Source organism: Rhineura floridana, chromosome 6, assembly GCF_030035675.1.
Source record: "Rhineura floridana isolate rRhiFlo1 chromosome 6, rRhiFlo1.hap2, whole genome shotgun sequence".
NCBI classification, from domain to species: domain Eukaryota; kingdom Metazoa; phylum Chordata; class Lepidosauria; order Squamata; family Rhineuridae; genus Rhineura; species Rhineura floridana.
Window position 1 is genome coordinate 75,971,045 of NC_084485.1, and position 144,179 is coordinate 76,115,223.

The window sequence follows — 144,179 nt, forward strand, 5'->3', positions numbered from 1 at the left end:
TGGTAGCACTGCAAGTGAAGACTGGCAAGATGAAACCCTGGCCCAGAATGCATGTAGTACAGTCCAAACTCAAGGTTTCTATCTTAGCTGCTGAAAGACAGATTTAGCTTCACATAAATTACACACATGCGGAGAGCTTTTTCTTCCTTTGCTGCAGCAAACAATTTGCAAACTACAACGGTGTGTGCTACTCTGTAACAAATATGGGTTAAGTGGTGCTACGCAAGAATTTGGGCCAGTATTAGCACTACAGTCCAGGTAGTGCAAGGTCATGCCACCCTAACTTTTTCAGGTAATAGCCCATTTCTGGTTTGGTAGTAAAGTGATTCACTAATAACAGATGAAGCTGCTTTGTAGGCATACCCAATCTTTTTCTATGAGTGGTGAATCCAGCTGAGTCTATGCAACTATGAAATTCCTTGTAATCCTTTAGATAATCGGATTCCAAGGGGGTGTCCCTGCATTATGAAGAAAACACGGAATGCCAGTGTTAACAGCTTAATGGAATGTTCCTCTATTTCAGAAGAGGCAGTAAAGAGGAAAGTGATACCATTTACTGCATGAAAGCAAATTAAAGGGTTATAACTTTCCCTAGTGTATAAAATTGAGTAATCTGACACGTTCATAGCATGTTTGAGCACAGCCAGATTTTTTATACCAAGATGAATTCCATGTCCTATCCTTTGTGTAAAGAACAATAGACATACTACTTAGTTGGCATTTTCTCAGAAACACCTACAGCAAAGCCTTTGATTGTGTAGATCATGAAAAACTATGGAATGCTTTAAAAGAAATGGGGGTGCAACAGCTTCTGATTGTACTGTAGACAGAATATGGAGAAACAACAGGTTTCCCATCGGAAAGGGTGTGAGACGGGTGTATTTTATCACCCTATTTGTTTAATCTATATGCAGAATATAGCATATGAAAAGCAGGTTTGGACCAAGATGAAGGAGGTGTGAAAATGGAGAAATATCAATTTAAGATATGCAGACGATACCATACTACTAGCAGAAACCAGTAATGATTTGAAACGAATGCTGTAAAAGTTAAAGAGGAAAGCGCAAAAGCAGGACCATAGCTGAACATCAAGAAGACTAAAGTAATGACAACAGAAGATTTATGTAACTTCAAAGATGATAAGGACATTGAACTTGTCAAGGATTATCAGTGCCTTGGCACGGTCACTAACCAGAAAGGAGACAATAGTCAAGAAATCAGAAGAAGGCTAGGACTGGGGAGGGCAGCTATGAGAGAACTAGAAAAGGTCCTCAAATGGAAAGATGTATCACTGAACACCAAAATCAGGATCATTCAGACCATGGTATTTACGATCTCTGTATGGATGTGAAAGTTGGACAGTGAAAAAAGTGGACAAGAGAAAAATGAACTCATTTGAAATGTGGTGTTGGAGAAGAGTTTTGTGGATACCATGGACTGCAAAAAAGACAAATAATTGGGTGTTAGAACAAATTAAACCAGAACTATCACTAGAAGCTAAAATGATGAAACTGCTCCTTCATACAAAAAATCCTGCACATAGAAAAAATCAGTGTTAAGGAAAGAGGTTCTAGCTGCTAAGACCTTCTCCAAATGTATTTTAAATCCATGTGCAACCTATGGCCCTTGGGCTTATTTCAGAAGCCGTCTGCAAGCGATCAGATCTCTGGCATGAACAGTCCCTCCTCTTACAGTGTGCTAGGTGTGAGAGAGAAAGGAATATAGGAAATATTTACTTAATTTAACAATTTATATACCATTTAAAAGTAAAAACCTCTTAAGTGATTTTTTGATCACTAACATGTGGCCCCTGATAGATTATTTATTTGTTTGTTACATTTATACCCTGCCTCTCTTTCACCCTGGAACCCAAGGCAGCATAGATGGGCTTCCCAGGCAGTCTCCCATCCAGGCACCGACCAGACCCAGACCTCAGCTTCAGCAAAATGGTGGCCTCATGTGCCTTCAGTTCAAGCCTGATTACCCCTAAAGGAATGTGGTCATCAACAGAAGGTTGTCCACACTCATTTTAAATAATTAGATCAAGACTATTTCAACTGAACTGGATCATCGCACTCAATTACTGGTGTAATAAGAAGATTTGTCATGTAGTTTGATCTCCAGCATGCCAGTCCTTAACCCCAATTTACCAATAGTCCTGTTACAGGCATACCCATAATCTGGCCATGTGGTGAACCCACTCATACTACAACTAACTGCAGATACAAAATGTGCCCCCACATCATCTTAAAAATCATTTAAAAAATAGGCTGCCAAATATTCATATGAGATAGCCATCAGTAAAGTGGGGTACCCAGCTTTTCATATTAAACATCAACAGTTCACCTGATTACTATCATAGCATTAAGCTTTCACTGATAGCAGGGCTTTGCTGATGGACAGCAAATGGAAATTAGTGCTGATTTCATGGTATGTCTACATGAATTAGTGAAAAAGTATCACAACTTGCATTTTAAAACACTTGAAATAACAGTATATTACAATGGAAAAGAAAATAAACATCAAAATAATTTTTAAGAGCACTAAAAGCAATAGTGGTACAACAGGTAAAAAGCCACATAGAATAAACAGGCAAAATATCTCAATCAGATTCTGAAGTGAATCTGATAACATCTTCAAAATAAACATACTTGTTTGCAATTGAGACATGTTCTTTTGTTGTTGGCATAGTAATTTGACTTTTTGAAAGTCAGATATTTCTATTATGATGTGTTTTAAACAATACTTTAGAATAGAATTAATATATTAACTGTTCACTCTGAATATCTGGTGATCTTCTGTCAGTGTGTTTGCAGCAGTACAGTGCGACCATTTCACCTGTTTCATTGCTGACTAACAGAAGCCCATCCCGGCTGGTGTATCAGCACAGAAAACTGCCAGTGTGTAATGTGTGTGTGTGTAGTAGTATTCTAAGGGTCACTTGGCCAGTGCAGGACCTTGAATGTTGTTGCAATTCGACGTCTGTGTCCAGGGGCCATCCCTGAGATAGAGAAACTGTGAGGTAGTCAAAGTGATTGGTTGTTGCAGTTCAATGCCTATGTGTCAGGAGGCCAGTCTCAGGGTAGCGGAGCTATGAGGCAAGCCTGTTCTGTTTTGGAAGTCATTGATGAATACTATGGTGACTGGCTGTAGTCATCCCTCCCCTCTTTAAAAGTATCTGTTAAAGCTCACAGTTTAAAAAAATCAATGATATGTGGTTCTCACACCATACATAAAGTTAGTCAAGGGAAGGGGGAGCTAGGGAAGTTCTGACAAAGAAAAGTTTGTGTATTGGTTATAATGGGGCTGAAACAAAAGAGTAATCTTTACCTTATTTTTCTGTTTCTATCCTTAATGCTAGTTTCTCCAGAATATCCCGTCTCTGCCCAAAGACTCTCTTTTTCCATGATTCCCAAAGCAAGCCAGCACATAGGCATAGAGTTGTTTTTCTTTCCTAAATAAACTGTTTTCCTGCAGTCTGGCAGGGAAAAAGGGAAATAGCTCCCTGAGTGTAAAGCTCTCCTCCCTTAGTTCCTATGAATGGGCAGCAATCAGGATCCAATGTCTATGAAAAATCTGAGAAACTCGGGGCACGTCCAGATTCTTGTTTTTCTGCAGGTGGGAGTCAGTTGCATACCAGCAAATTGGTCGCGCAATTAAAGTGGATTTGGGCTGTTGCACAAGAAATCCATTTCCAAAGAGAGAGAGAGAGAATGAGAAATCAGACTCTCTCAGTGATGGGACAATGCACTGGAAGTGGATAACAATTGCTTGATGTAACATCATATGACATCCACACAAACAATTCTGAATGAATAAACAGCAGATATATAATCTCCCTGCAGACTTTGTGCAAACAAGTAAGGGTGAACATTCAGTAAACTGGTCTTCTGGCAGTGACCTAAGAATCCTATTTGATTGGATACTAGTTCCTCATCCCACTGCACCTTGCCAGCCCCTCTCTAGGGCAGAACATAAAAGTGACTAGTTTTAAACCTCTCTCTAATTTACATTATTCTGGGAGATCCTCTGCCAGACCCCCACAAAATGGGTCCTACAAAGCGCTGGAAGCATGACAGCCAAATATATTTTATTGGTTAGTTCTCAAACATCTTTAATAGAGTGTATTAGTCTAGGATCAGGTAGAAATTGCTATCTTATTTTATGCAACCTATCATGTCCTCTGTAGTGATCTGGTGCTTGCTCTTGGTTTTCCCACCAGTGTAACTGGCTTGGGCCATGCTATAGATTGGTCGAGTGAGGTTAATGGAAATCATAGGGTTAGGTCGCGTTTGCAGTAACTAACAGATTTCAGGAGTGCACTTTCCTACTGCCAAGATGTATCATAGCTCTGAAAGGCCTCTGATTTCAAAACCAGTGAGATTTTGGAGGTAGTAGCAGCGACATACTACAGAGGTGCGGCTTCCATAAGAGGGCATCCCTAGTTGTCATAAGGTAAAGTTTGGCAAGAACGAAAGTTTAAGATGCCTTGGATATGTGCCCTAATTTATGGATGGTGCCTTATTCTATTACTTTCTGGATAATAGCTGAGCTAATCCTTTGGGTACTTCTAAAGTCAGAGAAGAGAACCTCAAAATGATTCCCTATGGGATAATCTGTGGGAGCTGAATGCTGCCTGTGCACAGGACTAGAGCCAGGGATGGGCTGGACCCAGTGGTGACAGGGCATCCACTTTTCTCAGGGCCACCTCCACCACTTTTGTTTTTCCTTCCTTGCCACCCACATGACATTTAGCCAAGGGCCACATGAAATTAGGCTGAGGACCACAGGTGCCCAACCCCTGCTATAAAGAGCTGCTGCTCCATCATCTCTTTTACAAGATCAAAGCTATTTGTCATCCTATTTCTAGTCGTGTTTGATGCATGGGCCTTGATATTTGGTTCTCATTTCTTTTGAGTTGTTACACAAGTACAAAAGGGGCTCTTGGTCCCTGCCATGTATATAGGGGTTGCACTTAATTTGGCCACTTTCCAACCTTTGCCTGCTTCATCAACATCTGGCTTGGGTTAGATCTTGAAATGGAAATAAAAACTGGTCAGCATCCAAAGAACCACAAACAAAGGGGGGGAAATCTCAAAATGCTGAGAGAAAATATATTTCTTCAGAAAGCCCAATGTATTTCACCCTATAATAGATTGAGTGTTTCTGTTATCATTTTGGGATTTTTTCTTTCTTTCTTTGAGTCAGGCCTTGCATAATGCAATTGCACTGTGCTGGGTTATTACACTGGAACAACATCCTAGTTTGTTTTGGTTTCTTGTATAAGTGATATTCAAAAACTTTCAATGTTATATTAGTGGCAAAGGCCTTTATACCTAGTCAGATCTCACTTGTTGCCATAGGCTTAGGTAGGATTGCCAGGTCAGAAGCAACCCAAAACCTGAGATTTGAGGGGTGGGCCCTAGTGATGTCACGGGGTGGGCCTGAGTGATGTCATTAAGCATGATACATTAAGCATCAACCACAGTTGCTTGGAGCATACAATTAAAAAAAAATCTGACTGGTAGGGAACATTTAATCTAGCCTACTTGCTTTCGGCAAGAAGGGTTTAAGTGCCTTCAGGCCAGGCCAGTCACCAGAAGGCCACTGTAGGAAGAAAGGAGCCTAGTGTTGTGGAGATGTTAGATGGGAGCATTCGGGAGTAAAGATGGATGGCCCTGAAGGCTGCAATTCTAAACACACGTACTAAGGGACTAAGCCCCCACAGAACTCAACAGGACTTACTTCTGAGTAGATATAGTTTGGATTGTGCTGTTGGTAAAGCTTGACTAGGGATCCTCTGCAAAGACATCCATATCCAAGCAGGGCTGGCAACCCCCTGCCCGGAATGGCCTGCCCTTATCTTTTAATGTGGCTGCTCCAAACTTCTTTACAGATTTGACCCTTCACTTCAGAAAGAGGTCTGAGAAATGAGTAAGAGTAAGAAGTATCTTTTAAAATTGTTCTTTTCAATTCACTCTTGAATGCACATCATACCTAAGGCAGATCCACACCATTCATTTAAAGCACATTCAACACCCATTTGAAGCACATGAATCCCACCACAGAATCATGGGAACTGCAGTTTGTTAAGAGCGGTAGACTGTTAATATATCTATAGATATATAAACATATCACATGGGACCATAGGAAGATGCCTTATACTGAGCAGACTAGCAGTCCATCTAGCTTAATATTGTCTACACTGACTGGCAGCAGCTCTCTAGGATTCAGGCAGGGAACATTCTCAGGCCTATCTGGAGATGCCAGGGATTGAACCTGGGACCTTCTGCATGCAGATCACATGGTCTACCACTGAGCTACAGCCCTTCCCCAATTTAGAATGGCCATAATATATTTAACACATAACTGTTTTTGTTCCAGTTCCAGGTTCAATCCCTGGCATCTCCAGATAGGCCTGAGAATGTACCCTGCCTGAAACCTTGGAAAGCCACTGCCAGTCAGTGTAGGCAATATTAAGTTAGATGGACCAATAGTCTGCTCAGTACAAGGCATCTTCCTATGGTCCCATGTGATATGTTTATATATCTATAGATATATTGACAAATGTTTTTGTATAACAGCACTTTAAAATGTAGACATTTTGCTTTTAAGAGTGTGGCCTAATGACAGACAAATGACAACTGAGGTGTCCTAAATCAGAGATTACTTCCATCCCTGAAGGCTTTGCCTATATTCCTTGTGGTCCCTTCAGAGTGGCACACAAAATTGCTGCTATTTTACATAAATGTTTATTTTATTCCAAGAAATGTCTGCTTTGCTTGATTGAGAATGCAGAGTTTCGGGGAGTTGGGGAGGAAGAAGAAGACTTCAAAATAATCATGCAACCACTGTAGCTTTTTTAACCATGTGGAGAAACCATTGCAGAATGCGTAAAAAACAAAGAAATATGCAAGTCACAATTTATCACAAAGGGCTTTAATAAGAATCATTAATTTTTGGCACTGAAAGATGTTTCTGGTGCAGTTTTGGCCTTCAGGCTAAGGTTGAATCCCCACTTATACACTCATCATCCTTGTGTTCTACATACACAGCCTTTTTCATGCTGATTCACATTTGCTCTTTGTTGTGGTCAAAATATTGTACACTGTTTCACAGGAAAAGTGTCCCAGCACTGGACAGGCTAGAGCTTACAATGTCATACCACTTCTCCTCTTGGAGTCTTTCCGTGCGATTGGGCTGAATGACAGTATTTCATTGTAAATATGCCCTTGAAACAAAAGCAAAAGAGATGTCATGGCATTTGTGATCAAACTACATACACTGAATGCTTTAATGTTTATTCAGTGCATTACTTTATCACATAAAACTCAATGATTCTAAAGAAAAAGTGACTATAAAAACTCAAATGGATACAAGATTCTATTATGGGGCACTTTCACTGACAATGTGAGGAATGATGAATTTCAAAATTCTGCTTCCTTAGTACAGAAGAAATACTTCATTTGAGCATTGTGAGAAGAGCTACAAAGAATTACGAAAGACTAAAGGAGTCGGGCATGTTTTGCATAGCAAATTCATTAAGGCTGTACTGTAGCCCAGGAGGATGTTTTCCAATTTTCCTGCCTATGTGTTGAATATGTCATCCCATGCTACAGGTGCCAAATATATGTGTCCAGTTCCTAATGGTCAGCACCCACCAACCTTGTGTCCCAGGTCATAGAATTCTAAAGTTCAATAGAATGCTATAGAAAATTATTTTCTGATATTCATCAGAGACTCATGGTGCTTATGGCATGTAATGCCTTTTGGATATTCTTTGGTCTAGGCTATTTACAAAGTAAACTGTTTTATTTCTTTTGTGCTGCTTGTCGTTTCTTTCCCTCTTCCTTTATTTTTAACTCCCTGATCTTAATAAAGCTCCTTAATGTGGAACCTGGATTTTGACTGCATACTTTGGACACAACAGCCCAAGGATAATTTCTCCCACATGCCAAGCTGCTTCCTCACACAACAGACTTTGGTCTAGAAGGAGGGAAAAGAGGATGGGCTGAATTCTGCCTCACAGCAATGAGGAGATGCAGCAGGCTGTCACTCCTGCGCGGGTCTGAAACTAACCAGAAACTCTTGTGGTTCCTCTTGCCTAAAAAGTTAGAGGCCAGTTGAAAGGTGGAAGTGAAAGAAATGAGGGAGTCGGGACTTGCTGAGGGTCCAAGGCACATACCTGCTTTTTCCCAAGAGACTTCTATACTCATATGTACAAAGCTATCAAGCTAAACTTACTTCTCCATTCATTTATCGAAAGCTTTTCACCCTCTATGGAATCATCATAGGAGTGATGTGCCTCTGTCTCTTCCTCAATGTCTCTAAATGGGTCAAAGTAAGCATGGGCAAGAGCTTGGGTGGCCGTAAGACGCTTTCCCACATCCAGCTGCAACATTTTGTCAAGCAAGTCCCTTGCTGCAAGAAAGGAGGCGAATATTATTTAAGCAGTGCAATAATGCTTAAGGCTAGGATGAACCTGAAAGAGGATCGTGGCAGAAAAACCAAAACAGCTGCACGGCGCTGAGGCACTTTGCCGTGCTTGACTGCTCATCAAATAAATCCAAAATGTTTTTCATTATTACAGTGTGTCCCACCCTCCACAGAAGCAGCATAGAACACTTATACATTGCCAACAGGAAAGGGAATGCATATGAAAAAAGAAGACAAAAGATAAAGATTTGCATAAAATCTTCCTAAGCTAATGTGTAGATGCATCCTTGGAAGTAATTACTGTAATTTATATAGAAAAGCAACACATCTCATCACAGAGGGAAAGAGTCGAAAGACTGTGCTTGGGTGACCTGTACGCCTGCTCAGTCTGCTGTTCTAGATGCTCTCTAACTGTTGATGGGCAACTTCAAGACCCCTGTTCTCCCTTCTTAGGGTTGTTTGTCTTTAACTTGGACTTGGACTGGACAGCCCTTCAAACAGAGGACAGCCGGAATGCCTTCAAACAGAGAACAGTCCTCTGGCAGCCCTTCAAATAGAGGCCTGTTCTCTGTAAAGTAGGATACATGGGCACCCTAACTCAGACTCGGTGTCTCTGAATAGAATGGTACTGCACACTCCCAGACATTTTCAGCTTCAGTGATGAAACTACATTAAAAAAAAATTCCAGACCATTCTCTGATTTAGAATATCACCAAGTGGTTTGGCTCAAACTAAAATTCCTGAAAGATTGTGCTTGCAATTTGCTCCATAGTTAAGCTAGGTGCAGTGAGTGGAGTTACTTCTAAGTATTGCAGTTTAACTATGATGCAAGTTGGACTGCAACTCTAACGGATACTTTTCAATATTTAAAAAGTAGCTCTTTCAGTGTAATCTTATGCACGTCTATGCAGACGTAAATTCTGTTGGATTGTATCCGGTGTAGCACTTAGAGAAAGTTGCTTAGCGATATACTTGTTCTGCTGGAGAAATCTTTGCACCTGTGAAACTTTGTGCAAGAAAATGCATTAGCAGGTTGCACAATCTATTGTCCAACAAAGTTATCAGCAATCAGTTGCACAATGAGTTTCCTCATTACACAATGACTTGCACAATGACTTTGGATATTGAGTTCTTAAAGGGACTTACTCCCAGGTAAGTAGACTCAGGATTGCAGACTATATTATTTAAACTTTATTCAAATGTGATATCAGCCATTTATTTTGGTGTAGCATTGAAGCAAAACCACCTAGTAGCTGACAAAAAACATTTTTCTCCATGTGAACAGTTCCAAGCAACCTGGGTAGGTAGGTACTTATGTGTGGATCAGCAGATCACTGATAGCACTAATTTCTCTGACTGCAGAACTAAAAAATTGCCATCACAGTCACAATTGCTACTTGTATCTGTGGTCCACTGGATCATAAGCTAAGTTTCTGCATGTTATCATATATCTGGGAAGAAATGAGAATACTTGCATTGGGGGGGGTAAGCATGCTATAAACCAGTTTATTTCTTTGATAGAGTTGTTAAATATTCAAAATGTAACAGTAAGGAGTTATTTCACATTTTAAGCTCCCTTTCAGGTTTAGTGATTTCGGATTGTGCAGAACAGTGGTAAACTGCAAGCAGAAAACGACAGCTAAACTAGAGTAAGCTTGGAAAACAGGAAGGCAGGAAACACAGACGTTAACCAATCTGTCAAGACAGTTTCCTTCTCAGTTTTACTTCTGAACCCATTTTGGGAGTGCAGTGCTTATTCTCATCTGCATCCTACATGGGGTGGGTGGGGAGGAATTAAACCTGGATGATTCACATGCAGCTCTTCTAGTATTCAAACGTTTCAGGTGGCTGATATTTTTTCAAATATTTCCATGTCTGGCATACAGCCAAGAAGGCAATAAAATGTCTTTCTCTCATAGAGCAATTCTGAACAACCTTTAACTTGCTTCTTTTCTTTAATAGTTCTGTAGAAGGAGGAATTTCAGCAGGTATAGCTTGCATACGTTCCTTTCCTATACAACATTTAAAAGTGCTGAAGCCCAGCTGTTCGCTTTTGCATCTGGCCACCCTGCTTTCAGGGATTTTCCCTCCTCCTGTCATCATCAAACAATACAGAAAATATTAGCTTTTCCAGCTCCCTAGGAGTCACTCTGTAGAGTTCTGGTGCTTCTATTTTAAAAATGTTTGATCTGCCAGCCTTTACTATGAGGGACGTATTAAATACAGGTCCTATTACTCCTGTAAAGTGAAAGCACACAAGGCAACATACCCAGAGGACTAGCTTTGGGGAAAAGTAGCGATAAATCCATTTTGGGAATCTTGGGGAGCGTCTGTATGTAGCTTTTAGCCTAAAAAAGACAAGAGTTTCAGACAGGCATTCAAATGTTCTGCAACTGGAAAATGCAAGAGATACTATTAAATAGTTTATATATTGCTAGGCAACCAAAGACTCACACATATAATCATCTTTTTTACTTGACCAGAAGTTTACATATGCCTGTAAATAGGACACCGTAATAACTTCATCCATTAATAATGCCACCTCTGAATTCCTGCAGCAACCTTTATATGATAATTGCCTGTTTAGCTTTCCTTTTTCCAAACAAGCAATTTAGGGTGCAATCCTAAACACACTTACTAGGGAGTAAGCCCCACTAAACATTGTGAGACTCTAAACAAAGATGCATAGGATTGCACTGTTAGTTAAGTTTTAAGAAATGTGACATGTCCTAAGCCATACCGCATATGATTAACCCAAGGAGTTCCAGTTGCCAATCTTTCTTTCAACATCTACATTTCAGTGCAACTGTAAATAGCAACAGAGATCTTCCAACAGTGCATTTTTGTCTTTGTACATGTCTCCTGTGACTCGCTATTCAACTCTGAGAGCACAGTATCTTGTCCATGTGCAGGAAAACACAGGAGGCTGCCTGGTACCAAGTCAGACCATTGGTCCATCTAGCTCAATACTGTCTACACCAGAGGTGGGGGAGGGTCTTTTTCAGCCTGGGGAGCACAGTCCCTCATGGGCAATATTCTGGGGGCCATAGGCCAATAGTGCACAGGCCCAGAGATAAAAGGAGGTGGAGCCAGTGGCAAAGGTGGGTGGAGTAATGGATGTGACTCTTACCTTTGCACAGGAGGCCACATTCCAGCCATGCAAAACCAAGAGGTTTATACACCCACATATGCACATTTACCTCCACTCTCCATCTAGGCAAGCAAGAGGCATTACTATCACCATCAAGCAACAAATTCTGGTCAGACAAAAGCACTTATGGAGGGTGCAGAGCATGGCCAGTGAGGGTGTGGCTGGGTAGAGTCTCCATAGCTGGATAAAGAGACCCCTGGGCCTGAGGTTCCCACCTCTGATCTACACTGACTGGCAGCAGCTCTCCAGAGTTTCACACAAGAGTCTTTCTTGGGCCGAACTGGAGGTTCTGGGGACTGAAGCATATGTTCTGCCTCTTAGCTGTGGCCGTTCCCCTCTGACGACAGCAGAGGTGGCTTTCTGTCAGTTGGGCAGTGGAATCCGCTCCATGTTTTAGTCCGAACTTTCAAGGAGCTGTCCTTCAGGGAGCTTCAGAGAAGCTCTGTTCTGCAAGGCTGTACAGGAAATTGGTGGTACGCACCCTTTCTTCTTTTCCTCTCTGTCTACTTCTGCTCCAGTGAGGAAGAGGAACTGGCAAATCATAGAGATTCCTCCCTCCTCCCCTAGCTACTACATCTCAATCTCCCACTGAAGTTTATGGCAGACCTTTTGTTGAGTTTAGGAGTGGATGACTGTCCAGAACAGTACTGTGCTACAAAAAAAAATGTATATACTTATTTTAATAGGTGTTTAGCAGTGGGGTGAATGGAGTGAATGGGGCACTGCATCAACAACCTCAGCCTGCCCTCAGCCAGCCCCCACCTGCCTACCTCCTTATTACAGCCAGTCCAGGGGGGCAGCCCTAGCTTTGTTAGCTTCCTCTTACCTAGGCCCAGAGTTGCCCTTGAGAACGCAGCAGGGACAAGAACGGCACAAAACTAGAATTAGTTGGCTCTGCCTGGCATTGGCTCTGGCTTCATCGGCTATTGGCCTCCCTGCATTCTGCTCTACCAGTCCAAATAGGCACCAGCCCCCACTGCTATTTAATGCTAATACATTGGGTGGGATTTTAAAAATACTGTTTATATACTTCTTGCATATGCCAGGCTGTGTGTTGTAGCGGTTAGCATGTCAGACTAGGATTGGGGAAGAACCAGATTTAAATCCTCACTCAGCCATGAAGCTCACTGGGTGATGTTAAATCAATCAATCACTATCTCTCAGCCTATCCTACCTTATAGGGTTGTTGTGAAGATAAAATGGGGGTGAGAGAACCATGTAGGCCTCCTTGAAAGAGAGGTGAGATATGAATGTACTAAATAAATATTATGTAATTCATTAAAAAGCAGGGGGAGGGAGAAAAAAATGAAACATTTGTAAAAAAAAGGAGTATGAAAAATCAGTTGTCTTAAACGTGTAAGGCATTGCATTTTTCTTACCGCTTTGTCTTCCAGCTTTTGTACAAACTCCTCTCCAGGGCTTCCTGTCACTTTCAAGATTTGAGTCAGCTGATCTAAATCTGGCAGGCTGAGTTAAAGGTTATTAAACATGGGCTCAAACTTTGGAACCAATGGACTGAACAGCCTAGGTTACAACGCATCTGTACAACTTACATTTGTTTATCTGTTTATTACTACATTTTTATCCTGTCCTTTTCCCAAAGAATTTCACCACCTCCATCCTAATTTTGTCCTGGCTTTGCTCAGAGATAGTGAGACTTTCCTGTTTACCGATTCTTAGTGACTACAGTGGCTGCAATCTACAACCATTTCCTTTGGGGTAATAGGAAGCGTTTCAAAGTATCAATTTATATCTGAAATATTATGCTTTTATTTTGCATTTTATGCATTTTTATATTATCTTTTGTCTAATACCTACTTTGGGGTGCTATAGTAACAAGAAAAGTAATAGTAATGGCCACTTTGACTATAGTCCTATATACACTTACTTGGTAATAAGACAGACTGAACTCACTTAGAATCATAGAATAGTAGAGGTAGAAGGGCCCTGTAAGGCCATCGAGCCCAACCCCCTGCTCAGTGCAGGAGTCCAACTTAAAACATACCTGATAGGTGGCTGTCCAGCTGCATCTTGAATGCCTCCAGTGTTGGAGAGCCCACCACCTCCCTAGTAATTGGTTCCATTGTTGTACCGGTTTAACATTTAGGAAGTTTTTCCTGATGTTCAGCCAAATCTAGCTTCCTGTAACTTGATCCCATTATTCCTGGGATGATGGAGAAGAGATCCCGGCCCTCCTCTGTGTGACAACCTTTCATGTACTTGAAGAGTGCTGTCATATCTCCCCTCAGTCGTCTCTTCTCCAGGCTAAACATGCCCAGTTCTTTCTCTCTCCTCAAAGGGCTTTATTTCCAGTCCCCAGATCATCCTTGTTGCCCTGCTGTGAACCTGTTCCAGTTTGTCTGCATCCTTCTTGAGAACTGGATGCAGTACTTAAGATGAGGCCTAACCAGTGCCGAATGGAGGAGAACTAGTACTTCATGCCTTTTGTGCAGCCACATTGCACCGTTAGTTCATTTTCAGCTTGTGGTCAATAACAATTCCAAGATCCTTCTTGCATGTAGTATTGCTGAGCCAAGTATCCCTCATCTTATAACTGTGTATTTGGTTTCTTTTTCCCACGTGTAGAACTTTGCACTTATCCCTGTTAAATTTCATTCTGTTGTTTCAGGCCAATGCTCCAGCATATCAAGATCACTTTGAATTTTCTTTCTGTGTTCTAGGGTATTAGCTCCCAACTTTGTATCATCTGCAGATTTGATAAGCATTCCCTGCACCTCCTCATCCAGGTTATTAATAAAAATGTTGAAGAGCACTGGGCCCAGGACTCAGCCCTGAGGTATCCCGCTCATTACCTTCCCTCCGTTTGGGAAGGAACCATTGATAAGCACTCTTTGAATACAATTCTGTAGCCATGTATAAGATGGTACTGTTTGTTTCTCTAAGAGAAAAACAGAGTATAAATGTTCATCATGATCCACTGAAATCAGTTTCTTTGCTCTGCAATTAACCAGAATACCCCAAAGTATTCTGATTGTAGATACAGAGTTATGAAACAAAGCTTTCTATTTTAATCTAAAAATTGAAAAACTGTTCTTCCTCACCACACTCTCCAGTATTGTGTAGTGATTAGACAATTGGACTAGGAGTTGGCTTCAAATCCCAATTCAGTCATGAAGCTCACTATGTGACCTGGAGCTAGTCACAGTCCCTCAGCCTAACCTACCACACAGGGTGGTTGTGATGGGCAGAGGAATGGGCAGGGGAACACAATGCACACCACCTTGAACTCCTTGGTGGGATATAAATGTAATAAAATAATGAATACTAACAATAAATATAAGTATTAACATGGCACCAAAATGATAACATTTCAGTGCCAGTCATATCTGTAAGGGGAGGGAATTTCACTGATGTAGTGCTACCACCAAGAAGACTCTGTCTAATGCAGTGGTTCTCAAACTGTTTTGGTTCGCGGCGCACTGTAAAACATATAAAAATTTTCTGGTGCACTTCATGTACAAAATTAAAAATATATTAATATATTTTAAACTATGAATAAAAATAAATCTCTATACAAATGGGTTTCTACTCATTTTTAAAATATGCTTTCATAATATTCGCGGCATACCTAGTCACCTCTTGCGGCGCACCAGTGTACTGCGGCGCACCGTTTGAGAATCACTGGTCTAATGTCACCACAAAGTGAGCTTACTCCAATGGTGGAAATACAGAGAAGAGCCTCCTTTAAACATCTTAAGACATAGGCAGGCTGATGTACCTCTCCCACAAGGAGTCCCACTTTCCACATTATTTATATTTTTAGGCCAAATTCTGAGACCATCAGCCTCAATTGTTTCCTCAACTAATGCATTTAAGTTTTACACCAGAGGTAACACATTGAGAAGGATACAGTCTTTACCCTTAAACAGAGTTTTCCCAGTCAACATTTCTGCCATGATACAGCCAACAGACCAGATGTCTACTGTTTGGGAGAAAATTAGAAAGACACATGAGAAGGAACATTTGGAAGCAGACAAGCAGAAAAAGCAGGTTTATTTTGCACACTTATAACAAGCCAGCACATTTACAGTTGTGTTGCTACACTGTATTGTTTTTGTTTTGTTATTATTATTGTTTTATTATTTTGTAATAATATAATATAAGCCACTCAAATGGTCAGAGAGATGAGCTAACAAGGGTTTAAAAGCAACAAATAATCCCTTGCACTAAAGTTTCTTATACCTATTCCTGGTTCTCATGGGCCTACTGAATATTTTGACCAGGCCTCTCCACAAATCCTTTTTATTGCGCATTCATGATGCTCATGATGCTATCAGGGCAGTCACATGTTATCCTATTTTTGATACTATTTGCACATTGCTTCATTCCAGTTAGTGCATATCCTAAACTTCCTGCTGAAATCCTGTAACTTTTTTATACCACAAATGTTCTGGTTTATTTTTGTCCAGCTTTTGTTGTGCTATTGCCCCTCTGGACAGCAATATTGTGGTAGCATTGGGGAAGCATCACAAAACAAACTCAAGCAGAATAAATCCATCACCAATGCACTGTGATTGTGACAAGAATATGTTGCAGAATTCACCCACAATAAAACATCAGTCTGGAGGGGCCCTGCCTCTCTCTTAAAGGAGGAAGTATTGGGGAAGTGGGGGGAGGATATAAAACAAGGACTAATGCTTCTTAATGCAGCATAACTTTTTTATAATTGTTACAGTAGTAGCAGCGGCTGCCATTAGAAACACATGTGTCTGCATGCCACAACATAATTGAGTCAGGGCCCCCATTTGCACTAGACATTTAAAGCAGCATCATACCACTTTAAATAGTCACGGCTTCCCGCAAAGAATCCTGGGAACTGTGGTTTGTTAAAGGTGCCAACAATGGTTAGGAAATCCCTGTTCCCCTCAGAGAGCTACAATTGTTAGAGTGGTTTAACAGTCAATCTCTCTTTCCAGGGAATTCTGGGAACAGTAGCTCGGTGAAAGGAATAAGGGTCTCCTTACAACACTAAGCAGCCTTTACAAACTACAGGTCCCAGGATTCTTGGGGGGAGGGGGAGCCATAACCATTTAAAGTGGCATGGTACTGCTTTAAATGTATAGTGCAGATGGGGCCAGGGAGCTACTCACTCTTGTCGCTCCTCCAGGAATACAGTACATGACACCTGTACACCAGCAGCAAGGGGATAGCGGCATAGAGCGGGGGGGGCGGGGGGAAACCTTTTTCAGCCCGAGGATTGCATCCCCTACTAGGAAACCTTTCAGGGGCCATTTGCCAGCGGCAGGCAGGGCCAGAAGTAAAAGTGGGCTGAGCAACCAATATAAATTTTACCTTTGTACAATAGGCTTGTTTCTACACACACACAAACATCTCTCTCCCAGGCAAGAAATAAGAATGATCAGAGTTCAAGGATACACGCTAACCCAGCAAAACGACGCAAGGAGGGTGCAAAGCAGCGCTGCTGATGAGTGTTGCCTGGGGAGGGGGCATGGTGTGAGAGAGTCCCGAGGAGCAAAGAGGGAGAGCACATTCCACCCCCAGGCCTGAGGTTCCCTACACTTGGCATGGAGGCATAACGCAATCTAAGTATTGGGGGTTAATCGTGGCCTGAACAGGAGGTATCCTACAGTCCAGAACAGCTGCCTGCAGGCTATGGAAGGGGAGAAAACCAGTTCAATTAGCAATCCTATGCACATTTACCTGGGAGTAAGCACCACTGGGCTTACCTCTGAGCTAACACGTATAGAGTTGCGCTATCAGATTTGTGCCCATTTTAAGCAGGGGTCTCTTTGAACCAGAGGCGGTTTAAGAGAATGATATCACACTTGTTCATCAGCTGACATTACTGCTGCAGAAAAACAAGCACACAAAAAGCCAACGAAGAACACAGATGATTGCAGCTAATAACCCTCATCTGAGTGAGAAAAGTTTCCCAAAGAACTACACAAGCAAACTATGTAACCCACCAGTCTGGTTGTAATGCATCCAGTTCAGGATCACTTCAGGTGCTCTGTACCAACGGGTCACCACATAGCCTGTCATCTCAGCGTCTGTGTGCCGTGCCAAGCCAAAGTCCAAGATCTGCAGAAGATACACACGCACAAAGAGATCCACAGAACAGATTCACCATGCTGCCCGAAAGGGAAGACTTCTTTCCAAGGACTCTTCTGTCTCCCTAGAACACTACAATGTCACTTGGAAAAACCCCTCTGTACTCTAGAACAGCAATGTATTGCTGTTGATAACAAGTAGCTTCTCCATCAGGATTTTTGAACTGGCTATTTAAAGCCAACACTGTGAAACTACATCAGTATTTACCGAAACTGGATTGGTCCCTTTTCATTCTGTCAGTTCAATAGCAACATTGCTTAGTCAAGACTCAAAAGTTAGTTTGGGAATAGCCATATTCTAAGTGGTTTTCAGACCTACCTGAAATTAATCTATCAACAGCTGATGCCTGTTACCATCCTATAGCCTTTTCCCTATGAAAACAGAGTACTGATAATGGAGAATAATTTGAGTTGCCAAAGCACAATTCTAAAACTGGGAGTAGAAACTGTATTAGCATTTCCATGTATTTGTACTCTGAGCCTCTTACTTCAAATTCAATAATATACATTACCACATGTTCAAAAACTGGGTATCTCACGAGACTGCAATTCTATCTAAGCTTGGGAGTAAGTGCCACTGAAATCAGTAAGATGTACTTCCAGCCAAACACATGATTAGGATGCTGATTCAAAAATGCACCATCAGACCAATCCAACATGCTGCATGTTTCTTACTAATGAAAATCATTCCTACCTTTAGTTCACAGTCTTCGTTCACTGCTAGATTACCAGGCTTCAGATCCTGCAATACACAATTTTTTTTAAAAAAACATAACCTTGTGATGTGACAGGCATGCCCCCAGCTTGGCACTTGTGAATGTGCTACACCACACAAGTCATGTGTCAAGCCATGCCACAAGTCGGTGTCTTCACTGGCACGGTTCTTGATTGATGGGCTGACACAGTTTCCAGAGATGCTGGAGGCATCTCTTGTTATTTTCACATTTCCTGCGTTGTGTCTTTTCCCCACTCTCCTCCCATGTAGAGCATACTTTGGATATGACAGCTGTTCCACCATATAATGGAGGCATATATCTGGTGGCAGGCCAAATGTGAGTACAGCATTGCTCTATAAGACTGGAATTCTATATACACATACCTGGGAGTTAGACCCACTCAAATCAGTGGCACTTATTTCCAAGTAGACATGCAATGGATTGCACTGTAAATAACTGTTTATTTAACCCTTGAAAAATATGAATAATTAAATAGCTAAAAATATATGTCTCACTATTTTTCAAGGATGAAAAATCTGTCCTTCCACTGTCTTATTACTGTTCTCAGTCAGTGCTGATTAGGGCTCCTCAGACTTTGGATAAAGATGTGCTACTGTGGTTTGGAAGAGGTAATGGTTTTTGCTCTATACTTAAAACTAGGCAGGGATTTTGCTCTGTTGAACACACTCTAATATAGGCCCACTTTTTCTCTCCATTGTGGAATGTTCCCTTCAGAAAACTTCTGTATTGCTAGCTGGCCTTAGGGTGTGGAAGAGGCTCTGTGCTGTCATGTCTTCTCAGGTGACATGCAAAATATTTTGCTAAGGCAGTTTCAAAATTATTTTTCAATGGCTTCAGAGAGGAGCTAGAGGGCCTTACCACTCTGCATCCAGGGCTTATCCCTGGAACATATGAGGTAACAGCTGATTAAAGTGCAGATGTGTGACAGCAGAGTGCATTCCCCAGGGCCAACCCTGCAATACAGCAGGGTGAAGCAAGGAACTTACTCTATCTGCTGTAATTCCTTCCTCTATTCCATTCTAATAAAGGCACAGGAGCCCTGCCTCCTTTTCATTTATTTTACAAATGTATAAACTGCTTCACAGTCTGAAGCCATCAAAGCACTGTACAAGATAAAAATGAGATAAAACGCAAACGCTCTAAAAGCAACTGAAGCCATTCCTACAAACACTAAAAAGAATATAACCATTTCTACCAGTGTACAATTAATATTCCATAAATGACTGCATCACAGCTCAGATAAAGGCTTCTTGAACAAAAATGCCTAAACATCAAGATACTGGGCACCTGTCTAATCTCACATGAGAATTGATTCCAGAGGGCTGGAGTGGCAACACTAAAAGCCTGATTTCTAGTAACAAATAAATAAACACCTGTGGGGCATGCGGCACTCTCAGCAGTGCCCCATCTGAGGAGTGCAAGCGTTGTGCAGGGATATATGAGGTGAGGCAGTTCATTAGGCCACCTGAGGGGAGAAAGGTGTCAGCTTAACTGTGGTCAGGCTGGATAATGGTATTGTGTCTGGGTGTAGCACCTGGTTCAAATCCCCACTGAGCCATGACGCTCACTGGGTGTCCTTGGGCCAGTCACTACCTCTTAGCCCAATCCACCTCACAGGGTTGTTGTGAGGGAAAAATGGAGAGGGGGAGAACCATATATGCCACCTTGAGGTCCTTGGAGGAAAGGTGGGATACAAATGTAATAATAAATTTAAAAAGTAAAAAGTCATTTTCACATAGCTGAGAGGCTTCTAGGGACAGACGACAATTTTGCTAGCCCAGAGGCAGATAGACACAGTATTATTCAGTAGCGTTCAGCATAGCTGTAGGGCTGGCATTCTTGCAAGAACACATATTAAAAGAGGATTTTAAAAGGCTGAGGACAGAACAGGTATCATTTGCAGAAGTGTGCACTGTAGGTTGTGTGCATTTAGAAGAGAAACAGCTTTCAAGAAAGTTAAGAGGCACATACCCTGTGAATGATTCCAGCAGAATGAATATACTGTAATAAAGAGAAAAACACACACATTTGTTTGATCATTTGTGAAGAAGTACATCCCCACCCCCAACAAACAAAGCTTGAATAATCAAGGATGTTTTTTGATATTCCCTTATAACAGGGATGGGGAACTGGTGGCCCTCTAGATGTGGGTGGACTCCAGCTCTCATCAACCCCAGCCAGTACAGCCAATGGTCAGGGATGATGGGAGATGTAGTCCAGCAACATCTGGAGAGCTACAGATTTACCATCCCTGCCTTACAACTTGTATGGGAATTAACTTGCCCACAGGGGCTCTGAAACAAAGTAAAGTACTTGGCATAGGTTATACCAAACAGAAAAGGTGAGCTCAGCCAATATATGGCGCACTTCCTCAAAGCCTCATCATCAGGTATAGTACCAATGAAGCATTTTGTACTCAGGAGAGTTACACATAAAACAATCTTACCTCTGTCCTAAAAAACCTGTCATGCTTTATTTCACTTTCTAAGTCAGTGATTCTAAAACGGTGCGCCCAGGCACACTGGTGCACCCTAAGAGGTGGCCAGGTGTGCCTCAAATATTATGAAAGTATATTTTAAAAATGAGAAGAAACCTGTTTGTATAGGGTAAGTAATAGTTTTCTATAGTTTATTTTTATTCATAGTTTAAAATATATTAATATATTTTTAATTTTGTACACAAAGTGTGCCAGAAAAATTTTATGTTTTACAGTGCGCCACAAACCAAAATAGTTTGAGAACCACTGCTCTAAGTTGTCAGCTACAACACGGGGAGTTTGAAAGATTATGAACTCTTATAATGGGCAGACTTATATAGGCATTCATTTTGTAAAGATGGAACTTGCAAGCTAGTCTGTCCAACATATCAGAATCTACTTTTCTACAGAGAAACGAAGGAAAATCCAGCAGTTTGGTCTGCACATATGACAGGATCAAATGCCTGTTCTTTTTCCAAACCCACTTACCTTCAACCCTTTCAACACCTGGTAGATTAGATACTGGACCTTTTCCTCACTGAACTGATGTCCCATTATCTTTTGTAAATCTGTTCGCATGTATGGCATTACCAGGTAGCTGTAAAGAATAAAAGATTTCCCTGAATCTCAAAGAAAAATTGAGTCACATCTTCGGAATGGGATGCAAGTGAGAGCATTTTCCATGGGCAATTGGCTGTCATGGGCTTGCTCCTAGGTGAGAGGCTGGAGCCGGAAAAGGGGTCACGATGTGGGTTAGCCTGGTTTCCAAGTGAGAGGTGGTGTGCTGGGGAGCTGCGTCTGGGATAAGAGCATGAATGCACCTAACAAATGCATATCCATTGCGATTGGTGGGCTTTCAGTGATTTTACTATTTTAATTGTTTTGATTGATTTATTGTAATAATATCTTTTCTTTTGCATCAGCATGATGCTCACTGATTTGGGGGCCTTTGGGTCAAAAAGAGGTATATAGATAAACCATACCATGACAAAACATGAAGGAAGCTATGTAGTCTTGTTCTTACAGGAGAGGTAATAGCTGACTAACCAATGCTAAGACTGACACTGACATACTAAGCCCCTACCCCACCCCCACCCCAATTTCTGAGAGCCATGCATGGCTGCCAACTTCAGGATTAGAAACTGAGACACTGATGAAAAATATAGGAATGCTGTGAGTTCTATGGGAACACTGTTTCCATGATCCAACTTTAAAATGCCCTCGCTCCGTCTGGCTATAGCCTTTGTGTTTCCTTTACATGACATCACAGAAGACATTTTTATGCCTTTTGGTGATCTTTGTTACATTGTTAATCAACAGTAGAGATTACTGATTTATTTACCTATTATTACATTTATAGTCCACATTACCTGCAAGGAGCTTATCTCTCAACACTTTTTAATTTTTAATTTATTATGACATTTATATCCCACCTTTCCTCCAAGGAGCTCAAGGTGGCATATATTTTATATTTACAACAACCCTGTGAGGTAGGTTAGACTGAGAGATGGTAACTGGCCCAAGGTAACAATGAGCTTCATGGCTGAGTGGGGTTTTGAACCCTGGCCTCCCAAGTCCCAGTCCAACAATCAGACCACTACACCATACTGGCTCTCATATGCAAGCAGAGCCATTAGTTTGTCATTTAAAAACAATCCTGCCAAAGCTGAACATCTCTGTGTTCTGTTGACTTCATTGGCGGAAAGTTATGCATATGCTCAGCTCACCCATTAAATCCAATGGAATTTGGAAGAGACTATCTTGGGCTGGATTCTGCCCATTATGTATGAAACACTTTATGGTTGTTGGTTTTTTAAAATGGGATTTTTACAATATCGACAATGTTTTGTTTCATCTTCCAGAGTATATCCTCACAGTGGACCACAGTACTGAGGAACAGCCTCTGGGAGAGGGACAAATGTTATGACAGCTTATAATAATGATAAATATCTAATGATAAATATCATTCCAGCTAGGGAGCACTGCCCCTCTGATCAGTGGATATCCTGCGTAGCCCACCCCCACTCCAGGTGTCTGAGACTTCACCAGACACTCGTTGAAGAGTGTGTCTGCACTGCAGCTGTAAGACTAGGGCCAGTCTAGACTACATGTTCCAGCTCTTCAAATTTGTTTGAAAAGTAAGTATACTGCTGGCTAGGAGCAGCTGAGTTGGCTTGGAACTACACCGCTGTGAGAAAGGAGATTTAACCTTTTCCTCTCACTGCATCGTTTTCTAGCAGTATGTCTCCATCCCTCTGAGCTGCTATATGCTCTGTTAGGAAAAATATTTACATCTGTAAAAGATGGCATGGGGTAAAGCATTTACGCTTCCAGCACCATCATTTCCCATTCCCAACAGCATGGCTGGTTTTAAAACAAATGTAAAAGACAGAAGATCTGGCCAAAGACCTCCAGGGTCTCACCTAGTTTGGCCCTAGTAACCTGCTGTTGAAAAAGCTAAAGCAAAGATTCTCATGATGCTACGTTTTGTATGGAAAATTAAATTTATTTGCAATGTAAGATATACAGACTCTACGCGAAGTTCCGGTAGCTCAACATCCGGTAAGCTGAGTTTTCCTTTCGTTCCGTGTTTCTTTTCTTTTTTAACTTTTTTAACTCTTTTAATAATCTTCAGCAACCTTTAAAGATAGTGAGCAAGGATACATGTCGCTTACTAACATCCATCTGAAAGTGCTGGGAGGCTGCCGTTTCTAGGTAGCCGATTGTCAAGCAATCTTCCTGTGAAAAAATACAGACTCTACGCAAGCAATTATTTTGATTCAGTCACTGAGTTCAGGAGGACTCAAATCAGGTTATATTCAGCCAATTTTGTGGGACTAGATAACAGATCAGATTGTTGTGAAGGACTCATACCAGAAGCAAAGCCTGCAGTAGAACTTTACAACATTTTACGGAAGAAAATGCAAACTTACAAGTCCTGGAATCCATCAAAGGAGAGAGCAGAAGTGAAGACATTGAGCAATCCAATGACCTGCAGAAGAGGTGGACTCAGAATTTAGGATTATTTATGAAGAACTCAGGCTGGAAGAGCAGTCCTACCCAGAGCTTGGAAGATTACTTTTTTAAAGGAATAAATTATAATTACTGTTACATGGCCCCAAAAAGGAATAAATTACCATTACAATTACAATTGTTCTGAAAGGAATTGATTACTTTACCATTACTCAAAAGTAATCACTACAATTACACTTAAGTTACTTTAAAAAAAACTAGAGTGCCTACAAGGTGCTGGCCTAACAACATTAAAAATAAACACACGCACACAGAGAGATAGTAGAATAATTCTTTTTATCCATAAGATAGCAGTGGTAGACTCTCTGCTGGTAAGGGAGGCAGGGAGGGAGGCAGAGGCCACCACTCAGATCTTTGCACGTCAAACCAAGTGCAACCCACACACACACTCAGCCACCAAGCATAATCTCTCTCACTTAACCACCTCCTGGACCCTGCTCTGTCATCAACAGGTTCGTGCAACCACTTCTGTGCTTGATCCTTGCCCTTCTTGACTAATAAAAGCTAGCAGGGATGGAACAGCCGGCTGGGCCAGGGAAGGGATTAATGCCTCTCTGCGAGAGCGGGTGGTCCCTGGCTGCCTGAAAGAGGCAGTTGTGAGACCACTCCTGAAGATGCCCTCCCTGGACCCAGAAAATCTTAATAACTATATGCCGGTAGCAAATATTTCATTCCTGGGCAAGGTCCTGGAACAAGTGGTGGCAGGCCAGCTCCACTCTTGGATGAGACCGATTATCAGGATCCATTTCAGTCAGGTTTCAGGCCTGGTTTTGGCACGGAAACAGCCTTGGTCGCCCTGTATGATGACCTTTGTCGGGAGAGAGACAGGGGGAGTGTGACTCTGTTGATTCCCCTTGATCTCTCAGCGGCTTTCGATACCATCGACCATAGTATCCTTCTGGGGAGACTAGCTGAGTTGGGAGTGGGAGGTACTGCATTGCGGTGGTTCCACTCCTACTTGGCAGGTCGCCTCCAGAAGGTGGTGCTTGGGGAACATTACTCGGCACTCTGGACTCTCCAGTATGGGGTTCCACAGGGGTCAGTCCTGTCCCCCATGCTGTTCAACATCTACATGAAACTGTTGGGTGTGGTCATCCAGAGTTTTGGAGTGCATTGCCATCAGTATGCTGATGATACGCAGCTCTATTTCTCCTTTTCATCTTCTTCAGGTGAGGCTGTCAATGTGCTGAACCAGTGCCTGGCTGCGACAATGGACTGGATGAGGGCTAATAAACTGAGGCTCAATCCAGACAAGACTGAGACGCTGCTAGTGGGTGGTTCTTCTGACCAGATGGTGGATGTCCAACCTGTCCTGGATGGGGTTGCCCTCCCCCTGAAAGAGCAGGTTCGTAGCTTGGGGGTTCTCCTAGAATCATCTCTGTCACTTGAGGCTCAGGTAGCCTCGGTGGCACGGAGTGCCTTCTACCAACTTCGGTTGGTGGCCCAACTACGTCCCTATCTGGACAGGGATAACCTGGCTTCAGTTGTCCATGCTCTGGTAACCTCCAAATTAGATTACTGCAATGCACTCTACATGGGGCTGCCTTTGAAGACAGTTCAGAAACTGCAGCTTGTGCAAAATGCAGCAGCCAGTTTGGTAACAGGGACCAGACGGTCTGAACATATAAAACCGATTCTGGCCCGCTTGCATTGGCTGCCTGTATGTTTCCGAGCTCGATTCAAGGTGCTGGTTTTAACCTATAAAGCCTTACACATCTTGGGACCACAATACCTGATGGAATGCCTCTCCCGATACAAACCCACCCGTACACTACGTTCAAGATCAAAGGCCCTCCTCTGGGTGCGTACTCCAAGGGAAACTCGGAGGGTGGCAACAAGGGAGTGGGCCTTCTCAGTGGTGGCCCCCAAATTATGGAATGATTTATTTGATGAGGTGCGCCTGGCGCCAACACTGTTATCTTTTCGGTGCCAGGGCAAGACTTTCCTCTTCTCCCAGGCATTTTAGCATGTGTTTTAAATTGTTTTTATATTGTTTTAAATTGTTTTTAAAATATGTGTTTTAAATTGTATATTTGTTTTAATGTTTTTGATTGCTGTAAACCACCCAGAGAGCTTCGGCTATGGGGCGGTATACAAGTGCAAGAAAGAAAGAAAGAAAGAAAGAAAGAAAGAAAGAAAGAAAGAAAGAAAGAAAGAAAGAAAGAAAGAAAGAAAGAAAGAAAGAAAGAAAGAAAGAAAGAAAGAAAGAAAGAAAGAAAGAAAGAAAGAAAGAAAGAAAGAAAGAAAGAAAGAAAGAAAGAAAGAAAGAAAGAAAGAAAGAAAGAAAGAAAGAAAGAAAGAAAGAAAGAAAGAAAGAAAGAAAGAAAGAAAGAAAGAAAGAAAGAAAGAAAGAAAGAAAGAAAGAAAGAAAGAAAGAAAGAAAGAAAGAAAGAAAGAAAGAAAGAAAGAAAGAAAGAAAGAAAGAAAGAAAGAAAGAAAGAAAGAAAGAAAGAAAGAAAGAAAGAAAGAAAGAAGGGTCACCCACCCAAGCAAACATTTTCCCCTGATATGCAAAAAAGTTAAAACACTACAAATGCAGCACAGTAGCCAGAGAGGGTGGCGGAGGCTGCTTTGCATGCCAAACGCAAACACAGTATTCACACACACACACATGTTGTCATCTTTCACCTCCACAGTTCTTTATCTCCATTCTGCTGCTGCCTCCTTCTCCTTTATCCATGTTTTTGCTCCTTTCTGCTCTGGCTCCTTTCTCCCTCCACTCCATTCTTTTCTACCACCATCCATTTTTTTAAATGATTATTTTCTCCACTCCACCTCCTCACCTCCTACCCACCCACAGAGCACGAGGGAAGTATGATGCTGCACAGAAGCCCAGTTTGAGGCACATGATTTTCATCCACAAATCAGAGGAGCGGAAGACTTCCCCTGCTTCCCCCCCCCACCAAAGTAATGTCCAAAAGCAATGCTGGAAACATTACAATTACTCCACAAAAGTAATACAATTACTCCTAGTTCTATTACAATCAAAACGTAAAGCAATTACCTGCTCGTTTCTCAAAAAAGTAATGAATTACAAGTCATTTGTTTTTTGTAACTAATTACTTCCAAGCTCTGGTCCTACCCTCCACCCCCCCATAAATACCAGAAGCCAAGCCATGGTTCAATGGCAGTTCAAGCAGTGAGGTGGGAGAGACCCACATTTTATTCTGTGTGCTGTATTCATGCAATTCCCAGGTCTAAGGACTAAATCCAGGAATCAGAGAATGTATCTTCTCAGATGCTAGTTCACTACTACTGCAAAACCTGCAAAAGGGACTGGAACATGCCCAACAGTAACAGCAAATTTTCCTGAAGCTGAGAAAAGAGGAGTTATTCACCTTATTAGAATATCACCAGCATAGCCTACTGCAGATGTTTACCACTTAGCAGAAGAGAGCATGAACTCTCATCCCTCACCAGAATACTGAATTCAGAAGTGAGGGGAATCTCCATCTCTGCACTGTGTGCAGCCTAGAAGTGGAACATTGCAATGTTCCTGTCCTTCTCATTTGGCATACCGGAGATCCCAGCACATAAGGCAGATTTGAAGGAGAGTGCATTTCATTGGGACGTGCCATGCTTCTCCCTTTTGCCCATTTTCTGTGCAGGGGGACTAACTACATAGGTCAAGTTGAAAAGAAGCAGGAGAAAAGCATTCAGAGGAGGAAATTTCTTAGATGCTGTCCACTGTCAGCTTTTTCTATTTTCTGCTCATCCTCTATGTTGTCTATAAGGACCAAGGCACATCAGATTATGAAACTGCTATCTGATAACATAGTAGAGACAATGATCTTTTTGAAGCCTATCCTTAGCCAAAAGAACACTTTCTTTTGATTTTTAAATCTGTGGGGGGCATGCTATTTCAGGCTAGTACATAAATTCAGCATGTAACAAGCAGTGTAGCGCCTTCCACAACACGTGACAGTGGTGAAGAGTGGAGCATGTGTAGCGATACTAGGTTTTAGAACTGGGATGATTGAAGCATGCCCCATTTTCATCCATAAAATGCTGGAGGGCATGAGAATCTCAAGTTTAAAGGATTTCAGGTAGAAGGGCTGGAAAAGATCTTTTCTAGATCTAGTCAAAGGCTAGGCTAGTTGGTCATCCCACTCTAGGATGCACAACTTAACGTGGTTAGGGGGTTTCAGAGTGTTGAAGAAGCTGAGAGCAATGCTGTCAGGAGTCTAGACTAAGAGGCTAGGTTCCTAGCAGGGGCACCCAAGGCGGAATGGTCAAAGCTGAGACACCAGAATAAGATGCATTCAGACTCAGAGGAAGGCAATGGTAAACCACCTCTGAATATCTCTTACCACGAAAACCCTATGAATGGAGTATCCAAAATGCAACACGAGATAGTGCTGGAAGATGAGACCCCCAGGTCAGAAGGCACTCAACAAGCTACTGGGGAAGAACAAAGGACAAGCACGAGTAGTGCTGTGACTAATGACGTAGCTGGGTCAAAGCCAAAAGGAAGCCCAGAGACTGATACACACAGATGTGAAAGGAGAGTCCAGAGTTGTACGACGCACAAAATAGAAACATGGAATGCAAGAAGCATGAACCAGGGAAAGTTAGAAATTGTCAAGCAAGAAATGGAACGTATCAACATTACAATACTTGGGGTGAGTGAATTAAAATGCACAGGAATGGGACATTTTAAATCAGGCAACTACAAAATATTTTATGCAGGAAATGAGAAATCAAGAAGAAATGGGGTTGCTTTAATAGTGAGAAGTGATGTAGCAAAAGCAATTAGAAGCTACAACACAAGGGCTGAGCAAGTGATATCAATGAGATTAAATGGGAAACCTATTAACATAACCATCATCCAAGTCTATGCTCCAACAGCAAATGCAGAAGAAGAGGAACTGGAGAGATTTTATGCAGAAGTGCAGGAAGAAATTGATCACAGACCAAAACAAGATGTTCTGATAATCATGGGGGACTGGAATGCAAAAGAAGGGAACAGAGAAGAACTAGGAATTGTGGGGAAATGGGGCTTAGGAGACAGAAATGGAGACTTTGGACACATCATGAGAAGACCTGATTCACTAGAAAAGACAATAATGCTGGGAAAAACAGAAGGGAGTAGAAAAAGAGGGCCAAACAAGAGATGGATTGATTCCATTAAGGAAGCCACAGACCTGAACTTACAAGATCTGAACAGGGTGGTTAACGACAGATGCTATCGGAGGTCACTGATTCATAGGGTCGCCATAAGTCGTAGTTGACTTGAATGCAGTATGAGAGTTCTTTATAATATCTGGACCAACACAGCAATCTGTCATTGAAGATTTAATGAGATTACTTAATACCTACTGGAACAGAGTCAAGCTACTGCAAGAGAGAAAATCTGGTGGGCATGTAAATTCTGACATTACGTACTTGGACAGATTTCATTTTGACTACCAAAACTTGGATGGCAATGGAAATTCTTGCCCTGAGGGTAGAGACACACTTACTGTTGGGCCAGTTCTAGTGCATCTCTACCTCTCTTTTTGTAAAACAGGGGCACATGACACCAGTCAAACCCCACCCCTTTTTATTCTTCAAACCTTGTCAGATCAGCTCCAGTGCATTTGTTTTTTAATTCAGCTTCAGGCAAGTTCCAATTGGTGGCTTGACCCCTTTGTCTTCCAGGCGTGGCCAATAGAAATGCTTTGTGGCAAGCTCCGACAGAGACAGTGACTGGCCCAAAGCTTTGCTGTGGGTGGTCCTGAAAGGTCTGAAGGCAAGCAGTGGAGAAGGGAGGTGTGGCCTGCAGAGGGCAGTGTCGCTTCAAAAAGCAGCCAGAAAAACCATTCTGGTTGCTTTTGAAACAACTAGTATGCCCCCAGCCTCAACTTATCTCCCATTCAGGTCCATACATGAAAGAAACTGACAAAGGGAATTAGTTACTCACATTCTCGTGCTGCATATGCTTCAGTAGTGTGAGCTCTCGATATGCTCGCTTGGCAAAGATCTCAGACTGGAATGGGCGGCAGAGTTTCTTGATAGCCACTTTCTCCCCAGTTTTCTTATCTATTGCTGAACTGTGACAAATAGAGAGGAAATCCAGGAACATATTAAATTGGAGTAATTTAATGTACAGTGAGAGTCTATGCACACTTACTTAGAAGCAGGTATGGACCAATTCTGTCACTTTCGGTTTCTCATTTTCTGAGTCTTCAGTTCAGTTCAGTTCTTCAGCTCTGCATAGGTTCTGCAGTTTTGTTTTTAAAAGTGCTCAGAAAAACCCATCAGCATTTTTGTGCACATTTCTTCTAATATGCACATTTTGGTATGCCATTTTCTTTATTATACACATTTTTGCAAAGCAATCTTTTCTAATATAATGTACTTTATAATGTTATTTTTATGCACAATTTCCCTGATATATGTATTTTTGTACACATTTTTTAAGTTGGAGAACTGCATTGCCAAATTCAGAGAAATGCAAATTTCAAAGGATAGAGGCATTTTGGTTGGTGTATCATTTCAGAAAGTGTGAATTAAGTAGGTTTGCAGTAAAATGCAAACCAAATCGATTTTCTCCCCAATCCCTATTTAGAAGTAAGTCCAACTGTGTTCAATGAGACTTTCTCCCTGGGAAGCGAGTTCCGGATCACAACCTGAGTCTCATTCTTGCTGTATTTGAATGCAGTTTCATGGAATGTACGTATATTTACATATTTATCCCCAGTAATTCTTTGCTGTCTTTCATACAAGCTTCTCTCCCAAGGTGGCTCACATGCATGAATAAAAACATAAAATTAAAGTCATATCTTTACAATTGCAAAACTAAACAGCAGTCTCAAACACTCTACATATGCCATGTCATGTATTAAAAAGAACACAATTTAAAACAGCCCAGCTTCTTAACTAAAAGCAGATTGTAACAAATATTTATATACATATGGATTTGTATAGATTGGTAGTTGTATGCATATGCACATAGTTACAGAAATGTAGAAGTGCTTCACACAGTACATGGTGGCAAATATGTTTACATGGGTAGGAAACATGCTCATTGGGCTATTCTGATTCCATGCTGGATGTATCTGCATAATGCATGCATCTACACACACACTACATTTTATATTTATATATGGTAGGTATGCAGATGATACCATACTACTAGCAGAAACAGGCAGTGATCTGAAACGAATGCTGATAAAAGTTAAGAGGAAAGCACAAAAGCAGGACTACAGCTGCTACAGAGCTTGGAAAAGTTACTTTTTTCAACTACAACTCCCATCAGCCCCAGCCAGCATGGCCACTGGATTGGGCTGATGGGTGTTGTAGTTCAAAAAAGTAACTTTTCCAAGCTCTGCGAGCTGAATGTCAAGAAGACTAAAGTAATGACAACAGAAGATTTATGTAACTTCAAAGATGATAATGAGGACATCGAACTTGTCAAGGATTATCAATACCTTGGCACAGTCATTAACCAAAATACAGACAATAGTCAAGAAATCAGAAGAAGGCTAGGACTGGGGAGGGCAGCTATGAGAGAACTAGAAAAGGTCCTCAAATGCAAAGATGCATCACTGAACACTAAAGTCAGGATCACTCAGACCATGGTATTCCCGATCTCTATGTATGGATGTGAAAGTTGGACAGTGAAAAAAGAGGATAAGAGAAAAATCAACTAATTTGAAATGTGGTGTTGGAGGAGAGCTTTGCGGATACCATGGACTGCGAAAAAAACAAATAACTGGGTGTTAGAACAAATTAAACCAGAACTATCACTAGAAGCTAAAATGATGAAACTGAGGTTATCATACTTCGGACACATCATGAGAAGACATGATTTACTAGAAAAGACAATAATGCTGGTAAAAACAGAAGGGAGTAGAAAAAGAGGAAGGCCAAACAAGAGATGGATTGATTCCATAAAGGAAGCCACAGATCTGAATTTACAAGCTCTGAACAGGGTGGTACATGACAGATGCTACTGGAGGTCGCTGAATTACAGGGTCGCCATGAGTCAAAATCGACTGAAAGGCATATAACAACAACAAGTTCCCATGAGAAAAGTTAAATAAGGCACTTGAACGCACATAACACACACACACGGTAGGGATGGGGAACTGGGTGCCCCCCAGATGTTGTTCGACTGCTCTCCCATCATCCTTGACCATTGGCATGCCGGCTAGGGCTATGGGAGCCCAATCTGGAGGGCCACAGATTTCCTCAATAGGCAAGATCTGTACAGTGATCATTTATGACTGTTACATAGATTTAGGATTTACTTGGCTTTTATCACATACTATGGAAGGAGAACATAGCCATTATGGCTAGCAGCCATTGATAGCCTTTTTCTCCATGAATTTGTCTAATCCTCTTTTAAATCAGTCCAAGTTGGTGGCCATCAGTGCCTCTTGTGGGAGCTAATTCCATAGTTTAACTATGCGCTGAGTAAAGAAGTACTTCCTTTTGTCTGTCCTGAATCTTCCAACATTCAGCTTCACTGGATGTCCATGAGTTTTAGTGTTATCACAGAGGGAGAAAAGCTTTTCTCTATCCACTTTCTCCATGCTATGCACAATTTTATACACTTCTATCATGCCACCTCTGACTCACCTATTCTCTAAACTAAAAAGCCTCAAATGCTGCAGCCTTTCCTCCTCGGGGAGTTGCTCCATCCCCCTGAAAATTTTGGTTGCCCTTTTCTGAACCTTTTCCAGCTCTACAATATCCTTTTTGAGGTGAGGTGACCAGAACTGTATACAAATGGGGCCGCACCATGCTTTTATATAACGGCATTATGAAATCAGCAGTTTTATTTTCAGTTTCTTTCCTATGATCCCTAGCATGGAATTTGCCTTTTTCATAGCTGCCGTACACTGGGTCGACATTGTCGTTTTGCTCTCCACTATGACCCCAAGGTTTCATTCCTGGTCAGTCATTGCCAGTTCACAGTCAGAGTCAGAAATTAAGATTTTTGGCTCCAATGTGAATAACTTTACACTTATTTTACATTGAATTGCATTTGCCATTTTACTGCCCATTCGTTCAGTTTGGATAGGTCCTTTTGGAGCTCTTCGAAAACCCATTTTGTTTAAACAGCCCTGAACAATTTAGTATCAGCAGCAAACTTGGCCTCCTCACTGCTCACCCCTAACTTTAGATCTTTTATGAACAAGTTAAAAAGCATGAGATCTACAGGCACTGCTTGATCCACCTTTTATCATTTTTCTCTCTATACCCATATGTGGTATATCTCTCTTTGTGTATGTATATACGTCAGCTGAGGATAACATTTCATGCATCTGATGAACTGGGCTCTAGGCCTCAAAAACATATTCCACAATAAATCTACTAGTCTGCAAGGTGCCGTGGAACACTTTTGTTATTTTCAACACAACAGAGTAACACAGCTATACCTCTTGAAGTTGATATATCTTATGTGTGCATCCTGTGCAGAATTTTATTGAAGTTTTCCTCTGCTCTGATTTTTATGTTGTTTTGATTGCTATTTTGTATTTTTTTCCTTTCCTTTTCTTTATTTTGCTAGTGTTGTTAGCTGCCTTGGGCACCTTTCAATGGAGAAGGTAGGCTATGTGAGTTTAAGTTGTTTTTAATTATGTATTTTAAACTGTTGCAACCTGCCTTGGGACCTCAGAGTGAAGGGCGGGTAATAATAATAATAATAATATGATGATGATGATGAATTTAAGCAACTTTTTTAAAGGAAGGAATATGGAAACAAGAAATACACCAGCTCTTCTATGTCAACTAATACAGCCAGCCAATGACCCAGTCATGCGCCATCCATGCAGTAAGTTCATTCTGCATTAAAAAAACTATTACTAAAGAAGCCTGGTGTAATACTTTTCCAACCTTGCAGGTAAGTGTTGGAGTAAAGCCAGTGGCTGAGGCTGCATTCTAGAGCCACTTCCCTGTGAGTAAGCCTCACTAAGCTCAATAGGACTTCCTTATGAGTAGATATCAGATGGCATTGTGAATACCAAGGAAACATTTTTGGGTAGCTTTTGATCTACTGGATGCCTCCACTAAGAGGAGAGGATGAGAGGTGATTTTTCTGTTTTTGCAGGTTTCCCCCTTCTACTCCAGAGAGTAGGGGACCCTCTAGAATAAAGGGGCTATAGGAGAGAGAAGCTAGCAAAAAAAACCTACCACCACCTCTTCTGTTAGTAGAGGTATCCAGTGAATCAAAAGCCCTTCTGTAACCGCAAAGGCACAAATTGGATCCCACCTTTTGCTCATAATGCTTAATTGCTCAAAGAAGTGGTGCTGGAGCTGAAGCCTGTCTGGTCAAAACGTCCTTCCGCATAATTCCAAATGTGTGTGGGTTAGATGTGCTTCACCAGTGGTGCTATGGAAAAGCAATCTGAACAAACTCTCTGTTGTTTCATTCAGTTTGAAGAGCTGAGCTCTGGCACTGGCAATACTACTTGAATCATTGATTTATTTATTATTTATTATTTATTTAATTTCATTTATAAACCGCCCATAGCCAATGGCTCCCTGGGCGGTGTACAACATACAATAATACAATAAATGAACAAAATCACAGATAAAAATACAAATTCATAATAACACTAAATGATATTAGCATAGCTAAAACATTAAAACAGTAAAATACATAGAAATATATTAAAATGCCTGGGAGAATAGGAAGGTTTTAGCCTGGCGCCGAAAGGATTTCCTACTCAGCAATCAAAATATCTAAGACTTTGAATTCACAAAGGTTCTAATAGCAATCCCTTTTATTTCTAATAAACCCAGATGTTTGCCTATAAGCAAGCTGAGTTGATACAAAAATTGCTTTCTTGTGTACGCAGCCATAGGAATCTCCCTATAGGATCGTCCTGTGGCTGCAGAGCAAGTCAAGTCATGATGAACTAGATTGCCATGTGGCAATTGCTATTGTTATGCAAAAACCATAGACGCAGCAATCCACCCTTAGTGACAGCCCACTTATATACTAGCATAGCAGGATACAAAAACAAACAAACTCATTCCACCTGATTAGTATATTCCATGCAATAAAAGGATGTCTTCAGTTGCTCTGGCCTTTACAGACTTTGCTGGGCTCTAAGAGTCACAGCAGCAGCTAAGACATCTGTTGTCGTGAGCCCTGCTGGAGGTGGGTGGACTGACAAGAGCGAAGGGGAGAAAGAGGAGGACTTAGAGTGGGATGGTCAAGCCAGTGAGGGGCCGAGCAGGGAGTTGGACTCAGAAAGCACCTCAGCGCTGGACTTTGACACCTCAGCCCTATCATCTCCGGATACCCATGTGGAGAACCAACCTGACCAGCCAGTTGTTTCCCAGCCTGATGCTTCCCCTCTCCCTGCACCAGTGTCTCCCACAGGCAGCCCTCCTCCCTCTGAGGGGAAAGATGGGACAGTGATGGAGGCTTCACCTTCACCTCGCACTAGGAGGGAAATGTGGCAGGGAATTCAACAGGCACAGTTCAGGCGGAGTCTTTGCCTGCGCATGCACTCCCAACAATGAGAGCACACGCAAGTACGGTGCCCGCCCAGCCTTACTTAAGCCAGGGGGGGAGTAGTTGCTGAGTCAATTTTTAGTGCAGTAAAGTTGTGCCTAGTTAGACCTAGAGAGATGTTGAGTTCTAAGCAGTAGGCAGATTCATGAAGCACACTGAACTGAAACGTTCTCTTACTTCAATAAAAGAAAAAACTATAGCCATGTCTGAGTTCTTCAAGTTTGGACAGGTCATCTGTACCCTTCAAGAGGCTGCTCTAATATTTTAAACATATTTCACATTGGCCCCAAATCCATTACCCTCTTAAAACCCGCTTCCGCCCCCCTCCCAGTTTAGTAAGATGGTGACAGTATAAATATAAACCTTCAATACAAGAAACAAACATTTGTGTGGCTATCTTTCAAAATCATAGAACCAAGATGACTAACCTTTTTTGTATAAACCAAGAGCTTCATTCGCTGTTGGCCAGCCCTCAGAGGCCACATGCAAGCAGTGGACATGACCAAAGCAAAACGTGGTATGGCCAAAGCAGGTAGGATTGCCAGGTCAGAAACATTCCAAACCCTAAGATTTCAGGGGCAGACCCTAGTGATGTCATGGGGTGGGCCCTAGTGATGTCATTATGCATGATACATTAAGCATCAACCACGGTTGCTTGGAGTATGCCACTCAAACAAAAAAAAATATCTGACTGGAAATTAAGACAGTAATCTAAGCTAAATGAGGGTGTCCCCAGGTCCAGCTGAAGTGATGGGATCATTTCTTCTCACCTGCTTAGGGAGCCTAGGTAGGGAACATTTAGCCTACTTGCTTCTGCCAAGAAGGGTTTAAGTGCCCTCAGGCCAAGCCAGTCACAAAAGGCCATTGTAGGAAAAAGAGGGCCTAGTGTTGTGGAGAATGTTAGATGGGAACACTCAAGAATAAAAATGTATGCCCCTGAGGGCTGCAATTCTAAGCACACTTACTAAGAGACTAAGCCCCATAGAACTCAACAGGACTTACTTCTGAGTAAATATGGTTAGGATTGTGCTGGTGGTAAGGCTTGACTAGGGATCCTCTGCAAAGATATCCATATCAAAGCAGGGTTGGCAGCCCCCTGCCTGGAATGCCTTACCTACCTTTTAACATAGCTGTGTTACAGACTTGACCCTTCACTGCAGAGAGAAATGAGAAATAAGAGTTAAGAAGATTCTCTAGCCTTTTCTGCCTACCCTGCAGGCTGCTATAAACTCACTTTGACAACCAATCCAATTTGAGTAATAATTAACAGAAAGAAAACACACATGGTTTGGTTTACCTTCAAGGGCAGTAGATTGGAAACAGCAATTGAAGCCACACTTCCCAGTATGTGAATTCTCTTTTACCACTATTGGGCAACAAACAAACTGTCATGCAACCAACAAAGTACATCATTAGTGGGTTTAAGGAGGTTGACCTGAGCACATGGAACCACTGTGGTTGCTTCTATGGATATAAAGGAGTGAAGTCAGAGGGAAATGAAATGCAAATAGAAAAAGACAGTGATGATTTCCTAAATGCAATACCATACCAACCACAACAAGATTCCTATGATTAAGGCAGAAAACTCAGCATCCCACAGCCAGTCAGGCTTCCTAACGAAAACTAAAAAAATCCTGTCACAGAAATCCCCATACAGCACAACCTCATCCAGGGGCTGAACTTAGTGCAGAATGCTATGGCACGATTGCTAACATGAGTGAGACCCTATCAGCACAGAATACCTCTCCTCTGAAATCTGCATCAGTTGCCAATTTGCTGCTAGGCCAAGTTCAAGGTGTGCTTTCCATGTTACGGATGCCACATAATACTTGTTCTGCTCTTGTAAGAAATTGATCCTTTAGTGTAGCAGCATCTATCCTTTGGAACTCCCTGCCTATTGACACAAGGCAGGCGGTGCCTTCATTGTACTCTTTTTGGCACCTGCTAAAAAAATTTTTGTGTTAGGCAAGCCTACCCAGGCATGTACAAGGTTTTATGTTTTTTAGCTCTTTTTAATTCATTGTTGGTTTTATTATTTTGAATGTTTTTAAATACCTGTCTAACTCTTTTTGCCAATTATTTTATTTTTTTAATTCCTTCTGTAAACCGCTTTGAAGTTTTTTACAATAAAGCAGTATATAAATGTTGTCAATAAAATAAGTAAATAAATTTTGGAGATACTGCGGCCCTTGGGTCTCTTTCCTCTTCTAGCATCAAAGGAATCTGCCTTATACCGACACAGGCCATTTGATACCATCTGGCTCAATACTGATGACATGCACTAGCATTGACTCTCCACGATTCCAGGCAATAGTCTTTTCCAGAAATTGGATTTTGGACCTTTGCATGCAACACATGTGCCCTACTACTGAGCTACAGCCCTTCTCCAGTTTAAAAAAGTATCTTTTAAAATTGTTCTTTTCAATTCACTAATGAATGCACAGCACACCTAGGGGCAGATCCATACCATTCATTTAAAGCACATTCAACACACATTTGAAGCACATGAATCCCACCACAGAATCATGGGAACAGTAGTTTGTTAAGGGTGGTGGGAACCATAACTGTGAGGGGGAAATTACACTTCCCACGATTCTTTGGGGGAAGTCATACGCTTTAAATGCAACTTGGATGTGCTTTAAATTCATTGTGTGGATCTACTTAATAAACTTTACCTGCATGTAAATCATTTTAATTCATTTTTTAAAATGGAAATCAGTTACAAAGTTTATTGGGTGACCATGAGCTACTAACCATCTCTCAGACTAATCTGCCCCTCAGAGTGAAAACAACAGAGGGGGACCATGGCCACCCCAAGAAAGAAGGGTACACTTAAAATGTAAACGAGATAATACTGTACAACTACAGTGTTGAATCAGATATTTATCAGGACACAGGATGAAGAAATATTTATATAAGCGTGACTGTGAAAGATGTTTATTATTTACACAACCTGTAAATATATTTATAGTTCAATCCTATGCATGTTTACTCAGGAGCAAGTCCCAATGTATTCAGTGGGGCTTACTCAAACAAGGAAGCATGCACAGGACTGCAACCTCAAGTGATAAGGAACTTCACTCACCCAAAGTTCAGAATCACGCCACTTTAAACTGTTTTGCAATTGTTTATACTTGTTTTATGATTACTGGATTTTAAATGGATTTCTTGTGAGATGTCTGTTTCCAACCCTACCTCACAGCGTATATTGCATGTATACACACACTGAAGATGTAAAAATACATACACCCCGTATAATAGTTTATTGTCAAAATCAGTTCCTCATCACAGAATATTTTTTCAAAAAAATAAAATCAGTATTAGTTTCCTACAAAATAAAAACAGTGATGCCGAGGTAAGCCCTGCCTAGTTGCTTTAAAAAAATAGGATTGAAGGGGGAGAGAAAGATTTACAACACAAATGTAATCCTTTGCCATGTTCACTCAGACAGCCAGTGCGGCACAGTGGTTAGAGTGTTGGACTACAACCTGGGAGACCAGGGTTCGAATCCCCACACAGCCATGAAGCTCACTGGGTGACCTTGGGCCAGTCACTGCCTCTCAGCCTCAGAGGAAGGCAATGGTAAACCACCTCTGAATACCGCTTACCATGAAAACCCTATTCATAGGGTCGCCATAAATCAGGATCAACTTGAAGGCAGTCCATTTTTTTCCATGTGGGATTAACATTGCAGCTTTATTCCCAGAAAAGTGAATATAGGATTAAAACTTCATATTGGGAAGGTTTTCAAACAGGCTATGAATTAGACAAATAAACTGCCCTCTTCAACGTCCCAGGAAAATCTGAACAATTTGCATGTACATTTCTTTTAAATTTCTGTTCAAAATTATTTGAAAGAGAAAATGTAGATTTTTGCAAGAAATTTAAAAACCCCGGATGTACACTTTTATTATAATCATAACTGAAATTGTTTACAGTAAGCAATTGCCTACCAAGATCCTGCTGTGATTTCCCCTCCCCTTTCTCTCCTGACAGAGAGAAAGGGACTTTTGCTACTGCTGAAAGCTATGAACCAGGAAAAGACAAAAGTTTTCTGGTCTTGCAGTGGGTTCTAGCTATTGCCTGGCGGTCAACAAATCCCTTGTCAATAACAACCCTGGCTTCACTTATTTTCTACAAACCTGAAAGGGTGGAGTTAGAGTAGCGAGCTACAAGCTTATTTAACAGAAGTTGTGGGGAGTGGGAAGACTGACGTTTTGCTGTATATCTCTTGAACCAGACCACTCAGGAACGTAATCTTTTTAAAAATGAAAGCTGAGAGTCCAGAGATTAGGATGACTCACCCGGAGACCCAGAGAGGATCCCAAAAATCTGGAGTCTCCAGGTGAAAACCAGAGACCTGGCAACCCTAAAAGCAGACATGGCCACCCACATTCACTCTCCCATGCAAACACTGTCCCAGCACACTCACACACACACAGACCACACATACAGGAAGCACCCAGAAAGGTGGAAGTGGCACTAGAAATGGCTTTGCTGCAGCCAACATGGCAAACACACACACACACTAATCCCCAAACATTGATCCTTGGATTGGGAGAAAGACCTCTATGTGGCTGAAGAGCCCAATGCAGTTTGTGGCCTTTTTCATATGCCACTGCCAGTAATTCCTTGCGGGGTCTTGGGAGGGCACAGAAATTCACTTGTGGGCCTGATCAAGCCCCCCCAAAGCTAGGGCTTCACCACCATTACTCTAGAGAAACAACCAACCATTGCTTGGGGGCACAATCCTGCCATATTGCAAATCTTTGTAACCTTTTCAGGCAGGCCATTTCTGTGACTCAAGACTAGCTTGAAAAGTCAAATGCCTTTCATTAATCTATCACCTGACTTATACATTCAAAACAAAAGACTTCAGTCAAAAGCTTATTCCAATCCTGATGTCCTTACCATCTTGGATCCTGTGGACTTATCTATAAGGAAAGGTGACTCTGTAGTAGAGTCCCTAGAGGGTCTAGGAAAATCACTACCTCGAGATGGTCAGCAAACTGAGGGTAGGGTTTCAGATCCTATGGATGAGGAACAATCGCTGCTGTTTTCCTTTGGCTCTTTGCCTTTTAGCCAGCGGAAAGAAATTTTAACGAGACTTGATATTCTTACTGCTCGATTGGTTGATATTCACATGCAGGAATTTATGAAGTCATCTACTGCAACAGATGGAATAGGAGCTGACAAGTTTGAACAAAAGAATCAAAGGAGAGCTAGTCTTGACACTGGCGAAGAGTTATCACTATTACTATCACAAGCATCACAACAACAACTGTGAACCCCACTTAGGAACTTCACAGTAAATAATGTTAAGAATAAAGATTCTTTTGAGCATGTTCATCTACTAGTGGACCAATTGTCAGAGGGGGCCTCCGTTTTCGATTCTGATCAGCAATTGAGCAATCTCCATCAACCTGTCCAAGACGGCCCCAGTACCCCACTCCAACAATCCGCGACAAGGACAACTGAGAAACTCTCCCAATGTGAACTTTATTATGACTATTCCAACTCAGTCGCACTTCCTTTTGACTGGTTGGCAGCACGGTATCTGGAACCAAACGAGATTGGCTCGCCAACGAGCTGGGTACCAACTTCAACTTCTTTACACCAACCATTTCTCAAAAAGTAATTGCTGAGAATTGTTGTGTTGTATCTTCAACTCTAATAGATGAAATTCAAGAGCGCGATTGACAGAGTGGTCTCTTTTCTTCCCCCCTTTTAAAAATTCTTTCATGGAACATTGCGGGGTGGAAATCTAAATCTAGAGATCCGAGTCTACTGGCCTATTTAAATAAGTTTGATGTAATTCTGTTTCAGGAAACCTGGTGTGAGGATCAGATAGGTATTGATGGTTTTGCTACAATTAGTACCCCAGCCCTACCCAAGGTTAGAAAAGGGAGGGCTAGGCAAGGCCTGAGTATTTCGGTTTCGTCAAGATTGGATGTCAAGCTCACCGAACTTACTAATTTGGAGACGGGAGAAAATGGTTTTATGGCATCTATGTTATATTTAGAATTTAGATCTCTACAAATGACAATATTATTATTCAATGTATATTTCATTCCCTCTTTGAATAGGGAGGACATTTTGTCAAGCTGGATAATTCTTTAATCTTTATATGTCTACTGGACGTCCTTCTATCCACAAGCCTTCTTAATTCTTGCCGGGGATTTCAATGCAAGAACTGGTTCATTTGCAGTCGACGTTCCACAATCTGGTTTACTTACGAATGTGGATAGGAAGCATTTGAGATGTAAGGCTCGTCATTCGAAAGATACTGTCCTGAATTTAGCAGGAATTGCCCTCCTTCAATTTGTTTTTAAGCACAACTACATATTTTAAACGGTTCTCATGGGGATGATTGGGGAGAATTTACTTTTCATTCCCCCCATGGGTCCAGTGCTGTGGACTATATAATAATCCCTGATATGAAGGAATATTTAGGACATTATTTTAGAGTTGCAGACCGTACTGATAGCGATCATTTGCCCCTAGAATACTTCCTTACTATTAGAGGGAAATTTTATTTAACAATTCAGCCTGAGCCATACTTAAACTCATCAACACTAAACACCTATAAGAGAGTTAAATGGTCTCCTCAATTATCTCAAAATTTTTCACAACTAGTAAAATCTCCTCAACTACTGTATTTGACATCTCAATTGGCCATGATTGGATCTATATCAGAGGGCTTAGTTATTTACGAGCAAGTAGCAGAACTGCTCATTTCTGAGTTATATGAAGCTGGTACATCTAGATCTCCTCATTTAAGAGCCCCAGGAAACCGATGGTTTGATGGGGACTGTAGAAATCTAAAGAAGATGCTTTTGTCAGTTTATCGCCAATATAGGAGAAATAACGAACGCCTCCTCCCAAGTATATATTATAAGCTACGTAGGGAATACAAAAAACTCATAGTCAAAAAGAAGCAGGAGGCAATAAGGGAATCTTGGCGCATGCTTGAAGTTGCGGTTGCTACTCGCAACTCACAGACATTCTGGCAGATTGTATCAGGTGCTCTTTCAAAACAAAATGACACGACTGTTTTATTACTGCAGCCACCTGGGAACAGCATTTTTGCGCGGTATTTAATAGTAAGGAAGATGTACATACTTTATATTCACTACCGGATCTTGTAGATATCCCTGAGTGGGACCCAGTGGGACCAGATACGATTGCTGAATTAATTGCACAGCTAAAAAATGGTAAAGCAGCTGGTCCCGATAGCATCACCCCTGAATTACTCAAAAGTGGTATTTCTTGGTGGGCACCCATGCTTGCCTCTCTTTTTACATTAATCAACAGTTCTGGTAGAATTCCAATTTCCTGGCTTAAGGCGTTTGTAATTCCGATTTATAAGAAAGGCCCCAGGAATGACCCAAACAACTATCGCCCTATTAGCCTGTTGTCTGTAGTGGGAAAGTTTTATGCTAGCTTTTTGAGCAAAATCTTGAATCTATGGGTCAACTCAAAAAACATCCTGAACCAAGCCCAGGTTGGTTTTATGCCAGGCCATTCTGCTTTAGATCATTGCCTCTTACTGTCTCAGCTAGTTCATAGATACATCAAGCCAACCCGAGGTAAATTATTTGTTGCCTTCATAGACCTAAAAGCTGCATTTGATTCCATCTCACGTGAACGATTGTGGAATAAGTTAGAATCTCTCCACATTGATAAGAGATTACTTCGGCTGATAGCAGCATTATACCATAACACCTCGGTTCAGGTTCACTGTAATCATCTAGGTCATCTTTCTCGTGAAATATCCTCCACACAGGGAGTGAGACAAGGATGTGTCCTTGCCCCGATGGTGTTTAATCTTTATTTGGCGGACCTCCCCTCCATTCTGGCTGATATTCAATCTCATGCCCCCAAAGTAGGAGCAGATAAGGTGCCTATCTTATTATATGCAGACGATACGGTGCTACTATCCCAAACCCGGCTAGGACTCAATAGACTGCTATCACGTTTTACGTCTTATTGTGAAGATAATTCTTTAATGATAAATTACGTAAAGACCAAGGTCATGATTTTCTCAAGGAGAAAAGTCAGATATTCCTGGCAGATGGGCTCTAATAAAATCGAACAGGTTAACTCTTATAAATATTTAGGGCTCTGGTTCCAAGAAACGGGTTTATGGAGCTCACATATAGTTCATTTAAAAGCGAAGGCAAATAAAAACACAGGTGCAATTACACGATTCTATTTTACTAGTGGTGGTAACTATATTCCAGCAGCTATAAGTCTTATTAGACATAAAATTATTCCAATGTTGATTTATGGAGCCCCTATTTGGTCTCCATACTACAAAGGAAGTTTGGATGGTATTGCCCATTCTGCTTTGAGATCTTTATTTGGGGTTCCAAGATGTGTATCTGCTGTTTCTTTATTGTTAGAAGCCGGGATGAATTCCCTGACCTGTTTAATATGGATTCATACTTTTTATTTTTGGATTTGTTGTTTTAAGATATTAACCCCCGACTCTTATGTGGTGCGTCTTTTAAATGATTCTCTTTTTAACGTGTCATGGACAAAGAAGGTAATGGAGAAGCTCACATCGGTGGGTCTCTCCCCCTTTGAACTTCTAGAGATGGATTACAATAATGCTAGGATGTTGGTAAAACGTAGATTAACTGATATAGATAACCAGACACTAATGAGCTTGGCTATCGGCCCTTGCTCAGCGAGGGCCTTGGGTTTAAACATTCTCCCAAGTTCTGAAGGGATGAAATATTTATACTGGCTGACTGTCCCAAAATATAGACGTGCATTCACGTTAGCTCGTTTTAATGTTCTGCCTCCCAAACTCCTACAGGGTAGGTTTAAAAAAATACCAACAATCTTTAGATACCGCCCTTGCAAAAACTCAGAAATTGAGACCGTCTCTCATGTCCTGTTTTATTGCAAATTTTATGACCAGATCAGGAAAGATCTCCTGTCTCCAATTTTACTAAAATACCCAGGCCGAACTAATTATATATTATTAACGACTAGCCTACAAGGTCAGGATGTAATAATTACTTTAACTGTGGCCAAATTTATAAATCAGGCCATACAGATTAGGAAGGATTTTTGTGGATCCTAATTCTGATGGACATAAATCGAATTTTTACTGCACGGTTTTATTGTGTTAAATCTACCTTTTTATATCAATGTGTATTACTGCTGTGACTTCCTGAGGTATATGGATGATGCGATAAATTAATACATATATAAATTACCATTTAAGGGGATAATTTGTTGAATTTGACCACGGAGGTACCATTTGCCCGTGCATTGTTCTTAGTATATGTATTGTTTGATATAACCCATTTTAAAGTAGATGTATGTTTTGTATTTAGTTTTGCTTTGCAATGGTCTGTTGACTAAGCAATAAAGATTATTTGATTTGATTTGACTAGCTTGAAAAGGCATTATGTATCCATGAAATATTTTATACAAATGGCAAACTCATTCTTCCAGTGTGGATTCTGACACAGCCAAAATAGCAATCCCCACTCACAAGATAAAAGCACCACCAGGCTTGGGGGGACCCTAAGGTTTAAGTACAAAAAAAAATCTTTAGAAGTTGAGTTTAAGTTGAGAGCTATCCCAGTCTGAGTCTGTGTCAGAATTGCAAATTTTATGACCAGATCAGGAAAGATCTCCTGTCTCCAATTTTACTAAAATACCCAGGCCGAACTAATTATATATTATTAACGACTAGCCTACAAGGTCAGGATGTAATAATTACTTTAACTGTGGCCAAATTTATAAATCAGGCCATACAGATTAGGAAGGATTTTTGTGGATCCTAATTCTGATGGACATAAATCGAATTTTTACTGCACGGTTTTATTGTGTTAAATCTACCTTTTTATATCAATGTGTATTACTGCTGTGACTTCCTGAGGTATATGGATGATGCGATAAATTAATACATATATAAATTACCATTTAAGGGGATAATTTGTTGAATTTGACCACGGAGGTACCATTTGCCCGTGCATTGTTCTTAGTATATGTATTGTTTGATATAACCCATTTTAAAGTAGATGTATGTTTTGTATTTAGTTTTGCTTTGCAATGGTCTGTTGACTAAGCAATAAAGATTATTTGATTTGATTTGACTAGCTTGAAAAGGCATTATGTATCCATGAAATATTTTATACAAATGGCAAACTCATTCTTCCAGTGTGGATTCTGACACAGCCAAAATAGCAATCCCCACTCACAAGATAAAAGCACCACCAGGCTTGGGGGGACCCTAAGGTTTAAGTACAAAAAAAAATCTTTAGAAGTTGAGTTTAAGTTGAGAGCTATCCCAGTCTGAGTCTGTGTCAGAATTGCTTAATATGTTTTTAATAATGTTTTTAACCCTTTTTTTAAGTTTTAAAAATGTTTTTAACACTGTTTTGTCTTAATGTATTTTAAGATTTGTTTTTATGATGTTTTAAAGTGTTTTTAGTGCCTTGTTTGCCGCCCTGGGCTCCTGCTGGGAGGAAGGGCGGGATACAAATAAAATAAATAAATAATAATAATAGGAAAAAAACTAGAGGAAGTAGGAGGAAAACCCACAAAACAGCCCAATGAGGACATGCTCAGTGAGCAAGGAATACTCACTGATTGGAGGGTGGGGTTGGCAATGGGAAACCAAGGAGGCAATGGAATTGAGCATCCTGAAAGAAGGCATGGCTGGCTGGCTGGCATCCTGAGCAACAACATTCCCTACTACAATATTTGTTGCAGATTACTCTTGTATGGACCAATTGTGATCTCTCTTTATAGGAGTATAAATCTGCAGTACCTGAAATCAGTGAACATACTGAAGTTTCATGCAATCAGAGTGTGTCAAATTAAATACTGTACACTCATGTCTCAGAGTCATTTAGGTACACTTGCCGTGAAGCCACAGCCAAATTTGACTCCCTAACCTGCCTTATATATATTTCCAAACATGTTTATTTTAGTCACCTTCTATATTTTATATACTTCAACCACTTTGCACATCCCCCTTTTGAAAATGTAACTTGGAAAGAGGCTGATTTTATGCAGATCTTTATTGACTGTATTTATTGTTATGTCTTGCTCAAGGTTGTGAGGATAAATCATAATGAAATGGCAGCTTTCTGACTGTGAGGCATGGTTTTTAAACTAGGCCCCCTTGGGCGGGCCAGCCCAACCATTTGACATGTGAGGCAGTTGCCTCGACTGACAAATGCTGAAGGGCAGCAGCAGCAACAACAACAACAAAGCAAAAACCCATAGGATATCTATATATACAGGGGTCTTGGGGGGGTCGTAGTCCCCTTATTTTGGGGGGAGCAGTGTCCCAGTCTGTTCCCTGTGTATGAACCAATAAGCATGAAAGGGAAGCATGTTAGTCACGGATAAAAGTCTTTGTCCTTTTATGTTGATTGGAGCCAATCAGAAGTGAGTCAGCCATTGAGAAGACTCTTCTCAGTAGCTAACATACAAACTTCAGTTTGATACTGATTTGGTTTCTAGGGACATCTGTTGTAGTGGACTGTAGACTCAGAGAACAAGGGAGATGAGGGAAAGTGGGAAAGGAGTGTGGCTGTGAGGGTCCATGGTGTAGCTATCATGAAGGGACCCTGCACTTCTGAATTTGCCACTACACTACTATACACACATACACACACCCAGTGTCTAAGAACAGTGGTTCCCAAACTTTCCCCATAGATCGCTTGAAAATTGCCAGTGGTCTTGGCGGATCTTTTAATGATTTTTCTGCCCATGTTAGCAATTGTAATGTACTGTGCTAAATGCTCTATGGTTTTTAATTGTATTTTTATTGCTTCTTTTATATATGATATTGTATTTTATTGTATTACAATTTACATACCATAGAATTCAAACTGTAATACCATCAAATACAAGAAATAAAAGATGCTATAAAAATACAATCAAAGATAATATTAATATTTAATGCAAACATGCTATGAACCACTTAAATGAAGCTCACAAACCACTAGAACCAATATTCAGCTCTGGCACTATCTCAGGTCTTTGGACTGGGGATGGCTTATCTTTGGTCATATGAGAAGTGGAGGGAGATGGCATAGTAATGTAGATCAGCCTTTGCCAACCTGCTGCCCTCTAGGTGTTCAGGACTACAGCTCCCATCATCCCCAACCAGGACACATACTGATGAGAGTTGTAGTTCAAAACATTTGGAGGACAGCAGGTTGGCAAAAGCTAGTGTAGATTATGTTTGGTCTACCTACTGATCTGAAAGAAAAATATTCCTTTCATGCCAATTCTGTGCGTGTTCAAGGGTACTATGCATGTTCACTTGTAGCAGCGAGGGTGGGTGGGTGAATGAGCTCCATCTGCTGTTCCACCTTAGGCAGTAAAATGTCTGTGGCCCAGCCCTGGCCATTGGATACACATCCCGATTGGCAAAGATGCTGGAGGGCACCCTAAAGTCCTGTCACTACCGGGAATATCTGGGTTGTCTTCCTCCTGTCTGGAAACAAACAGCTCTTGTGATTTGCTCTGGCACTTTATAAACGTAGGCACTGAACAGCTGAAATCTGACGCAAGGGGCCTTGCAGGAAATGAACCAATGGAAAATTAAGGAGGCTTCCACACATGTATAGCTCATTACAGCTGCTCAGTTGACACTTAGATTGACGCAGGCTATGGCCGGAAGGAAAAACACCTTTACCAAATCTCTCCATAATGGAGGAGTGAAGGCCTCCCCTTAACTCCTCCCAAGAATCCCCGGATCCCAGTGGCCTGTACCCTAGTTTTCCTCCCCTCCCCAATTTGCCAAAGCCCTGGGATCAATAAAGCCACTCACCAGACAGAGCCATAAGCTCCAGAGCCCACTGGGTTGATAGAAGTATATAGCCTAGGAAGCTCCCAGACTGTCTTGTTTACTTCCTGCCTGTAGAAGCCTTTTCTCCTGGTGAAGCTCATCTCCCGTGTGTCTGGAGTGGAACCCTCCAGTGCACAGGGCCCCAAAGAGATACAAGACCAAACTCAGAATCCTCCCCACCTCTCCAGTCTCCTGAAACAAAAGGAAGAGCTGTAGGTTTCCTTCTCAGTTGCGTTGTTGTGCCGAGTGAAACACATTTACCTCCTCCTCTGCCCACACATCAGCCCAGGAAGAAGGCATCAGGTTTCCGATTAGACACACCTCTTACAGGTACTTCCAAAGGAGTCACCTTTTCTGTGTAAAAGGTAGCCAGCAGCAGCAGCTGTTCCTGCTTATTACGTTTTTACTACTGCAACCAAACCCTTCCCTTGAGTCCCTGATTCCCAGTTTCTGTAAAGTCTCTCTTGTGGGAAAGAGAAAGAAGGCGCAGCATAGAATTATATTTCTTTCTCAGTTGGAAAATTCTTAATGCAAAGAAATAGTCATACCTTATAACATCAATCAAAATTACATTTGCCCAATTCTATTTGCTAGTCCATATTACAACAATAAAATACACAATTATAAAACAAATACAGTATTTACAACTATAAAACAAAGTGTGAAAAAAATTAAAACAATTAAGACCAGTTTCAGATATAAAGAGAATACAAGCATTTAAAAACAATTCCAGATGTAAAAATAGTTCCAATACAGATGCAGACCGGAATAAAGATCGCTACTTGATTTCATGGCTTCCTTCAATCACTAAGGAAGTGTAAAGGTTGGTTAGAGCTAGCATTGCACAAAATGATGGCCATCTCCCTAGAGAAATGTTGGAAACATTCAGAGGCAAAAGATTATTTCCTTCATTTTAAGTTGAAAAGATTCAGAAACAAAACAAACATGGATTGGTGTGGTAATAATTATAGCATTGGAAGCCATACTCTTCTCTCATTGTCAGGGAGCCAGTACCAGGACAGGGTTGTTGCCTTCATATCCTATTTATGGACTTTCTAGAGGCATCATTGTGTGAAACAGAATCTATATCATGGACGACTAACCTGCAGTCCACAGGTCATATCCAGCCCACAAGTATTTTTTTTCTTGGCCCTTCAAGACCCCCAGCAATTTGGCAGCAGTGGAATTGGGGTGGGTTGTCGGAGAGTCACGATGTTGGGAATGGAGAGTACTGAGCGAGCTTATGTGTGTGTGTTTGAATCCTTGCTAAAGATCATACCTTCCCTGCAAATTAGTCAGACAGAGACTTTAAGCTTTAAAATAAGAAATAACTTTTGGCTGGTGGTTACACGCCAGTGCATTCCACATCTCTCTGGCATTCTTACGCTTAACGATCAAAGGGATTTGCGAGTTAATCACGCATTTGATAATGAGGTCCTGTGCTTTGCTGTCTTTCTCTGTCCAAACTTTTTATTTCCTGAGAGGCATCTCGTCCCGGTTCCGCATCTTTTATCACTTGCATCAGCTTCTGTTGCTTTAAGTGACTTCTCATTCGAAACTACCATAACTTCCATTCTCCAGGTGACAGTTTGTCCAGACTTAGCTGTTGTGCTACCGTAGCCATCCTTAAGAAAAGGCTTGACTCTTTACTGACTAAACTCCGAAGGTCTCTGTTAGCTTCTTTGATTCACAACACAAAAGCTCCTTAATTACTCAGATCTGCTTTTTGCATGCCTGGGCCGCATAACCTGTCAGAGAGTTGCGATGCTGGGAACGGAGAGTTCTGAGCAGGCTTATGTGTGTGTGTTTGAATCCTTGCTAAAGATTCTTCCTTCCCTGCAAATTAGACAGAGACTTTACGCTTTAAAATAAGAAATAACTACTTTATTCTGGAAGTACATGCTTGATAGGAAAGAGTCCTATATCTAGCTAACTAGCTAAGTTGGAGCTGCAAACACTGAGCCCAGTGCTTGCCCTCATGCTTTGGAGGAGAGGGAGAGACAAAGGAATATGCCTGCTCCCCTCTCAAGAGAAAGAAGAAATAAGGTGGAAGGAAGGAACTGTGATCAACATCCTTTGCATATCAGTCTAGCAGGAAGGAAGAGACAGCAGGAGATCAAAGGGCAGGTATAGCCTAGCAACCAAGAGGTCTCCTCTCTAGCTACCCTTTTTAACCCCAGGCAGCCTCAACCCACAAGTTGGAGTTGAACCACAATTATTCCAACATGGGTGGGGGTTTTCCCATACCAAACTGCATCATACTCTAGTTGTGTTTGGGTTGTTCCACTTGTCCCCCACCACGTTCTGAGGTCTTCACTGACAGCACCAGCAGCCACAGCACTGCCCTTGGTCTGCTGCTTCCTCACAGTCAAGTGCTTCTGCAGTGCTGAGGTACCTCCATTGTGCTAATGTGCTCTTTGGGAGAGATTGTATCCTCTTTGTTTCTGTCATCTGGGCAAAGACTGCACAAAGCTGCCACTAGTGCAGCTCCCAATGAAAAGCTCTGAGAGGGAGGGATTCCCAGGACAAGCATTCATCACTGCTCTCAATAAAGGTGACAGTATGAGAAGTGTGTGTGAGAGAGACAGAGTGAGTGAGAGATGTACAGTATATGGTCTGTGTGTATCTGAGATGTAAATGTGGTCTGTATTTGTGTGAGCGAGTTTAAAGGGAGAGATGCATGTCTATGATCTGTATGTATGTGGTGAGTGTGCATGTATGTACACTAGGTGTGTTGGGCAGCCACTCTCTCATTGGCTTTGCCAACACCCTTCATTGACATGCGGCCCTTGGAGGGTTGAACAACAGTGGATGTGGTCTTCAGGCTGAAAAAGATTAGCCATGCCTGGACTAGATGAACCCTTGGTCTGATCCAGCAGGTCTCCTATACTCTTAAATATATTTTGTCTGGTCAGTCTAAAGCTTTCAGGTGACAGAATTCATCTTCAGACACAATGAGGAAGTGTTGACATAGGAGGTGGGGGAAACAAAGATAGCTAAGCAGTATAACCACTTGTAGGCTTCAAGTGGTAAATCACCTGCCCGTAGGACAACCACCAGTTGTTGGCAAAGTTAATGATTAGATTCATCTAAGTCATTTGTACGCAAACTGGAAGGATCTGACAGGATTGCAAACATAGTTCATTTATTCGAGTTATCCTGAAGCAATTCTATAGCCCACTCAAGATAGTCCCAGTGGTGGCTGGTGCCCTTTGGGACTGGTGAGGCAGAAGGCAGAGAGGCAGCTGCATGGGGTTAAAAAGGGTAGCTAGAGAGGAGACCTCTTGGTTGCTAGGCTATACCTGTCCTTTGATCTCCTGCTGTCTCTTCCTTCCTGCTAGACTGATAGCCCAGATCCTTCCCTCCTTCCCAGTCTTCTTCTTTCTCTTGAGAGGGGAGCAGACATATTCCTTTGTCTCTCCCTCTCCTCCAAGCATGAGGGCAAGCACTGGGCTCAGTGTTTGCTTCTCCAACTTAGCTAGTTAGCTAGATATAGGACTCTTTCCTATCAAGCATGTACTTCAGAATAAAGTAGTTATTTCTTATTTTAAAGCGTAAAGTCTCTGTCTGACTAATTTGCAGGGAAGGTAGAATCTTTAGCAAAGATTCAAACACACATGCATAAGCTCGCTCAGAACTCTCCGTTCCCAGCATCGCAACCCTCCGACAAGGCCAACAGTAGATGGAACCAGAGCTGATGGCAGGCAGAGCCAACAAATTATAGTTTTGTCTCCATCCCCTTCCCTGCTGAGTTCTAGGAGGGCAATTCTGAGACCAAGGAGGAGGAAGCTGACAGGCAGTGTCAACCCCTGGACTGGTTGTAAGTATGAAGGTAGGAGGTAGGAGCTGGCTGAGGGCCGACTGAGCTTGGTGGGGTAGCACCTCACTTGCCCTAATGGACCAGCCTCCACTGGATAGTCCAGTCAGCAGGTTATGGATTACAGCTCACATTATAAAAGAAGCATATATTCTAGGAGTTCCCCTGGAGGACGAAGACGGAGGCAGACTTCACACATTTTAAGTTAATGATAGCCATTATCTGATGAACAGTATCTAACCAGTTGATTGGCTTGCTGCCTCCCTGCTTGTCTTCCATTGTTGGGTAATTACTTGGGTTTGCACAGTTCATTCCCATTCCCTTGATCACATCTTCACATGCTGATTGCAGGAGTTTGCAATTAGTTGGATAAACTAATGCATTATTTCATTATGAAGTCAGAGATGTGATCACAGTGAAAAACATTTATCTGTATGTAGCTAATAGGCTCCTGCAGAGAATGATTATGGCCAAGTTTGTCATGCTCATGGACTGTTTTGTTTTTGTCTCTCTGCCTAGGAAGACATCAGGTGTTCTGCTGAAGGTACACCTTGTGCTAAAATTAGTGTGGGTATGCCATACATTTTAAAATATTGTCATGAGAGACAGAAAGAACTGGGCATGTTTAGCTTTGAGAAGAGAACACTGAGGGGCGATATGACAGCACTCTTCAAAAGTACTTGAAGGTTGTCACACAGAGGAAGCTCAGGATCACTTCTTGACTGACCCAGAGTGCAGGACACAGAGTAATGGGCTCAGGTTGCAGAAAGCCAGATTTCAACTGATCAGGTAAAACTTCCTGTTAGAGTGGTACAACAATGAAACCAATTACCTGCGGAGGTGGGCCGTCCAAAACTGGGGGCATTCAGGAGGCAGCTGGACAGCCACCTGTCAGGTATACTTTAACTTGGACTCCTGCGTTTAGCAAGGGGTTGGACTCAGTGGTCTTATAAGCCCTTTCCAACTCTACTATTCTATGCTCATGTAAGAAAAAGGCTTACAGTAGGTTTACAGTAGGTTTGGGGTTTTTTTTGGCAGGGAATATATATATGAAAAAAAACCTTGCAAATTTCATCATAGGGTAGCCAAGTGAAAAAGACCATAAGACTCCACCTTTAATAGTTGTGTAGAAGCAGGAATGTCAGCAAGTATCGCTTGCATAAGGTACCTGTTGAAATTTCCTTTTACACAACTATTAAAGGTGCTGGAGCCATTTCCTCTTGTGCATCTGCCCAACTTAGTAAATCATGGGATAAGTAACATGATTATAGGACTCACTAGGTGACCTTACATTATCAAACACAATGAAAGCAGGTTTTTTTAAGGGGAGGCTCAAATATATTGAGAAAATATCAAATTTCTACATATTTCAGTGTTAAGATGTTCTTCATCAGGAGATACCAAGAACACTAGAAGGAAGCCTCTTCAGCACTCTGGAATGCAAGTAGTGGATCAGATTTCTGGAGATGAATGTAGACTTAATACAATTCTCTAATACAGAGGTGGGGAACCTTGAGCTCAGGACCAAATGTGGTCCTCCAGGCCTCTCTATCTGGCCCTTGAAACTCTCTCCAGACACACCTTTTATCTGCCCTGTTTTGTACCCTTTCTCAAGTGTTTTTGATGAACTTGAATGTATCCTTCAATTGCTTGCCTGGATGGAGTTGGGAATGTACATGTATGTAGAAACTAGCCTATTGTACTAAGGTACACTTTTGCCTTTGCCCTCACCCACCACTTGCATGCAGCCCCCCGCAGTTTGCTCCAAAGGGAATGCGAGTTCCCCACCCCTACTCCCATAGATTCCTTAATTTTATACAGCTTCCAGCCATAAAAACCTTGCCTCTTGCCCCTCTTGCATAGCTGTACATGTGGACAACTAGCTCTGTTTAAAAACAGAGCTCTAGAGTTGGCTGTGATGTTTCTACTTCTCACATTAAAAAACATAATACAGCAGGTGTTTTAAATTAGATAAAATGAAGAAACTTCTAAAACAGTCTACAGAGAAGGTAACTCAACAGTATAAACAACTGAAAGACCTGGGATTCATCTCTTCCTCCTGAGCTGGAGACTTGACCACAATTTATAGAATCCTTAAGGATGACAGAAATATTTAGCCTTAGATATGGATAAAATTGGGACTTAAGGTTCTTCCCAATTTTCACAAACATGCCGGAGAAGTATCTTTTTCATTTGATGGCTTTCAACCATCACTAGGTGATGAACTTCCAACTGACTAAAGGCATTTTATTCATTGAAAGGAGCAACAGAAAAAGTTTGTTGGTATTTTTTCTCAGTTGTGAGATACTGATTATGTATACAAAACTGAACATCTACAAGAACTTCTTGCATTCACCCCAAGTCTTAGGACAGTATTCAACAAAAGTGTTGAGCTAGCACAATGAGATTTCGTCCTTCTCCTCCCCTTGGACCCTATGCCATTCCCAGATCTGCTCTGGAGGATTGGGGGAACCTCCTGATCAGATTTAGAGGGCACATGGGGGAGATTGCTCCATTTTACAAGAAATCCTTGCACTAACAGAACAATCTGCTTAGCACACTGAATACACTCCTTTGTGAGGATAAGGTTGGACAAGAATGTGCGTTTACATTTGAAAGGTATGTCCACCATACACTGTGCTATGCCTGTGGAAGAATATCAAGAGAGATGGAATACAAATATTGTCTGAAGGCACATAATACAGCAAACATGAAGAAAGTCTGGATCTAGTCAGAACCTGGATGAGAATCTGGCAACTCCATGCTGCTTTGTCTTCCATGATGAAAGGCAGGATGTACATGTAACAATTATAATACATGTAATGAAGGTAGGTTTGATAATTATTCCTATTGTTTCACCTTAAAAATGCAATCTTGGGTGGATAGAGACTTCCATTCTGAGGTATGTCTGCAAAATGTTTTGCAAGCTTTCACATACATAGCATCTGAAGCTGAAATAGGCAGCTGAGAGTAGTAGCAGCCTCCTCAGAGCATTAGATCTGAAGGTGGGGGTGGAATCAGGGAAATGCCTTCAGAACTCCCAAGCATTCTTACCAATACTGACTTCAAAGATTTGAGTCTCCTCCTTTGCTATCCAAGGGATGGCCACCGAAAGCACACACTCGTGGTTTAACTCTGAATATTTATTTATTTATTTGCCAGCAATTTACGTTTCAGCCACGTTTGCAAGAAAGTGCAGGTACATGCCATTTCCTCTCACCTACTTCACACTAGTCAGCTACCCCTTTTTATTATTTCCCCCTTTTTATTAGTTGAGGTATAGGTGTTCAAGCATAATAAATGCACGCGACTAAAATATGATTAGGAATAATCTGCATCATCGCAACACATCACCTTTTGTTAAGGCCATGGAAGATGCAATTCCTGTTTCTTAAGACTTGTTTATGACGCCCATTTTCATAGTTGGATACAGACCAGAGGTACCTCAAAACAATTGCTTGTGGTTTGTGCTTTCAGGAGTCTAAGAGAACAGTCATAGTGGTATAACTGTAACTGGTCTTTAGTATCCATTTATTTTATTTATTAAATTGATATCCCTCCATTCCTCCCCATAGGAGCTCAGGGCAACAGTTTACAACCTGAAACAGGCTGAGTTTGAATTTTTATTCCAGACAGTAGTTCAGGGTGTGAGAGTGTGTGTGTGTATATTTAAAAGATAACAAAATCCCCATTCAACACACACAGTGGCCAGTTAAGTTTTTTTTCTTAATACATGTCATAGAATCATAGAGTTGGAAGGGGCCTCATAGGCCATCGAGTCCAACCCCCTGCTCACAGCAGGAAATCCACAGCTAGAACATCTCCCGCAGATAGCTGTCCAGCCTCTGCTTGAAGACATCCAGCAAGGGGGATCCCACCACCTCCCTAGGCAGTCGGTTCCATTGCCGAACCGCCCTTACTGTCAAGAAGTTCCTTCTAATGTCCAATCTGAATCTACGCTCCTGCAACTTAAAACCATTAGACCTAGTCCTACCCTCTGGAGCAGCAGAGAACAAATCTGTACCCTCCTCTATGTGACAGCCCTTCAGGTACTTAAGTGCAATCATATCACCCCTCAGCCTTCTCTTCACCAGACTGAACATGCCAAGTTCCTTCAACCTTTCCTCATAAGACTTGTTCTCCATACCGGCTATCATCCTCGTCGCCCTCTTCTGAACCCGCTCTAACTTGTCTATATCTTTCTTAAAATGAGGCGCCCAGAACTGAACGCAGTATTCCAGATGAGGCCTGACCAATGCAGAATATAGTGGGACTATTACCTCCCTCGACCTGGAAACTATAGCTCTGTTTATGCAGCCCAAAACCGCGTTTGCCTTTTTTGCCGCAGCTTCACACTGCTAGGTCATGTTCAACCTGCGATCCACTACAATTCCAAGGTCCTTCTCACACGCACTACTGCTAAGCCGGGTATTTCCCATCCTGTACCCGTGCATTTTGTTTTTGTGGCCTAAATGCAGAATCCTCCATTTGTCTTTATTGAATGTCATTTTATTAATTTCAGCCCAGTTTTCTAGTCTATCCAGGTCCCTTTGGATTTTATTCCTGTCTTCCATTGTGTTAGTTTCGTATCATCCGCAAACTTCATAAGGCTTCCCTCCACCCCATCATCTAAGTCATTGATAAAAATGTTGAAGAGTATTGGCCCCAGGACAGAACCCTGTGGCACTCCACTCGAGACCTCCTTCCAATCCGAAGCAGAGCCACCGATGACCACTCTTTGAGTATGGTTTTCCAACCAGTTGTGAATCCACCTGACAGTATTTCCATGTAGTCCGCATTTGACTAGTTTGCTAATCAAAAGGTCGTGGGGGACTTTGTCAAACGCCTTGCTGAAATCTAGATAGATGACATCTACAGCATTTCCACCATCTACTAAGCTAGTGACCCGATCAAAAAAAGAGATGAGATTAGTTTGACAGGATTTTTTCTTGACAAACCCATGCTGGCTCCTTCTAATCACAGCATTGTCATCTAGATATTTGCCAATGGACTCTTTTATTATCCGTTCTAATATCTTTCCCGGTATTGAAGTCAGACTGACCGGCCTGTAATTCCCCGGATCTTCTTTTTTCCCCTTTTTAAAGAGCAGGAAGACATTTGCCCGTCTCCAATCCTCTGGCACCTCTCCCGTTCTCCATAATTTCTCAAAGATGATGGCAAGAGGTTCCGAGAGTACATCCGCAAGTTCCTTCAATACTCTGGGATGCAGTTCATCAGGCCCTGGAGATTTGAACTCATTTAGGTTAACTAGGTATTTCCTGACTATCTCCTTATCAATCTCGAACTGCAGTCCCGACCCCTTACTGAGATTGCTACCAATGCAAGGTTGCACACTGTTCCCTTTTTGGGAGAAAGCGGAGGCAAAATAGGTGTTGAGCAGTTCTGCTTTTTCCTCGTTATCTGTCAACATTTTGCCATCCTCATTGAGCAGCAGTCCCACCGTTTCCTTGGTCTTTCTCTTGCTTCGAACATATCTGAAAAAACCCTTTTTGTTGTTCCTCACTTCCCTCGCCAGCCTCAGCTCATTCTGGGTTTTAGCTTTCCTTACGCTATTCCTGCAAGCTCAAGCTGGAATAACTGTATAACATGCTATGAATAACTGTAACACGTTATTAAAATGAGAGAGACTTTAATTTATAACCAACAGGCTGTTAAGTTTGAAAAATAGGTTTATTTTAAACCAGTGGCATTGTGTGATATCCTATATGGCATAACCAGTTAGAGTAAAATTCCTGTATACAATCAAAATTGCAGAAATTCTCTTTAATGTGTGTACTTTCTGTCCAAAGTTGAGGCAGTAGAACAGGACCACACTAACAGGGAGTGCATTCCACAGGGACTCCCACTAAGAATCTCAGCTTTGAGATATTCCCACTCACGAATACTTGTACGTTTTAAAATTATTTTTGTAGTATTTCTGCATGAAAGTCACATGGTAGCATCTACACATAAAATGACTGATAAAAATAATCTTCTTGTATGTTTTACAGAATATATCTACATTTCCATCTGAATACCCAGACTGCAGATCCAGGAGAGGGAGTTGACTCTGTTTGGTCTTAAGGCCTCCGACCCTGAAGCATGAAGGAGCACTGCTCTCTGGACCCCAAGCCTCTTTACAGAGGGCCTGACCTGAAGAGAGATCACTAGAAGGGAAAGATCAGATGGCTTTATTATCCACATGCCATCTTTTTTTCCCTTTTCTTTTTTTGGCAGCTTCTCTGTACAAAGGGATAAATACATTAAAATCCCAGATCCATCAAAAAAACAAAAATACTGCAAAGCTTCACTCTTTCAGAGACAGGCATACAATCCATGCACAATACCTGCATTATATAAATTTCAGAAAATACTTTAAAAATAGGATCTCAGATATCCAGAATACCTGATGAACACAAAATACTTGAACTGATACCCCCCCCCAGTTTCTAAACAGGGCAATCTCAACATTTCTTGATTTCAATAATATATGAATAAACTGAACCTTGTGTCCAGGCACACTCAAACTGACAAATGAACTCATTTTTAAAGCCACAAAAGGAAGATCAAAGGTGCATGTTCACTTGCCCCTTTTTATCTAAAAAGCGCCCAAAATGTCAACCATTATTGAACAAGAATAGATGGATGCTGCAAGTCTATATGGCTCCAACTATGGTAGTGAATACAGTAATTTGTTGGCTGATTTTCCAACCCAGTGCCTCCTCCAGATAACACAAATAAGCCTACATGCACGCAGTTACAACATGCAAAACACTCTGTCTTAAGATATTCAAAATGAACAGGCAGCATGACAGAGCTGGGACATCTCAGATCTACTGCTGGGACATCTCAGATTTGGGCAGGAAAGAGAGAAAGCGAAAATGTCCAAAAACAAGGGACACACCCTACTTTTGGAAAACTTTTATCCTGGCCATAGCAGTCAGTAATATAGGGGTTTCAAGTGGCCCATACCATAAAAAGCAGCAAGCTCAGAATCCCAATGTTAAGACAGCACTAACTCAGATTCAAATTTTCCCTCAATCATTTAAGGCACACACTTTATTTTATTTTTTTATACTATTTCAGACAAAAATTCCCAATAGATAGCTAGTCATTCATGGACCCATCCTTCCTGATCAATAGAATACTGGGAAGAGGCTATGGGTGTAAAGCAGCTGCTTGGAATGGAAAGACACCCCTCACTCTCTTTTCTCTCCTCCTGGAAAGCAGAGGGCACAGTTCAAGTAATAGTTCAGCTTCCATTATCTAAGTATTTTCTTGATAGGAGAGCCATTTAATGGCAAGAATTGCTACTGAGAATTTGAAATCTCAGCTTCCCTGCATAATATCTGCCTTGCCATAGAGCAATGAAAGGTGGTTACCAACTGTAAAGGTTAAAGAGCAAACAGGTCTTCAGAAGCACATCCCAGGCTGTATACAAAAATACCAGAGAACATGCAGCAGTATTTATACAATTACTGTATAGATACTCACCCCTCCCATTCAACACACACACACGCACAAACCAAACACACACAAAACCCCTCCAAGGAGAATCTTCACGGCAAGAGGCACTTGAATGATATGTGGAGAATCCCTCTGAAAAAGGCCTTCCCCTCACAGTGATATGGGACGAAGAGCATGAGAGAGCAACAGATTCTCAAGACTCCATCTCCTCTTGATCAAGCGGTGGTGGCACAAAGCTAACTACTTCATCATAGGTTAGGCCTGGTGGAGAACGAGAGAGAGAGAGACTTTAGTGTAGCCACTGGGTAACAGTTCCTTCCCCACCAGACAATGAGTTGCTCCAAATTAATTCAATCCTCAGTCATCCAAGACTGTGAACTAGAATAAGATGCTAGTGTTTCCAGATGTACACACTGGATTCACATAATGACAGGCCAGACTCCAATCTCCTTTACAGAGCAAGGTGAGAGAATATACAGCTGTTGGCAAGCTCCAGGTTTTCTTAAGTCTAGATGATGTCTCCTCTTGTGGGGATTTGGAGTTTAGAATGCCTTAGAATGTTAAGTGTTGTTCTCACTACACGCACATACAAGAATAGCATTGGTGACTGGCACCCAGCAAAATGTGGCTTACCAAAGCAGTCACCTAGAAAACTTACTTTTCCATTCCTCAATATCAAGCTCTCTGCTTTCAAAGGATTGATCATAGGGATCTGCCACTGGCTCATCGTCTGGATCATGATACTGAGCAAAATAGGCATGGGCCAATGCTTCGGCAGCAGTGATTCGTTTGTCTGTGTCCAGCACCAGCATCTTCTCCAGCAAGTCTACAGCTTCAGGAGTCAAACAGGGGGAGGGATAAATTAATATACAACAGCTCTTAGAAGTTCTATCTAAAGCTGTAATGCATGGGTGGGGACCTTATGACCCTCCAGATGTTGCTAGACTACCACTCTCATCATCAGCAACCACTGGCCATGCTGGCTGGAGCACATTGGAGTCCAACAACATATGCAAGGCCACAGGTTCCCCATCCCAGCTATAGAGGATCAGGATCTAGTCCTAATAGTCCAAGGAATATTATAATTTCACAATTGACAGTATATTAGCATTCAAGCCATGCTTGGGAATATTACTTTAAAATATACCCCAAAGGGGTACTTAATCAATACCTACTTTGCAAGCAATGATTGCAAGAAAACAAACTTGAGCAGGCAGCTTTGGATTCCCTTTAGAAAGGAAGCTAAAAGTAGTATTGAACAAGAAACAATTTGTTGTGTTCTCTCTTGAGCCAAATGCTCAGCATAAAAGCAAGTTTTGTAACAAGATGCAGAGCTGCTCTTAGTGATTAAAAGGTAAATGGCTCAATGGCACTGAAATGCTAGTTCAAGCATAAATTTAACAAAATGAGTTCGCATCATCAGAATGTCAAGTTCTATTTGACAATGGAATTCTACCTAGAAACGTTTCCTTAAAATAATATGTGAAAGATGTAGACATTTGCAATAGTTATCCTGTTTGCTACCTTAGGGGGTCTTTGACCAGAAATATCTATATATATTTTAAATAAATAAATTACGATAGTGACTGTCATTTTCATCTCCTGGACCAAGAACTCTACTTTAAAACATCAATCCATCCCAAAAGACATTCAATATCTCCATGTTTGCAAGTTATATTTCCCTCTGTAATGAAACTGCTATAAGTCTTACCCAGGGGGTTGGCACCAATAAATACATTTTCAAAATTCATCTTGGGCATGTAAGACAAGGACTGTATATAGTTTCTTGCCTGGTGAAAAATAAATACATTTTGTTAAGTTCTGCCTCCTAATCACCATGAACATTTGTGTGTGTCTACTTTTTCATAGTTGAGCTTAATCAACATTTATCTTAGCTCCTCTCATTCACCTACTGACTACAGGGATGAAGATACAATGAACAGCAAGTGTAGGAAACTGGGTCCGATGAGTTGTAAGACTGGAACAGCACTGCCCATTATAAGTGAGAACAAGTTCCTGTAGCACAGCAATGACATCCAGATGTCTTTATGTAATTGAGCGCTAACCCAAGACAAATGTTACTATTGCAACAAAGCTGGAAAAGAGTACTATCTGAAATGGATAACTAAAGTATGTTGACTATTTACTCAGAAAGTTTCAGATTTGGTTCTTTTTTCAGCAAGTAATGAAAAACTAGGAAAGCAAAGCTAATTATGCTATCTATAGCTGTGTAACTGCACGCACACGCACACGGCCAGTTTTTTAAAGGAGTGCCTCTACTAGCTGCGGTAGGTTCACCAGCTGTAGCTCTATTTGGAGAAGTAGGCCTTGCCTAATTTACACATGTTCTGGTTACTTCTAAACTAGACTAGCATAATGTGCTCTATGCAGGACTGCTTTTAAAGATGTTCAGAAACTCAACTGGCAAATACAGCTGCTAGAATGTTTGTGGGGGCTAAGTGTCTGGAACACCTCATGTAATGATAGGCTACCAGTCAACTGGTACAGTATTTGCTTCAAGATTTAATTTAAAGTAGTGGTTTTAGCCTTTAAAGGCCTAAAGTGTTTAAGAGCAGGTTGTTTGATAGACTGCCTGCACCCATAGAAACCTGCCTAGGCCTGGTAAAGACAGGGCCTTTGTGGCCTCACCCCTATGAAATTCGTATGGCCCCAACTGAATTTTTCTTAAAACAGATTCTGAACACCTTTCTGCTTCAGTTTACTTTCTGTTGAAGTGTGGTACACTCGGGCTTTTAAGTGCCTCTGGTTTTAGATTGGGGGTGGAGTTGTTACAATGTATTTAATTGTTTCATGATGTTTTTAATTTTGTGAGCTGCCTTAGAAGGGCTATGGCCTGAAAGGTGGGCTAAAAGTCCATAAATAAAGGAAAGTTTTGAACTGCAGACCACTTTTGCACACCCTGTCACATCTCACCTCATGGCTGGGCATCCTGTTAATGAGATATGCAGGGGGTGTCCCCGTCAGACGCATGATCTGCTGAAGTTGGTTAATATCTTAGGTGCCTAGTCAAGGGCTTTGTTAATATTTCAGTATAAGTGTGAACATACAATCAAGACAACTGCATACAAGGCATTTAGCCTGCACACAACAGGTAGTAACTACTATATGTGTCACATCATCTTTAAAGTACAGGAAAGTAGACTAAAAAGTAGAACATATTTAAATTAGAAACAGTTAAGAATCTTTCAGTAAAGCCAGATGCTAGGTCACTGGTTATCATTAATAGGCAGCCTTAAACTGGGTACTGGCCCCTTTTTGAATCAGGAGTTACATTAAACAAGGAAGTGAGCCAATCAATGGCTGCTGAAGAGGTATTATTTTATCCTATCTGGCTTTACAAAGCTTAATGTTCACTCTTTTGCTGCACAAGGCAATACACTGAGGCTACAGCATCAGAGATTCTTCCATATAAATGTTAGGAGAACAACATGCAATGTTAGAAAGCTACTGCATTACACAAAAATGTTAGTTTGACAGTGATCAAAAGAAAGCTGATTTAATGGCAACTAAAGCAAAGTAATCTACACGAGAGGCTAGCAAACAAATTCAGTGCATAGTGGTCAGTTTAAGCTTTATGTAGCACATTTCTTTATAAAGCATTTGATTTTGTTCAACTGCATATATTATATGGGGAGGAAAGAAGATAAGGAATTTTAACCAATATGTTGCCAGTTATGTTGTAATTGCATGCAAAACAAAATGAAGTCCTTTTAAGGTTCCATCTTGTCCCCCATAATATCCATATGAAGCTGCTGGGAGCTGTCATCAGGAGACTTGGAATGAGGTGTCATCAATATGCAGATGCTTGATGTTGGGATTCCTGAATTGAGCAGGGGGTTGGACTTGATGGCCTTTAGGCACCTTTCAACTCTACTATTCTATAATTCTGATTTTATGACACCCAACTCTCTTTCTCCATTCCATCTGAATTGGGAGAAGCAGCTGAGGTACTGGACTGGTGCTTGGAGATAGTGATGGAAGTGGGCCAATAAACTGAGGCTGAATCCTGAAGACAGAGGTGTTATGTTATATGTCCAGAGTTCTCAATGTCCAGGAGGTGGAGAGATGTTCTGGATGGGGTTGCACTCTCCTGGAAGGAGCAGGTTCACAGCTTGTGGGTACTCATGGATCCAACATTGTCACTGGAGGCTCAGATGGCCTCAGTGGCTAGGAGTACCTTTTTCCAGCTCCGACTGGTTTGCCAGCTTCGACTCCTTTTGAACATGACTTGGCCACAAAATGCCATATTCTGATAACTTCCAGATCAGATTATTGAAATGCACTCTATAAGGGGCTGCCCTTGAAAACAACTTGGAAACTTCAACTGGTCCAAAATGCAGTAGCCAGATTACTGGTTAGGCTTCCCTTTAGATCCCATATAGCCCCCGTTTTAAAACAGCTGCGTTGGTTGCCAGTTCATTTCCAGGCCCAATTTAGGTGTTCATGCTAGTATTTAAAGCCCTAAACACGTAGGTCCCAAATATATGAAAGACCGCCTACAGACCTCTCAGGTGTCGAGATCAGCAGAAGGGACCCTTTTGGTAGATCTACCCCCCTCAAAAGTTTGGGGTAGAACGTGGCCCAAGAGAGGGCATTCTTTGTTGCAGCCCCTAAGTTGTGGAACTTGCTCTCCAGAATCTGGCAATTTTGCTGTACAGTTTTAGGCATATGCACCTCTTTACCCTGGCCTTTGACAACTGAGACATGTATTTTATGACCCACACTATTTGGGGATTTTAAGTTTTTTTTTTTAAATTGTTGTAATCTGCCCTGGGATCTTTGAATGAAGGGCAGGTAATAAATGATGATGATAACTTTTCTAGCCTAAAAGGTTATTACTACTAATTCTTCCTAGAAAAACCCACCCTTTAAATTCCCCTATTTAAAAGATGTCACTATTTGACACTGTCCCTTTGACTTTCTATATAGAAACTATTTATTTATTTACATTAATACCAAGGGGTTTTTTTTGGGGGGGGGGCAGAGAAAATCCATAGTATACCCTCTGTAATTCTTCCTCCATTGTAGGATTCTTGAATTAAACTACACATCACATGAGGAGGGGTGGGCAAACCAGATTCCCAGGTAATAGACGCTCTCACATACTACGGTGATGACATAGCTCTTCCTTAGGCTCCAAACTGGCCAGACAACGAGTGGTATACTTTCAGGCCTTTATATATTCCAGACTGGTGAAAAGGGTAAGCATATATGGAGATCACTATAGGCTGGAAGGTTTAGTGATTCTATTCTCTCCCTTACTCTAGACCACCAATGGGAAGTGGCTGTGGGAGCTTCCACACCAGGAAAAGGCAAGGGTCACGTTAGCCAAGGCAAAGGTTGATCAACACTCCACTCATACCTAGCATTTCAGAGGCAACCTGCCACTCTTGGCTAGAAGAAAAGGTAATCTCGGACTTCCGGGAAGGGTGACTTAGCCTGTGCCTGCTTTTGAGACGGGCTCCTGCCTCAAAAGAAGCTTATTCAGATATATCAGTCAGATTTTTTTTTTTTTTTGACTGATTAAACTTCTCCCGGGTAGGGAGAAACGAAGAGATTAACCTCAAAGCCTATTTTTGTTGGGACGACCAGATCTCATTAATTTATGGGACGAGGTCCAGCCGACGAAGGTGGGACGGATTTTCAACAACAAGCTCTATCTGATAAAGCGAACGTTCATCTTACCTTCTAAGAGAGAACGCACTAACAGGCAAGCACCCTTCTTTCTATATTTTTCTTTTACTTGACTTAAATTGTTGCTGTTTAAAAGAGATTTGCCAGATTGATCGGTTTTTGACATCTCACTGGGGAGCCATAACTTCTCTCTGCTACTCACTAATTAATAGCTTATCTCTGTTTTTGTTGCAAAAAGCTGTCCTGGATTTGCATTCTAAAGATATACACAGAAGAGGGATTTCTATTCCAGATTTTTATTTTGAAGAATATTATATTGTCTGAGACTACTCTCTTTTTGGTCTATTTTATTTTGTCGAATCTGTTTTCTAACGACGCCATTAATTGTTTCGATCCTGGGAACTGCATTTTGTTTACTTAAGCATGGAGAGATAAGGCTGTCTGCTCTGTTTATACTGTGATGTCACCAAGTTTGGAGTATTAACCCAATTGTTGCTGAAATAAGAAGTGGTTTTCCTATATTTTTCTTTTAAAATGGCAATTAAGAAAGTGGCTGAGAATCTGGAAATAACTATGTTTCAGAAAATAATGGATGAGATTGAGATAACGAAACAAAACCTGCGACAGGGTTGTAAGGAGCTGAAAATTGAATTGAGTAAAATGACGCAGGAGATTAAAGATATAGGGGTCCCTGTGAGAGAGGTGACCCTGGAAGGGGTCCCTGTGAGAGAGGAGACCCCGGAGATTGGAACAAACGTGGAACAGGAAAAAGATTTGGAGTCTATGGACTTTAGAAATAAAATCTATTGTTTGGAGACACAGGAGATTAAAGATATAGGGGTCCTTGTGAGAGAGGAGACCCTGGAGACTGGAACAGGGGTCCCTGTGAGAGAGGAGACCCTGGAGACTGGAACAGGGGTCCCTGTGAGAGAGGAGACCCCGGAGATTGGAACAAACGTGGAACAGGAAAAAGATTTGGAGTCTATGGACTTTAGAAATAAAATCTATTGTTTGGAACTCAATCTTATCTCTGAAGAAATTAATGAAGATTCTAGAGATAAAGTTATCAATGGCATGGATAATCTTCTGGACTGGAATGATGTGATGGAGCCCAATATAGAGAAAATCTATGGAATTAACTGCAGCCATGTGACAATGGAAAAACTTTCAAGAGATGACCCAGTGTATTTTGAAAAAAAGAACAGAGATATGATTTTACAGCAGTATTTCAGCAACCTATTTAGAATGGATGGCAAGAAAATATTTGGGATAGAGGTAATTCCCATCAGACTCTTACTATATGACTATGGCTTTGACAGCAAGATTATTATGGAATACTGATAATGGAAGATTGGATACTGAAATTACTGGACTTAACAAGACTACTGAAGATGGAAGATGGAAAATGGAACTAATAGGGATAATAGAACAATGGCTACTGAAATTACTGAACCTAACAGATTCTGATGTGATGGATTAATTGAAATGTTTATTTTGACTATGGTTATGACAATAAGATTATCATAATTAGTAATGAGATGGATTAATCGATATGCTTATCTGGAAAAAAAAATTGATAGATATATTTCTTAAAGAATTGAAACCTCTCTTTGACTTTTTGTGGAAAGAATAAAGTAATGTTTATGAGATTTGATGATTAAGTAAGATAACTACTGGAGGAAAGTGATTTTATAATATGACTTAAGAGACAGGATTGTTATATATTATAGACTTATAACTGATTTGATCTTTGACAAATGGGAAGTCAATATTTTACTCTTTATTTTTTATTTTTATTTTTTATTTTTTTTTTGTTTAACTATTTTTGATTTTGTTTTTTGTCTTTGAATGTTTTATGATTTCGCCTTGTATGTTCTATGAAAATCTGAATAAAAATTATTGAAAAAAAAAAAAGAAAAGAAGAAAAGGTAATCTCTTATTATCCCTCCAAGATCCTAAAACAGACAAGGGCAGCATGGCTCTCCTACTCTGCCCCCACCAACGGCTCAGAGTGGGAAGCAATGGGTATATATATAGAAAAGCTGACCCTCCCTGTCTAAAAGATACACAATCCAAGTTGCGGGAGCAGTTTAAATCACTATAACTTCAAATATCTTGCTCTTCAACACTGTTGTTTCATACTTTTACTTACCTCCTGGCAATCATCCTTACATTTCATCAATGAAATGTTTACATACTTTTTGCTACTTAATATACATTTAGTCAAGACTGCATCCAATGCATGTTTCACACCAAGAGTGTTCAGGAGAAATCATCTGGTATGAAGCTAAGCAGAATCTTTATCTGCCACCATCTCTAATAATTGTATGACGATACTTAAGGTGACAAGCTGCTGTACTGCAATGTGCATTACCATTTAATTCTGCATTTTTCACTCAGCATTCTGTTTTCTGGATAAGATCTGGGACAAGCTGGCTGCTAGCACATGTAAGAATTGATACTGTAAGGCAGAAAGTTATGAGCAGATGCAGTTATTGAAAATTCTGTAACTTAAAAAGCAAACCCTGATATAGAGGGCTATGAAAGATAGGCATTTTAGGTTCTCTCTTAAATGGATACACAGTACAACTACAGTTGGTCTTCTAAAAACACACCCTTTGGGGTAGAGTCCTATCAGACCTGTTTGTTGTAAAGTATAAAAAATACACAGATGGTGCTATTGAAATCAATAACAATATTAACACAAAATATCCATCTGTCAATATATGTTCCTTCTCAGGGATCATTTATTTTCCTCATCCCAATAAAAATATTACACTAAATCTCTGCAGCATGACCAACTGCTGATAACATAGTTTTCCTCAAGCAAAAATCCAGAAGTACAAAAGATAAGTCTAGGAGCTCCATTCTCTTATCTAATTCAGCATTCCCCTTTCTCACCTGTTCTCCAAGAGCATGGTTTAATTTTCAACTTCCATTAGTCTAATTCCAGAAAATCACTGGGGTCCAAACAAATGTGTGGGTGTGTTTATTAAATACATATTAATATGGCTATAAAGAGGGGTTGGAGAGAAGGGTGGGAACAACACCCGTCTCTGGCTTACTTCCTGCGTTCCACTGTTTTAATTCCCCCTTTTCCTGCTCCAGTAACAGAAGTGAGCCAGCTGGGGAGAAAGTGGTTAGGCAGCAGACTTTAAGAAGGCAAGGTAAGGTAGGGGGCCAAGTTTCATATGCCTACTCCCCACTCTATTTAGGGATTAAACAGATCATCCCCACCTTCATAGCTAAACTGGCCAACACGTATTCAGTGAGTAAGTATGGATACGCTGAATTTGTGGACACCTTTAGGTTATTCTCCCTCTTCTTTCTGAATATGTTTTAACCTCTACAGCAGAAGTCAAACTTCTTGTAAATCTATTTCTTGTACATCTATTTAAATGAGTTTCTAATCCACGTATTTATATAAAAAAATCTATCAATGCAGAAGCAGGAGTGGCCAGTATGATAGGGAATGTCACCCTCCTGACACCTGCACCACTGTTGCTTACCGGGATGCTGTGGAGTGGGGTGGGCAGCAGTGACAACAGGGCTGCACAGGTGGACTGGTGGAGCCAATCCAGCACTCCTACAGGTGTGCTTGCACAGCCCACCCTCGCCCCTCTAAAGCAGCAGATACACCCATTTCAGGAGTGTGGCGCACAGCACTGTCCTAGCCACCCCTGTATAGAAGGGTAACACATACATGTATTAGCTATCACCATCTGAATGCACAGCAATCCTGCTTATGGAAAAAAGACTAGCTGTATCATTACCTGCATGGACATCACCTCTATGACTCAGCACTTTTAGCAATGGGTGGATTTTATGCTATGAAGCCAAGATGTTGACACTAGTAACAACTGGAATTTACTGTGTGGCTATGAGCATCACTCATAGTCATACTTTGTTCCTAAACAGATTTTTTTCCTTCCTGGAATAGATGTGGGAGAACACTCAGTGCAAATCCCCAAAACCCAACTCAAAGAAAACACTATCTGTTAAGAGAGTAGGTATATAGGATATTAGTAGTAACATATCTCTAATAGTGCCTAGTAGTAGTATTTAATAAAGTACACAATGTTTAGCTAAGCTTAGTATAGCCTATAGAGAGAAAAAAGGAAAAAGGCAAGATGGGATATGAAGAATAGTACAGAGAAAGAGAGGGGAGACTTCCAAGGTATGTCTAGGGAAAAGTTTAAGAAACTAACCAGGAAAGATAGAGGCACTCTACAAGGAAGCAAAGCAAAAGGGAAAACACAAAATCAAAAGAGGGCAAGGCATTACAATCAAGTTTCAAACTCACAGACTCTGAAGATATTTTCTTCAAAAGCTCAGGCCCTGGTGTTCCAACGAGTCTCAAAATGAGCTTCAACTGATCAATATCTAACGATGGACCATAAAGGAAAATGCTGGGACAAATAAAATGGGGAAAAAAATCACAGCAGCAGCCCAATAAAACTAAAGGGGAAAAAGGTGAACCAAATGTCTCAATCACAATAATTGTAAGATTAGCACATCTCTAACGTATAAGGCATGTAACCCCATAAATATCCACCTGCTGAAAACCCTACACCCAAATGTGGGACGTTCAGCCAGCACAGATGTTTCTCCAGGTAGCTAACATGTGACGATAACTGCTTATGTGAGCAAAGGGATGTCACAAGGTTGAATTTACCCAAGATTGAGGTCCCTCTTCCACAAGCTGCAATTTTCCAATTTCCATGGAAGTGAATAGGCAATATTTAATTCTGAATAGAATGAATGCACCATATGGAATCCAGCCGATTCCCCAGAATCTTTAGAATTATTCATTTATAGTCTAAATCCTTCTACCCTCAAGTGAGAAAATACAGCAAGCTTCTGTCCAATGGAACTGAAATTGAGGACAGCTTACTTGGGGTTGTGAAGTCAGAGGTCTTTTTTTGCTCTAATCAGCTCTATACCCTATATTCTATCTGCACTACTAAGTCTCACCCTGTTAATCTAGTTCTCTCCCCCACCTTCCGAACCACCTTCTCATATTGGCAAATATATACATTTTGCAATCAGAACATAGTGGTGATTAACTGGCATAATAAATGTTCTCTGCATGGTTTTAGGTTAGATCTGTAAGTTACCAGTCATTAGAAATAGTTAAGATTTAACATTTAGTGACAGAAGCAGTATAGCAAAAGACTGGCATGCACAGGTGCTAGAGAAAGAAAGAATTGCTGCGACTTAACTCCCATCAGCCACAGCCAGCACAGCCAGTGGTCAGAGATGGTGGGAGTTGTATTCCAAACATCTGGAGGGCACCAGGCTGGGGAAGTCTAGCATATGCTTTCTATTTCTTCAGGTGCTGTTAGCACTTCTACTTTGTGCAAGCAAGGCAGTTAAAGATAAAGGTAGTTAATATTTACACACAGTCCTAATTTTAATGAAACTAGTAACTTGTAATATGAATTACTTCAGATAATTGCCACCAAATTCATCTGGGCATTTGATCATAATATTTAGTGGGCAACTGCGTAGATTTTGAAGAGTTACACCTGCTTCCCTCCACTGCCCTATCACATAGTTCTGCAGACAAGAGAACTAGTGTAGCCTAACAGTCAATTGATCCAAGTTGTCCAACTGATCCAAGAAGTCCATTTTAGTCACAAACTTATTAGGGGCCCTAGATGTTATTCCCCACCTGAAACTATTGTCGTCAAGGAAGAGATTGGAAGCAGGCTCTGAGCTCATGAACAACACTCCCAATGGTGAGGGGAGTGGGAAAAGTTAATGAATGCATAGGAAAACCCACAGCTATTGGAAAATGACCTCTTTCTAGCTCTTGAAGATTAAAATCTAATCTCTTGAATCTGAAGCTGCATCAAGGCTTGTCCTAGTGAAAGGCAGGATAAGAATTCAACAGGGAAAATTCTTCTAAATGCTAAAATAATCATTTTCTGGCTGCCATTATTTGAAAGATGAACTAAATCTAAATGTAATGACCAATATATCTGCTGTCAACACTGATTTCTTTTCCGGATTTTGTCTGCTGCATAGAAACACTATCAGTTACTTCACTACAATGCCTCTTCTAAGAGAAGAAGCCGTAGCCGCAACACATAGAACTGACCATCACAATGAACTAAATTATGAAGTAGCTGCATTTAACATTAGGTCTGTCAATGGGAACAGAAACCTAACTGTATCAACAGTGTAATTTGTGAACAGCTACTTAACTGAAGAAGTTATTAGTAAACTCAAAGCAAAAATAAAGGGAAAGGGTATGTCCAAAGCTATAAGCAAAGCAAAGCAAAGCATGCAGATCTCAGAAAAGAATGAACTTCAAGGCCTAGCAAGTCCCCAAACTGACATGCAGAAAAATAAAGTTTGCTACCACTAGCAGCAGCAAATACTTCAAAAACCAAACAGGTTATTCCTATAAAGTTAAATCCAGAAGCAAGGTCAAAGTGGGCATTCAAGCAAAGAGTACTCATATTATTCTAATTTGATTACCTTTTGAGAAATCTTCCTGGCTTAGAACACGTTCATGACAGTAATTCTACATCAGTTAACTCAGATCCTTCTTGTATTTTGTGTCGTAATTTTTATTTCTATTTTTTTTAAAAAGCTCATTCCAGACATGTTGACCATGGCATAATATTTCAAGACTTATCTGCCCCCCCCCAAATCTCTGTTCACAATTTCACAATAAGGAGAGCACCCTAATATGGGCAGAAGAAATATGAACTTTGTCCAGCAATTACTATCTTAGATCTTATCCAGTGCTACCAAATCCAATTTTTGTTATGCTCAAATTGTCCAGTTGTTTGAAACATATAATCTGGCTATGGAAGTTAAATTTTACAGCATATTAACCAATTACAACTTGGGCACTTAATAATTCCCTTACCTGTAGCTACTGATAAGAGTTGAAGCTGGCAACTGCCATTAAGGAAGCCCAAGAAGCCATAGAGGATCAACCATCTCCTTCTGATCAGATTCTCAAGAGCGTAACATAAAAGCTTGCTGTATAAATTACTGGCATTACTTAAAACACATTTGTATGCTCTGTGTACTCATAGCATTCCAATAATGTAAGCCCATGTTATATTACTGTTTGAGTGGATGTCCCCACTATTCCCACTAAAAACAGGCAGAATTGATTATCAGTCCCCCCCCTCCACTGCCTTAAATGACTACACTAGTCTTCTGAACTCCGTATGTGGCAAAGTAAACACACCCTTACTCAGGAACATTCAAAATAAAGAACAAGCATCTGTAATAGGAAAAAAACAAAAAGTAAAAATATTTACATAGTAAAAATGACAATGGTATCCAACTCACACTTGAAACATGCCTATTTTGCTCTTTATGGCAAAAGCATATTTTTTTACATACCTCAGATAGAAAAGAAGGAGTAAGACAACTGCAAGTATCTTGGAAAAGGAGACATTAACAGGAGGAAGTGAAGTCAAAGGGTAAAGACAAAAACAAGAAAAAAACTACAATATGTAGGCTATCAATGTATCATATTGTTTTCATGTCATCTGCCTTAGCTGCTCTGGGAAAGTTTAAGGATGGAATATAAATTATTAAAAATAAATTGTTTCTACTATCTTTTCACTTTCTAAAATTAAATGCCAAAATAAATAAATATGCTGGCTTTTACACCAAAACCAGCATAAAGTCTGTAAGGTTGGAAAAGTGGCTCCAAGAAGTTTAGTACATTCTTTCAGGGGATTATTTAATAGTTTAAAAACGTACAGCTTAACACAAAAATACATTTTCATATCTCTCGGATTCAATGTATTTATTTATGGCTTTAGGAGAATAATCCAGGAATCACATTTAATACAACTTTTAAATGTTTCATGCTCAGAGAATGTATTTTGTGAACACAGTGCAACTGGATAGAACAACCAGATATCCTTATCTCTCTGGCAATAGTAAGTGATAAAACAATTGCACTGATACTGCCAACAATCTAGAGTTTGGATTTGGTACTAAATGCCTCTTCTCAGTCATACCAGCAGACTACATTCATGTGAAGACATTCTGATATCAAGAAGAACACACAGTTTATTATGTAGAGAGCTAGTGTGACATAGTGGTTAGAGCACTGGCCTAGGACCTCGAGACTAGGGTTCGAGTCCCCAACTCCCTGCTGCCCTGGGCTCCTGCTGGGAGGAAGGGCGGGATATAAATCAAATAATAAATAAATAGATAAAGCTCAGCTACGATGCTCACTAGATCACTGTTTTTCAGCCTAACCTACTTTATAAGGCAGTTGTGAAGATAAAATGGGGGAAGGGCAAAGAGAGCCACCATGAGTTCCTTGAAGGAAAGGGGATATGAACATATACACAAATCAGTTCCTAACAGGCAAATAACATATATGTATGTCTCTGGTGACATGTCTAGGTGTGATTGGCAGTGTTCGTACATATGCATTCAGACAGGAGGAGAAAAGGAAATTCACATTTAGGGAAGTGAGGCTTTTTTAACCTAGCACACCACCTAAAATTAATTTTTACCCACTTAAAATGTCCACCTCTGATGATACAAAGACTGCCTACTTTTTATTTTCTACCCGTCCATGTCACACAAAAAGTAAACCTGTGTATTTCACCTAAGGATTCAACCAGACCTGGGTAACCATTTGTTTTTGTAGTTCCAAAGATGGGAAATCAACCATTATCAGTCCATCAGTAGACCTTGGTGCAACCTGATACTTTCACAGTACCTACATAAGCCTCATTTCAGTTGGCTGTTCCTGCATTCTGCCTTAAAACACTTACCAAATGCACACTCACTGAGTTACCACCAATCATGCATTCTCTTCATCCCCAACCCTTGCTTTGTTTACCATCTAGCTTGATAAAGTGTTCTGAAGACCACAGTTGCTTGTACACTCTTCTGTAATATTTTGGTTGGCCTAATAAAAGTATTGCCATAATATGGATTTTGGAATTTTTCTTATAGGCTAACATGGTAACCTTTACTTTTTGTGTCACATTTAGAAGATATATTAGAACTGATTAATAGATCTGCCTATAGATTATGTACTGTTCCTTTTTACAAGCTGAGACAGAGACCTGTCAAGAGATCCCTTTACTTTTGGATTTCTAAAAGTAAACAGGGAGCCTGTCTTCTCATAAAACTTAGAATCAAAATATAAGAAGTGTGACAAGACATCTGAATTGCTGAAACTGGAAAACTAATCTCAGAGGAGCTGGAAAAAACACACATTTTTCTTCAAGAGGGAAGACCACTTTTGATGCTTTTACGTGGAAAAACAAGCAGAGACTGTACCACTAACGTTAAATCACATACTGCAATAATGCATTTCAACTACCCATGAAAAGCATTCTTTGGGAACATACAGTAAATCTGTTCTATACATTGACAAAATAATCCTGCATTCATTTGTGCAGTAAGAAGTCCAACACCAGAGTGAAGAGTTAGTTTAGAAAACTTTCCTTGTGCAAAATGTTGCTGTATGTGAAAATGAATGTTTCTATTTACTTTTAGATGTTTTTAAAGGATACGGTCTGTACCAGGGAACAGTGTTCTTCCAGTCAATAGTTCAGCCATAATGCATCCAACTGACCAAATATCAACTGAGGAAAAAGCAGAATGAATTTAGAAGCCAGTGACTCCCTATAGTCAGATCTCTGTTTCAGTGTTTCAACAGATTAAAAAACCAGATACAATGGTTAGCCCAATACTAAAATGCTTAGCTTTAGTATGGGAGCAAAGAAAAGCATACATCTGTACAGTACTGTGACATATATGAATTTGACACGTTCAGATAAGAGCTAGACGAGAGCTGGACAATTTCATTGCAGCACAGAATTGTATTATTCATTGCTGTTCAGTAATTTCTAATGGTCTAGAGTCTAGACTAATAAAACACAGTACCTGTTTGATTGTAATGCATCCAGTTGAGCATGATCTCAGGAGCTCTGTACCACCTGGTTGCTACATACCCCGTCATCTCATCATCTGTGTGTCGTGCCAATCCAAAATCCAGAATCTGCAGAACAGGGAAGATAGCCATGCACTGGTACTTTTTTTTTTGAAGAAGAGAGACTGGGATTCTTATCAGATTAGCTACAACTGCAGAAGATCTGAGACTGAATGGAAGGAAAGAATGTTGAACACTTCCAGAAATGGATTTGGTAAAATCCATTTTACAAGATAAAGTTTGAAAATACACCTGTGATTCTCTAACCGTACTGTACCCAATTTCAAACAAGAGCAGTAATACCTGTTCCAGAGTACCACATCTACCCAATTCTAGAAGAACTAAATTGGCACTTTTACTGAATATCTATTGTGCCAGTAATACACTAACAGCACAACCCAAACCCAAGATCAGCTGGGATGAGCGAGTTTGGAATAGGCAGATCTTGGGCTGCCTTGGCTCAGCTGGGACTATGATGGCTGAACTCTCTCATCCAAGCTGAGCCTGGCTTATACTGGAACAGCCAGTGGAACTTAAACCAGCCGAACCTACACTTGTGTAAGTCTCCAAAAAGGGGCAGGTAGGGGCAAGGCAAGACTTGCATCTATTCCAAACCTCTTTCAGCTCAGTCACGTGACTGGTGGAACTTGTGCAAGCAAAAAAAAAGTTGTGTAAGTCAAACTCTATTTTAACGGCTTGTTTTCTCTCTGCCAGGCTTGGGCCAGGTCAGCCCAAGTAGTCCAGCTCCTAAACAGAGTTTGGAAGTTCCATTGGTTTCCTATTCTTAGGATTGCTCTGCCTGACCCATACATTCCAAAAATATTTGTCCAGAGCCCAACAGACTTGCTTATATAAGTGCCTGCATTTTCCTATCAAAATATTTGGGTCCAAGCCTGTAAGAGAAATAATTACTACACTACCCACAAACCGTGTGTGTACTCTAACCCCAAATTACCTTCAGCTCACAGTCCTCATTCACAGCTAGGTTACTAGGTTTTAAATCCTGAAAGAAAAAGATACTGGTGTCAACATTACAATGCTAACAAAGCTGTACCAACTCTGAAATTTTGCACTGATAACATCTAAAGCCTCTCTCATCTTTTAAAAACAATCACCAGCTTTCAAGATATAATCATATCATAATCCACACTACTGAGATTTTCAACAGCCTGTATTAGCCATATGTATAAAAGAAACAATAATTAAATGCCTCCTCTTAATTATCATATATGAAAAAAGTCAAATTACAGCTTGATATTCCACAGATACATGTTAAGAACAGTGATATAAAGACAGATAGACCCAACACAATGGTAAAGTGTACTAGACCTGAACAGAATATCTAATCATACTATCTTCCAGGATTAATGAAAATTACTGCCATTTTATTTAAAAAAGCTTAGATTAATCCCACAGCTGCTTTAAAATATAGGGATCCAACGCTACATTTTCCAGGGATGCCGCTTTCATTGCATATTTAATTACACCAAAAATAATACTCACTCTGTGTATTATGTCAGCTGAATGGATATACTGCAAGTAAAAATATTCTGAAGATTAGACTCAGGACACTATTTTATTATTTATTTATTATATTTACATCCCATCCTTCCTCCCAAAAGGAGCACAGGGTAAACAAGTGATAAAATATAAGCATCTTAAAAACAATTTAAAAACAATTCCAATACAGATATAGACTGGGATAAAGGTATCTACTTAAAAGGCTTTTTGACAGAGGAAAGATTAATTGAATATATTCTGTTTCCTTGTTATGAAAGTGTATGTCTTTTGAACTCCATTTAATATTCAGTGGATTTGTAACCATACTTAAGAGAAATGTCTGGTCTCAGTTTGTTCCTTTGAATGTAAACAAAGGAATTTTCAATTGGAAAGGAAGGATTAATGCCTGCATAAAATCAAGCATGAAATGATTTTAATATCTTCATTCCTTCATGTTTGGTTCTTCCTCATTCTGCTGCAAACTACAGTTGTGTTTTAAGTCTATCTAAATGAAGTCTGCATCAACTTGGTGCCCAGTAATCTGAGAAATAGTTACCTCATCATAATTCTCATTATAACATTTACAGAGGCATCTAGAAGCTCTGGAAGGAACTTCTACTTTTAAAAAAATTAAAACTCATTTCTAATAAGGTTATACTAATTCTTCACCTGCAAACATTTACAGGGTGAACTTCAAGGGAGCCAAAATGGTTCCCCCCAAAATCTTGTGCTTACCTTTTTTTTTGGCACTGGGTTCTTTTCGATCCTTCCTTGTCTCTTGAGGCGCAAGTGGCCTCGGTGGCAAGGAATGCGTTCTACCACCTTCGGTTGGTAGCCCAGCTACGCCCCTATCTGGACAGGGATGACTTCGCCTCAGTTGTTCATGCTCTGGTAACTTCTAGGCTGGATTACTGTAATGCGCTCTACGTAGGGCTGCCCTTGAAGACAGTTCGGAAGCTTCAGCTAGTGCAAAACGCAGCAGCCAGACTGCTGACAAGGACCAGCCGGTCAGCACATATAACACCTGTTCTGGCCCGTTTGCACTGGCTACCTATTTGTTTCCGAGCCAGATTCAAGGTGCTGGTTTTGACCTATAAAGCCTTACATGGCGTGGGACCGCAATATCTTGTGGAACGCCTCTCCTGCTATGAACCTACCCGGTCACTTCGCTCAGCATCTAAGGCCCTCCTCCGGGTACCAACCCATCGAGAAGCCTGGAGGACAGTTACTCGATCTAAGGCCTTTTCTGTAGTGGCCCCCGAACTGTGGAACAGCCTCCCCGAAGAAGTACGCCTGGCGCCTACGCTTCTATCTTTTCGGCGCCAGGTTAAGACCTGGCTATGCTCCCAGGCATTTTAAGCGTTTATGTTATAATTTAAATTTTTAATTTTTTTCTTTAGTTGCTGCTTGTGTTTATTGTTTGTTGTCTTATTTTATTGTTGATATTTTGTATTTTAACCTTTTTGTACACCGCCCAGAGAGCCACTCGCTATGGGCGGTCTATAAATGAAACAAATAAATAAAAATACAATAAATCATTTCTCTGAGTTGCTGCAGTGCCTTTTTTCAGACTGCTCTTTCCTTTCAAGAGTGATCCCAGTTAAACAGGGATCGCATGCTGGGTGAGATGGTGTCACTGATGGCAAACATGGCCAAGGTAGAGCAAAGGCAATGTTTCCGGAACTGGTCACTTGGGCGATTCTAACCAATCAGGAACATGTTTCTTCTTTAAGTCAGAAAAAATAGACTTGAAATTGACAAGAGGAGTGAGTGATTGTGCTGCAGAATTAGTGCCTCTCACCATCTTTCTATATTTCTCAGGGCCCTTTCTTATTTTCCTACACAGAAGGGTGCAGCAAGATAGCGCCATTGAACAGAGGGTACTGATACTGCAGTGCTATTTGCAACATGATCTCTTGCCTTGTTAGGGTTCTCTTCTTTCCCTCTAGGCAATTTTTTTCTGTAGTACCCACCCTCACCAAAATAAGAGCGCCTTTTTACATCTGATAAAGATGCAACACATAAAACAAACCCTCCCACACAGAAAGAACACTTAGTTCCTCTGAACATGAGGGAGGAGAGCAGAATAGAAGAGACAAGTCTGAGCTGATTCAGGAGAGCAGACATGCGATGTCATCTTTGCCTCCCTACCAATTCTCAAAAAGGACAGCTAGGCTTTCATGTCTGTTGTAATAGGGGTCAGTCCAACCAATTCAGGATCATGCAATGGTGCCTTCATCCAAATCTAAACTATGCCCATGGATCTCTCTAAAAGGAAGAGATGATGTCTTTGATTTTCCAATTATGTACAGATGAACTACTATAGTAATAGGGTCAATGTAAATACCTTCAAACCACGAAGAATCTGGTAGATAAGAAACTGTACATGGTCATCTGTGAGCTTCTGACATTTCACAATATTATTCAGATCTGCTCCCATAAGATGGGTTACAAGGTATCTAGAAAACAAAAGTTAATCAAAGGTATTACCTCTCTGTGATATGGGTGAGCAAGTCAGAGCATTCCAGAGAAACCTGATCAGAATCACTTGAACCAGCCTTCCCCAAACTGGTGCCCTCTAGATGTGTTGGCATGAACACAGGCCACGCTAGCTACGGTGGAGAGAAACTGCAGGCCAACACACCTGGAAGACACCTGGTTAGGGAAAGGCTGACTTTAACTATCATTATCTAACAAACACTACATTGGATTGGGTCCAGATTAAGACAGAATTAAGCCCCGCTGCTGCCAACCAGGGCTTTGGATTGATGAAGCAATGTAGTTATTGCTGCTTCCACAGCCCTGCTATAAAGGGTAGAAGATGGAGAGGAGGCAAAATACCTTTTGCTGTGCCAGCAATCTGGCTGGTGCAGCAAAGTGGCTTGGATTAGGCCTGCTGCTGTCATGTGACAGCAGGAGGGTTGGTGCTAGATTCAGCAGATCCTATGCTACCCCAATCCCCAAAACACCCTATTGAGTGTGGGGGGTTCCCACTGGATACTGCTATCAGGGATGCTGGCAGCAGTAGCTTCTGCCTACCTGTTGTTTGAAGGGGGGTGCAATGTGGTGCTCCTTGCCAACAAGGCTTCCCTGCCAATAGCAGAGGCTGGTGGAGCTGGGCAGAAGGAGACCTCAACTCCATTCAACCCTCTATACCATGGTCAATCAGGGGTTTGGACTACTCTGTTTCTTGCTTAGTTTCTACTGAAATACATTAATGACCAACTTGTTTCACTGGTTTCAGTGCAACTAACTCTGGATGCAACTAATTTTATTTAACAAAAGTCATCAGTTTAATGACATCTTTTCAAAGGGAGAAGTCTGATATGGCACAGACATACAATTTTTAAGGTATGGTGACAATACATTATAAAGATTGTATACCATTTAGTACAGAGCTATAGCATACATTATGTATACACTATTTCGTGCATTGCAAACCTAGATGTAAGATTATCAGCACTGAAGTAGTTCTGTATTTTGAAGTTACATGTAGAACCCTGCACATCTTATGGTTGTTGAAAAAAGATCCATTCCATTTGAAATTCCAGCAGATAAGGGTGGACTTTTTAAAACTGCACTGTAATTTAAATTGACAGTTAGCACTTTGTTCTTCTGTTTATTGTGGGGATGTTTCATGCAAAGTTTTGGCTTGTAGGTTATGCATATGTTGAGGCAAAGGGTTGAGTCTCAGATTGGCACACCCTGTGCCACCACACAAAGAAACTCAAGTATGAACCACACAACTCATCTACCCTTATGCGAACACATGTATTTTCCACCCCATCCACATATCAGGGCTGTATGTGAACCAGCTCCTTGGTGCAACAGTAGTTATTTTAAAATCTTTATAGATATGAAGCTGTGAGAGAATGAGACTTTTTAAAATTCGTCATTTCATTACATCTGCAGTCTCCTGTCAACAAAGTTTAAACTAGGCTGATCTCTCTAATGATTCAGTCTTTCCACTTATCCACAAGAGTAAGAACATGTAAAAAGGTGTGTAGAGGGTGTATGTACAGCATTATTAATAAAATACTTCTACATGGTCTTACTTCAACAGGAAGCCTGTCTCAACATGTGCTGTAACTATTACATACAAGTCTAACAGGTTTTAAACATTGCTTTTAAAAACATTTGCCATTTGGTAATACATTAGTCTCATCATACAACCACAGGTATACATGAGTTTGCTTTGGTTCAAAGTAATGACTAAATAAACCAGGCCTCCGTCATTCCATACGACTCAAGAAATTCAAGTGATTAATTTTAGCATTATTGATAAAATAAGCCATTTTCTAAAATCCAAATGTCCTTCCAGCCAGTTAAAGTACTTTGTTCCACCCCCCCCCCCAAGTTTTTTTCCAGTGTGTGAAGCTTCCTCCGCTTTTTTTTTTTTTTGGAAGAAAGTTACCATTCTTGCTTTGGACAGTAACTGCAGAAGGTTCTCTTACAGCAACAATATTCATTTACAACTAAATAGCTTCAAAAGCTCCAAGCCTACTCGGAGCACTTAATTATACATTATTTAAATTTGGTATGCTTCTATAAGCATATCAATCCCGTGCACAGTGTCATTCAGTTTAACAGGCATTAAAGCTGGATGTAGTAATAATTTAAAACTGACTGAGTTGCAGAAGAACTACTACACATTCCCCTTCCAGTCACTCCAGCAGTAAAAATAAAAAGGAAACGATTGTTTTAAAAAACAAAGTTTGGGCACCTTGAATTTGGAAACCTAAGCTATACTGCATGTTTACTGTGCATGAGCAGACACAGAGTCCAGCAAATTTAAAAAAACTGTTATGGTAACTTGCCTTTAAACAGGAAGACCTTTACTAAGGATTCTAGAGCAGACCAGCTGATAGCTGAATTACAGACTCTGAGAGTTGTATCGGCATACAGACAGCCTATATACTTGTTACGTACAGCTCTTTCAAAAGATCACTATCACTATTAAGTTCAGATTCATCAGTTGGGAACCAAGTGTCAGCTACTACTTGACAACGTCAACATGGCAGAGTAAGTGTTTACATGATTTTTACACATGACTGTGTTCATGACTTTCCCAACTATAACTGTGTAGAGAAAATACAGTGGGTGAAGCAGCCCTTAGATAGCTTCTATGCTGATGAGTTACCTTCTATGCTGATGAACAAAGTGCTGTGATTGTATAGTTCTATCACAACAAAGTTGGTGCAATAAAAGATAAGATTTCATTTATTTGTTCCTCCACATGCATAATCTCACTGACCAATGGCAATCTGAAGTCTTGACTAAAATGAAGCCTTTGATTCTACTACATTAATTCTCTTTATAGACAAGGAGGTTTCCATCAACTTTGCAAACTTTTTCAACATCAAGGCTATGAAGTGTTACCTACACGTCATTGAATTCCTCTAGTGACTTTGCAGGTGTGAAGACATCTAGAAGACCAATAACCTGGAAAGGGAAAAAGACATGCATAAGGAAACACATTTTCAACATTAATCTGCCCTTTCCCAACTCATGCATATATACTGTCCCAATTCAAAATGCCTACTATGTGAACACATGGACTTGCAGGTGAACAAGACTTGTCACATGGATGCAAACTCAAAATAGTTCCTTTAAATCTGGCAACTTTCAAATCTCTTGTAATGTGACAACAGCAAGTCACATGTTGAGAAAAATCAGAGAAAAGAATCATGTTGCATGCATGGTCTCTTCATGCTTTATCTCTGGCTCCGGATCATTGGTTTAGTGTAAACTATTTTCTTCAATGTGTTTTTAAAAGGGTAGTTGCTACTTATGCCACTTACTGGTTAGGCCATATTTTCCGCTTCCCAACTCCTTGCTGGGCTGCTGTAGCAGCTAGCAATTTCCAGTACTGTCTGTTGTGTTGTGCTAAAGTACCTTAAATCACTGGTGTGTTTTAGGAAAAAATGAATGGAATCTTCATTACATTATCTTATGAAGAACAATTTATTGGGTCGTATCACCTTGCTTTGACCAATCTGACCTGAGCAAGATGGGATTACATTCTCCCTAATGGACCACGTCAGCTATTAAATCTGGATTTGGAGGCCAACATAACATCCTTGGCATGAAACGCCCTTCACCAGTTGTGGCCCTTCTTGTACAGACAAAGCTTGATTATGGTTATTTTATGCTCTGGTAACATCTTATTTAACCTACTACAATGTGTTGCACACAGAACTATCTGATTGATGTCTGCTTGGAAACTTCAGTTGGTTCACAACTACTCCATTTACTGTAATACCTCAGTTAACAAAGTAGATGCATTACTGTACATTACTTCTTTAACAGAAACTTTGGTACCAGAGATAGGAATAACATGGAAACAATAGGAATAGGTTCCTACACCCGCTCATAGATGGTGGGGGCAGCTTCCACAGGGGCTTTAAAGGGTGCCTACCCTGCACCCCCCCCTCCTCCTCTGAATCATATCGGATCCTTCCCTTCCCAGCCCTGGGAGAAAGCAAGAGATCTCTGTAATGCAAAGCAAACACACAGACTTGTCAGTTTCACCCTAGCAAAGCAAAGGCAGAGGCTTATCAGTTTATCCATAGCAAAGAAAACACACAGGCTTGTCAGTTTCAACTTAAAGCAAAGGCATAGCATTGATAGTTTATCCATAGCAAAGCAAAGCTCCTCAGTTTCACCATAAAAAGCTTTCCATAAAAGGAGTTTCCTTCCTGGAGGATTCATTAACTGAGGAATTACTATATTGCCAGGAGGGGAGGTCCTTGTGAATCCACCCTCCAATTTTAGCCATATCACACACCTGTACCCTTCTGAAAACAGTAAAGAAGGCCATCACAAATGGTGAGGGGGCTAGCCTCCTTGCAATTTCAGCACTGGTTCAGAATAGAGTTGGTATATTCAACTAAAAAGTTGTACCAGTACAATGGGTAGCACCAGAAATGGGATTTCTGCACCTCTTCTCCCCCCACATGCCACATCCCCAAATCTGCTCTGGAGGGTTAGGGGAACTCCCCAGAACAGATTTAGGGGTTGCACAGCAGGAGGAGATGGGGAGATCATTCAGTTGCACAAGGAGAAATCTTTGTTCAGATGGGACAATTTGCTTAGTGCCGCATTGATTAAAACCAAGTGGCTAGATTACTGACTAGGACTGGACTGATGGAACAACCCTCACCAGTTTTAACTGCGTTGGCTATGATCTGTTCCTGGTTTTTAAAATTAACTGATAAACATCATATGGAGGGCACCAAGTTGGGAAAGGTTGTTACCAAGAAGCTTAGTTCATCAAGAACTGTGCACATGCCTCCAAAACTGTGTGATTTGGCTTTGCTTAGAGCAAATTGCTTAATTAGAGCATCATTATGGTCCCCATGGGAAACCTCCATTGTGTGAGTTAGCATGGATTTAAGCTGGAGGTACATGCCAGTTACAGGCAGGAGTTTACACCCTCACCTAATCCATTTCAGAATCTAGTACCGTACCCAAAGCAAATGACACCTATCATTCATTTCTAATTTCCCACTAAGAGTACATGGTTCTCAGACGACAACACCACACCTTAATTAAATATCTTCTTTTCATTTTCAAGTTCATCCATTTTCGGCAAAGTCAAGAATACTTTGCTAAAATAGATTGAACAGATGGAGACACCCCGATGGTTGGGTTCTAGCTCTGTGGCATGATACCTAATTGTCAACTCAAGGAACTCTCCACCTATGTCTTTTGTTATGCAATATCACTCATGTTTCAGCCCAGACCTTTTGTGAAAAGACCCTTTCAGATTCAGGACAAGTCTGTCTTGACAATTTTTGCAATAACTGAGTGCACAAGGCATCCACAATTTGTTCATTTTTCTGAGATGTTAATCTATACCATTATTTTTCAAGATGCACTACCCCTGTGACCGACCACGCAAGCAGGCTTCTTTCTTTCATGTAGGTTTTAGCTAGATCCTTTCCTTACTTCCTCTCCTGTGTTTCCTTGCCTCCAAGCCATTTTTGTTATTTTGCTTTTGTGACTAGTCAGGATTCTACTGCAGAGAAGCATCTCCCCCCCCCCCACACACACACCTGAGGAGAGGATCTTCCTATGTATAATCAAATAGGAAAGGTTCTAAAGAACCCAGGAAAAAAAATAAAAAGGGAGACTAATTACAGCAAGGAGGCATTCTTGTCAGCCTCTCTGGGGTTTGGCCGATGAGTTGGGGCCCATAGGTAAAGTGAGACTGTTGTGACCATCACAACTAGGTCCATGGTGAACTGCTAGCCCATTCATGGTAGCACATGTCTAAGTTACAGCGAAGAAATAGTCTTTTTCTTCCCCAACTTCCTTCTAATGCCAGACAGGTAAATACTGTATCCTATTTTGTTTCTTATTTCTCTATCTCCTGAATTTTCCCAATCTCACTCTAATTTGGCTCTCACTAGATGGGAAAACTATTACTTTGTATGTAACCTCTTCCCCTGCCCAGTTCTTTCACTTTCCCCATAACAAAGTTGGAACTCTGCCTCACAATTCTATATTATGCGACTCTCCACCTCTAGTCTCTTCTTTCTGTCTCTGCAACAGTAATTATGTAAGAACGTAAGAACATAAGAAGAGCCTGCTGGATCAGGCCAGTGGCCCATCTAGTCCAGCATCCTGTTCTCACAGTGGCCAACCAGATGCCTGGGGGAAGCCCGCAAGCAGGACCCGAGTGCAAGAACACTCTCCCCTCCTGAGGCTTCCGGCAACATTTCTACAGCATTTAGCCACGAGTAAGGTATTGGGAATGAACTTCAGAATCATTCCCTCCCTTTGGTCTCTCTTCTCTTTGGCACAATCCCTCTCCCCATGTTCAGCCATTTTATCTGCACCAAGTAAGCCCCAATTGTCAAATCAGGATTTACTCCTAACCAAGGATTTGCGACCAAATGAAATGCACATTTCTAGATTTCTCCTCAAACTTACATTTTCATGTTTCATATGTTTAAGAAGACGTAGTTCACGGTAGGTCCTTTTGGCATGAATGATGGACTGAAATGGTCTGGACAATTTCTTCACAGCCACTCGCAGGCCAGTTTTAGCATCAAAGGCGGAGCTAAAAAACAATAGTTTCAAAAACCAGTGTTAAAATGGATAGTAAGATTAAAATAGGATTTTTTGTGAAAATGATTAAACAGGTATCTTGTTCCATTGGGTAAATATAACTTAGAATCTCTGTCCAAGAAAATATAAGCCACAAGGTTAAAGTCTGTGTAAGAGCAGGCTGGAAAGCAGGACTGAAGGAGCTTTTAAGAGTGTTCAGAACGAATCATTAGAACAGTTCTAAAAATGTATTGATGAGTTTAGGAACTAGAGCTGGAAGAATGACAAATTTTGCAGTCATTTAGTGACTCACAACAAGAGATATAGCAATGACTTCCTGTAACTTCTTCAAATATTTCAACCTCAACAACTGCATATTGTGACATTTCAGAAGCAAGTGTTTGCGGTATCCAGGTCAAACTATTTGCAGAAGTATATGGAGACCATCTCACAGCAAGCTGTTTGTGGAAATACAGCACCAAATACTTTTAGGATCTCTGACATTAAGGGACTTTGTAGGCAATTCTAGCTAATAGCTTCTCAGAGACTTGGAGGCGGTATGGTAGAGCTTTCACTGGCTTTTTAATGTTAAAACGTGTAGCGCAAAAAATCTGCAAAACATGGATACCATACCCTCTCCCCGCCACACACACAAGTGAGGTTACACTAGTGCAGTTTGATGTCATTGTCATGGACACCTGTTGTAATAGCCGCCGATACGATCATATTACTCCAATGCTTTACAATCTCCACTGGCTTCCAGTTATTTTCCGGGCTCAATTCAAGGTGTTGGTATTAACCTTTAAAGCCCTATACGGTTTAGGCCCAGTATATCTGACGGAGCGCCTCCACCGTCATAAACTGTGCCGCCCTACGAGATCTGCCACACAGGACCTGCTCTCAGTCCCGCCAACTAAAGTGGCTAGGTTGGTGAAGACTCGGGAGAGAGCTTTCTCTGTGGTGGCCCCCTCGATCTGGAACTCCCTCCCAATAGATCTTCGACATGCCCCTTCCCTAGAAATATTTCGCCGGGGCCTGAAGACTTGGCTCTTTAACCAGGCCTTTACAACCTCTGAGACTTCTAGGATAAATTAGCCTTGTATTGAAATGCTGATAATTTATTATACTGAACTTGTATGTAATGTATTGACTATATCTTATTTATTGTATTTTATCATATTTTACTGTAAGCCGCCTAGAGTGGCCATTGGCCAGATAGGCGGCCTATAAATTAAAGTTTATTATTTATTATTATTATTATATAACCGGGTCAGTTTTAGAATAGTTTTTAAAGTTCGATTTGTTTTATTATTATGGAAAATAATAGGTACCTATATGCATATCACATTGTTTAAAAAATGGGGAGGAGAAGGTGAAGCACAAGAAAAAGTTTGCTTAATAAATTAAGTTGATTACACCTGGAGCTACTTGCAATTCACCATGATTTGTGTGAAAGCAATGAAAGCATCTGTAAGTACATGTGAGAGTGCACCTAAGCGAAGCTCCTCTGTTACATCAGTAAAGTTATCAAATTTCCTGTTCTAGATCACAATAGTGCCTAGTGCCACAATAACAGAAAGGGAGAAGCCACTCCCACTTAATTTCTCCAGACTAGTACGGATTAAGAATTTATGAGTGGTATCTGAACATAAAATGCAAGTTATAAGGCATTCTTACCATGCTTCTATTGAAACATCTTTTCTTGAAGGACCAATTTAAAGAATACATTCCATTTTACTTTAGCCTATAAATACGGCATTGCTCTGTACCTTGTCTTACCACAGAGTTCATGTTGCAAGAGCCAGAAAAAAATGTTTAGCTGCAAACACAACTCCACTTCTGCTTTTTATTCCTTTTTTTTTGCATCTAAATCAAGATCTCCCTGACAAAAAATATTATGAGCAGAAAATTAAATTATCTGAAATCAGGATAAGGATATGACATGATAGAAACAGTAGATATGTTAACTTTTCTTAACGCTTCAAGTAAGCACCACACAACTTAAAAAAAACTTCAAATTTTGTGATAGAAACTAAGGTTGCAATGCAATACATGTCTACTAAGAAGTAAGCTCCACCAGGTTCAATTGGACTTACCCCCAGGTAAGTGTGTATTGAATTGCATCCTAAGTTACAAAGCAAACCACCATTCCTCAGATCAGAAAATATACATTTGACATATTTAACAATTGTCAACAATAATTTGAATAATGTTTGAATGAAAGCAGTTTATATTTATATAGATCACATTTGTATTCAATCTACCCATGTTTGCATAATGTAGCTCACTTAAAGGAAGTAGTAGTGGAATTTAGTAGGGCTTTCGCTTCACTCTCTGCTAAAATGAATTCAATTTACAACTAAGTACACAGAATAGCATTTAATCTGATTTTACCCAATAACACCTATCCAGCCACATACTGTTTTAGCACAACATTGCGGGGAGATATGTTTTCCCTACTCCGTCTTTCCTCAAATTCTTTAATGACAGAACTAATATTACAACACATTTCCTTTTGTGTACTTTGTATGATGATCTTATGTGTACTTTGTATGTTGATTTTAACCCTTCTTCAGAATACGGAAAGTGGAATCTATGTTGTTGATTTCTCCAGTACAATAATCAAATTGTTTCTGTAGTTTAAATACAGCTACTACATATATACTCCATAAACCTCCACGTTCTCAGGCAATATTGAAATATTTTTCAGCCTGTTCATATAGTTTCACTTATTCTTAACTGGCCAACTCACAAAGTAAATCCTATATACAGGCCATAATATAGAGGACAAAGCCAGAAAAGACTTAACCCTAATGCCAGTTAAGCCATTTGCAAAGCTACTAGTGCTTTATATTAGTAGCTAGCACAAAGAAGCAAGTTGGATACCCAACTCTTAACAGTAGAACAGGTATGTGATTTTGTTCTAGGACTGGCACCTCAGCATGCTAAAAAGTGACAATCAGTAAATAGGGACTGTCTTGCTTTTAATCTATGTAAATTTCAAGTACTCTGGGGAAGATAATCTGCTCCAAAATTACGGTTGCTATTCTATGTATTGTTCACTAATAGGCAAAAAACCTTGCGGTTTAAGAACGTTATCTATGAAAAAATGAAATGGACTGCCTTCAAGTCGATTCCAACTTATGGGCGACCCTATGAATAGGGTTTTCATGGTAAGCGGTACAGTATTCAGAGGGGGTTTACCATTGCCTTCCTCTGAGGCTGAGAGGCAGTGACTGGCCCAAGGTCACCCAGTGAGCTTCATGACTGTGTGGGGATTCGAACCCTAGTCTGCCCAGGTTGTAAGAACGTACATATAACGTACCTGTAGCCCACAGATATTTCTATCAAACTTGAAAAAGCAGGGAAATTGGGCAGCTATAGTGAATGCACCAGGAGAGCAAGAGACCTGACCTCCTCTCTGAGATATTGTACTGCCCTACAAATTTGTCAAAATACAAACACAATTTGGGTTGGTCTTTCATGGTCCAATCCACTTCCTGTGTAGCTTGGAAGAATTTGGTAACATGTGCCTCTGAGCATATGGTGAGTGGTGGCAACACCTGCCATCTCCAAAGATGGAGAATTATATTTTTGTACATTTGTTGGTGTTCTCCTTACTTTGCTTCTTTCCTGTGTTACTAATGTTTCTACAGAGAATCTAATCTGGGATTCAGGGCTGTATCTAACCAAGTCCTACTCAGAGTAGACCAAATGAAATTAATGACCCTAAATCAATCATATCTGTTAACTTCAATGGATCTACTCTAGCACTGGTTACCACCCCCCACTCTGTAACTCCATAAAATACTATCCTGTGTTACAACAAGATTATCCAAATGACCAGGATGATCTCATGTTCCTATGTTATGCCCTATATTTGAGCTATGCAATTTGCCTACTTCTCAATAGGGCATTTTCGATGGCTGCCCCTAGGCTTTGGAATTCCCTCCCTAGGGAGGCAAGAATGGCTCCCTCCCTGCAGTCCTTCCATCAGCAGGTCAAAACTTGTTTATTCCGAAAGGCTTTTGGAACTGTTGGTTCCTAAAGATGGTGTTGAAGAGGGTGTTGTATTGTTTTACTGTGTTATCTATACTATCTTAAAGTGAGTTTTGAATTACTCCAATTGTGTATTTAAATGGTTTTATTATTGCACACAGTTTAATTGTATTTTAATGTAGATTTTTGTTTGCTTGTAATTATATGTACTTTTATATTTGGAAGCCACCTTGAGTTCCAGTCCTTGGAAAAAGAGCGGGATAAAAATAAAGATGATGATAATAATAATAATAATAATAATTTATCATCTAGCAATCAACTTTACTCCCTATATCATGGAACAAACATTTATCCTCTCAGTAAACTACCAACTCTCTCTTCTGGAAGATTTTAGTGACTTGGGGACCAAGTAATGCTCTTGTTCACTATTCTTAGACAAAGAAAAAACAGAAATCCAAGTTTTGAAATGAAACCACCAATTATTTGTTTTGTATTACTGCTCTGGGCAATTAATAATAATAATATTGGGTGTGTGATTAACTTACAAGTTAATTTCCTAATGCAGCATAAGTTCTATTAAATGAGCAAGGCACCGTGTACCATTTTCTAAAAGAGTGAAGTTATTGTAAGAAATAACTACTTACCCTATACTAACTGTATAAAGATTCTAATGAGTTGTAAATCAAGCACTAGTTTACACTATTTTTGCATCTACAGTGCAAAAGAGAAACACTGGTCTTTGATCTTGGCTATTCAAATCCATCATGCTAGCATGATTTTCTATATGCGCATAAGCCTGTGCAGCACACAGAGGAAATTTAAGAGCTAATCACCGGGGGGGGGGGGGGAGGGAGTCACAACAACTAAGGAATTTCTTCTTCATATAGCACAAGACTGAGGAGCTCTGGTAGCTAAGTGAGCAGCTTCTTGCTCTCTTATCCATGAAAGTGAGTGCGACAGGGTAAGGGGTAACAGGGTATATATAGCTTTCCTTCCCCTGCGGTGTATGGGAGTTTTGGGAGGAGAGTGAAGTCAACAGAAGCATGCCTCACACATACATTTCTACTCTAATTCCATTCCTTCCAGGATACATTAAGCTGTGGAGGGAAGAGAGCTTTTAAATATTTAAATGGTCCTTAGAAGGACAACTGTGAAAGGAGGACAAATTAATCAACTCTTACCTTCAACGTGGTCACAGGCCTTCTTCACAGTACAAATTTTTGAATGCTAATGCCTCTCTCTATGATCCCATAAGCTTAGGGACTGTTCCCCCTCAGTATTCTACTCCTACTGGAGGACACTGACTATGCTCAGTCCTCTTCAGGCTGTTTTACAGCACCCCCTTTTTAAAAAACCAAACACATTTTTGCATATTTTTGTGTATGTATATACATATACACACACACACAAAGATCACAGAATCTGTTACCTTGACTGTGGGTGGTCCTGTCTTGCTGTCCATGAAAACAAGATCACCAAGGTAGATATTAGTAAGAAAAAATAGGGCTTGCAAGTGTTGCAATGTATCCCCATCCTGCCTGAAACAGAAGCTTTATAGTGTTGCTCAAGCCACTAATTTGGGGGGGGGGGGCTGATGAGAAAAAAATACATCTTTTCTTCTTACCTAAGCCACCTAAAGCTTTCCCCTGCTGCATTTTATAGCTATGTATAACACACATATGTATGTATATACCTCTGTGTGCCTACGGAGACCACTACTTTATTTTTGGATGGCCTCAATTGCTTCCAAAACTAAGAGGCGTTCAACCATCTGAGTTGGCTAATAGAGGAAAAGACGATATATGCATATTTGCTTAATGGATACAGAACTTGATTCTTCTTGGTTCAAACTGGAGGGCTGAGGGATTACCATTAGTTATTCTCCAAGCCTCCAATAACTAGATGGACCAGCATTAATGCCTAGCAAAAGACTGATAAGAGAGCCACCAAGTCGTGGCTATATCCTTTCAAAACTTTGCAGTAGACATTCCTGTCCCACTGTGCTATGGGGTAACATGAACTACACCTACCCACTTGAGAATCAGAGTTTTCTTTGAATGCAAATTTCAGAGGCCATCAAGATCTATGTTGTAAATGTTAAATCATGCAGTTTCATCATCTGATAACTTATAATACGCTACTTTTCTTATCTGGCATAACTTAAAATACAAACAAGTGAAATACTGCCTCATAAATTCCAAGAACTAGAAGTGAGATACTAGCACATAGTTTAGCTCAAGATTGGCATGGGGGGGGGGAAGGCGGGGGGATGCAGAACAAGAACTATTTTACTTAAAATAGTACACTGGGTTAATAACTACAATTAAAAAAACAGCTATGTGTTTGGAGAATACAAAGACATACAAAGTCTACTCCTTTGTTTTCACTATGAAATAGAACAGCGTGCATGACATAGTAAGCCAGTTAATGGTTTACTGTCAATGGACTCTTCTGGACTGCTTTGCCCCTCCCAGTCAGGATGCAGGAGAAACAAACTTCAATCAGAGAGCCAACACCAAACCTTGGCTACAGATCTGTCTGAAGGGAAACAAACCACAATCCCTGGTTTGGACAGAATGGTAAACTGGGGACTGTGATTTGTTTCTCTTGTGTGCTAGCAGAAAGGAGCAAAGTGGTCCAGATTTATACTAAACCATTAACTATAGGTTTACCGTGCTATATAGGCAAGGCAATATATACATGCAACTCTAGCAAAAATGTTATATTGGCATCTGACAAATCAGTAAGAATCTACAGAAATTTGCAACTTTGAAGACTAAACTTGAACATATTCAGTTATCGAAAAAGTTCTGATTAACTTAGAATAGCAACGGCTATGTAACTTCATACCCAAAGATACTAGTACCTCTTAGAGGTACTTGTATTTGTAACATTTAGAACAATCTTTTAGAGTACACTGAACTCAAATGGTCATTGGTTTAGCCAAATGTTTACATATCACTGTGCTTGTATATTTAACCAGAACCCCTATAAAGTGTATTTAAAAGTTATTCTGATGTTTTACCCCCTAGAATTAATGTCCTATAGAATCGCAATCTACCAGCCACATGGGGTAAAGTTTGAATGTGCAATTCTCCTCACAATGAAGCACTTGCCAAGGTGATGTCATCTGGGTGGTTCAACTACATAGTCTCCATATTAAAGTCACAACATCTAGAAAGGCCCCAATATTATAGTGATAACTGATAATATCTTTGTTCTACAGCCTGTGTGATAGTAGTACTTTTATATGCAGTCATATTGCATCTGCTGACTAATATTAATGTGCTCTTCACATATTTGTTGTTTTATTTACTTTCCATCAAGCATCATGTCACTATTATATCTATAGAGAACAGGTTTATTATTTCACATGCAGGGTAATCTGTAGTCATGGTAACATCCATTTGATTTCTTAAACCTATTTTTTCTTCAGGAAGTGCAACTGCAATGCATTTTTTGTTGAGAGGAATGTTGTACTGATGTCAAACTCCTAAGAATTGCACCCATTACATCATGAGGTGTATCAAAATTCCTCTTCTGCCAATCTATGCTATCCCTTACCAGATATTTTTCCTTCTTCAGTAGCAGAGCAGTCAACTTCCTCAGTACACACCCTCCTGAATTGTAAGACTATCATACTCTAATCCCTATTAAGATCAGTGTAGTAGCAATAACTAGACTATTTGCCTTAGGCTGGGGAGATCCAGGTTCATGGCATTTGTTGGGAGATCTTAGGTGAATCACTCTCAGCCTGTCCTACCCCATAGTTGTGAGGATAAAGAAGAGTGGGAAGGAGAGAGAGAGAGAGAAAAAAAACCATTTATATGACCCTGAGGCTCAAGGAATGCTGAAATAAAAATGCAACAAATAATAAGACTAACTACAATTCCATTGTGAAGAGATGTAGATATTACTATGTTAGCCATATCACACAATAAATAAAAGGCATTACTGCCCTGGTGAGAAACAATTTATGGCAAGCCAGACAGCAAGGTTTTCAAGCTTCTCATTAAAAACCACATCTGCAGTTCCCAAGTCAAAATGGAACTAGAATAAATCAAGCAATCCCTTTCTACCAAGGTCAATAATCTAGGCACCATAAAGCAAGATACAAGTTGTGCATAAGATATGTAAGTTCTTGCCTGATGAAGCAGTCTGCAGAACTTGAAAGGTTGTCACTATTTTGTGACATTTTGTTTGGTCCTAAATATATTACCTAACTGTAAGTATTAGTGTTGTGCATGCACAGGTAAGCGAATGGGTCCAAAGTGATTACACAAGGCAACGAGATCAAGACATTGCAGCAGGCACAGTGAAAAGTGCGTCAAACGCGTGCACATATGAAGCTACTTCTGTACTAACCTACACTACCACAGCTTCATAGTACAAGAAAACCAAACAGGAAATACTTCTTCTAGTATTTGCAACCTAGAATCGATTCCTCGGAATTCCAGAATCTAACTGGCTTCCTTTTGGGGGATGAAAGTATCCGAGATCAACTGCCTTCTGAGACCGATTTTAGGATCTCCAAGCTCAGAGAATAAAGCACGCGTTCTGGGCGACAGACCTTAAGAGGAACTGCTCTGCGGGACGGGTGGGGATGAGAAAGGGACGAAGAGGGTGTGCGGACAGAGACACGGCGAAGTTTCCCCCAGCCTCTCCCCAACAGCGCCGGCAACTCACCAGACGGAGCCGTAAGCTCCAGAGCCCACCGGCGAGAGGTTCTGGTAACGCTCAGGCACTTCCCAGACCGTCTTGTTTAGCTCTTGCCGATAGAACTTGGGCCGCTCTTGGGTCATCTCGACCCCGAGCCAGCCCCACCCAGCGCGGCCGGGAGGTTGGAAGACCCTCGATCAGAACCGTTGGCTCCTCCCCCTGCAGAGAAAGGGGGTTCCTGCCCCGAGGGTAAAGAGGTCGCTCGCGCCCAGTGACCGCCTCAGTAACTGACCACGGCTGGCCCAAGCGCCTCGTGTCGCTGGCCCCGACCCGTTGGTCAGAAGGAACGGGAAGGCAAAGCGAGGCAAGGAGCTTTTTTCTGCTGGTTGGTCGGGGTCACCACAAGCGCCCACTTGCAGTCTCAAGCCAGCCAGTGAGACTCAAGGGTCGCTGAGGAGAACGGAGCTTGCACTGAGGAAAAAGCGAGCAGCCAAACTGTGACGAAGACCCGCCGCCGCTGTCGGACTTCTCCCGACCTCTTCCTAAATCCCAGACCAATCGATCTCGGGTCTCGCGAGACCTACGGCGCGGAAAAGCGGCAATGCCCCAATATGGAACCTAGCTCCTGCGCGCTGTGATGAGCACAGCCGGAAAAAAGAATTATCTCGCGAGAACTGAAAGGCGGCGAGAAGAAAATGAGGACGAAGGTGGAGAATACTGCCGGTCGGAGCAAATTTCTTGGGGTGGCTTTTTTGACAGCGCGAGCCTAGACATGCCTCCTCGGAAGTCAGCCCCGTCAAGGCTTATTCCTGTGTGACTGTGCGTAGGACTGCAGTCTTAAAGTGTGGATTCTTCCTCCTCACATTCTTTATATACCCCGCGAAGTGTATTAACTGTTTTGCGTGTGCTTGCTTGCAAATGTAGTAATAATAAAGCCGCTAATAAATAATCCATATTCATTGCAATTGTATTTTTTCTTGGCAACCACTTTATCAATAATTACGGTGAGTTATATTTGTAGGCTAGTGAATTCTGATAAAACAGTCCCTCTCAACTCAGGGGCAGGAAACTTGCAGTTCAAGGGCCACCTTTCAAGAGCAATATCTCTGGTGGACGGAGCAATATTGTCAGACCCCAAATAAACATTCCAACCAGACAAAATAATAATAATAATAATAATTTAATAACGTGTGGCTTTTATTACTGGATTATGATGATATGATATCTCAAGCACCTATTTGGCTAGTTCAACAATTTATTGGCGATAGCATTTATAGAGCAAGGCTATGCATGTTTACTCATAAGTAAGTCCCACTGTGTGCACTGGAGCTTATTTGAGCTTTAAGGACTGCAGCCTTTAAAGTTCTGAGCATAGGGAAAATGCAAAGTATGGGAGAGCCCATCAATAACAGTAGGGATGTGTGCATGTCAAACACACTCGTCAAATAATTTAGAGCTTTGTATACCGTAGCTTTAGGCTGTTAAATGCTTAAAATGTATGTTTTTAGTGTCCTATTGTTATTTTATTGTATTTATTGTATTGTATTTACTCTATGCTGTGCACCGCCCAGAGAGCCTCTGGCTTTGGGCGGTATAAAAATCGAATAAAATTAATTAATTAATTAAATAAATAAATGGCCACTCTAGGCAACGTACAATTTAACAACAATACATTACATCATAATAAAATACATCATAAAATACAATATAACAATAAAACAGTTCCAGTACAGAGTAGTAGGCTATTGGTCGTAAAAATTTAACCCTCCCCGTAAGTCCCAAAAGCCTGTCTGAAGAGCCAGGTCTTCAAAGCTTGGCGGAATACATTCAGGGAAGGGGCATGTCGAAGGTCATACGGGAGGGAGTTCCAGAGAGTGGGGGCCGCCACTGAAAATGCCCTCTCTCTTGTCCCCGCCAACCTAGCTGTTTTAGTTGGCGGGATTGAGAGAAGGTCCTGTGTGGCTGATATTGTTGGGCGGCATGGTTGGTGGCGCTGGAGGTGCTCCATCAGATAAACTGGGCCGAGACCGTATAGGGATTTAAAGGTTAATACCAACACCTTGAATTGGGCCCGGAAAATAACTGGGAGCCAGTGTAGGTCGAACAACACTGGGGTGATGTGTTCCCGGCAGCGACAGTTTGTAAGTAGTCGAGCCGCAGCATTTTGTATAAGTTGTAATTTCCGGACTGTTTTCAAGGGTAACCCCAGGTAGAGCGCATTACAGTAATCCAACCGAGAGGTGACCAGGGCATGTACCACCAGTGGGAGCTGATGAGCAGGAAGGTAGGGCTGCAGTCTACGAATGAGGTGTAATTGATACCAAGCTGCCCGGCTCACTGCCGAAATCTGAGCCTCCATGGACAGCTTGGAATCAAGAACAACCCCAAGGCTGCGGACCTGGTCCTTCAGGGGCAATTTCACCCCGTCGAACACCAGGTCAACATCTCCCAGCCTTCCCTTGTCTCCCACGAGTAGCACCTCAGTCTTATCAGGATTCAACTTCAGCCTGTTCCTTCCCATCCATCCACTCACGGATTCCAGGCACTTGGACATGGTCTCCACAGCAGACTCTGGTGAAGATTTAAACGAGAGATAGAGCTGAGTGTCATCCGCATATTGGTGACACTGCAGCCCAAATCTCCTGATGATTGTCCCCAGCGGCTTCATATAGATATTAAATAGCATGGGAGAGAGGATAGAGCCCTGTGGCACACCACAATTGAGAGGCCAAGAGTCTGAAACCTCCTCCCCCAATGCTACCTGTTGATGCCTGTCGGAAAGAAAGGAATGGAACCACCGTAGTACAGTGCCTCCTATTCCCGATTCCTCCAGGCGATGTAAAAGGATACTGTGGTCGACAGTATCAAAAGCCGCTGAGAGATCGAGGAGGACAAGAAAGGTGAATTCTCCCCTATCTAATGCCCTCCTCATATCATCAACTAGAGCGACCAATGCTGTTTCAGTTCCATGTCCAGTCCTGAAACCCAATTGGTATGGATCCAAATAATCCGTTTCATCCAAGTGTGTCGACAACTGATTAGCCACCACTCGCTCAATGATCTTGCCCAGGAATGGTAGGTTCGAAAACATTTGAGGGTGCAAAGCAGGGCTGGAAGAGTGGGGGTAGTAACCAAACGTCCCAAGGGCCAGACAGAGAGATCTGGAGAGCCGCTTTCAGCCCTCGTTTCCCCACTCCTATCTTAATTAGCATAAATTAGCTGTTTTTGCTATTTCTGCCTTGCATTTTTTCAGATCCGTTTTGCCACTGTCTAACCTTTTCCAACAAAAAGGTCTTTTTGTGTTGCATGTATATAGCAAGGCTGCTGTTATTCACTGTCCAGATGCAAGGCTGATAGCTGCACAAGTGCAGGTTCTTGCACATTTGCCTTTTCTATTACTCACGAATAGACAGAACTGGTAACACTTCAATACTACTTTCTATCCATTTTTAAGTACAGGTTAGGTACACTAAATTCCTATTTTATAACCTTCATACATTAATATAACTCATAAAAATTCCCGCTACATAAGCCACTCAAGGGAGGTGAAATTCATATAAAGTCCAGTCTGAAGCGCTATGTTTGTGACCTCCAAAGCAATAAACTGTAGAAAAGTGTTCTTTCATAATATGATTGTTAACGCGAAACGTAAATGATACAAACACAATACAAGTTGTGTTGCAAAATATGCCACGCACACTAGTGCGTGAGACTCTATCACTACATCCCCGATTAGATTCGTATCGTTTTTTTAAAAGATGGCACTTTCAGTTGCTGCAAGCCATCACGCCATCTCCTGGTGCAAGGGGCCCATAGCAAAACACAATCCAATGAACGTGCTGCTGCTTGTACAGCACTGAGTAAGTGCCTAAACCGCGTTCTGTCTCCCTACTCCCATATCGGCTGTGTATGAGGCTTGAAAACTCGCCCAGAGCCAGAACGCATACCGGGTACGTCATAATCCCATCTCCAGTGACAGCACACCGTTACCGTATGCGTTACGCGAGTTTTTACGCTGTCCCCATCTTCTCGACCCTACTAAATCCAGCGAAGCCTCAGCGAAGAAAGCAGTGGGCCGGAAGAAAAGGAGGCGTATGCGCTCCTCACATGGGACAAGGAGAGGCAGGAGAGGCGCCTGACGCGCGGCTCCAGCTCCTGCCTCTCATGCAGAGCAGGGGGCGGTGCCGCACGCGCTTGGAAGAGCCAGGGGGTGTGGCCTTCCTTAGCAGCCCCAGCTCGGAAGGAAGTAACCGCAGCGACGTCGAAGAGATTTGGTGGCGCGCGCAACGGCGCGCGAAGATACCAGCCATACGCACGCGCCGACCGGCTCGTCCGCGCCTGGCGCAGGCGCAGGCACAGGGAACATCTTTGGAGCGCACGCGCGGGGACTCAGGGGGGCTGCGGTCTCTGGCCGCCATGGAGCGGAAAGGTGAGTGTGTTTGGTCCCTCTCACCACCACCCCGCCTTGCTCCCGTCTGCCCCCTCGATCCTTATGTCTTCTAGTCAAGGCTTATTGTCTAGGTGTTCGAGGTTTGTTTCTTTCATATCCCCAATTGCTGTCCCAATTCACACGAGATCGGGCGTCGGTTTTCTTTTTATCAGGTGCTACTGTTATTCCTAGCGTTCTTATTGGGAGTAACTGCCTATTTTTCAGCTGTCCTGACCAGTGTAGGGTCCCTGGGCTCCCCACCTCCCATGTATGAAATACGGAGGGTGGTATAATCGCCTGTCGCCTCCACTGACGTTATTATTTAATTAGGGTACAATAGTCTTTATGGCTCACTAATGTAGATTGTTTACACTGCGTCTTGAGAAAATGGGATTAATTTTAGTACAAAGTAAACCTGATAGCTTGATGATGCTAACAATGCCCCTTTCGTTGTCATCCCTGAACAAAAACTTTCTGACTCTCTCTCTCTCTCTCTCTCTTCCTTGGCTCTCTTCCTAGTTCTAGCATTGCAAGCCCGGAAGAAGCGGACTAAAGCCAAAAAGGAAAAGGCTCAGAGAAAGTAAGTGTGACCCCATAGCCATTTCAAACCAGGATGGAACCGTCTCATGGTGATGATAACTTCTTGAACTGGTAAACTTTGTTGCATGATAATGAAGAATCTCCCATACACTGTATTTCCAACTGATTCATTACAAATCCATCCTGAGAGTAGCCTCAATGTTAAAAGCTTATCAGCTCATCTGCGCCTTGCATCCTTCTGCACCTTGTGAATATTGTAAGTGGGTGCAATTAAATATGGTTTTGTGTGTCTATAAGCTTGTTGGTATACGCTTGTTGTCTTCTACATTGACTTGACTTTTCATTTCCAAGGCAAATGCATTAATCTAAAATTGTAGATAAGTGTGTAAGCTTAATGGATCAGTTTTAGTATTTATTATTTATTCTATTTTTAAACTGAGTTGGCATGAAACTGTAATTCTTTTCTTTGTCCAATAAGATTGTAGCCTGTGTGTGTTAAGGGGCAAGTGGTTTCAGATGAAGAAAATTGAGCCAGAGAATGTGTATTATTTAGTGAGAGTAATTATCTGAGTTGATAGTGCTCTCTGAAAGATCTTTAAAGTTGCAATTTAAACACATTTTCAAGGAAAGTAAGTCCTTGTATTTAAGTCCAAGGCTGGTAGCCATATTCTGTCAGGAGTTACATATAGGTGAGTGAGAACGCTGGCTGGCAGAGGAAGGATGAGGTACTGGAGAGCCAGTGTGGTGTAATGGTTAGGGTGTTGAACTATGACCTGGGAGACAATGGTTTGAATCCGAGAACCATGTACACGATCATGAGGTTCTTGGAGAAAAGGTGGAATATTTAAGAAATAAATAAAATACTGGGTCCCTTCTCACTTGCCCACGCATACTGTTACTTATCTGTCTTCTAAAAGTAGAAAATAAGCAGTTTTTGTAAGACTTCCCTGCCTAGAGGGAAACCTTACTCACAACCATGTAAATGATTATTGATAAACTACAGCAGTGCATGTAGTATTTGACAATCAAATATCAGATCTCTGCTAAAAGTGTCTACTCTGAAAAGATGAGAGAGGGAGCAGTCAAGGCAAAGGTTAAATATAGATGTGATCAATGGCAATTGTGTTTGAATTTATGCAATTATAATCTCTGATCACTGCAAAATATATGTGCTATCTTCTGGCTTTCAGTTTATTATCCGACAACACTGGTGCTTATACACAACTAGTGTTTTGCTTTGTGTGTACTTTGAGGGCCTCTTTACACCCAAGGATACAATGAATGTTGGAAAATACATCCATCATAACTTGTCAGCCTGGATTGGATGCAGCTTCCTAACAAGTGTACACTCAGTGAAAACCTGGGTTTCCTTCTATTTAACGTGGTCCAGGGTGCTGTGTTTTTTACTAGTGGTACACCAACTGCAATTTAAGTTTTTTATTTAATACAATTATGCCCCATTTTTGTTCCATGGAACTCAAAGTGACTTACTTGGAGTTTCCAGGTGGTCACCGTCCAAACACCAAATAGGCCTGGACTTGCCTAGCTTCAGCAAGATGGCTGCATCATGTGCTTTCAAACAAAGATGTGAGACGATGCAAGTTTTGAATTGCAGTAAAAGCTCATTACTACAACGGGGTTGGGGGACAAAGGTTATACTCACATTATAGGGCTTCCACATCATAATGAAAACAGCACTAAAAGGCACTTAGATCTCTTTTATAGAAAACGGACAAGAGGATCAGGGCTGAAGAAGCAACCAGAACTAGAGATGTGAAGGCCTGGAAAAAAACTTTTCTGAAGCCTTTTTTGTTTTTTTCCAAAAAATTGGAAAAATTGAAGAAGAAAAAAGAAAAAAATGATTATGGAATGTTTTATTTTAGCATGATGTATAAAATGTTTCGTTGAATCTTGGTCCCCCCCTTTTTCTCTGTTCTATTTATGGGAATGGATGCTTTATGTCTGCTTGACACTGTGGAGGACTAGTGGAGACATAAATAATTTTCTTATTAATGTTGATGGTTTCTTCTGTTTTTTTTAAATTGTTTTTTGCCTGCTCCTCATAAACTGGCAAAACGAAAGAGGTTCCTTACAGTTCAGGTGTTCCTTACAGTTCAGGATCTTGTAGATCCGTTTGTTACCAAAAAAAAAGTAAAAATTTTAAAAATAAATTCAATTTGTAATAATTGTTTGAATAAAATGTACTTTTATAATACCAAATGTGATATTTTATGCCAAACCAACTTGTGCATAATTACATTTGTTGTTCCTGAAGTAACAAAGTAACTTTCAATCTGTAAAAAGTGCTAATACTGCATTTTTTCAGTTTTTCCAAAAAATTCCATTTTTTTCTGGGGGGAAAATGGTTTTTTTCCCATGGCATCAAAATTTCTGGAAATTTTACATCTCTAACCAAAACTAATAAAAACAATAACCTGGAGCAGAAAGAGGAAACCCAGAACAGATACAGGGCTGCAGAGGAGGAGAGAGAAAAAAAGGCTTGAAAAAGGCACATTTCCACTGCTGTGCCTTAGGGACTCAGTGGGAAAGGAAGAAGCAGGAAGGGGAACACTGAGGAAAGAATAAAGTAACAAATTAGACTCCATAGACAGTAACAAAAGGGCTTGAAAATGAACCAAAACTGAGGAGAAATCTTTAGTGATGGACCCCTAGAAAAAAGCCACCAGGAAGGGAAAAGGGTGGGGAAATTGGGGGGGGGTTGTCATGAGAAAAATTAAAAGAACACTGACAGTAACAAATGATTCAGACACTTAGGGAATCAAACAGAAGGACTCTCAGGGAAAGGAACACAGGGTGAAGAACAAGGTAGAACAACCAGAAAAAAGTGAATGAGAAACCTCCTGTTGCATTTCAGCTGAAGCTCACCCTTAAGGGTTAAAGCCAGTGAGTACTGGGTCTTAGACAGGCATTGAAGTGAAGATAGTTGTTTGGAAGGACAGGAACCTGCCATGTGTTTTGAGCTTGTGAGTTAAAAGATGTGTGAACTACTGTACTGCGTATTTTACTCTGGGGACATGGTCATACCCACGAGATATCCGATTCTGCAGTAGCTGCGTTATAACAAGCTTCCACTGTAAGTACACTAAGAGTATGTTGTCAGTAGAGCTCTCATCGGTTGTGAACTCATGTCTACGTTAGCTAGAATGCATCAGTGAAGGTTCCTTTTCCCTCCCAGAACCCTAGAAAGCAAGCAATTCTTCCTGCTGCCTCTGTGCACTTTTATTAGAGTTGAAATCCAGTGTTTCCTGTCCTACAGTGCAAAAATGAGAAGAATGAAATGGGAACAGTTGCACATTCTTCTTTGCAGGGCCACTATTTCCCCCTAATCACCATATTTCAGAGCTTTGGAGAAATGTAGGTCTTTTCCAGGCTTGGGCAGCAGGGGGCATTGGGAAAGGCTATGGAAGCTCTCACCCTTCCCTAAAGGCCAGCCAGACTATGATTGAGTTATTATTATTATTATTATTATTATTATTTATTAAACTTCTATACCGCCCGACTAGCAATAGCTCTCTGGGCGGTGAACATAAGAAATACAGTAAAATAATACAATATGATACAATAAAACATAAAGACAGCCTAAAATCAATTACAACAGGATTTTAAAATTAAATTAACTTAAATTAAAATGCTTCAGAGAAGAGAAAGGTTTTAACTTGGCACCGAAAAGAAAGCAGCGTCGGCGCCAAGCGTACCTACTCGGGGAGACTGTTCCATAGTTCGGGGGCCACCACTGAGAAGGCCCTAGATCTTGTCACCACCCTCCGGGCCTCTCTATGAGTTGGAACCCGGAGGAGGGCCTTCGTAGTAGAACGTAGTGTACGGGCCGGTTCATATCGGGAGTTATAGTGAAGGGCATCAAGGAAATGTTAGGAGTGTAGATAGTAAGACAGAGATCCACATGCCTTACTGTACGTAGCGGGAAGAGTGCCTAGAGATCTGCTTCCCTGCATCATTATCCCCTGCTCTTTTTTTATTGATGATTTTATAAGCCAGTTCTCTGTGGAAATAAACTCCAGAGTATGGAGAGTGTCTTCCTGGGGTCCCTTGACCTCAGCACCCCAAGGGAGTTCTTTGCTTCTGAGAACAGTTCCAATTCCCTTGGGCCACTGCTTCCCAGGCAAACTCCCTCTTCCAGGATTAGTTTTATGGTAGAACTTCCACCACCCCTCTTTTTAGCTCCCTGCTCTGAGGAAGGGGACCTCAATGCTCACCGAGATCCTAGAGCAGACCTATTGTTACTCCTACTCTAGAGCGTTGTTGTTATGTGCCTTCAAGTTGATGGCTTATGGCGACCCGATGAATTAGTGACCTCCAAGAGCATCTGTCATGAACCACCCTGTTCAGATCTTGTAAGTTCAGGTCTGTGGCTTCCTTTATGGAATCAATCAATCTCTTATTTGGCCTTCCTCTTTTTCTACTCCCTTCTGTTTTCCCCAGCATTATTGTCTTTTCTAGTGAATCAGGTCTTCTCATGATGTGTCCAAAGTATGATAACCTCAGTTTCATCATTTTAGCTTCTAGTGACAGTTCTGGTTTAATTTGTTCTAACACCCAAATATTTGTCTTTTTTGCAGTCCATGCTATGGGAAAAGCTCTCCTCCAGCACCACATTTCAAATTAGTTTATTTTTCTCTTAACCGCCTTTTTCACTGTCCAACTTTTACATCCATACATAGAGATTGGGAATACCATGGTCTGAATGATCCTGACTTTGGTGTTCAGTGATACATCTTTGCATTTGAGGACCTTTTCTAGTTCTCTCATAGCTGCCCTCCCCAGTCTACCCGCCTTCTTATTTCTTGACTATTGTCTCCATTTTGGTTAATGACTGTGCCAAGATATTGATAATTCTTGACAAGTTCAATGTCCTCATTGTCAACTTTGAAGTTACATAAATCTTCTGTTGTCATTACTTTAGTCTTCTTGACATTCAGCTGTAGTCCTGCTTTTCTGCTTTCCTCTTTAACTTTTAACAGCATTCGTTTCAAATTATTACTGATTTCTGCTAGTAGTGTGGTACCATCTGCATATCTTAAATTATTAATATTTCTCCCTCCAATTTTCACACCTCCTTCATCTTGGTCCAATCCCATTTTCCATATGATATGTTCTGCGTACAGATTAAACAAATAAGGTGATAAAATACACCCCTGTGTCACACCCTTTCCAATTGGGAACCAATCGGTTTCTCCATGTTCTGTCCTTACAGTAGCCTCTTGTCCAGAGTATAGGTTGCGCATCAGGACAATGAGATGCTGTGGCACCCCCATTTCTTTTAAAGCATTCCATAGTTTTTCCTGATCTACACAGTCAAAGGCTTTGCTGTAATCTATAAAGCACAGCGTGATTTTCTTCTGAAATTCCTTGGTATGTTCCATTATCCAATATATGTTTGCAATATGATCTCTGGTGCCTCTTCTCTTTCTAAATCCAGCTTGGTTGTCTGGAATTTTCACTCCATATATGGTAAGAGCCTTTGTTGTAGAATCTTGAGCATTACTTTACTTGCATGGGATATTAAGGCAATAGTTCAATAATTACTGCATTGTCTGGGATCCCCTTTCTTTGGAATTGGGGTGTATATTGGACACTTCCAGTCTGTGGGCCATTGTTTAGTTTTCCATATTTCTTGACAGATGTTTGTCAAACTTTGGACAGATTCAGTCTCAGTATGTTGGTATGCCATCTGTTCCTCGTGATTTGTTTCTTCCAAGTACTTTAAGAGCAGCTTTCTCCTCAAATTCTAAAATTTCTGGTTCTGCATCATATGGTTCCTCTGTTGAATGGATCTGTCATCTCTTTTATAGAGTTCTTCAGTGTATTGCTTCAATCTTCCTTTTATTTCAGCTTGGTCAGTCAGTGTGTTCCCCTGTTGATTATTCAACATCCCTAGTCACGGTTTAAATTTCCCTTTTATTTTTCTAATATTTTGGAATAGGGCTCTGGTTCTTCTTCTTCTTAAATTTTATTTATACCCTGCCTTTCGGCCAAAGGCCCTCAAAGCGGCTTACAAAGAAAAATAAACACAGGTATAAAAATACAATAAAAGCAATACAATTTACAAAAATTAAATTAAACAAATAACATTATAATAACAAATAAAATTAAATAACAAATAACATGATCATGATAATTATCGGCACCGCCAAGAAAGAGGAGTTGTTGTCCTTTTCTATTTCTATACAATAACTATTGTAATAGTTCTCTTTGTCCCTATGTACTAGTCACTGTATTGTTGCATTTAGGGTTCTGACTGTGTTTCTATCGCCTTTTGCTTTTGCTTTCCTTCTCTCTTTAACCATTTGAAGAGTTTCTTCAGTCATCCATTGTGGTCTTTCTCTCTTTTTAACTAGAGGTATTGTCTTTTTGCATTCTTCCCTGATAATGTCTCTTGCTTCAGTCCATAGTTCTTCTGGTTCTCTGTTAACTAAATCTAAAGCCTCAAATCTGTTCCTTATTTGATCTTTATATTCTTCTGGGATGTTATTTAAATTGTATTTTGGCATTATGATTGCTTTGTTGTTCTTTAGCTTTAGTCTGATTTTCGATACGACCAGTTCATGATCTGTACCGCAGTCTGCTCCTGGTCTTGTTTTTGCAGAAAGTATGGAACTTCTCCATCTTCTGTTACCAATTATATAATCAATTTGATTCCTATATTGACCATCTGGTGATGTCCACGTGTACAGTTGTCTTCTCGGTTGCTCAAAAAATGTGTTTGCAAGAAACAAATTATTGGCTTCACAGAATTCAGTAAGTCTTTCTTCTGCTTCATTTCTGTCTCCTAAGCCACATTTCCCCACATTTTCTTGGTCTTCTCTGTTCCCTACTTTTGCATTCCAGTCCCCCATAATTATCAGAACATCTTGTTTTGGTGTGTGATCAACTTCCTCCTGTACTTCTGCGTAAAATCTCTCCAATTCTTCTGTGTTTGCCGTTGGAGCGTAGACTTGGATGATGGTTATGTTAATAGGTTTCCCATTTAATCTCATTGATATAACTCGCTCAGACCTTGCGTTGTAGCTCCTAATTGCTTTTGCTACATCACTTCTCACTATTAAAGCAATCCAATTTCTTCTTAAATTCTCATTTCCTGCATAAAAGATTTTGTAGTGCCTGATTGAAAATGTCCCATTCCCGTCCATTTTAATTCACTCACCCCAAGTATTGTAATGTTGATGCATTCCATTTCTTGCTTGACAATTTCTAACTTTCCCTGGTTCATGCTTGCCACATTCCATGTTTCTATTTTGTGCATCGTACAACTCCGGACTCTCCTTTTGCATCTGTGCGCATCAGCCTCTGGGCTTCCTTTTGGCTTTGACCCAGCTGCGTCATTAGTCACAGCACTACTCGTCCTTTGTCCTTCTCCAGTAGCTCAGTGAGTGCCTTCTGACCTGGGGGTCTCATCTTCCAGCACTATCTCGTGTTGCATTTTGGATACTCTGTTCATAGGGTTTTCATGGTAAGACGTATTCAGACGTGGTTTACCATTGCCTTCGTCTAGAGCATTAACCAATGGTAGTCAGTAGCGGCCAACGATCAAGGATTGAATTTAGAGTCATTAGCCCCAAGCAGTACACACCATTAATAAAAGGGTAGTTTATTTAAAAGAAAAAAAAGGTACATATGAAAAGAGAGCAGCATCTCTTTCCTTAAAAGCTAATTGCCCTCAACCGGGCTAACAAGAGATATATTTGCATAATACTGTGAGAGATTCAGACAGACAAAGAAAATAACAAACCTAAAACCTATTTATACTCACTTCAGTAAACGCTTGGTTCCCAACAGCGTAACTGCAAGTCAAGCAGGTCCAAGTAGTTGGAATTAGGAAAAGGGAACAGGAACAAGTAACTGAAGGATCACCCTTCATTTTTGTGGGGTTTAGCTGGCAACAGCGAGGGGGCCAATTAGCCATCCTAGGCACCCCTTCTGTGATCACCTCTTTTGATGATAAGTGGGACTAGACAGTCCCACCCAGGGGTCCTGATCTGCAATACCCACTCTCCCTTCGATCTTAGGAAGCAGATAAGAGATAACAGATAAGATTCAGTTGCATCTTCTTGACATTTGCAAATTGCCTGTCTGGCACTGAAGCCTTGGACTTCTCCAGCAGAGTGTCCCAGGGATCAACAAGCTCCCTCTGGTTGAACCATTTTACCTTGACCAACTTTAACTCAAAGTTAGCTATTCTTGACAGGGAGTATGTGGCCACTAGGGACCTCCAAGGAATTGTAGGAAAACATGATTTTTTGCATGCATAACTGTGTTAACAGTACATATGGCATTTACTTCTAAGCCACAGAAGAAACTGGTGCTCTGTACTTTTTGAGTAAATGCAGCCATCTTGTGTGCTAGGTCTAAAGACGTTGTGTGCCATAAACATAAATTGTCTTAACATTCATGCACAGATCCATCTGTATTTGTCTGCTCAATGTTCTGTGCCATGTGTTCTTCTGCTGTTGCTGGCACTGTGTTGGATGAATGGAAAACAATGTAGGCATGTGTGGGCAAAAGAGTCCTGTCCTGCTCTTGCAGTGTTATGTTATCTTGCCTGCTTGCTTTCACTTGCTTGCCTCTTAAACCTCAAATTTCTATTTCCTGGCTGTTAATGCTCATGAACAGTAAAGTAAGTGTTCAAGTGTCTGTGTTTCATCTCTCCCCCTCCTTTGGAAAACATGCGGTCTTCCTTTATAAATCAGCATGGCATTTTATTAATGAAATGCTTGAATGTTTGTTGTTTCACATTGTGTTTAGAAGAAGCTACAAGTTAATGGGGTCTTGTTTTCATATATTTTCTAAAGAGATTATCTGACAGTTAATGGTTACGGAAGGGTTAGGAGTGTAGTCTTTTTATGTCTTTATGCATTCGCATTGTTCTAACATGCAGTTTGGTGGCATTCGTCCTGTGAATGAATACCTGCAGAAGTAATGAACAAATGACTCTGGTATGTGTTCTCTGGTACAATCAGAGTAGAGCTTGAAAAATAGAAAAAATGTCCCTGTGGTTGTTCCTCAATAATAGAATTGATATAGTTTTATAGTTCCAAAGCAAGTGACTAATTGGCATGTTTCCTTCTCTTTTTGTTTAACAAAATGAAAAACAAAATCTACTCTCAGGTCTGTGGGAGAGAAAGCGAGAGTTTTTGCTTAATTACAACTTTTAGGTACAAAACCTCAACTGGTTTTTCTTCACAGGATACCCACCCGACTGCATTCTCCATATGTTCAAATATAGGCCATGTAGATTATAATGAAGGAATGGGACTTATGCATGAGCAACTAGATTCAGAGTTGTCAGCAGCCTAAGTTAAGGATGCAATCTGGGTTCCCAAAAGTGTGCTGAGTAGAATTTTTATTTTGAAAGCAAATCTCATGCACCAACCCCTATGCCATATCACAAAGTGTGTTTGAAATAGCCTTTTAGCTTCAAAATGTTGGTTGTGTGTCATTCGGAGAGGGAGGCTGCCATTGGAAAAATTCAAGCCCCAGATCCACTTTAATGAGTGGAACTAGTCATTTGATTCTTTCAACCCTAGCCAAAACTTCAGTGTACTAAATGGCATGGGCTTCTCATGTGTTTATGTGTGAGGTGGAAGGACAATGTGATGGAATATTTTAGTTTCAAATTTAAGGACGGAATCGTGCTAAAAACTCATCAGAACAACAAGGCAGTATTAAAATTATGTTTTCAGGTTCAGGCTAGGACTAGGGAGAGCAACTGTGAGAGAACTAGAAAAGGTGCTCAAATGACATTAAAGTCAGGATCATTCAGTCCATGATATTCCCGATCTCTATGTATGGATATGAAAGTTGGACAGTGAAAAAAGCGGATAAGAGAAAAAACAACTCATTTGAAATGTGGAGGAGGAGAGCTTTTCCCATACCATGGACTGCGAAAAAGACAAACAATAGGTGTTAGAACAAATTAAACCAGAACTGTCACTAGAAGCTAAAATGATGAAACTGAGGTTATCATACTTTGGACACATCATGAGAAGACCTGATTCACTAAAAAAGACAATAATGCTGGTAAAAACAGAAGGGAGTAGAAAAAGAGGAAGACCAAACAAGAGATTGATTGATTCCATAAAGGAAGCCACAGACCTGAACTTACAAGATCTGAACAGGGTGGTTCATGACAGATGCTCTTGGAGGTCACTGATTCATAGGGTCGCCATAAATCGTAATTGGCTTGAAGGCATATAACAACAACAACAACAAGAGTCTTAACAATCAAAAAGTGTTCTGAAGGGAGTAGAAAAAACCCAGAATAATTATATGTAACCCTTTATTATGAGCATTGCTCTTTGTAAAGGTATTTTTCTAGGTTCTGCCCAGCTTCCTGAATTGAAGGATTCTTGCCCACCTCTCTGAAGCTAGCTAGTAGTCCTTTCTACGTCATGGGATTTATGGGAGGCCTCCAAAGTGGCTCCTCTCCCCATAAGATAGTAGTCAGTGGCTGAATGCTATAATGCTTCAAATATGGCTCACCTGAAGAGTGCCTCCATCTTGCACTCTACTGTTAACTAGACTTCAGAGCTGGAGTGGGGAACCTGTGGTCCTCCAGATGTGGTTGGTCCCCAATTCCCATCAGCCCCAGCAAGGATGGCCAGTGGTCAGGGATTATGGCAGTTGTAATCCAGCAACATCTGGAAGGTCACAGGCTCCCCAATCCTGCTTTAGACACACTAAACAAGCTTTCCTTTATTTTGTTTATTGCTAAGAAAGTACCAAGAAAAGCAACACAACACCACAACATCCATGTCTTGTGAGGTCTCTCTGAGTGCCCATAGCATGTGCCCTGTCTTGTTGGTGGCAGTGCATTTTATCGCATCATGCTGTAGTACCAGAAAAAGAATAGCAGTTTGTGTCCAATGAAGTTTGCTTTTTGTGTTGTACAGCGTGTGGTAAATAGTGTTTGGAGGTTCCTCAATGGCTGTGCCTCTGTTTGCAACCCCATACATGTCAAATAATGGTGGGCCTTTTAAGTGTCAAGTGTAGGGCTGGCATTAAGTGTGGGCAGAGGTCATACTGAAGAATGGTCTTGACCAAAGAAGTTGTTGGACTGCAGCTTACAGCACTTTGCCTCTGAGATGGACTATGACCTGGGAGACCAGGGTTCTAATCCCCACACAGCCATGAAGCTCACTGGGTGACCTTGGGCCAGTCACTGCCTCTCAGCCTCAGAGGAAGGCAATGGTAACCCCCCTCTGAATACTGCTTACCATGAAAACCCTATTCATAGGGTCGCCATAAGTTGGAATCGACATGAAGGCATTCCATTTCCATTTTTTCCAAGAATACAAGTGTGAAAATCTGTCTTGCAGGGTTGGCACTCTGCATTCTGGCCAACACATGGCACACATTGGCAAGGGAGCTCATGCTGCTGTCTCTTTCACATTTCCCTCTCTCTTTTTGAGGGAGTACTACTTATATCATAGCAGCAGCCTTACTGTGCAGTCGTATGGTGCTTAATCCCATGCAGATGGATATAGAATTGCAGTGTTTGGCTGTGTCTACACCAGCTGATTTTTAAGCAAGAAAATCTTTATAGAGTTTGTTCCTCTTTTCCCCGGTTAAGCACTTGTATTGCTCTTTACCTGCATGTATTCCATGCTTACTCAGAGCAACTGAGGAATCACCTGTGAGCAGCCATGGTGTTTTGGTATTTATTTCCCACCCTTTCTCCCAGTAGGAGCCCAGGGCAGCAAATAAAAGCACTAAAACCACTTTAAAACATAAAAACAGACTTTAAAATATATTAAAACAAAACTACCATTAAAAAGATATTAAAACATTTTTAAAAGCATCTTTTTTTTAAAAAAAAAGGTTTAAAAATGTATTAAAAAGCAATTCCAACACAGACACAGACTTGCAGAAGGTCTGTACTTAAAAGACTTGTTGAAAGAGGAAAGATGTTCAGTAAGAGCTGATGCCCGGAGGATTGTTATTAGATCCAGGGCCTTTTCTGTGGTGGCCCCCGAACTATGGAACAGCTTACCTGAGGAGATACACTGCCCAGAGAGCTATTCGCTATGGGCGGTTTAAAAATGAAATAAAATAAATAAATAAATAAATACGCCTGGCGCCTAACGGTACTTTCTTTTAGGCGCCAGGTTAAGACCTGGTTATACTCCCAGGCATTTTAACGTTCATGTTTTATATTAAATGTTTTTTACTCTACCTTGTTGTGACCTTGTATGTTTTATTGTAACTTTGTATTTTAACTCTGCTGTTCACCGCCCAGAGAGCTATTCGCTATGGGCGGTCTATAAATAAAATAAAATAAAATAAAATAAATAAATAAGTAAAAGATAACAGAGATGGTGCCTATATAATATTTAAGGGGAGGGAATTCCAAATCTATTTAGTTGCAGCTAGATTCAGAAGCGGTGAAAGGCTTCAGTCTGGTGCCTCACAGAGTAGGTTGTAGTTCTTCCCTTGCAAGCTGATCTGTTTGAGAGGAAGAACTGCAGGTGGTTGTGTGAAATGCAGGCTGAAACTGAAGCCTGGTAGATTCGCTTGGAAGCAAGAATGTCTGTTATTCTCCTTGTTGGTGGAGAAGGATGCAGTGTAACTTGTGATATCTGTCCGGACATCACCTGGAATGTTACAGGGCAAATGAGTACTTCTTTCATAAATAAGATGTTCATGCTAGAACTTGAATATGTTTGCAGAAGGATCCACTGACCACATTTATCTAGACTTATTTCAGTTGCGTGTTCATTTATCTTGCTTCATGAAACTTTTTCTCTGCTTTTTCAGCTCTCTGTTGATTCTTACATAGTCAGGTGTGCTACTCTTTGGTTTTCATAGCTCATCATTTGTTGGTACTGTGTTCAGTTAAACTCTAGAATACCAGCATGAAGTGAAAGGGTAAATATGATGCGGTAGTACCATATGATAGCCAAGAATGATACCGGCAGTTATCTCTGCAGTTGTCCAGCTTGCTTATGGGATAAAAAAGCTTGTCTTATTAGATTGGGATGACTTTATAAAAAAATTCTTCCACCTTTTCCATAGAATTGCTTTGGGCAGAGCTAGAAAAGTCATTGGCACCTGCTAGCACAGAAAAGTTAGCACTTTGAAATCTCTTTCCTGCCTTGGTCCCTGGGCTCCCATAATCAGTGCTGTGATATACTGTTTTCCTTGGAAGTTCTGAAGGAAGTGCATTATTGAACAGGAAACTGCTGGCTTCTTGATTCAGGGAAAGGTAAGTTAGGCTACATAGATAGTATCTGTCCAAGACTTTGGAAGCTGGTAAACATCAGAAGCATATAGTGAATCTTTGGCCATTCCAGAGTGTGGCTAAATTTTGCAGGAAGCAAATCAGCTGAGAGCAACCCTCTTCAATGATGCTGCAAGCCATTTACCTGCAATGCAGTGCTGTGCATCTGCAGCTAGGTGGTGGAGGCAAATTCCTTTTCTCTCTTGCTTTTCTGCACAAAGCTTTGCTGTGTTCAGGAACGCCAGGACTCTGCTTGCAAGTACCCCTATGTACCCCTATTCTTTGCACTAGCGTGCCATTTACTTTTTGATGGCTCTTTCGAAAAGTGTTGGTTTATCTTCAGAGATACCTTCATCAATGGGAGTCCGTGCTTCATGCAGGTAAGCTTACTTTTTTCTTTTCTGACCTTTTTTCAGATGTAAAAAGGAGGATTTGAAGACTTCTGTAATTCCATTTAAGCTCATAAATCTTCCTGAGGGCATTAATTCAGTTGTTGCCTTCCCCTGGTACCAGACACTTTCCTGGAGAACAGGTTGTAAAAGCAAGTGGATGTTCAGAAGCCCAAAGCGCTTGTTAGGATGGATGTCTGCAGAGTGTTCTGATTCATTAAAAACAGATTGTTTCAAGGCTTCTGTTAGCATTTGATGTGTTTCTAGCATTGAAATGCAATCTCTAAAACTCTCACATCAGCCTTTTGTCCCTGTTTATAAGCTGGCCTCTAAATTATTTGAATGGAACAAATGCATAGGAAGATGTTTGCAGGTTTCTCTGTCTACTGATTAACAATTTGCTTGAAGAAATCCGTGTATAGAATCAAAGGTGTATTGCTATAAGATCTGTGTAGGGTATATGCATGTTTTAGCATTCTGACCCATGCCCATTATGATTTGGGGTACATTTTAGGAGGGTGGGGCAGGAACAGTTGGGATTGTGTTGAACATTTTAAAAGGTTGCATAGTAAAAGTATACCTTCTTTCCAAATAATAGTAGAGAGAGAATATTGCCTTTGAAATGCAATCTTTGCAGTGTTATGTGGTCTCTTACACTGCCTGGCAAATAATAGTTTACTCTGATTTTGAAAGTGTAAGGACTTGAAATGCTTAACTGCAAAGATATTGAGCTCTGAGCCTTTGTAACATCCATTGGTGATATCACATTTTAACTTCCTTTGCATGAAGGATCGGGACAGTTCTCAAAAGCTTTATGAGGGCTTTCTGGTAACTTCGTTGCTGCAGGAAGATTGTGCTTGTGGAAGCAATGTGTGATTGAAGAACATTTGTGGCATTTCAGCATCTTTGACTGGAACATTACATTTGGGGCTTACCTAAATCAAATTCCTTGTCCATGCATTCCCTAAAACGTTGTGTAATAAATACTATATAATAAGTCTTAACAGTTCTGCGTTCCAATAGTTATGATGTAATTAATACAAATAGCTTTGCTGTGATGGGTGTGGCTTTTAGAGGGATCATATTGATTTCATCTTTGTTTCCTCTCTAGGTTCAAGATTTATTGAGTAGCATTCTGATTTTTTTATCACTGCTTGTAGCTGTCAAAGCTCATTCCGACCTATACTGTTCTACCATTTGACTTTTTGTTTATTCCTTCATGCATTCTGTTCCCAGTAGGCTTACTGTGAAGATTTATTATTTTTAATTTTTGCCAAAGAAATATGTAGGAGGTTTAAACAAATCTTCAAAATATGGGTGTATGGAGAAGATATTCAGTTTAATATGTTTGTGCAATGTTCCAAAATTCCACATGAGCACTATTTACAAGTATGCTAATTTTATTTATTTTTGTTTGAACATTCCTGCACCAAACCCTGCAGTGGATGTATTTCACTTTTCTTTTTTTACAAAAGGTTGGTTAGTTGTTTTGCAAAATAACTATAATGGGCTTATTTATTACATTTATATACAGCCCTTCCTCCCAAAGGAGCCCAGGGTGGTTGGTTGTATGCAGTGATGTCACTCAGCTGACAGTAAGACTTCTGTCAGCAGAATCAGGAGGGAAGCAATTTTTGGTGATTCTTTCTTTTACCTGCATCTCCCCCCAAATCTGCTCCAGAGGATCCCCAAAACAGATTTAGGGGGGTGCAGGCAGGAGGTAGAATTACCAAAAATAGTTTCCCTCCCTGTTGCACTGACGGGAGCATTTCCATCAGCTGAACAACTCAGTATTTTTTTTAAAAAAAAATCCAGGGAGTGACTAGAACAAGTATGTTTCTCTTGGCCATTACACGAAATTGATAATATGTCTTGGGTCATTGTAACAACCTAAAGCCTAACAATCATTAGTTGACAGTGTACAAGTTGTTGTTATATGTTCCTGGATTTGCATGGCCATTTTTTCTATTGGAAAGTGCTTTTTCAGTCACCTTATAAGCATACATCCACATGAAATACCGATTTTGAGGAGGATTCTACAAATGCGCTGTCCCTCTCTATGAGATCATACCGAGTTACTTGCAAGGCTGGAACGTTTATAGGTATTTGCAGTAAGATGACTGAAACAAAGCCATTTTAAGAGACTGTCTATAGAAAATAATTCAGAACCCTAGAATTGTCCATTGTGCTGAACCCATCACTGAGCAGTTTTCACTGCAAGAGTTCTGTGAGCCATTGCCACTTATTCTTAACCCAAGGACTATCCTTCATTATTGCAACCATTTAAGTGTGTGTTATTATTTATTAATATGTTTTAACCCACATTTTAGGGCACACTAGCCTCACAAGGTGACTTACAAGGCTCTAAAATATGTCAAAATATAATTACACGTACCAGCTGCAGTTAAAAAAAATTTTCAAGTCCAGCGCAATTTAGCCAAATGCAGACTTGAATAAATTTGTCTTCATAGGTTTTTTTTTTAAAAGACCAGTAACTGTGAGGCCATGCTTATCTCCCTGGGGAGGAATTCCAAGAGGTGGGACCACCACTGAGAGAGCCCTATCCCTCGTACCCACCAGCAGGCCAGAGAGCAGGGTCTTGGATGCTGATCTTAGGCAGGCTCATACAGATACAGATGGTCGTTCAGATAAATTCGCCTACTAAAGCTACTAGTCTGCCAAAATGTTTACTATCCTGCTAAGACACTCTGTTTCCGTGGAGGCTGGAGTAGAAGAGAAGCTCTTTAGGAAGCCTTCATTCAAGCACTCTTGACAGAGGAGGGATGAAGTGATCTATCCCTTCTCCATCAGCCTGCTTGGTTTTCATACTGATTGGGGAAACAGGGACTTTCCTTTCTCTGTGGCTGGCATGGAAACCAAGTGGACTGGGCAGAAGAGGAACAGAGAGATCCATCCTCTACCTGATTACTCACTTGCTAGTGTGGAATTCCTAGCTGCCTATGGCTACCAGGAGAATTGTTAAATACAATGTTGCATTATTGCTGTTCGAGGGTTGGATTTAGCCCATAACCTCCAGCTTAGGACCTTCAAATACAGAGAAAATATATCATAAAGTTCAGCTGTACCTGATAAGTGTAGTTGAATCCCTCCCTATGATTGAGCAAGGCAAATGCAGGGTTATTCCTAGATGGACTGATTGCTGTGCAAATTTAGAACATTCATGGAGAAAATCTCTAGGTATTGGTGTGTCTGGTATTTTTGAAACTTTTACTAATTCAGGTATCAGTACTGAGATTTGAATATAATGGCCATTGAGGATCATTTCATTGTTTATGTAGCAACCAATCTAGATCTGCTTCCTACTACAACAGGGAGATTCACCCAGTTCTGGCACTCTGGTAAATGTACCTGCCAAATGCTTGGGTTCATAATGTCTGCTTGCTGCATTCACACTTTAAAAATATGTGAAGCATCTCTGAGGGTTCTGTTTATGCTGGTCAGGGGTGTATTAAATGGAGTGGAGGTATGGCTAAAGAGGTGCAATCAATTAAATCTGTGTAAAAGTATCATTGAAGTATAACCAAGTGTTCCAATAGTTTATAGTGTAAAAAGTTTTATTACGTCATAGATACAGTTTTTTGATAAGAAGCCAGGCATATTTTATATGATGTCTTTGAAAAGAATAATTTCAAATAGCCTAGATTGGGTATTGGAATTGTGCACCAGTGTTAGCTGTGCACTGTGATTAGAAGTAGGTTGTAAACTGTGGTTTGAGCAAACTACAGCTGGCAAAAATACCATTGTGCTCATAATGCTAACCTCCCCTTCTCTGGTGTGTCCTGCTTCGACATTATTTTCCTTGCATAGATGAGTGAAGATACACTTCTTTGTCTAGCACTTTGGGGAGGGGTGAAGCACATTGTGGATTGAAAGTGTGTTTTACTTCGTCCCTGCTACCATGTGAATTGATGAAGATAATGTTTAATTGGTTAATGTATTCTTCATTAATTATGGTTTTTAATATAAATATATCTCCTGTCCTGGGACCTTTGGGTAAAGAGCAGGGTATAATTACCCCAAATAAGTGAAATAATAGCTGTAGTTAGTTCTGAATCAGGGGGATGACTTGTTTGGGGAGAGGAGTATGCAAGTCCACAGGGTACTCCCAGTTAGCCTTCTTATAAATAAGCAATGGGGCAGTGTTACATCTGTACTGGATCTACAGTGAAGAGCCTTTCCAGATCCTTGTGCTGCATCAGAGACTACTCCCCAAGTTTCTCCATGTTTTGGAAGCAACTTCTTGGGATGCCTAAGGACCTGTTTTCAGAAGGTTCTGAGGCTTACTGCACATGTGGAGCTCCCCACACAGCCTGGATCATGGCTCTGAAATATTTATGGTTAGAGAGTTTATTCTACTCAAGGTAATCTGGCTCCTACTGGGAGGAAGGGTGGGATATAAATTTAATAATAAATAATTTTGCATTTAAAGGCTTGTTTTAAAAGCAGGAGTTTGTTTTTCCTGTCATTATCCATCCTCAAACTTCACGTGTAGTTTTCATGTATTCTTTCTTCCTCTGCACTTACTTGCACCCAATAAAAAGCTTATGACTTTTGATGTCTCTCAGGCCTGAAACTCAACATCGAGGCCCTGCTGCCCATTCAGAGAATGATCTCCCTGAACAAGAAGAGGAGATTCTAGGATCAGATGATGATGAGCAGGAAGACCCCAATGATTATTGCAAAGGTGAGAGGTTTTCATTTTACAATTTCAGTGTCATTATGTTAGATGGGTATTTAAGGCTGAACCCCATTGGGTATTGGGCAGTAAGTGAGTTTGCTTTGTAGATGGAAATAGTAACTCGTCTACGGAAACTATATCATGGCTTGAAGCCAGCCATCTACCAAACTATGTCTTCATTATGTGTTTAGCAAATCAAGCTTAAAACTGAGTAGTTCAAGGCATACGCTTGCTTCAGGTATTTCTCAGTATTTTTATTTAACTTCTTAATATATCTCCATCAAAAATGTTCCACATTTACAACTGAAATCATAACATCAAAATAGTATAATAAACATCAGAAATACATATAAATAACAAAAAAATAGATTAGCAGGAGCTATAAAATTAATCGGGAGTCCAGAAAATGAAAGAAAAGCTTATGGCTAATAAACCTGGCAAGTGAAAAGTCTAGTGGAATAGGGAAGTGCCTTCATTTATTACCTAAAATTAAAACTATGTACTTGTCTAATAGGCCTCCCTAGCAGACAGGTGGGAGCTACATCACCCTTATGGAAAAGGCAATTTCAGTCATCACAAGATTAATCCTATACAGCAGTGGAATTTGGAATAAATAGGATGAAATTCAACTCTAGTCGGAAGGAGTCTGAGTTCCTGAGGCTGGACCCAGTTTGCAGGAAGCTCTGTACAGGATCCCAGTGTGTGCTAGAGAATGTTGGGAAAGGCTATTATCCAATTTGTTTTGGTTCCTTTGAAATACCTGCCTTCATTTAGAGAAAGGTATAGATACTGTTCAGGTGCCAAGATTGTACTTGCTCTAATTAACAAGTCTGTACATTTTAGTGTCACTGATTATATAGAAAGCATTGGCATGGCATAATACAGGAGTTCACAAAGGGCAACTATTTCCTCCTTTGAAATAATATCATACCTCCACTTCACTGAATTTTTACTGGTAAAATGTAGCAAACATGATTATATCTCCCTCAGTTGACTAAAATTGCATCTTAGCATCCCAGTCAACAGAATAAACTGAATGAAAACCATGTCAGTTCTCTACTACCTTCATTTTTTTCTGTGCTGTGTGTCCAGCATAGAAATGTAGCATGCTGGCATCTCTCTGTCCCTCCGCTGCTAGCCCACTGCGTGTTCTGTGCTAGATGTGCAGGAGGTTCACCTGCTGTGCATCTATTATAGAAACACGCCAGGCTAATAACAGAGGGGGAAAGCACTCCATTCCTCCAAGGCTTAACCCTCTTGCTTTTTGTGCTGTGCATGCACTAGGGGGCCTACCCATTGGCCACTACCTTGGAAAGACCGTGGACTGTAAGAAAGGGGATGGAGCGTTTTAACTGCTGCCTCCTGGAAGTCTGCTTGGTTTCTACGTTTGGCAGGGAGGAGGGGGAGGAGGTGGCTTTCCCATCTCCCTGCCCAGCATAGAAAGGCTGCTGGAGGAGTGAATGAGTCCTCAGCCCCTTTCCTTGCAGCCTATCCATTTTCTACAGAGTCAGAGTGCCCAGCATAGAAATACAGCAAGCTACCGGAGGAGGGTCAGAGCACTCTATCCCTCCTCCTGCAGCCCGATCACTCACCTTGATGAAATTTCTTGTTGCCTATGGCGACCAAGCAAGTGTTTAAAAAGAAGGCTGCTTGAGAGTTCTTGCGTTAACTAATGTAATAGAGTGGTCTAGAAATATATGAAAAAAGCACACAACCTTAAAGGAAATATATTCAATGTTATTTCTTAAAATGTAGGATTTTGCCTAATTTATATTGTTCCTTTGTGTACTGTATCTGAATCAGGTAATTACTAAAAGAGTAGAAACAAAAATACACTGACGTTGTAGAAATGAGGGAGTACATACCTGGGAGTGAGCCTCATTTAATTCAGTGGGCTCCTTTGTAGACATTTATAAGATTGCATTGCTAGTTTCCCTTCTCTTTTAGAAGTAGGTACAATAATCTGCAAACAATGCAATGTTATCATGCAGTGTGTGTAGGTGTATGTGTAGGTGTAACATGTATTGCTGAGTGACCAACATGGATGTCTTGTCCTCATGAGTCACAGTAATGTAGTTGCCAGGTGTGGGTGTCAGAAAAAGAACTGCATGCAAAGCACGCACTCTTAATCCTTTTGTATTTGAAGTGTTTAAAGTTATGCCATAGCAAGGAAAATGACACTTTGAAAAGTAGTTCTCTTTTCTGTTGGAGCAGTAGTCCAGGAATGATCCTAAAGCCAATTTAATTGTTTCTGATTGAATCTGCCTCTACAGGACACTTCTAAATTAGTTTGTCTACGGTGAGGTAATTGGAAGGGGTGTGGGTGTGTGGGTGTAGAATAGTAAGTTGTTTTCCTGACTAATCTCTATCTTCAGGGCTGGTGCCAGGTGTGACTGGTCCCTTGGGCACCAGCCTACCCCGAGCCCACGGTGTGTACCCCCTCCTGATACAGCAGGCGATGCGGGGCTTAAATAGGCCAGGCCGCACTATCTACCTCTCATGTCAACCAAGATGGCGGTGGGGGCGTCAACCCCTTAGGAACACCTCCACCGCCATCTTTGGTGATGGCAGGCATGTGTGCGCAGCACACGGGGTATGTGCATTAATCCGCTAACATAACAGGTAGGTGGGGTGGGCTGTCTTATTGAAGCCCATGCTGCCTGTATTGGGTGTGTGTACCTGGGAGCTCCTGCTCCACAATCCACGGCAGTGTTGGGTTGCACAACGGGACTCCTATCCTAAGGAGGGTGTGTGGGCTGCCTGCTGGCGCCAGCCCTGTCTATATTGCTTGGTGTATTTTTGTGCCCTACTTTAAAAAAAAAATAGAGGAAGCAGCATGGCTTCAGATATTGAGGGCCTCTTCCTTGGCTGCTGTACTTATGCCCCCCGTCCCCACCCACCCCTTACATTTAGTGGGAATTGCCAGCTTTTGCTGGAATTGCTGCTTTCCTGCAGTGGTAATCTGATGACATTTCTGGGTGGAGAGTGACTATGGCAACTGTCCCTCCTCTGGTCGTTTTGAAATTACCAATAGGCTGCACATTTATAGATATTTCCTTATTGTGTAGCAAGGCACTGATTACCATTTTCCAGTGACAGCAAATGGTTACCTGCTTACCATGAGGAGCAGAATAATCATGCTGTGTATGTAGTGGCAGACTTGAACTGTGGAGTTAGCAAGGTCAGCCATGTGCCTATTTAACTCCTTCTGAGACCTAATTCTCACCCTAACTATATAACATGACAGCAGCCATCATACCAAATTGTGTAGGGTCCAAACTATGTTGGGCCTTGTTTGTGAGTGAGGTAGCTCACATTTGAGGTGTGGTGATTTGGATTGGTTGATGATGCAATTTGGATGTTCATGATGATGTGTGATGAGCTTCACAGATACACCTGTCCACACTGATGTTTTGCAAATCATCATAGTGGTGGCAACCATAACACAAAGGTAATGTGAGAAGTGGGCAAGAACGACTTGTCAAAATGGCTTATGGGATCTCTTTAATAGAAGTCTGCGTCTATGTCATAGCTTTTTTTAACCCAGCACTGCCCAAGGTCCAGGGAAATAAGTATCAAGTCAGTAATTCAATCGGTAAATGAGAGCCAGTGTGGCATAGTGGTTAGAGTGTTGGACTACGACCTGGGAGACCAGGGTTTGAATCCCCATATAGCCATGAAGCTCACTGGGTGACCTTGGGCCAGTCATTGCCTCTTAGCTCCAGAGGAAGGCAATGATCAGCCTCTCAAGACCTTCTCTCGGTCCCACCGGCTAAAACAGCTAGGCTGGTGCGGACCAGAGAGAGGGCATTTTCGGTTGTGGCCCCCACCCTCTGGAATTCCCTTCTGTACGATCTCCGACATGCTCCCTCCCTGATAGGCTTTCGTCGAGCCTTAAAAACCTGGCTATTCAGGCAGGCCTTATGAGATTGAGGAGGATTAATTTTATGATGTTTTAATTGGAAATTGGTTTTAAATTGTTAGGACTGTAGATTGTTTTTGTATATTGTATATTATGTATAGCTTTTAGCTATTGTAAGTCGCCTAGAGTGTCCACTAACCTGGACAGATAGGCGACCAATAAATAAAATTATTATTATTATTATTATTATTAATGGTAAACCACCTCTGAATACAGCTTACCATGAAAACGCTATTCATAGGGTTGCCACAAGTCGGAATCGACTTGAAGGCAGTCCATTTCCATTCCAGAATTTAATGACAGGCACCTTAACATATCAACTTGCAACCCATCCCACCATGTCTGTCTCTAGATCAGTGGTTCCCAAACTTTTTTCCCCACAGACTATTTGAAAATAGCTAATGGTCTTGGTGGACCACTTCATGATTTTTCTACTTGTTTTGTAGCAATGCACTGTGCTAGATGCAGTATGATTTTTAATTGTGTTTTTGTTGCTTCTTTCATTTCTTGCATTGTATAGTATTGCAATTTGTATTCCATAGAATTCAAATTGTAATACAGTAAAATATATTGTAAGAAATAAAAGAAGCAATAAAAATGCAATTAAAAATCAGTATGAATATTTAACGTGGACATGCCACAAACCACCTGAATGAAGCTTGTGGACCACAGTTTGGGAACCCTGCTCTAGATCCCTTGTTTTTTATATTGAGCAAGCTCTTAGAACAGAGGCACGATTGAGTGTATGCCTTGGCACTGGTTTTGGTTAATAAACAAGTAGTCAGTAATGTGTCTGGAGGCAGTTTTGACATGGGTGAGGGCAAACTAACTGAAATTTAATCCAGACAAGCTGGAGGTACTGTGAGTGGAAAGATTGCTCCAGATGGAAGGGTTCAACTGGTTATGGATGGGGTTGCACTCTGTCTGAAAATCCAAGTTCACAACTTGGGGATCCTCCTGGACTCAACTGAAAAAATGCTTTATTTTGAAAAGTGGCTAATACATTTATTAAATAAAATGTACATTTATTAAATAAAATTGGTAGTAGCTTATAGATTGTCTATGTTCTCAGTGTGACCTTAATACTGAACACATTGCCCATCAGAGTCATTCTCTTTTCTCATGGAAACCTTTAGAGATTTGCTAGGGTCACATTTTTTTAAGGACATTGCTATTGTGGACAGATTTCTGTGTCCAGGGAATTTAAAAGAATAATAAAAAGGGTTTCTTGAAAGCAATCTTATCAATAAGTTTATATGCAATAATGTAGTGAAGTCTTGGTATAAATGCTTGCTTGAATAATAAAAGTTTTAATGTAGCTTCTATAAAAGAGGAAGTTTAGATAAATAAGTTTTGCTGGTGGAAAAGGAGAAGTTGTGGTTAAGCTAGGGAATTAAGCAAAGATACAGGAAAATTTCACATCGCCTGAGGATGGTCTTGGATTGAAATGAATCTCAGAAAGGTTCACTTGTTGTGGTGTCACAAGGTGGGGTAAAACCTGCTCTAAAGACCACCCAGAAGGATTGTGTAGGTGCCTTATATGGTAATAAGATGCATTGCTGGCTATTGATAGGTAAATGATGTATTAGTAATGGATGAATGTATGCATGACATATAAACTAGTATAAAAAACTATGTATCTGTGATTTTGGGAAGGACTGGTTTCCTGAAAGCCTTTCCCTCAAGCGCTTTATTTTTCTGCTGTTACTCAATAAACCTCTGTACTTTGGAGCATTTAACTGGTCTAAAAGAGTATTTCTTCAACACTATGCTTTTAGTTTTTCTGCTGTTTCATGAGCCCAGCGTCTCATGAAGAAATGTGAAGAATAACCACCTGGTCTTCTGAATATTGCGACTGGACTTTACAAGTTAACACTTTCAGCTGAAGTTGCAGCTGTGAGGTGTTCTGCATATGCTTCACCAGCAGATGAAGAATATCCCATAGTAACAGTGTTCTCATGGAGGGTAAAGGAAAGCATAATTAACTACAGATTGTCTTACTATTGCTAGAAGAAAGCAGTTAGTAATACACTATCTGTATCTATCCCAAACACCAGCACTGTCTAACTAATGTGGCAACTGAAGTTTCCTAACCTGTAGATTTGGGGGAGGGGTATGTTTTCTCATTGTGGGAGTGCTCTTAGTAAGATAATTCACAAACTTAAGTGTTCCACTGAGGTTGTTCCGCATAGCTATGTTGAGGAACAGCATGCTGTAGAGCTTTTTTCTCTTCTGAAGCAGAGAAAGGAAACATACCATCTACTGTATACTATGACTGATTTTTTTATTTGATAAGCTGCCAGGATTTATTTGCATGGTATCCAGAAAGAAGATATTATATGGCTCTACCAACATTTGTGGCCCATCAAGCTACATTTTATTTGAGATTAAAACTGACAAAGGTGTGTGCACTGACCTGTGAGTTCCTCAGCCTCATTGTGGTTTCTTGACCTAATAGCTCTTTTTACATTTCCTAGGGGGATACCATCTTGTTAAAATAGGGGATCTGTTCAATGGACGGTACCATGTGATCCGGAAGCTGGGATGGGGACACTTTTCTACAGTGTGGTTATCTTGGGACATCCAGTAAGTCTTTGTTTGCTAATTGCACAGAATACTGTTACAGACCAACAACAAAGATTCTTCCTCATTATGTTCCTACTTGTTTCAGATTCAGAGCTCTCATCTCATGCATTTTGTAAATAGAATGGTAACAGTTCTATATACAAGTTGAGAATTGATTCATATTCTTTGTTCCATATTATTTACTCTTTATAGAACATAGGGACAATTACGCATTCAGGAGTGACACAGAACCTGCTTTTGTATTTCATAGGAAATGATCCTGGACATTCAGGTCTTTACCTGTTAGTATTGTCTGGTTCCTGAAGACAGTTTTGTATTAAACTTTGTGTCCATTTAGGGGAAAGAGATTTGTGGCAATGAAAGTTGTAAAGAGTGCCGAACACTACACAGAAACAGCATTGGATGAAATCAAACTGCTGAAATCTGTGAGTATCCACAAATAGATGATTATGATGTAATTTCATATTTTATATATTTCAAAAAATATCAGGAAATGGCCCATAGCCAAATCTGTCTAATCTGTTGTTCCAATACAGATATAAAGGAAAATGCTGTACAGAGGATTAAATAGATGGGGCATTTTATTATTATTATTTTTCTTTAATTTGTAAAGGTCAAGTTTTACCTCTGTTTCCATGGCATTTTAAAAGATAACAGAACATGGCTGTTGCATGGCTATTGAGAATGGGCAATTCATCTCAAGTTTGGTGTGCTGTTCATATCATTAGTTGTAGGTATTGTGTCATTACAGTAGCTGGTAACCTTACTTGCTTGTATCCAATAATATGTTTTCAATGATTTTCACATTTTTATGGAGGGACAGAGAGGGAAAATGCAGGCTCATGAAAAGTACCAGCATTAGTACAGCTTCTTAGACAATATTGTTTAGTGTACAAAGGAATTAAAGCAGGTATTGTTGTTTTTTTCAGCTGGAGCATAAAGCAAAGCTAGTGTGGACATAACATAGTCAGAAATGTTAACATATATTTGATTTCCTAAAAAAGAATGCAGAAGGAGAATCTGGAGAGTGTCTTGGAAACTTACACAATTCAGTGAAGATAGAATCTTCATTAAAGGATTTCTTGTGCTTGATTTTTTCCCTCTCCCATACAGGTCCGCAACACTGACCCAGATGACCCAAACAGAGAGAGGGTAGTTCAGCTATTAGATGACTTCAAAATCTCAGGAGTGAATGGTTCCCGTATCCTTTTAATAAAACAAGACGCAAAGGCAGGATTTTGTATAAAAGCATACATGACTGATGGTGTAATGGTATGGGAGATAAAAATTGTCCTTGTGGTCTTCTTTTTTTATCCATAATTAATACGCAATGAAAGCATGCCACTCCCTTTGGGCTTTTGGTTATCTACAGGGCATAAGATCAGAATTGTTGGGAACTTGTGTAGTTGCTCATCCTGTCCTGCCTGTGCACACTGGCTGGAAAAGGCCTTTTCTGTGATCTTTCTTCCAGCAAAATTAGGATTTAATAAAATACTGAGCTAAAACATAAACCATTTTCTTACACAGTGATGAAACCTGTTGTCCAATCCTATGTGAATTGATCACAGCTTAGCACAAGTATATTTCTGTTACCTTCAATCATATAAAACAGTTTGCAAAAAGACTTCCTTTCTAATTGTGCATGGCAAGGGGCTTTTTGAATGCTGGAAGTTGAGAAGAAGGTTTGAAAAAATGAAGGGTGTTTGGGTTTTCCCAATGAAATGGCTTTAGCTTCATCTGTACGGCCTTATGAAATGTCTGCATCATATTGTTGGTGGAACTTGTGACAATGTGAAGGGTTATTAGTAATGGGAATAGCTCCACCCGTGTTTTCTGCTGTAATCAGGGCTGGTGCCAGAGGGTGGCCAGGTTAGGCCTTGGCTCCCATTCTGTGATCCGCAGCAGTGTTGGGGCCTGCAACCCGACCCTGCCATAGATCACAGAGAGGGAGCTCCCAGACACACACACCCCAATACAGACAGTGCAGGCTTCAGGCAGCCCACCTGCATGCCCCGCCTACCTCTCCCATCAGTGCGAATACCATGCACACTGCACACATGCCTATCAGTCAAGATGGTGCTGGGGGCTTCGCTAAGGGGCTGACGTCCCGTCACCATCTTAGTTGATAGCAGGCATGCACTCTGCACACATGTCATTCACATGACATAAGAGGTAGGTGGGGTACGCGGGCAGGCTTATTAGCCCTGTGCCACCTGTGTCAGGGGGGTGGGTGTTGGATTATGGTGACACGGGCCTGGGGCAGGCTGGTGCCCAAGGGCCCAGTCATGCCTAGTGCTGGCCCTGGGTGTAATGCCAGTGGGCAGCATCTCTCACTCAGCTTCCCAATGCCGCATGTCACTGCCTGTTACAGAGAGGTGAGCAATGACATGCTGCTGGCCACTACTGTGTAATGCTGCCACACAGTGGCATGGGTAACATTACAGATGCTCTAGAAAACTACAGGCAAAAAGTCTGGGGAAAGCTGGTATGTCTGTGATAACTAAACATGCAAACATTTTAAGTGTTGCTACGTATTCAGCAATAGCTAAGATTGTAGGCATTCCAAGAAATTCATCCTTGACTCACTTGCAGATATTTGTATGGTATTTGAAGTTTTGGGGCACCATCTTCTGAAATGGATCATCAAATCAAACTACCAGGGTCTTCCATTACTCTGTGTAAAAAGAATCATCCACCAGGCATGTTCCACTGCATTTGAGACTAATTTTGTTTGAAGTTGCTTGCTGTCAAGTGTAAGAAGCTACTTAAAAATAGACTGGTTTTCAGCGTTAATGCTTTAGTGCTCAGTTCTATAGCTGGAGTCTTAATGGAACAATGGGACTTAATCCCATGTAAGATTGCCTAGGTGCGTGGCCCTGGCTGCAAAAGGTACCTTCCCTTACATTCCACTTGTACATGAACGCAATTATACCCTTTAACTTTGGAGGCATCATCGTCTTGAATAGCCCACGCACACACAGGTGATGTAGTGCAAAGTTGTGTTGCAAGTCCCACTTGTACAGTTTGATTCAAAAACAGTAAGTAATGTTGGGAAAGATGGGGATACTCAGAGTAGAATAGTGCTAAATTGAATGGGGATTACTGCTTTAGCAGTAGTAGTTGAAGATCAAGTAAAGAAGGCCCATTTTGCTATAGTTTCCATAGTAACCTGATTACATACTTCATAACAAATGAATCTTGGTTGATCACTGTATCTCAGTAAATTGATCACATTGTGCACAATTATTACCAAATTCCTGCTTTTTTGAAGCTGCGCAATAATATTTTTTTACCAAAATGCCAGTTTTCTTTGTCTTTTGCTCTCTGCAGGTTTTGCAAGGACTGGATTATTTGCATGCCAAGTGTCGAATTATCCACACTGATATAAAACCAGAAAACATTCTGCTGTGTGTTAACGACCAGTACATCCGCAGACTGGCTGCAGAAGCAACAGAGTGGCAGAGATCTGGAGCCCCCCCTCCTTCTGGCTCTGCAGGTGCTTTGTTTTATGTTTTGGCTTAATGTAGCTCTTACTGAGGGGATTTGTTAGGACATTATTATTATTATTATTATCATTATCATTATCATTATTATCATCTTTATTTTTACCCTGCCCTATTTTCCAAACTGGAACTCAAGGCGGCTTCCAGATAAAAGTACATATAATTAAGAACATACAATAGTCTAAATTAAATAGAATAAACTATTTGCAACATTAAAACCGTTCAAGCATACACTTAATAAATCACCTCAGTTTAAAATAGTACAATTAAACAATAACAATGCAGCACCCTCTTCGAGCTCTGGCCTTAGCAATCTTCGGCTCCAAAGCCCTGTTGGAATAAAAAAGTCTTTACCTGCCAACGGAAGGATTGCAAGGAGGGGGCCATTCTTGCCTCCCTAGAATGGGAATTCCAGAGCCTAGGGGCAGCCACTGAAGAGTCCCTATCTCACATCCCCACTAAACGTACTTGTGTAGATGTGGGGATTGAGAGAAGGGCCTCTCCTGAAGATCTCAGGGCCTGGGCAGGCTCATACAGGGAGATATGGTATGCCAGATAGCCTGGACCTGAGCCATATAGGGCTTTATAGGTCATAACCAGCACTTTGAATTGTGTCCGGAAACAGACTGGCAGCCAGTGTAGCTGTTGTAACAGGGAAGTTGTATGATCCCTGTATCCAGCCCCAGTTAGCATTCTGGCCGCAGCTCATTGCACTAGCTGAAGTTTCCCATCAGTCTTCAGAGGCAGCCCCACGTAGACCGCATTACAGTAATCTAAACGGGATGTAACCAAGGCATGTGTCACCGTGGCCAGATCAGACGGCTCAAGGAATGGGCACAGTTGGCGCACTAATCTTAACTGTGCAAAGGCACTCCTGGCTACCGTAGAAACCTGGGCCTCCAAGTTTAAAGCTGAGTCCAGGAGCACACCCAAACTGCGAACCTGTGTCTTCAGGGGGAGTGTAACCCCATCTAGCACAGGCTGAATCCCTGTGATTGACGAACATTAACTGTCTGGATCAGTCTGAACATGATTAATAATGGAGCATCATTTCACTTTATCTGTAAAATAGATATTCATTGTAATACTAGCCATACAATTCTGTTAAGAGCTCATGAAAAGAGTGTTAAGTTGTTGCACCGGTGCATTTTTAAAATGATGTTTCTGATCTCATGTACTTTGACTAAGTATTGGTAAACCAACTTCTATTGCATCTTGTATGAAAGAGATTGTAGGAGATCCAGTTAGGAGACCTCTGCAGTGGTGTGCATCTTTGATATACTTTGCATATCCTATACTAGGAGTTCCCAAACAAACTTCATTCAGGTGGTCTGTGGCATGTCTGTGGATTGATGGTTGAAGATGGCACATCCATAATACTAAATATTCATACTGATTTGTAATTGTATTTTAATTCCATCTTATTTTTTATATTTTATTGCATAACAATTTGAATTCTGTGAAATACAGTAAAATACAATATATAAGAACTAAAAGAAGCAATAAAAATACAATTAAAATCATATAGCAACTAGAACAGCACATTACAATTGCTGCAACAGGTAGAGAAATCATTAAATGGAGTGCGAAGAACCTCAGCAGTTTTCAAGTGGTCCTTGGGAAAAACGGTTTGGGACCCACCAGCCTATACCTTTTGTATTCTCCAGAGAGTTTAAAGATTCTTTATAACATACGTTCTCTAGGTATTACGTGTAATTAGACTCTCCATTGAGTGACTTTACCATTGTAGGCATTCCACATTTTAAGACAAATCTGGTATAGAAAGTGAATCCCCTGTGATGCTGCTGGCGAGCCATGCAAAAGTATTTATGTTTTACGAGTCTTTACGAGTGTGGTAGAAGGGGGTAGGATGGTTCCATTTTGGTCTTCCAGAATTTTAAAGTGTGCCCCCAGTTAAGGTGGCATCCCAGCCAAAATCTGCTGTGTTGTATTGAGACTACATGAAATCCAGCTTCTTCAGTCACTAGTCAAGGTGTATACGAGACATGAGGCTTGCATCCAAGAGGCTGCTACAGAACCAGTTATGCTGCAGTAACAACCCTTTAATGTCTTTCTCTGTGTGTATTCTTCAAGACCAGTGTACATTGCTGCACGATCCAATCCTTCCTAAGTGGACAGGCTCTTGCCTCTTAAACATTTTTACTCCTTGGTTAAACATAATAGGTCTGCCAGGAGCCAGAGAAAATTATTTATGTGGGCTGTCAACTGACCACCTGTGGTTTGCCAATTCAAGTAGTTAATCAGAAACTGAATGGACTTGAAGGGAATAAATGCACTCTTGACTTGCCTGTGTCTCACCTCGGGTTCACTTTTAAAATGGTGTCATTCTGTTGTGCCACCTGGCCTGCATGTAATTATGCCCTTTGCTTTGAAACCAGTTGAGTTGCCTTACGATTGATAACATAATTGCTGTTCTGTATAAAATCTGAGTTCTCTTCGCTTCCATAAGAAAGTAACAACTTAATGTTCAACGTAGCTTCTTAATGCTCCAGAAGTGCTTAAGTGGATGCCTGGCTCCTGATGGTGCTCAGTGTTGGAAGTGTGTAGAATGAAATATGGTGATGGCTTAATTAGAACTTTTTCCTTCTTTTCTATGCTGTGGTCATGTTGCAGTAGTATTTTGCTAACTGTAGAAGATTGTGAGTAGTATGCTACTTGTCCAGCATTATACAGACATACTAATTGGGTTTCTTTTTTTTATTTCATAGTGAGTACTGCACCACAGCCCAAACCAGTAAGTGTGGTTAACTTACGCATTTCAGAATTCTCTTAAACTTCGCATTTAGATGTACACAGTATTTTTACAGAATAGTTCCAGTGCTGTAGAAAGACTCTTCCCAAAAGATACAATAGTGTCTTTTCACCACCATTCCAAGGGCTCAGATTTTAGCATGCTGCCATATGAATTTCATTCCTTTCTGTTTTTTTTTAATGGGCACCCTTTCTTTGCCTTAATACTACTGAGAATAATCTAGCTATTTTCTAGCTACTGCAGTTGTAGGAATTGCTGCTGACTAGATCTGTGATTATCATGTTTCTGATCTTTTTTTTTATGAGCACATATTCGGTGGCAGTCCATACTTGTCTGTCACATGAACAAAATAGATGATCTGAACTGTAATGTGTGAAGGTTCTTCATTTAATCTCTGAAATATCTAGAAAGCAATCAGTTACTATTAGTGAGGGCGAGCAATTCACAGGGGGGAAAATAAATGTGGATAAGATGATAAGATTGCTTGGTTTTTCTAATAAGAAAAATGTGTTTATATCCAGGAAGGTGGCATGAAGCCACATCTGGTGGACAGATGGTTACAATAGAGAGCCTTCATTTGGCATCTTCTATTGGATACTTAGGCTGTAATTCTGTACATGTCCCATTGAACTCAATAGAAATTCTGAGTAGGCATAGGAGTGCACCCTTAACAAGCTCTATGATCATATCAGAATTATGAAAAAGGATTGAGACCTCTTTGAAATATTAGATTAACATAGCAATCCTATACTTGAGCACTTGTGAGTAAGCCAAATTGAATTCATGGAGGCCTGTATAGGATTGCATTATAGCTGTGCTTGATATTTAGATGGTCGTTATGTTTTGAGTGAAGGTCTAAGTTCCTTTTGTTCCTTCACTTATTTCACTGCTTTTTTTAAAAAAGTCTACTACATTATGTGGTGTTAGAGTAGGCAATAGATGTCTGAGGGTTAGTGTATTTGCAATTCCCTTGCAGGCTGACAAAATGTCCAAAAATAAGAAAAAGAAATTGAAAAAGAAACAGAAACGACAAGCAGAGCTGCTGGAGAAGCGAATACAGGAAATTGAGGAGATGGAGAAGGAAGCAAGCCCTCTGCAAGAAGAGCAGCAGGATGAGCAGCAAGCAGTTCCAAGACCACTTGAGCTGCTCTTAAAAGAGAGCCCCCCAGATGAAGGGCTGCCAGGAAAGACAGGTATGAATCTCTAGAAAACATGTGCATTGGATGACTTTGGTGATAGTTTATCCTTTCATGCTAAGGAAGTTTTAAAATCAATATTAATAGGTATTTCTGAAAGTTGGAGGAACACAAACCTGAGCACTTTGCGTTGTTTTGTTTTGTTTTGTTTTGATTTACTTAAGATATTTATAAATCACCCTTCCTCCAAAGGGTGATGTACAAAGAAGCACAATGCCAGTCACAATAAAAGCACAACCCTAAAAGAAAATATTAACAGATCATTATTGTTATCAGTATCAGTTTTTATTATGGTAACACATTTTATGGGTATGTATTTTGATGCTTTATTACTGCTTTATGTTATTGATTTTATTATTATGTCTGTTTTCGCATATGCCCTGATAAGCAATAAAAAGTGATTTGATTTGTTATCATAAGCATTTTCCAAGCATGTCTAATGGATGTCTTAGGCCGCTGTCACACTTGTGGTGGAGGATACTGTTTATACCTAATCATCACTCGCTGCAACATGTTGAATTATGATTTTCCTTCCCTTCCAAGCTTTCTGACTTTTTCCCCCTTTTTCTGTAGATGACATTTCCCTTGTATCAGAACAAGCTATCTTAATGGAGGGAGTTGAAAAATGCATAACGGAGATCAATTGTAATGGAATGGTGCAAATGGCTGCCTTCTCAGAGTCCATCGGCCAAGTGTCAGTGAGACTCCAGGAAGACCTTCATAATGCCAATGATTGCAGCGGGCCCTCTCAGGAGCAGGACGAGGATAAGATCTGTTCTTACAGTCAAAGTAATGGTGGCTCAGAGACCAGTATACGGGAAGACTCCTGTGCACCCTTAATTTCAGAGGTGGTGGATTCAATGGTATGCCAGGCAACTTCAAGTGATGAACAGTATTTTAGCGAACAACAGCTCAGCCACTTACAGGAGAGCATTAGGGCAGAGATACCTTCAGAGGATGAAAACGAGAATAATGGGTCATCTGAGAACAGCCAAGGTACTGGACATGGGTTCTGTGTAAGCAATGCATTGTGCAATTTTGAGGAGAGCTGTGCTATGGAATTTGTCAGAATATTATTTAAAGTTTATGTAGAACATTTGCTCAAAGTGCTTCTCATTCATGATTTTAATAACTACAACAGCATTTCTTGTAAAGAAAGCTAATATCTTTCCCAGATGAAGAAAAAGGTTGTGACAGATAATGGCTTGTTTCAGGTCATCTGGAAAGTCTGAGGTAAGATTAGGCAGGGGATGAGTTGGTTTTGGCTTATTCTCTGTCTTGACCATAGCACTGTGTTTTATTATAAAGTGAAAACATCCCTGACAAATGATGCTTTTAGAGTTTGTGTAGCAGATGGTGGCTCTGTCTGTGTGGTATTAATTGGCTGATATTCATGTCGTAGGAAAATCGGCTGCTGGAAATTTTCTCCTTAATCCTCTTGAGCCTGGGAACGCAGACAAACTCAAAGTGAAGATAGCTGATCTAGGAAATGCTTGCTGGGTGGTAAGTTTTAAACCCTTTCCATGCTGAGTGACAAAAGTTGCTAATCTCTTTATGGTTAGCTCATTTGAATGTATTCAGCATACCTCTTATTTTTAAGCATATCAGTAGGGATCTACACATGCCAGTTTAGCAGTGGTGACCATATCTTTTGATCCGGGAAGAACAGCATGAGAGATGGTCAGGAAATCTTCCCTGTGTTGGTGTTAAGCGTTAGAGGCGCTCGGAAAGCAGTGGAACTTTAGAGGCACTTGGAAACTGTAAGAGGTTCAGCCTGCTTCAGAGACAGGACCCCTCCTATCTTTCAATTTGGGGGTGGGGCAGAATCTTATCTCCTATATCAAATTGGTGGATGCCAGAGTGTATCCTGACGCGGCAAAATTTTAGTTGATCAGTTGATTAGATTGCACACTTTTTGATCTGTTGAAAAGAGTACTCCCAATTAACCGTAGTGGATTTCTTTTCTTTTCAAAATTACTTTTACTACAAAAACCCATGGCTGGTAGGTGTCATTTTATCAGAGATATACCCTGTAGAGAGTTCTATTATGAAACATTTGTATATCATCTAAAAACGGAGAGAGCGTTTTTAAATTCAGAACTGTTATATACATATGCAGTTCTCCTGTGCATGGAAAGATGATATCAGGTGGGTAATTAGCTCCACCTAGTGGTTGAAGGCAAAAGAGTACTGCTGACATTTTATTGTCCCTTCCTGGTCTGCGCCTGCTCCATGCTCAGTTTTCTCTTTTGCTTTCACACGAAAGTGGTTGGATCCTCTCTGTCTCTGTTGGTTCAGGCTTGTATTGTTTGTTTGTTTAGGTTTCATGTGTCATTTTACTGTTGTTCTTTCCCTCCGTGTGTTTTTATTCCTCTCCCTTCTAAAAAAAGTTTAAAAAAACAAAAAAAACCAGTTCCTTGTGTCTTTCCCTCGAAGCCTTTCTCCGTGGCGAGGAGCGACTAGCCCCTCCCCGCGGCTCCTGGGGCCGTCGGCCTCTTCAGGCTCCCTCTCCAGCCGAGTTTGCTGCCGTTTCTCCTTGGAGAGCTAGCAACAGCGTCGGCAGCTTTAGTTTGGAGACGGCTTCCCTGGGGCTCAGCGTCCAAGCCGGCACCCCCTTTGTGAGCAGCTTTCGTTTTCCCCGCTCTATAGCAGTGGGGGGGGGCAGACGCACAATCGCAGTAGGGAGGACGACTACAGCCGCTGCTGGTTTTTTCTGCTTGCCCAGCCCTTTACCAAGACAGCGTGGTTACTCACCGCCAGCGAGAGTCTTTCCTTTATTAACCCTATAAGTCCCACAGTGTGTACCCGCGATGGGGAAAGCCACGCACAAGACGAAACACCTCTCGAAGGGGTTGAAACTGCTCCCCCGCATGCCTGCAATAGGTGCAGCATCAGAGCCCCTTCCCACCCTGGGTTCAGGGCAGTCGCAGTCTTCGGGGGATCATGCAGATATGGCGGTGGCCCGCCCCTCTACCGTCAGGCACGAGGTGGCTGAGGCTCAGGTTCTGGCGGGCAGGGTGGCTACGGAAGGCAGGTTGCCTATCCCATATAAGGGAACCTGTAGAGACAATCAGGGTCCTGTCCACCATACAAGGGATCAGAGGGACCTGGAACCCCTGTCTGATGAGGAAGGCAGCCAGTCTCACCCTTCCTTCCTCTACCACCTCCTCTCCTGAGGCCTTTACAGGGTTTTTGGAGGAGCCAATCCCTGTCTAACAGATCCAAGATGCTGAAGGGCACAGGCTCCACTCATCCCACACTCAGGCTCGCCCTTTACAGTTACACCTATCAGCACATTCAGTTCAACAACTGAAGGAGCAGCTTAGGGATGCCCTCTTAATGGATCTGGCTAGAGATTTGTCTTCTCAAGCTACATCGGGCCCACAGCCATCACGGAACCCACCTGCAGATCACTTGAGGGCAAATCCACGCCCTTCCCCCAGCCGCACATCTCCAGATCCCTATGCGGCATCTCAAGGCAGGCACCTTCAGCCCCCAGACCAGGAGCTTATAGACACAGAACACGACTTGATTGTCTTGGATGAAGAGGAATGGAGTGGGGAGTCACAATCTGAGGAGATTTTATCTACTAGGATATTTCAAGAGCCTCATTTCCTTCCTCTGCTATGCAAGGCGATGGAAGCCCTTACCCTCACCTCTGCAGAGGATTCTCCTACTCCATCCTCCTCGAGAGTCTCAGCGGTATGTCCAGATCCAAAACCTAGGTCTAGAGTGTTGAAGCTTCCTTCTCTTCTCCCGAAGGTGCTCAAATCAGAATTCGACATTCCTTTGCAATTCAAAAAATCGGTTTCCTTAGCCAATAAATATTATACGCTGGAACAACCGATCATGGATCAGCTGAAGGTCCCACTCATAGACGCGCCTATAGTCAATCTGCTAAACCCATCATTGAATCCGAAAGACTCAGATGCGCACCTTAAGGATACCACTGAGCGCAAGATGGACCAGGGGCTTAGAAGGGTACACGAGGCTAGTGCGCTATCAATCAGGGCAGCAGCAGTCTCCTTGGTGTTTGCTCGAGCCTCCCTTCTTTGGTTGGAAGTTCTGCTGGATGGCCCACAGCAAGATGCAGCCCGGGTGCGCAAATCTCTGCTGAAGGTCTCTCGAGCAGTTACCTTCATGGCAGATGCATCTATGGATGCCATGCAGTTTGCAGCAAGGTCACTGACGGCAGGGATCTTCACGCGAAGAACCCTTTGGCTTCGACATTGGGAGGCAGACCCGGCAGCTCGTTCGATTCTTGCCTCAGAACCCTACGTAGGAGGCAAATTATTTGGGGACACTGCCCTCGCTAATGTCTTGGAAACTAAGGAAAAGAAAAAGTCCATGCCATCCACCAGAAAAAGGGATGACGGAAGAACCTTTTGTCGCTCATTCCATCCTTATCATTTGGCGCAGTCCTTTCGGGGCTCACGTCCCTTTAGAAGACAGGACAACTGTGACGCCCTTCCCTGGCTCTCCCTGTCAGGTTCCTACCTGCTCGTGGCTACTGCCTTTCACTAGGCACCATCAGGGACTCCACCAGTCTGGACTGTCCTTTTTTATGGTTTCTCCCTCCGCTCTAGCACAGATCTCAATAGATCCCCCTGCTAGGCAGCACCACCAGTCACGTTCTACAACCAATGTTCCCAGAGACCTTGCCTGAGTCTCTCTATCCGGTTACATTCGTGACTGCGTGCCTATGCTGTTCCCAACCCCCTTGTATCAATGCAGATAACTCATAACTTGGGGTTGCTCTGGATACTTATAATGTTATCTTCTCCTCTTCACGGCTGCCACCATTTGTTACTGTTTCCCTTCAGCCTTGGTTATTACCTTACCCTCCCTTCTGGTCTGTGAAACCCCAGCCAAGGATCAGGCCTTCGGTAAACCAAAATAGTATTTATTAAATAACATTAATAACAAGATAACTTTGATAATGATCTACAAGCTTATGGTTTCATCTGTTACTGTGATATTTGACTTATTACTAATCCGAACTCCACCTCCCTCTTTCTCCACACTCTCCTGACATACACCAACTCACACCCACCTCCCAACTCCACCAAAACAACCCACTCACGTCCACCAAACACCTCTCAAACACCTCTAAAACCCACCAACGTCCACCACCTTTCAACTGTCATCCTTCCATTTATACTCTCAGCCATCCAAACACTCAGCCAATCATCCAGCATTCTACTGCTCATTTACTCCCCCCTCCTCTTTCATTCCACTTACCATGTATCTTCTATACAAACAGCACTTACCATATATACATTAATACAGGAACATCACATTTCCCCCCCCTTAAAAATAACGGCAGAGTATTATTCCTGCTCTAGGATTCATACGCCGCATTAACAATAAAACCAAGTCTTTATGGGGAAAATGTCTTTTTTTTGTTCCTACGTCTGCGTCACGTCACTGCAGTCCCAGCCACCTACCTTGACAGTCCATCGGCCAATACATTGTCCTTGCCTTTGATGAACTGGAAGTCCACTTGATAGTCCTGTAGGGCCCAGGACCACCTCTGCAGCATAGTGTTATGGTTTTTCATAGTCTGTAACCATAACAAGGCCCGATGATCCGTCGTCACCGTAAATCTTCGTCCCCACATGTATGGGCGCAACTTGTTCAGTCCCCACACGACCGCTAGGCACTCCTTCTGGACCGACAAATAGTTTTTCTCCCTCGACGTCAGCTTGCAACTCAGATACGCCACTGGATGTCTGGTGCCTTCTCTCTCCTGCAGCAAGACGACTCCCAGCGCGAGGTCCGACGCATCCGTAGCCACGATGAATGGTTGCTCATAATCTGGTGCTATTAATATAGGTCCTTGGCACAAGGCTTGCTTCAGCAGATCAAAAGCCTTCTGACATTCATCCGTCCATACCACCCGCTCAGAACACTTTTTCTTTGTCAACTCATGCAAGGGGGTTGCTATTTCCCCAAAATCTTTCACAAACTTTCTATAAAAACCAGCCACACCTAGAAATGCCCTAACTTGTTTTTTAGTTAAGGGGATAGGCCACGATTGTATTGCCTCCACCTTGCTCCATAAGGGGGTGATTTTCCCACTTCCCACCTTATGTCCTAAATAGATTACTTCCTTTAGTCCAAACTGGCATTTCTTAGCTTTTATTGTGAGGCCTGCTTTTCTTAAGGCCTCTAATACTGTTGTCAGGTGTTGGACATGCTCAGGCACCGACTTGCTAAAAATGGCCACGTCATCGATATAGGCCACTGCAAACTCTGACATGCCTCGCAACACAGTATTGATTAGCCTCTGAAACGAACTTGGTGAGTTCCTTAGTCCCATGGGTAAGGTCACAAACTCATATAACCCATCTGGTGTACTGAAGGCAGTTTTGGCTCTGGATTGCTCGTCTAGTTCCATTTGCCAAAATCCCTTACAGAGATCTATTGTAGAGATAATGGTTGCTGCCCCCAATAACTCTAACATTGCGTCTACCCTAGGCATAGGATACGCATCTGGGACAGTAATTTTATTGATCAGCCGATAATCAATGCAAAATCTTGTCGTTCCATCTTTTTTCGGAACCAGGACAATACTTGAGGCCCAGGGACTGATGGATTCCGTGATCACTCCTAGTTCCAGCATATCTTCGACCTCCTTTTTGATTTCACTCAAAACTTTCCCATTCACACGGTACAGAACGGATCTGATTGGGGCATGATCTCCAGTATCAATGGAATGTTTGGCTATACTGGTTCGGCCAGGTTTATTGCTAAAGAGATTCCCATAGTTTTTCAAAACTCTCAGAATCTCTTCTTTTACTTCCTCCTTCACCTCCTCTGACCATTCCAATTGATCTACCCCTCCTTTGTCTTTGCTTTCCTGTACCAAATCCGGAAGTTCAGGCCCACTTCCCTCAGGGAATAAGGTAACTTGCAACACCTTTGCATCCCTGGTATGGTAAGGTTTCAACATATTTACATGAACCACTTTGTTTTTGTTTAATTGGTCTGTGGTAATTACATACGTCACTATGTCAAGCTTTTCTCTTATGGTATATGGTCCCTCCCAGTTAGCCTGTAATTTATCATGTTTCCTGGGTATGAATGCCATAACCATATCTCCCACATCATACACACGTTCCCTGGCTGTTCTGTCATACCAGTAACTTTGCTTCTCCTGTGCTTGACTCAAATTCTTTTGCACAACTTCCATCATTGATGTTAATTTGCTGCGGAAGTCTAATACAAAATCAACTACAGATGTTTTGTACTCTCCCAGGGTTCCTTCCCATGAATTTTTTAACAGTTCCAAAGGTCCCCTCACTTTTCTAGTGAACATCAGTTCAAAGGGTGAGAAGCCTGTTGACTCCTGAGGGACTTTTCTGTACGCGAATAAGAAGCACCCCAAACGTTCATCCCAGTCTTGTGGGTGATCTTGAACATAACTTCTTATCATGCCCTTCAGAACCCCATTAAATCTCTCAGTCAATCCGTTAGTGGCTGGATGGTAAGTGGTGGTCTTTAGATGTTTTAGACCACAACACTTCCACATACATTACATCACTTCTCCCATGAATACACTGCCTTGATCCGTTAGCACTTCATGAGGGAAACCCAGCCTCATAAAGATTTTTAACAAAGCCTCTGCCACTACAGGGGCTTCTACGAATCTTAATGCTTCCGCGTCTGGGTACCTGGTGGCAAAATCCACCACCACCAATAGATATTTCTTGCCATGCCTTGTGGGTTTGGAAAAAGGGCCCACCAAATCTACTCCCACTCTATAAAAGGGTTGTCCAATTATAGGAAGGGGCTTTAAGGGTGCCTTAGTCTTTACTCCACTTTTTCCCACTTTTTGGCATATACCACAAGATAGACAATGTTGTTTTACATCTTTGGAGATATTTGGCCAATAATAGTGTGCAGCCAATCTCCTCTTGGTCTTTTTTATTCCCAGATGTCCTGCACATGGGACATCGTGGGCTACCTCTAGCAATCTGGTTCTGTATTTGCTAGGTACTATCAATTGCTTCACTGGTTCACATTCATCCTTTCTCTCAGCAGGCATACACAGTCTATATAAAATCCCATTCTCACACACAATTTGATTCCTCCGCTTGTCAGTAAAGGGAATCTTTTGTGTCAGGGCTTGCTCCTTTATTTGCTTCAGACTTGTATCCCTATTCAGTTCTTTCCTGAACTGCTCTGCTTCTTGACTAGAGACCATTTGATACAAGTTGTTTCTTTCAGCAGACCTTCCAGGGGTTGCTATGGTGACCGTAGGCTCGAAAACAGGTTCCACCCTGTTTCCTTCACCCCCTTTTAACATGGATTCTGTTTCTCTGCCAAGTTGTTGTCTGGTTACCACATATATTTTTCCTTGTGCCCCCATTACATCTCTTCCCAGTATCACTGGTTGTTGTTGGGCATTAATACCTACTTTATATTTTCCCTCTCTGCCTCTCCACTGCATTTTCACTAGGGCCATGGGTAAGCTTTCTGGCTGACCCCTCACTCCTTGGATAGTCACCGTTTCCTGAGGTAATATTTCCTCAGATTTTATTAAATCTGGCCTCAGTAACATCTGAGCAGCACCAGTATCAAGCAATGCCCAATAATTTGCCCCTTGAACACACACTTCTTCTCTTAGACTCGAATCCAAGTCTTTTACTTCTGTCCAGTTTATCTGGCAGAACTGAACCTTTTTCGTTGTTAGATCTTTTGGTTCTGTTTTTACTGCCCTTGCCTGTGCAGGATTACTAATGGGGTTGGCAACCTCACATTGAAAACGTAGGTGCCCCGGTCTACCACATTTACAGCATAATTTCTCATCCATTTTAGGGTACACAGATCCACTCTGGGGTGTCCTGTGCCCTTCAGATTTTACTGGAGGACTCACTCGCTGTGGCACCACATCCTTTTTGCCACCATTATATGGTCTGGGTTTAAACTCTCTTGATGTTTTCCCCACCCAGCCAGTTCTATTGGAGGCAAAGTGATCCGCCATCTCTGCGGCCTCCTGCACCGATGTAGGGGAATGGTCTTTGACAAGGAGCCTTATTTCTGGTGATAACTGATGGAATAATTGATCCAGTATCATGAGGCTTTTCACCTCTTCCACTGACTGAGCTTTGGCACTACTCATCCACTTTCCAAATATATCCATCAACTTTGCTCCCAGTTCAACAAAAGACCTCCCTGCTTGGATCTGACAGTTTCGGAATAACTTTCTAAAATAGTCAGGTCCCAGTCTGAACCTTTTGTATACTGCCTCTTTAAACTCGGCATATGTGACGGGCTTGTCTGAGGGGAAATATTGGTATACCTCAGGCAATTCCCCTTTGATCAGGTTTGATAAATATTGCATATATTTATCCTCCGGTAGCCCCCACATTTGAGCCGCTTGCTGAGGTAAATTTGTGGATCTTGTCCAGGCTCAAACACTGCAAAATCTTTCGGTGTCACCTTTATTTTAGTTTCATTTCTGTCCTTTCTTGTTTCATCAGAATGAAACTTCTCTCTTTCAAACTTTAACTTTTCCACCTGTAATTCAGCATCCAGTGCTCGTTGCTTCTCCCTCTCCTCAAACCCCATTCTCATTCTCTCAATTTCCAACTCCCGCTGTTTTTCTTTCTCATCCGCTTCAAAGGCCCTCTGCTTGTCTTTTTCCTCAGCCTCCCTCCTCAATCTCTCAGTTTCCAACTTTAACTTCTCTCTCAAATACTCTGTATAAGCGGGATTGCTTGAGTATCCTTCTGGGGTCTCTTCCCTGACTGGTTGTTTTTGCTGGGCAGTTGCAAATCCTATAAGTGCTACCCTCAATTCGTCTACTCCTTTACCCTCGTGAGGTAAATTGAATGTTATGCACTTCTCCACCAGCTCCTCTCTTTTCATCTTTATATATTCAGCCATGGTGTTTGAGTTCACTCACTCTTTGCCAGTCACTCTCACAAGTAATCTTTATTTGTTATTTCTGTTTGCCACACCAATGTTTAGGGACTATTTCGTATCTGGACTCTCTTTTGTTTGTATCCCACCGCTACAGCCAACACCTGTGATGCCCTTCCCTGGCTCTCCCTGTCAGGTTCCTACCTGCTCGTAGCTACTGCCTTTCACTAGGCACCACCAGGGACTCCACCAGTCCGGACTGTCCTTTTTTATGGTTTCTCCCTCCGCTCTAGCACAGATCTCAATAGATCCCCCTGCTAGGCAGCACCACCAGTCACGTTCTACAACCAATGTTCCCAGAGACCTTGCCTGAGTCTCTCTATCCGGTTACATTCGTGACTGCGTGCCTATGCTGTTCCCAACCCCCTTGTATCAATGCAGATAACTCATAACTTGGGGTTGCTCTGGATACTTATAATGTTATCTTCTCCTCTTCACGGCTGCCACCATTTGTTACTGTTTCCCTTCAGCCTTGGTTATTACCTTACCCTCCCTTCTGGTCTGTGAAACCCCAGCCAAGGATCAGGCCTTCGGTAAACCAAAATAGTATTTATTAAATAACATTAATAACAAGATAACTTTGATAATGATCTACAAGCTTATGGTTTCATCTGTTACTGTGATATTTGACTTATTACTAATCCGAACTCCACCTCCCTCTTTCTCCACACTCTCCTGACATACACCAACTCACACCCACCTCCCAACTCCACCAAAACAACCCACTCACGTCCACCAAACACCTCTCAAACACCTCTAAAACCCACCAACGTCCACCACCTTTCAACTGTCATCCTTCCATTTATACTCTCAGCCATCCAAACACTCAGCCAATCATCCAGCATTCTACTGCTCATTTACTCCCCCCTCCTCTTTCATTCCACTTACTATGTATCTTCTATACAAACAGCACTTACCATATATACATTAATACAGGAACATCACAACACCCGCTCCAGCCGTCCCTTCTGGAACAGACAGCGCAGCCAGCTTAAGTCCCAGCAGCACCTTCCGGGTCGATTGGGCTTTACATCCCAGTCACGTGGAAACAGGGGTCAGTTCTGACGCCTCCGCCTCGCCAGTGGGAGGCCGTCTCCAACATTTTGCTCACCAATGGAAGGACTTATCCTCCGATCAGTGGGTCCTACGCACCCTTCGATATGGCCTTTTCGATACGGAATTTTCTTCCACCACCCCCCCGGCGAGATTCATTCCATCCCCTCTGTCAGCAAATCCACACAAGAGGGGCAAAGTTTTACAGTCAGTTTCCCATCTCCTACGCATGGCAGCCATCGAGAAGGTCCCACCAGGAGAGAGATTCCTGGGAAATTACTCTCTGTTGTTCACCGTCGAGAAAAAAGACGGTTTGTCCAGGCCGGTGCTAGACCTCAAGGGTCTAAATTCCTTCATAAAATACCGCAAATTTCATATGGACACCTTACTTTCGATCAAAGAAGCGCTGAGGCTAGGGGACTTCCTCTTGTCTATCGACCTGAAGGAGGCCGACCTTCACGTACCAATCTTTCCCCCTCGCAGAAGGTACCTTCGCTTCACGGTGGGACAAGACCATTATCAATTCAGGGCTATGCCCTTTGGCCTATTGTCTGCTCCCAGGGCGTTCACGAAGATCGTGGTTGCCCTGGTGGCACACCTCAGGACTCTGGGGATTCATATCTTTCCTTATCTGGACGATTTTCTTATCCGCTCACCATCATTGCACAAGGCATGGGAGGACCTCCATGTCACCCTGACCTGTCTAAAAGACCATGGCTTCCTGATCAACGAGGCCAAGAGCCTTCTGTTTCCGTCCAGACGCATTACACATTTGGGAGCGACTATAGACTCACAACACGGCCTCATCACGTTGTCCCAAGAAAGGATCAGCAAGATTCGCAAAGTAGCATTGGATGTCCTATCCTCCCCCTCAACGGACCTGATGGACTTGGCAGCACTTCTGAGTTTGATGGTATCCACGTTCCAAACGACGCCATGGGCACGTCATCATTCCCGCACACTTCAGTGGGCGCTCCTACCCTTCCAAAACAACATAGCGTCCAGACACCACCGCAGGGTAACTCTGTCGCCAGAGGTTCGGCAGTCGCTGTTCTGGTGGACCCTCGAGCCCAACCTGGAGCGAGGAGTTCCTTTCCAGGATCTATTGCACACCCTGATAACTTCGGATGCCAGCCTATCAGGATGGGGAGCCATATGCGATGGGCAGATGATTCAAGGCACGTGGTCGTCTCAGGAATCCACACTGCTGATCAACCTGCTCGAACTACGTGCAGTTCGTCTGGCCCTCAGACACTTCGCGAGCACCAGACGGTTAGGGGCGGTGCTTATCAGAACAGACAACATGTCGGCCAAATCTTATTTAAACCGTCAGGGGGCCACACGCTCCCTCCTTCTTCAGAAGGAAGCCTTTCTCCTCTTCCAGTGGGCGGAGAACAATGTCGACTCAATAGCGGCAGAGTATCTCAAGGGGGAGGACAACAGCCAAGCCAACTGGCTCAGTCGGGAGAAGCTGATTCAAGGAGAATGGAGACTTCACCCAGAGGCCTTTCGTCAGATAGTGGAACGTTTTGGCCACATTCAGATAGACCTGTTCGCCACCAGTCACAATCGGCAGGTGAAGAGGTTCTTCTCCTGGTATG

At 41.3% G+C, this 144,179-nt stretch overlaps 3 protein-coding genes across 8 annotated transcripts in view; 1 reads left to right on the forward strand and 2 right to left on the reverse strand.

Annotated features, from left to right (window-relative positions):
• Positions 1 to 6,923: 6,923 nt before the first annotated feature.
• Positions 6,924 to 48,562, reverse strand: MAPK13 (mitogen-activated protein kinase 13). 3 transcript variants are annotated; one of them, XM_061632481.1, is made up of 13 exons: positions 48,474 to 48,550; positions 48,195 to 48,404; positions 29,828 to 29,957; positions 23,826 to 23,884; positions 21,382 to 21,490; positions 20,388 to 20,417; positions 18,374 to 18,421; positions 17,536 to 17,650; positions 15,459 to 15,530; positions 12,967 to 13,046; positions 10,706 to 10,784; positions 8,245 to 8,421; positions 6,924 to 7,231 (listed from the first exon to the last, which is right to left on the reverse strand). In XM_061632481.1, the coding sequence occupies exons 2-13, from the start codon at positions 48,311 to 48,313 to the stop codon at positions 7,152 to 7,154; spliced, it is 1,098 nt and encodes a 365-aa protein (XP_061488465.1). In that variant the 5' UTR covers positions 48,314 to 48,404; positions 48,474 to 48,550; the 3' UTR covers positions 6,924 to 7,151. The 3 variants fall into 3 exon arrangements, with proteins under 3 accessions (XP_061488465.1, XP_061488466.1, XP_061488464.1); XM_061632482.1 differs by lacking the exon at positions 48,195 to 48,404 and having other exon boundaries at positions 48,474 to 48,562; XM_061632480.1 differs by lacking the exon at positions 48,474 to 48,550 and having other exon boundaries at positions 48,195 to 48,467.
• A 9,139-nt stretch (positions 48,563 to 57,701) lies between these two features.
• On the reverse strand, positions 57,702 to 94,907 carry MAPK14 (mitogen-activated protein kinase 14). 3 transcript variants are annotated; one of them, XM_061632484.1, is made up of 12 exons: positions 94,331 to 94,903; positions 85,529 to 85,658; positions 81,975 to 82,033; positions 78,939 to 79,050; positions 76,595 to 76,624; positions 76,047 to 76,094; positions 75,046 to 75,160; positions 74,673 to 74,744; positions 62,431 to 62,510; positions 61,208 to 61,286; positions 60,155 to 60,328; positions 57,702 to 59,757 (listed from the first exon to the last, which is right to left on the reverse strand). In XM_061632484.1, exons 1-12 carry the CDS (start codon positions 94,444 to 94,446, stop codon positions 59,690 to 59,692), a joined length of 1,083 nt encoding a protein of 360 aa, XP_061488468.1. In that variant the 5' UTR covers positions 94,447 to 94,903; the 3' UTR covers positions 57,702 to 59,689. The 3 variants fall into 3 exon arrangements, with proteins under 3 accessions (XP_061488468.1, XP_061488467.1, XP_061488469.1); XM_061632483.1 differs by lacking the exon at positions 62,431 to 62,510 and adding an exon at positions 69,455 to 69,534 and having other exon boundaries at positions 94,331 to 94,902; XM_061632485.1 differs by lacking the exons at positions 57,702 to 59,757; positions 60,155 to 60,328; positions 62,431 to 62,510 and adding exons at positions 67,526 to 67,612; positions 69,455 to 69,534 and having other exon boundaries at positions 94,331 to 94,907.
• Positions 94,908 to 98,281: 3,374 nt separating this feature from the next.
• Positions 98,282 to 144,179, forward strand: part of SRPK1 (SRSF protein kinase 1) — a 56,337-nt gene continuing 10,439 nt past the window's right edge. Inside the window, exons 1-12 of one of the 2 annotated variants that reach the window (XM_061632486.1) lie at positions 98,282 to 98,732; positions 99,252 to 99,312; positions 117,503 to 117,621; positions 124,015 to 124,123; positions 124,461 to 124,548; positions 125,237 to 125,324; positions 126,716 to 126,822; positions 127,454 to 127,619; positions 130,356 to 130,381; positions 131,376 to 131,592; positions 132,169 to 132,591; positions 132,998 to 133,098. In XM_061632486.1, coding sequence (XP_061488470.1) covers positions 98,297 to 98,732; positions 99,252 to 99,312; positions 117,503 to 117,621; positions 124,015 to 124,123; positions 124,461 to 124,548; positions 125,237 to 125,324; positions 126,716 to 126,822; positions 127,454 to 127,619; positions 130,356 to 130,381; positions 131,376 to 131,592; positions 132,169 to 132,591; positions 132,998 to 133,098 — 1,941 coding nt within the window. In that variant the 5' untranslated portion in view covers positions 98,282 to 98,296. The other variant, XM_061632487.1, reaches the window with a different exon arrangement.

Coding starts and splice junctions, on each gene's coding strand:
- MAPK13 (XM_061632481.1), bottom strand. CDS start 48,313: ATGAGCTTCACCAGGAGAAAAGGCTTCTACAGGCAGGAAGTAAACAAG. Junction 10,785..12,966: donor AAAAGCTGGAAGACAAAGCG/GTAAGAAAAATG, acceptor TGTCTTTTTTAG/GCTAAAAGCTACATACAGAC. Junction 7,232..8,244: donor TTCGATAAATGAATGGAGAA/GTAAGTTTAGCT, acceptor TTTTGTTTCAAG/GGCATATTTACAATGAAATA.
- MAPK14 (XM_061632484.1), bottom strand. CDS start 94,446: ATGACCCAAGAGCGGCCCAAGTTCTATCGGCAAGAGCTAAACAAGACG. Junction 82,034..85,528: donor AACATATGAAACATGAAAAT/GTAAGTTTGAGG, acceptor TTCCCTTTCCAG/GTTATTGGTCTTCTAGATGT. Junction 76,625..78,938: donor AGATTCTTCGTGGTTTGAAG/GTATTTACATTG, acceptor TTTTACTTGCAG/TATATCCATTCAGCTGACAT.